General features: G+C 37.9%; 5 protein-coding genes and 1 pseudogene across 5 annotated transcripts in view; 2 read left to right on the top strand and 4 right to left on the bottom strand.

Moving 5' to 3' along the window:
- SPMAP2L (sperm microtubule associated protein 2 like) overlaps positions 1 to 22641 on the bottom strand; it is a 61516-nt gene extending 38875 nt beyond the window's left edge. The window contains exons 1-2 of the mRNA XM_061191404.1: positions 22170 to 22641; positions 6012 to 6042 (exon numbers count right to left, since the gene is read on the bottom strand). Of these exons, the coding sequence (XP_061047387.1) occupies positions 6012 to 6042; positions 22170 to 22641 (503 nt within the window). The remainder of the gene's footprint in view (positions 1 to 6011; positions 6043 to 22169) is intronic.
- LOC133092168 (small ribosomal subunit protein uS17-like) lies at positions 12396 to 12871 on the top strand (annotated as a pseudogene).
- Positions 22642 to 27509: 4868 nt separating the features above from the next.
- ARL9 (ADP ribosylation factor like GTPase 9) lies at positions 27510 to 44812 on the bottom strand. The gene is made up of 4 exons (XM_061191403.1): positions 44537 to 44812; positions 41522 to 41684; positions 38731 to 38906; positions 27510 to 27725 (listed from the first exon to the last, which is right to left on the bottom strand). The coding sequence occupies exons 1-4, from the start codon at positions 44810 to 44812 to the stop codon at positions 27546 to 27548; spliced, it is 795 nt and encodes a 264-aa protein (XP_061047386.1). The 3' UTR covers positions 27510 to 27545.
- Positions 44813 to 46803: 1991 nt separating this feature from the next.
- On the bottom strand, positions 46804 to 72856 carry SRP72 (signal recognition particle 72). Its single transcript, XM_061191402.1, has 19 exons — positions 72727 to 72856; positions 70726 to 70846; positions 68556 to 68679; positions 67113 to 67256; positions 66922 to 67033; positions 65335 to 65366; positions 63941 to 64065; positions 63790 to 63847; positions 61368 to 61499; positions 60358 to 60486; positions 59478 to 59550; positions 57441 to 57505; positions 56059 to 56154; positions 55086 to 55189; positions 54881 to 54958; positions 54161 to 54298; positions 51641 to 51678; positions 49045 to 49204; positions 46804 to 48222 (listed from the first exon to the last, which is right to left on the bottom strand). Exons 1-19 carry the CDS (start codon positions 72833 to 72835, stop codon positions 48045 to 48047), a joined length of 2016 nt encoding a protein of 671 aa, XP_061047385.1. The 5' UTR covers positions 72836 to 72856; the 3' UTR covers positions 46804 to 48044.
- Positions 72857 to 76676: 3820 nt separating this feature from the next.
- Positions 76677 to 127682, bottom strand: PAICS (phosphoribosylaminoimidazole carboxylase and phosphoribosylaminoimidazolesuccinocarboxamide synthase). Its single transcript, XM_061192329.1, has 14 exons — positions 127310 to 127682; positions 122640 to 122726; positions 120712 to 121146; positions 112660 to 112725; positions 110450 to 110586; positions 106241 to 106307; positions 102206 to 102403; positions 95815 to 95993; positions 88202 to 88381; positions 87993 to 88106; positions 87043 to 87126; positions 85928 to 86108; positions 84266 to 84424; positions 76677 to 79520 (listed from the first exon to the last, which is right to left on the bottom strand). The coding sequence occupies exons 1-14, from the start codon at positions 127680 to 127682 to the stop codon at positions 79354 to 79356; spliced, it is 2427 nt and encodes an 808-aa protein (XP_061048312.1). The 3' UTR covers positions 76677 to 79353.
- Positions 106992 to 141923, top strand: PPAT (phosphoribosyl pyrophosphate amidotransferase). The gene is made up of 11 exons (XM_061192328.1): positions 106992 to 107263; positions 129315 to 129381; positions 133926 to 134132; positions 135152 to 135264; positions 135368 to 135513; positions 136042 to 136114; positions 137005 to 137156; positions 137632 to 137759; positions 138722 to 138943; positions 140154 to 140274; positions 141510 to 141923. The coding sequence occupies exons 1-11, from the start codon at positions 107136 to 107138 to the stop codon at positions 141773 to 141775; spliced, it is 1623 nt and encodes a 540-aa protein (XP_061048311.1). The 5' UTR covers positions 106992 to 107135; the 3' UTR covers positions 141776 to 141923.
- Positions 141924 to 144179: the final 2256 nt, after the last annotated feature.

The following is a 144179-nucleotide window of genomic DNA, read 5'->3' as shown; positions in this document are numbered from 1 at the left end:
TCTTTTTCCGAGGTCCTGGATCATCTTCACTATCATTATTCTGAATTCTTTTTCTGGAAGGTTGCCTATCTCCACTTCATTTAGTTGTTTTTCTGGGGTTTTATCTTGTTCCTTCATCTGGTACATTGCCCTCTGCCTTTTCATCTTGTCTATCTTTCTGTGAATGTGGTTTTTGTTCCACAGGCTGCAGGATTGTAGTTCTTCTTACTTCTGCTGTCTGCCCTCTGGTGGATGAGGCTATCTAAGAGGCTTGAGCAAGTTTCCTGATGGGAGGGCCTGGTCACCACTGTATTCTTCTTATTGGGCCACAGAACCATATCAAGTTATTTGATTCAAAGTAGATACTTTGTCCTAGAGTATGTAGGCACCATCCTCAAAAAGAATTACATCTGAGCTGTTGCTTCAGCTGTGCGTTTGGGAGGTTGTTCCAGCATTCAGTGAGGCCAGCAGCTTCTCCAAAGTCTGGAACTCCACACTCCAGAGGCCCGCCTTTCCACATGCTCTATTTTATGTGATTTGAAGAGTGCTAAAAAGTGCAAAGTATTCAAAAATATTGTGGACCCAAAATACTCATTTCTAAAATCATTAAAAATACAGTACATAATAAAACAAAGATAATATATATACAATATAACCAAGAGCATATTGTCTCCAGAAGAACCCAGGTAAAACGCACACTTAATGGCAAAACCCCACAATTTTCATATTAAGTAATTTAAGTAATTTTGTAAATGGCTTGATGGCATTGGATTCTGAAGAGATTGTATAGATAAATTTCAGACAGAATATCTGGCTTTGAGAAAACTATGAAAAAGGCAAAATATACTCTGGGTACTGCTCATCCCCTGTTCTGCCCTACTCTGCTCCCTTGGTCCTTCCCTGACTATTTTGAATCCACCGATAGCAGACACAGTTTGTGCTCCCCAAGTATCCATGTGATCCTTTACATTTCCCAGCCTCCTTTGCAGTTGTTTGAAGCCATGTGACCAGTTATGTCTACGTTCAGCAGAAGTGTTGGGTATCACTCCAGGGCAATGCACTTAAGAACTAGTGTCCTGGCGGGGGGGACAGGGAGGGATAAATTGGGAGATTGGGATTGACATATATACACTACTATATATAAAATAGATAACTAATAAGAACCTACTGTATAGCACAGGGAACTCTACTCAATACTCTGTAATGACCTATATGGGGAAAGAATCTTAAAAAAAAAAGAGTTGATATGTGTATACGTATAAGTGATTCACTTTGCTGTACAGCAGAAACTAACACAACATTGTAAATCAACTATACTTCAATAAAAATTAAAAAAAAAAGAGAGAGAACTAGTGTCTTCCTCCTCCATCTCTCTTTTCCTGCTGCAGTGACCCTAGAAACTACATATTCTGTACAGCACAGCCAGCTAACTCACACTGGATTGTGACATGAGGGATAAATAAACTTTTATTGCATCTAGTCATTGAGAGTTTTGTACCTTGTTTGTTACTGCAGCATTGCCTATCCTATGCAGACTAATACACCACCGATTTTACTATAGCTCATGTTATAATTATTTATGTACTTGCTTGGAGTTTGAAGGACCCAATAAATAACAACCCTTTTTGCCTACCACAATTAGGAACTAACTGAAAAATAGGCATAGAAGTCAGACAAGTAGAAAAAAAATACTTTCTCTGTTATTGATAAGATGATATTGAAGAGAGTCCTGTGGATCCCTGACATCCCTGTATTGAACTTGTCCCCCAAGGCTGCAAGCCTCACCCTTCAGAGGCTAAGTTTGCTATGTGGCAGAAAGCAGATCACAAAGATCATTCACTGTAGATAAGCAGGTCCCAAAGAGTGAGGACCCAGAAGTGACCAGTTCTCTCTTCCAATCCCATCAAACAGATGTCATTTCCACCCCCTGGGGAGTCTAATTATGGGATAAGGAAAGAGGCCAGAATTAATCAAGGAAAGTGCTTCTATGTACAAAAAGGCAGGTGAGAGGAAAAGCATTCTCCCTAACACTTGCCTGAGCTCTCTAATAGGCTCTAAACTCTTTATGTTAAAATAAGCCCTGGCCCTGGTGCCAGGTAGGATTCGGGCCTGACACAGCACAGGCAAACCCTTACATGAAGTCTTCCTAATTAAATGGTGATTGATGCATCATGAAGCTCCTTTTAGAAAGTGGGAAGAGGCAAGGGGGGATTAACAGGAACTCCCGAGGTTGCACAGTCACAAAACTGGGCCATCCATCCTGAAGATCAAGCTGAAATCTTTCCATCAGTTTATCTATTTCCATGTTACTCTCTGTTTAACTCAACAACTTTTGTTGTCCCTCAGCCTTTAGTAATGACTTATTTGCCCCTTAATGCCTTGCCTTAGCTGTGTTAGCAGAGAAATGCAAGTCAGGATTCTAGGCACACACCCAGGCCACAGTATTAACAATGGAACATTTCCCCTGAGGCCAGTGTGGTGGTGGCAGCACTCAATTTTAGTAACATGGAATGCTTGATCCAACCATTCTTCTCATGTAAGAGATTATTATTTCAGTACCAACAATGGATATTCTGTGTTTTCTTATTTTTAAATGAAGTGCTGTTTTCTTATCCTGGAGCAAGTTACTTAATTCTCTCAGCTTTCATTCATTTGTTCAACAAATATTTATTGAGCACTTACTATGTAACAAGTAGTGTTCTAGCACTGAGAGTATATAGGGGAACAAAACAGACAAAATCTTTGCCCTCAAGTCAGAGCAGAAAGAGAATAACGGAAAAATAAATACATAGTATATAAGATGGCAATAAGAGCTACAAAGAAAAATAAAGTCAGTAAGAGGATGAGGAGTATGTAGAGGGGAACGGGGTTGCAATTTTAAATAGGGTGGTCAAAGAAGGCATCACTGATCAGCTTATATTTGAACAAGGATAAGGTACATAAACTTTTCAAGAAAAGATCATCCCATTGAAGCAGTGATAGCAAGTGCAAACACCCTGGGGCAGAAGCATGCCTATATGTCTCAAAAATAACAGGAGGCCAGTGCACTTAGCCTCATTTGTAAATAAAAATAACTATATCCATCTCGAAGGGTTATGTACCTAGCACATTCTAACCATGGAGTGAGTACTCAGTAAATGTTAGTTCCTTTTTCCTTTCTCATTCACAGCACCTAGTATGATACCTTGCATGTATAACAGTAAATGCTTAGTAAATGCTAATTGAATTGAATTGAATTGGTATTTAATTGTTTAAAATATAAACTGAGTTTAAGCATCTTATAAGGGAAAATCATGGAACCATCAGTAAACCAGATAAAGTAATACATTTAAGATTGTTTAAACTGTGTTATCACTCAAAGAGTTTGCTAGGTAAAATACAGGTTTGAAGGCAGTAAGAACAGTATACCGCTTCTACACCCTTTTCCCCCAGTGTCATATTCTGGACTCTTCTAACTACCCCCTTTCCTATTGCAACTAACCTATCTGCATTTTGTCCCTCAGGACTACTCTGATGCTTACCTCAAGGGTTCCCAGCCTAAAGTTCCCAAAACCTTAGGAGATCTATGAAGACAATAACGGTAGTCCACAACCTTTAGAACATCTCAGAAAATCAAATGGAATCCTACACCACCCACTAACAGGCTGTTGAGGCTCCCCAAAACACCAAATTTGTTTCTGAACTATATCAACTCCATACATTACTTCACGCTGATAGAAGACTCTGATTAGTACTTTTGCATGTCCTTAATTTTGTTAAAAATTAACAAATATAATGAACAATAACAACAAAAAATATTTCCAAACATGAAATCGTGGTGGTGGATTGAGATAACTAAAAGATTCTTTCGTGGTGAAATGTTTGAGATCTGCTATGTAATTGATACAATGCACTCCCTAAGCCATGTTACTGTCAGGAAACAATGAAGACACTGTCCACTGCCAGAAGGAAAAAAAACCCCAAAAAACTACACCCTTACTCAATAAAAGAATGGTTTTGCCATGCAGGTACTGTTTGAGCCCTGCTGAGACAGCCTGAGCCAACTTTCCAGGGGGGGTGGCGAGGTGGAGGAAAACAGCAAGCCTTAGTCCAGACAAAACATTTTATTATATACTAATCTTTGCAAGCAAGTCAGCTTCTGGCTCCCATCATCACCTCCAAGCCAAGATTTCCCTCCCTACCTTTTCTTCATCAGCTAAACAATATTCTTTTAATGTATCATTTTACACAAGACAGTTGACAGTTTCCTCATTTATTCCTATAGATACTTAAATTGGATTGTTACTTCAATTGGAAATTATCTCATTAACATCTGCTAATCCTATGTGGAGGTCTAATATCTCTCCTTTTCATTTACTTATTGTGCATTATGTCACCATAGCTACATCTGCAACCTACATCTCTTCATCTTAAGGCAGGCTTCCCTTCTCTCTCAGGTATTATATTACCTCACAATGTCTAGTCGTGATCCTGTGCAGAAACAAGAGAATGTGGTCGAAGGATTTTAACTCTTGAGGCAAATTTTTTTTTAATGAGGATTCCCTTGCTGTTCCATGTCTTCAGTGATAATTAGTCTCCTATAGTTTGACAACAGCTAAGAAAGTTTTGGAAATCCTTACCTTAGGTGCAGAGCAATAAATATATGTTTATATAGCAACAATTATGGAAATGATTTCAGGTCTGAATTGATTGGGTAACTCAAATAATTCTCTCTTTCAGTCAAAATGCTCTTTTACACTTGACTATTTTGCTTATATTCAGAACATATTTTCTTTTATAACAATCAGGTACAGCACATTTGTTTAACAAGATTATTTGAGAGGACTGGGACAGGGATAGAAAATGGAAATAGAACAATTTTCTCAAAGAATCAAACCAAATTAAGCAATAAAACAAAAGCAATAAGTAGTAAAACAGCAAAAACAAAAACATTTTAAAAACACTCTCTTCACAGTCTTTTTTTAAGTATAAAAACTTACCAGGTGTAAACGATTTCACTGTCTATCTAGTAATTGGAGAGTCTGCTCACTCAGCATACCTTTATTTGAAGTAATTTGGTATTTTAAGTGGATATTCAGTAATACTCAGTAAATGTTAGTTCTACCAGATCTTCTACTCAGGCATCATACAACCTTGGGAAGTGACATAATTTCTCTTAATTTCATTTTCTCTCAGTAAAATCTAGTTGATTATATCCACCCTATCGACTTCTCAGGATTCTTGTGAGAAAAAAAATATTTTTAAACAGCAAAGTATTACATAAAAGTAAGGTAGCAGTATTTAATACCTAAAAGAGGTGAGGAAAAAACAACTAGAAAGCATAGTAAATAGAAAATGCAAAATAAGTCTAACTAATAACAATAAATGTAAATGTTAAACAATAACAATATGAATGGTTTTAACTGACTTATTAAAAGAGTAGATAAAAATAAAATCTGATATTATTTACTTCTCATCTATATGAGCCATTGATATGAACCCATGGTATTTTCTCTTTAATGATTCTATTCTGTTACCTCTTCTAAGTATATCTTAGCCAAACCAAGAGTAAGCATCTATTTTCAGGAGGCATCTAGTTTATACATTGTATGTACACACACACAAACACATTTTTTTTCATAGAGGACACTTTCTTGAAATTTCATTAGCTACTGAATTTGAATTAGAGGCAAGAGGAGACTGGGATACATTAACTTGGAGCTTACCAAAATCTATGACATGAGATTGTCAGTGCAGAATCCCAAGTCCCTTAAAGGTTCAGCCCTATTATGTGACACACATAGCATTGAGCAAACAAGTAAGCACTGAGTGAATATAAGAAGAGTTCTCCTAAATCTTCATCTTAATCACTTTATCTCTTTTCTTTCCTTTTTCCCACAGGAATTACCATGAGAAAAGGGCCTTATGACAAAGGGAAAGCATAGGAATCTTCTCAAAAACCCCAAGATAGGCTTTCACTTCAAATGCCCCAGATTGAGTGCCCCATTCAGCTAGTAAAGTCTGGGAAAATGGTACTATATCTATATTCTTACCATTTCCATACAAAGTCACAGGGACCAGGATCTGCAAAAAGAAAAGTAAAAGCAAAAATTAGATTCAGTAAGAATCAAATATATGATAAAAATAGCCATCACAAATCAATAAATAAAGGAGATAGGAAAAGTAACTATTTAGGGGAAAGACCAAATTAAATATGTCACACTATTTTACCAAAGTAAACCACAGGTAAATCAAAGATTAAATTTTTTTAAAAAATTGAATTAGAGCAAAAAAAAGAGAATACCTACTTAATCACTGGATTTTAATCTGCATTAAAGGTGACAAAAGATATAGAGGAAACATACAGATTAAAATATTTAAAACTTAAAACTTCTGTGTGTCAAAAAGTAAAACTTAGAATAAAAACTTGGAGAAATATTTGGTAAAATGATAAAGGCTTAATAGTCTTAATAACTGAAGAGTATAAAAGGATAGATGAATAAGGAAAACACTAAGGAAGGTGTCAAAAGTTAAATGGACAAAGAAGAGGAATTCATCTATGGAGACACAAAGGGCTAATAATCATAAGAAAAAGTTCAAACTTGCTTGTAATCAAAACAATGCAAATAAAAAATGAGATTTTTAAAAACTATCAAATGAGCAAAAATTTTTTACAAAGGATAACAATGCAGGGACTTCCCTGGTGGTCCAGTGGTTAAGACTCTGTGCTTCCACTGCAGGGGTCACAGGTTCAGGTTCAATCCCTGGTCGGGGAACTAAGATCCCACAGGCCACAAGGCGCAGCAAAAAAAAAAAAACAATGCTGGAAGGGTAAGATGAAATGAGTACTTGCATGCTGCTGGTGGATATTTAAATTAGTACACTTTGTGAAAAATAATTTGGTAGTACGAGTCAGCAATGCTTATACTCCTTAATCCAATTCTACTTCTAAAAATGTACCCTAAAGAAATAATTCCATTGTGGGCAAAGGTTTATGCACAAAAATGTTAATGGTGGTATCTTTAACAGTAGAAAGCTGGATACACCTGAACTATTCAAAACAGACAAAATGGAAGCAAATTAAAATTCATGTTTAGAGCGACTTCCCTGGTGGCACAGTGGACACGGGTTTGATCCCTGGTCCGGGAAGATCCCACATGCTGCGGAGCAACTAAGCCCGTGTGTCACAACTACTGAGCCTGCATTCTAGAGCCCATGTGCCACAACTACTGAAGCCCGTGCGCCACAACTACTGAAGCCCGTGCGCCTATAGCCCGTGCTCTGCAACAAGAGAAGCCACCGCAATGAGAAGCCTGCACACTGCAACGAAGAGTAGCCCCCGCTTGCCGCAACTACAGAAAGCCCGTGCACCGCAACGAAGACCCAACACAGCCAAAAATAAATAAAATTAAATCTTAAAAAAAAAAAATTCATGTTTAGAAGTTTTTTTTTTACTGTGGGAAAATATAGGTGATCATACAGGCCAAATTATCCAAAGGCCTATTATAATAGGCATCGTTATGACAAATTGTTCCAGACAGTTTCTCCTTGGGAGTTTTTAATCACGTCTGGGAGTCCACCCTCTGGAGTGTTTGGGGTAAAGGAAAGTGGGTGTGCTCTGGCATCAGACAGACATGGCTTAAACCCCAGTTTTGTTACTTACTCAGCTGTACAATCTTGGGCAAATTACTTAACTTCTCTGAGACTCAGTTTCCTCTCCTCAGATAGGAGGATAATGGGTAGTGTGTAAAGATTAGTGACATGTATGTAAAACACCCTGCATATAATAGATGCAGACAGTAGATGAATGGCAGAATTATTAGTTACAACTTTAGTGCATCAATGTAGGAGCACTGTAGGAAACACAGCAATCAGGTATTGATTGGGTTTCTAGTATGTGCAGCCTGGTGCCAAAGTTGAGAGAACAAAATTTATAAGATACGGTTTCTCTTTACAAGGAGTTTACAGCCCACTAGGAGATAGGCTATGACCTTAAAAAAAAAAAAAAGTAAATGAAAATTTTGAATTCGGCTATTTTCTATTACTCTCCTTTTAAGGCTAAACTGACTCAGACCTAAGGAAGAGGGGAGAGTAGTCTACAAAAATGCCCTTGTACACAGTCATGCTGTCACTCATTAAAGATACAGCACTTGTTTTGTGGACTTTGATGCATCACCAAGCTTGGTTTCCAGCTTTATATACACAAGTCAGAGTCAGTATAACGCTGAGTCAATCCTAAAATAACTTCTACAAATGCTGGTAATATGAATGAATTATGCTATTTCCTTTTGCCCTTTCATGCTATAATTTCTCCCACAGGTAGAGCTTTCATGCTTCATTTTAGAAACACATTTTTGATGTTATCTCATCAACTGGCAGGAAGGAATAGCTCTCAGGTGGCCATTGTGTTAGCTATGTCCAAGCAAAGCAGTATTACAATGGTTTCCAAACTTGTCTGCACATTAGAATCACCTGGAAATCTTCTAAAAATTTTGGGTCCCAGCCCAGTTAAGTCACAACCTCAGGGGGTGGGACAAGCACTGGTATTTTTTGAAGCAAACAGGTTTAGGGAATACTATAATATTGTTTAATGGATAGGACCACTGGCTCTGGAATCAGACTGCCTAGAACCAAATCCTGGCTCTAACCTCTGATCTTGGGCAAGTTTACTAAAGCTCTCCATACCTTAGTTTTCTCATGGTCATGTACCACAAAAGGTTGTTGTCTGAAAGTTAAATAAGATAGTACGTGTAAAGCACTCTGCATAGTGCCCAAAACATAGTAAATACACAATAAATCGTAGCTATAATCCTAAAAATTTAAAAATTAAGATTAATTAATTTTAAATGCTTAAATTTCTGTAAATAAAAAAAAGTTTAAGTAACTGTTAAGTTTCAGTAATTGTAAAGTTTAAGTATTGGGTTGACCAAAAAGTTCATTTGGGTTTTTCTCCAACATCTTACAGAAAAACCCGAACGAACTTTTTGGCCAACCCAATAATTTACTATGAAAATTAATATTAATGAAATGAGAACTTAATTGTGATCATGTACTCACATGTATTTTCATTGGTTTCCTTATGTATTTATACCCTCCCCTCATTTCTAAAAGGATTTTAGATTGCTTGCATAAATGCATACACTACAATAGGATATTATCTGTTTTAAGATGAAAAATTCAAGGAAAGAGATAGAAAAATAGTGGAGGGAGAAGAGAAAGGAAAATAAAATGAAACAAAGGAAGAATGTATAATTAAAGCCTTGTACAGTTATATCTGAGCATTCTAATTCTACCATTGAAAGCAAAAAACATCAACATTTCCTAATATTGAAATCTGAAAGAAACTTCTCTTGTGAGGTCTCAACGGTGTTATACACACATAAAATAAATTATAGGACTTGAGAATGAAAAGGTGAAGAGAATCCTATTTTCTTAGTTTTATTCCTTCTTTAAACTTTACTCTTGATATATGCGTTTCATGAAACCATGATAAATTTTAAAAAATAAGAAGTTTTCAGTAGAGCACCATAAATAACTGAGTATAAGGAAAGATTTTGTTCCCAAAAATTATTCCTCAGAAACGAGGTTACCTTGCTTGCAAGTTCTTATAAAAACTCATCTTATGAGGCACTTTCTCAATTACTTTATTTTCCCAACAAAAAATGAGAAACGAAAATATATCAGCCTGAAACAACTTCAATTAATGCTAAAGTAATTATAGAGCTCTCCCTACAATTTAAATTTAAATCAGTATTTAAAAAGAGGGACGAGGTAAAGAAATTTAAAACAGATTTAATAATTATTCTTGGGGACATGCTTTTGTAATCCTAAGCATTGGATGTTGCTCTAAATAATTAAACATCATTTTAAAAAGCAAAATAGAAACACAAAACACAAAGAATGAGGTAGTTGTATTGTACAGATAAAAGTACAGCTACAGAATGAATTTTTTTTAAAGTTCTGTTACATTACATGAATGGGTTCTGATGGCTTGTTACATAATTTCTAGTGACAGCATCAAACACAGGTTCAAAAGGTGCCTATCTTACCCCTAATGATCTAATGGAATCTAGGCAAAGAATGAAACTGGTTGCTGAAACCATTTGGTGAAAGGTGGATGGGGAACTTTACCATGGAGGGATTGAGCCAACCTCACCTGAACTCACTCATCAATCTTAGAACCACCACAAACGTCAGAGTCTGACACCGTATGCCCCCAAGCATGGCACCACCTATGAAAAATTCTTGCTTGAAACTATTTTCATTCTAAGCAAGCCTCTTAATCTATATGCTTTGCAAAAAATAGGGGAGCTAGAAGAGCAAGTTAAAGACGTAACAAAGAACAAATTAAATTCAGAATATGGGATATTTTATCCAATGTTTCTAACAAATGTGTTTTAAAAAGGGAGAGAGGATTAGGGTTAGTGTTAAAGAGTAACAGAGGGACTTCCCTGGTGGTCCAGTGGTTAAGACTCTGTGCTTCCACTGTAGTGGGTGCAGGTTCCATACATGGTCTGGGAACTAAGATCCCACATGCCGCCCAGTGCGGCCAAAAAAAAAAAAGAGTAACAGAGAAGAGACAATGTGTGGCCCTTGTTTGAGGGCTAATTCAAACTAACCAACTGTAAAAATACACTTTTGAGACAATTAAGGAAGCTTAAATATTTAGCGGGTATTAGACGGTATTAAAGAATAATTGTAAATTTTAAGTGTAAATAATGGCATGATAATTATGGGTTTTTTAAAGTCCTTAGCAATGAGAAAGGCATATAAGATACTTATGGGCAAAATGAAATGGTGTCTAGTATTTTCTTTAAAACAATTTGTCTGATGAGGCCCATGAATGATGTTGCACAAGCAGATGACAGGTTCCCCAGCAAAGGCAGAATCAGACTAACAGGCAGCTTCTGGAACTGTGCTGTTAAGTACAATAAGTATTTGTTCAATAAATTAATAAATTTATCCTTCAAGAAAAAAAAATACTCAGCCATAAAAAGGAACAAAATTGGGTCATTCGTAGAGACGTGGATGGACCTAGAGACTGTCATACAGAGTGAAGTAAGTCAGAAAAACAAATATCGTATATTAATGCATATATGTGGAAGCTAGAAAAATGGTACAGTGAACTGGTTTGCAAGGCAGAAATAGAGACAGAGATGTAGAGAACAAACGCATGGACACCAAGGGGGGAGAGCAGGGGGTGGGGGGAATGAATTGGGAGATTGGGACTGACATATATACACTAATATGTGTAAAATAGATAACTAATAAGAATCTGCTGTATAAAAAATAAATTTAATTTAATTAAAAAAAAAACAAACAAAAAAACTTGTCCTACAGGAGGCCCAAAAATATGTTTGTGTTTGTATGTGTGTGTGTGTGTGCGTGTGGTAGGGAGGGTTGGTAAGAGAATACCTAGATGAAATGAGATTAGCAAAATGTTAATAATTATTAAAACTAAGTGATGGGTATATGGGGGTACACTATAACATTCTGTATTTTGGGTGTGTTTGAAAATTTCTATAATAAAACTCAAATTTTCTATCTCAAATAACTTAAGAAATAAAAATGATTTTCCTGGAAAAAGTGTTAAATTACTCAAAAGGTAACTCTAGTGATGTCAAGCATGCAAGTGAAAAAGTTGAATAAAACTGCTTTTCCATGAAATGTAACGTTAGAAATAAGAACTATTTCTAAATTATATCATTGATTTTAATGTTATTTTAATTTTATAGGTATAACTAAATTAACACAATTCTAAATAAACATTTGTCTATCTTTCTTCCTAAAAGTTTATCTATTCAAATTGGCTAGAGTTTTTCCAAATTTCCTTATATTCAAGAATATATAGTAATCTCATTTTGGCAACATCTTGCTGTATCAAATTAAGCAGCTGTATTAAAATCCAGATTCTCAGCACTAGAATTCTCATTTCACTAGGACGGAAACAGACATGCAGCTATGACAAAACCAGAAGTAACCTCCTAGTTTAGTGCCCTTTCCAGTGGCATCAAGCTCCCTCTTCTACTAACTATGTGCTCAAATTGAAATCCCCAGTATGTGGGTGGAGCCATGACTCGGGCACAGCAGTGTTCAAGCATTCACATTTCTTTGGGGGCAGGGGCAAGATTTCAAACATCCAATTCATCCTTGGGGCAGATCTTCCTGAGTACAACTCCAGTATCACTCCCTGTTCCTAAAATATTTCCCAGCTCCTTTTTCCTAGAGAGTAACAGCAGTGCTTCTTTTCTCCATTCTCCATTCTTTTTTCCTGTATAGCCACTGCAGTATTTCACAGGCTTTGGATCAAACTAACAGGGCTTTGAATGCTGGTCCCACCACTACATGCCCACAGACAAATGCCGAGTCTCAGATTCCTCATCTGTAAACTGAGGACAAAAATACTTTGCAGAACCTTTTTTCAGGCGGCTTGGAAGATGGCGGACATTCAGACTGAGCGTGTCTACAGAAAGCAACTGATCATCTTTCAAAATAAGAAGAGGGTCCTGCTTGGAGAAACTGTCAAGGAGAAGCTCCGGCAATACAACAAGAACATCAGTCTGGGCTTCAAGACACCAAAGGAGGCCATTGAGGGCACTTACGTTGACAAGAAATGCCCTTTTGCTGGTAATTTCTCCATCTGAGGGAGGATCCTGACTGGCTTGGTGACTAAGTTGAAGATGCAGAGGACCACTGTCATCTGCCGAGACTACCTCCACTACATCCGAAAGTACAACCACTTCGAGAAGCACCACAAGAACATGTCCGTGCACCTTTCCCCCCCTGCTTCAGGGACATCCAGATCGGTGACATTTACACAGTGGGTGAGGGCTGGCCCCTGAGCAAGATGGTATGCTTCAATGTGAAGGTCACCAAGGCTGCTGGCACCAAGATGCAATTCCAGAAGTTCTAAGACTGGACCCCTGCCCACTGTGCCAAACAAAATAAAATTATTTTCCCAGTCAAAAAAAAAAAAAACAACTTTGCAGGGTGATACAAGAATGGGAGATAATTGTATGTAGAGGTAGAGGGTCAGGTTACGGTTGGACTGAAGGCCACATCACTCATCTGGGCTCTAATTACATATTTTGTTATATTTATGTCTATATCATTTCCCTAAGCTTGTAAACACGTGAGGAAAGACTGCTTTATTTTGTACTCCTCACAGCACATAACATACACAGTTGAATAGATAGAATAGACAGGCCCACTATTTACAAAACACTATAATATCTATTGAGCACTTACAATGTGCCAAGCACTGTGCTGAGCTCCTTCCCCTCATTATCTTCCTTACCTCCCTTGTCACCCATAGCACCTAGCACAGGTAGAAGTGTGGTGGTGAAGTGGAGCAGGGTGTGGGATTGCCTGCCTGGGCCCAACCTCTGCTCTGTTACTGTGCGTGTGGCCTTTGGCAAGTCACTTACCTCCTCTCTGCCTCAGTTTCCTCATCTGCAAAGTGGGGACACAAATAGTACTTACTTCAAAGGGTTGTTTTAAAGATAAAATGAGATGGTGTTAAATACCTAGGACACTCAATGGACATGTTACCGTGAGCTGAATAACGACTGGATGAATCTAGACAACGTCCATATGAATGACTTTTATGCGGAATTCATCTCGACGTTCTAAGCTTTGGACTAGAGAAGGGTCAAGATAAAGTCCCTGTCCTACCCTCAAGCAGCTTGTCTTTCATGTGGACAGACAGACAATAAGCAGGTGAACAATTTCAGACGGTGGTGAGTACCGGAAGAAGATAAACTAGCATGATGTTCACTGCGTGGAAGGAAGGGGGCACCTAGTTTAGGGAGATAGGGAAGCGTCTTCGGAGGAAGTGACACTCTACCTGTGGAAATGAAAGACAAGAAAGGGCCAGATGTAGGAGAGGGGAGAAAGGGAAATGAGAGAGGAAGAGCATTTCAGACCAAGGAACAGCAAGTGTGAAGGCCCTGAGGTGAAATTAAGAGAAAGGCGCAGCAAGACAGCAGTGAGGGTGGCTGGAGGGAAGGGAGCAAGGAAAAGGAGAGCAGGATTTGTGGTGAGGCCAGATCACAATGAGCCCTGGAGTAGTTTGGCTCTTATTCTAAGGCCAACAGGAAGGAGCCTCTAAAGGATTCTGAGCAGGATGATGAATAGCATCTCCCTTTAAGAGATAATCAGAACATTATGGCTGTGTTATGCCCTTTAGATGTCTGTATTTTATTCCGTAGCAAACAAACCACACTGCTCCTGTTGCCCCTGCAGCCAACAGTGGGATGATCTGGCTTGTGCTCCAAGCCATCTGATGGGGAAGGCTGCCATCTGCTGGGAGGAAGCACGATTAAAAAGCTGTTGTTCCCTGATGGGGACTGAGGCACTCCTACACAGGGATTCCCGCTGCATGTAGAAGTAAAGCGTTTTGTAACACGATAAGGATGAAATATCAAAGTATAACTACTCTCCACTTGCCCTCTACCCTGCCTCCTTAAGGAGCCCACGTGTGAGCTGCTCAGCCTCAGGTTCGAACGGGATACCACTGACCTATAAAGGAAAGGCAGGGAACGCCTCTCAGGACAGAGCTAGGGGGCACAGGAGGGCAAGAGAGAGGCAAGCTGCAGCTTGAGAGAAAGAGGAAAGGTATTTGTGGGGAACAGCTGTCATGGTGACTGGGACTTGGGAAGAGATGTGCCTCAAGAACATTTCAGCAGGATTTTCTCTGTGTTAGATGGTATAATTCCCTTGAAGGTACTTCGGTAAGACCTACATTATGTCTCAAAGTTTTCTGAAGTAAAATTTGTGCTTGTTTTAGGTGCACTATGGTTTTGAAGACCAGTCTTAAAGCAGTCCAGGTCTATGCTGGGTATGACCATGTCAACAAACATTGGGATGTTCTCTGACACGACAGATTAAGCTATATAATCATTACTACTATTCATTCTTCCTCAATCCTCTCCTAGGCACAGCTCCCCACTGTCTTCGCTCAGGGTCATTTGGGCAAGAGATAGCAGAATGTGGGAAAGGGTTTTGCTTGAGGGTGAGAAGGCAGAGGCAGGAAGAGGGCAAGCCCTTCCATCTGGTTCAACAACAACAAAAACTGGGACCTCCATGCAAACTAGAGCTCAAAAATATCACATCACCAAGCTAACTATTAAGCTGTGTCTCCTCTCACAACCCCTCGGTCTGCACTTTTGTGACTTTTCTCTCTTGTTTCAAATATATGTTTCATGTTCATTTTCACCCAATTTCATCTGTGTCAAGACAGCACTGGCAACTGAGTAGGCACTAAGAAAGCTGGGTTTATAACTCATACCATACACCAGGATAAATTCTAAATGGATCAAAGATTTCAACATTTAAGAAAAGAAAACCCATGGTGAATTCTTTCATCCCCTAGAAGTAGAACGAGACCTTTCTAATTATGATTCAATACAGAAGCCATGAAAGAGGTCAGCATTGCCATTTAACTCAGAAAAATGAAGTGACGGTCCTATAGGACACTCAAGTCCATTTACTTTCTATGCCATGGATGTGTTGAGGATGTGTTTAGCCTCCCCAATCACACTGACAGTGCTTCAAGGATAGGATCCACATCTTATTCATCTACAGCTCAGTGCCTATGCCCTGAACATAGTAAGTGCTCAATAAAGGTTAACAGTGACAGTGATGATTAGTGACGACACATTAGTAAGGTGTTAGAATGATGGAACTTACTCTACAATATACATTTTTTAAATGTGCACACAACCAAACTGCCATGTCTCAGTCATCTCAACACCCTCACAGGACACAGAAGAGTGCCTTAGTATATTCTCAGTAAACGTCTTTCATATGAAGGAATGTTTGTTGAGTGAGAGGGGCATGGTGACATGCTGACTAAATATGGCCTAATGTTTACATTATTTTATGTAAATAATATATAAATATACTTGCTGCTTATTGAATTAACATAAAGACTTACTGGAATTTTTAACAAGGAAAATCTAGAAGATAAATTGAGAAGAGAGAAGCTTTAAAGTAGTCCTTTCTAAAGCAAAGTCTGAAAACTTTCTAGACTGGGACTTCAGGGGGGCTACTGTGGGGCAGCACAGACAGGCAGGGCCCTCTAAAAGGTAGGCTTCCCCACCCTTTAAAAACATGGGCTGAGATCTGAACAGGAATTAACCATGAGATGATCCTAGGAAAACAATAAACATCTAGGGAGAGAAAACCACCCATGCAGATTCTGAAGCAGGAGCAAGTATGGGATTGGCCTTTTAGGGGAACAGAAAAGAAGCCAGTGTGACTGGGGCAGAGTGAGCAGGAGGGAGAGTGGTAGGGAGTGCGGTCAGAGAGCCCATGGAGCTCTAGAGACCCCTACAAAAGGTTTGGGTTTATCCTAAGAGCAATGGGACGCCACAGGAAGGATGATATAGTAAGGGAAAGATGTGATCCAATTTGGTTTTTAAAATATCCCCTCTGGCTAAGGTAGTAAAGACCTGAAAGGGGACAAGAGCAGAAGCAGGGAGACTACTCAGGAGGAGAATGTAGAAATCCAGGTGAGAAATGACTGTAAGTGGGATGAGTGGGATGATGACCGTAAATGACCGTAAGTAGCAGAGGAAATGAATGAATTCAGGAAATGGTCTGGAAAGAAAACAAACAGAACTTACATTGGATGCATTGGATTTGAGGGTGAAGAAAAAGGAATCAGGGAGAAATAGATTTTGGCGGGGCGGGGGGAAATCTTCAGTCTTCAGTTGGAAGACTGAAGGAGGAACAAGATTGGGAGGAAAATCAAGACTTCTGTCTCAAAGCATATTCTATTTGAGATGCCTATGATACATCCAAATGAAGATGTCCAGTAGGCAGTTTAATACAAAAGTGTGGGACTTTAAAAACATGAGCAGACCAAAGAGTGTATTTTTGGCAGAGTGATCTGGTACACCTTTATAAGGAGGTGACAAATACTTGAGGGGAGAGTGTCCTGGCAGAGGAAAAAGCAAGAGAAATGATCGAGGTGGGAGCAAGGAGGCCCATGTGGCTGGAGAGCAGAGACAGTGGGGAGAGTGGTGGGACACGAAGCTGGAGAGGCAGGTCAGATCATGTGGGCCTTGGAGGCTTACTTAGGACTTTAGACTACAAACTCTGCAAGATGAGAACCCCCTCTGGAGAGGTGAGAGCAGGAGAGTTGTGTGTAATTTATGTTCTAAGGGATCCCTGTGACTGCCACATGAACCATGAACTGGTGGAAATGGTGTGGGGAAGGCATGAATGTGGCAAGAGTGGAAGCTACTGCAGCAGACCAAGCAAGAGATGATAGTGGCTTACAAAGGTGATGAAGGCTTGGATGTTAAGAATGGTCATTGTCATGACATATTTCAAAATTAGGGTTTGCTAATGGCTCGGAGGCAAAGTGTAAGGGAAAAACGGGTGTCAAGAATGACGCCAAGGGCTTCCCTGGTGGTGCAGTGGTTGAGAGTCTGCCTGCCGATGCAGGAGACACGGGTTCGAGCCCTGGTCTGGGAGGATCCCACATGCCGCGGAGCAACTGGGTCCGTGAGCCACAACTACTGAGCCTGCACGTCTGGAGCCTGTGCTCCGCAACAAGAGAGGCTGCGACAGTGAGAGGCCCGCACACCGCGATGAAGAGTGGCCCCCGCTCGCCGCAACTGGAGAAAGCCCTCGCACAGAAATGAAGACCCAACACAGCCATAAATAAATAAATAAATAAATAAATAAATAAATAAATAAATAAATTTTAAAAAAAAGAAAAAAAAGAATGACGCCAAGGTTTTTGACCTGAGCACCTGGATGAATGAATTGTGGTGCCATTTGCTAAAATGGGGAACAATGGAAGAAGAGCAAGTTTGGGGGCAGAAGTAAGAGTTCAGTTATGGATATGTTAAATTTTACATTTCTACTAGATATTCGAGTAGGGTTGTTAAAGAGACAATTGGTTACAAAACTCTGGAGCTCAAGAAAGAAATGGAGGCTGGAGATAATTTGGGAAGTCATCAGCATACAATTAAAGCCACAGAACTGATGACATCATCCAGGGAGCAAGGAAAGTTCTAAAGAATCTGAGAGAACTGAGCCATCGCCCACTTCAACCTAGAGGCTGGGAAAAGAAAGACGATCTAGCAAAGGAAACTGAGTCAGGAACATTCAATGAGGTAGGATGACAATGAAGTGGTATCCCAGAAGTCAAGTAGAGAAACACTTCCAAGAAAGAGGGAGTGAATGTGTCAAACAAGTAAGATGAGGATGAAGAATTAGCCATTGAATTTGGCAAGGCAGAGGTCATTGTGACCTCAACAAGAGCAACTTCAGCTAAGTAGAGGGGATAAAGGCGTTAAGTCGGTTCTCAAGAGAATGGGAAGAGAGGATATGGAGATAATAACTCATAAACAACTATTTTGAGGAATTTTCCTCTAAAAAGGAGCAGAGTATAGGAGTGGTACCTGGAGGGGTACATGGGGTTAAGGGAAGGTTTGGTTTCTTCAAGTTAGGAGTTATTGCTGCATGTTCATGAGCTCATGGGAATGATCCAGTGGAGAGGGAAATAAAATGATGCAGGAAAGAGAGGGGCTAATTTTAGGGGCAAAGAGCTTAAAGTTAGGTGGAATAGGATTCAACATACAGGTTGAGAGAATGGCCTCTGGTAAGAACAAAGACAGCTTGTCTATTATTAACAGGACAAAAGGTAGAGTATATATGTATAGATCCTGGTAGTTTGATAGGTTCCACGTTAGCAAATGAATTGATTAGGGAAATGTAGTATGATTGCCATACAATTACTGAGAGCAATGAAAGCACACTTGAAGTTCAAGGTCATGGATTTAAAGATCAGTCAACATAGTTGTTTGTTTTCTCTTATCATTTTTTTTTTTTGCATCTTTTCAAGTGCAGGCAAGAATTGGATTTAACTAAGCAAGAATGATAGAAGGAGAGACAAGGGAGCTAATACTTGCAAGGAAGTGATTCCATTGGTAGACCATGGACTATAAGGTAAGGAGAGACAGAAGGATATAAGGTAGTAAGTGATATATAATGAACAGTTGATAGCATCAGTGGATTAGAGGTCCCTTTGAAGCTGAAGAATTGAGAGAGTACAAGGAGGACTAAGTGAGCTGGAAAGATAGACGTGCTTAGAGATTAGAGAGCTTGAAACAGATTTTGGAAATGATACAGCAATTGACATTATCAAAGGCTAATGCAGTGGGTGTCTAAGATGCAGTGAAGGATCCCATCATTCAAACTGAAGAGGGCAAAGAACTAAGCAGGCAAATGGATCACCTATACTGAAATATCCACACGTGACAAAAGGGTTGGCGGTGGGAGAAAGACAGTGAACTAGAGCAGTTTCAGTGGAGTGGAGGAGAAAGACGCCTAACTAGGTGGGTTGAGGAGAGAATGGCAGGCAAGAAAAAGGAGTCAGTGAGTACAGATAACTCTTTTGACAAGCTCTGCAGTGACTTGCAGAAAAATGCAGAAAAATGGGGCTGATGGTGCGAGAAGGAAGGGTCTAAAGAAGACATGGGGTTAAGGGTTATTTCAAGATAGAAGATTCTGCTCAACATCATTAATCATTAGAGAAATGCAAATCAAAACTACAATGAGGCATCATCTCACACTGGTCAGAATGGCCATCATCAAAAAATCTAGAAACAATAAATGCTGGAGAGGGTGTGGAGAAAAGGGAACCCTCTTGCACTGTTGGTGGGAATGTAAATTGATACAGCCACTATGGAGAACAGTATGGAGGTTCCTTAAAAAACTAAAAATAGAACTACCATATGCCCATTACTGGGCGTATACCCTGAGAAAACCATAATTCAAAAAGTGTCATGTACCACAATGTTCATTGCAGCTCTATTTACAATAGCCAGGACATGGAAGCAACCTAAGTGTCCATCAACAGATGAATGGATAAAGAAGATGTGGCACATATATACAATGGAATATTACTCAGCCATAAAAAGAAACGAAATTGAGTTATTTGTAGTGAGGTGGATGGACCTAGAGTCTGTCATACAGAGTGAAGTAAGTCAGAAAAAGAAAAATAAATACTGTATGCTAACACATATATATGGAATCTAAAAAACAACAACAAAAAAATGGTCATGAAGAACCTAGGGGCAAGATAGGAATAAAGACGCAGACCTACTAGAGAATGGACTTGAGGATACGGGGAGGGGGAAGGGTAAGCTGGGACAAAGTGAGAGAGTGCCATGGACATATATACACTACCAAATGTAAAATAGATAGCTAGTGGGAAGCAGCCGCATAGCACAGGGAGATCAGCTCGGTGTTTTCTGACCACCTAGAGTGGTGGGATAGGGAGGGTGGGAGGGAGGGAGACACAAGAGGGAAGAGATATGGGGATATATGTATATGTATAATTGATTCACTTTGTTATAAAGCAGAAACTAACACACCATTGTAAAGCAATTATACTCCAATAAAGATGTTAAAAAAAAAAAAGATAGAAGACTCCAGAGTATATGTGTATGGTCATGGTTCTGATTCATTATAAAGGGAGAGACTGATGCTGTTAGGAGAGAGAGGGGATAACTGCAGGAACAAAGGTCTTCAGGAGACAAGATTGGAATCCAAAGCACAAGTGGAGGCTTTTGCTTCTCATAGAAAGAGGCACAATTCTTCCCTGAAATATGAGAAAAGACAGAATCCATGGGTGCAGATTAGAGTAAGGCAATAGATTAGTGTTAAGAAAATAAGGGAGTTCATGACATCGCTTCTATTTTCTCAAGTGTGAGGCAAAGTCTTCAGCTGTTTGGGGTCAAAGGTGTGAAGGCTGGAGTAGAGTAAAGAAGGCATTTAGTCAACTCACTGATTAGGAGAACTAATTTATTAGGTGAATAAAGTGGGTTTGCTAGGCAGTGCCAAGTGACCAGCTGAGATTTGTGGTCATGAAATTGAAATAAAAGCAGTCAGTATGATTGTGTGATTTTGTACAGGAAGAGTCAGCTGCTCAGGTGTAGGCAGAGGGTGGATGGGTGGGCTTAACCAGGGTTGAGGTTTTCCCAGGAGAAGTACGGTGAATAGCCAAAGAGCCAATGGGGTGGTGAAGATGTTGTAAGTAAGCAACTGACATGACAGACCATAGAATCAAGGCTGATAAAGACAAGTCAAGGAGAACATGAGATAAAACGTGGTCAGCCAAGGAACTGGAAGCCCAATGTGGACAAGGAATTGTTCTGGGTGGAGTCATCAATGAGAGGCCATAAGTGAGCTGGATGTTTATACCCAAGTCCCATCAGCCCTGTTAGCTTGTGAACTTGGTGATGACTGAACATATAGTAAGCACTTAGTAAACATATTCTGAATTTTTGCTCAATGAGTATTTTGTTACTACATCTTTAACAATGTAATAGCATTTATTGAGCACCACCATGTGCTAAACACTGAGAAAACTATCCTCCCTTCAAGGACCCCTCCCCTTAGCTGAGGAAAAAGATAGTGATATAACCCAAAATCTTAAGTGCTATAATAGAGGTATGTTCAAAGTGGCAACCCAGAGGACTGCAGTGACTAACTGTAGAGAAGCCTTAAGAAGGGCTTCAAAAAGAAGTGACAGTGATTAATCGAGGACAGCTAGTGACAGTGACTAATCAAGGACAGCTAGGAAGTCCCCAGGTAGAGAGAGAGCAGAGTGAAGAGGCTGTTTCATCACCAGAGTCTCAATTTCCTATCAGAGCTTCTTGAGGTCCAAAGACAGGGCATTGCAAAACAGCAGGTAAATGACACAAGTGTTATCTTCCTTTAAAACAAAATGGGGTGAGGGGGTACTTCTTTGGTGGCACAGTGGCTAAGAATCCACCTGCCAATGCAGGGGACACGGGTTCGAGCCCTGGTCAGGGAAGATCCCACATGCCGTGGAGCTACTAAGCCCGTGAGCCACAACTACTGAGCCTGCACTCTAGAGCCCGCGTGCCACAACTACTGAGCCCTCGTGCTTAGAGCCGGTGCTCCACAACAAGAGAAGCGACCGCAATGAGAAGCCCGCGCACTGCAATGAAGAGCAGCCCCGCTCGCCGCAACGAGAGAAAGCTGGCGCAGCAGCGAAGACCCAGTGCAGCCAAAAATAAATAAATAAATATATTTATATATATATATATATATATATATATATATATATATATATATATATATATATATATATATATATATATATAAAATAAAGGTCCTTGCAGGCAAACCTCCCCATTAGAACCCCCAGAGGGACCCCCAACACCTACCTCTCAGGGAAGATGGCGGAAGCCGTGGCGGGAATCTGGTCAGCAGAGACGGGGAGATCATCATGCCAGCTCTGGGAAGCAACTCGACTTCGTGGGGCTTGTGGGGCTCGCGGGGAGCATGCGGTCCCTGGGGCTTATGCGGCTTGCGGGCCTCACGGGGTGGATGAGGCTTGTAGGGTGCATGGGGTTTGGGGGGCCTGTGGGGCTCACAGGGTTGGTAGAGCTCATAGGGCTCGTGGGGCTCGGGGATCTGGTGGGACTCTGCACACTCCTCGGATTCGCCTGGCTGGTCTTGCTCGTCGGCCTCCTCGGGTAACCCCGGCTCCTCAGACTCCTCAGGCTGGTTGTGCATGTCAAATATCCTGACTACAAAGGGCTTCTGGAGGGCTTCGGAGCGAGCGGATATTTCTGCCGTGTCATGCCCATCGGATAGCCCAGAAGAACCGGAAAACTCTTGGCTCTCCATTGGCGGCCCAGAAGCTCCTGCTGGACGACGGCCGGAGGCTGCTCGCCTTCTAGAAGATGGGAGAGGATGGGCGGGCGGCCCGCACCCCGCGCCCCGCCCCAGCGCGCCCAACCCGGACGCGGCAGCGGCGCGACAAGCCCCGCCTCTGGACCCCTCCCTGCACGTTCTCCCGTTGCCAAGAGGACGCGCCAAGCTGCCGGGGCCCACCTGGGGCCCCGCGACTTAGAGAGGAGACACAGGTGAAAAAGAGAAAGGGGGCGGGCCCCTGGTCAGCTGTTTTTGCTTCCCTTACTTTAAGTCTGTTTCTAAGCCCATACACTTGCGTGTAGGATCATTATATCTTCTTGCAGAGTTGACCTCTTTATCATTATGTAATTCCCCTCTTTTAAAAATTATTTTTCCAGTTTTATTGAGAAATAACTGACATACATCCCTGTATAAGTTTAAGGTGTACAGCATGATGGTGTGATTTACATGTATTGTGAAATGATCACCACAATAAGTTTAGTTAACATCCATCCTCTCATATCAATACAATAAAAAAATTTTTTTTTTCTCCTTGTGATGAAAATTCTTAGGATCTACTCTCTTAACAACTTTCCTTTAATGTATACAGCAGTGTTAACTAGAGTCATCATGTTGTAGGTTCCATCCCTGGTGCTTATTTATCTTATAACTGGAAGTTTGTATCTTTTGACCACCTTCCTCTAACCGACCCCCTCCCCCCAATCCATATAACGACAAACCTGATTCCTTTTTCTGAGTTTGGTGTTTGTTTGTTTAAATTCCACATATCAGTGAGATCATATAGTATTTGTCTTTCTGTCTTATTTTGCTTAGCATAATGCCTTCAAGGTCCATCCATGTTGTTGCAAATGATAGGATTTCCTTGCTTTTTAATGGCTGAATAATATTCCATTGTATGCATGTTTGTATGCATGTATATACATATATATACACTACAAATTCTTTTATCCATTCACCCATCCATGGACACTTAGGGTGTTTCCATGTCTTCGCTACTGAAAATAATGCTGCTAGGAACATGGTGGTGCAGATATCTTTTTGAGTTAGTGTTTTCATTTCCTTTGGATATATTCTCAGAAGTGGAATTGCTGGATTATACGGTAGTTCTATTTTTAATTTTTTGAGGACCCTCCATACTGTTTTCCACAGTGGCTGTACCAATTTACAATCCCACCAACGGTACCAAAGATTCCTTTTTCTCTACATCCAAGCTGGCGTTTATTATCTTGTCTTTTTGATCATGGCCATTCTAATAGGCTTGGGGGGATACTTCATTGTTTAACGGGCATTTCCCTAATGAGGAGTGATGTTGAGTATCTTTTCATGTACTTGTTGGCCATTTATAGATCTTCTTTGGGAAAAATGTCTCTTCAGGTCCTTTGCCCGTTTCTTATTTTTTCTGCTATTGAGTTGTATGAGTTCTTTATATATTTTGAATATTAACCCCTTATCAGATATATGGTTTGCAAATACTTGTCCCATTCCATTGGTTGTTTTCTCATTTTGTTGATGGTTTCTTTTGCTGTGTAGAAGCTTTTTAGTTTGATGTAGTCCCACTTATCTTTTATTTTGTTGCTTGTGCTTTAGGTGTAATTCCCCTCTTTATCTTTGATAACTTTCATTATTCTCAAATCTTCTCTGTCTGAAATTAATATAGCTACTCCTGCTTTCTTTTGATTATTGTTGTATCTTTCTTCATTCACATAATTTTAATCTATATGTCTCTTTATATTCAAAGTGAGTTTCTTGTAAGCAAGAAGTGAGTTTCTGGATCTTTTCTTTTTTAATCCATTCTGACAATTTCTGTCTTTTAATTGGTGCATTTAGACCACCGACCTTCAAAGTGATTACTGATTTAGTTGGATTAATAACTACCATATTTTTACTGTTTTCTATCTGTTGTCCTTGTTCTTTGTTTCTCTTTTTGTCTTCCATTCTTTTTCTACCTTTTGTGGTTTTAATTGAGCATTTTATTTGATTTCATTTTCTCTCTTTTCTTGGCATATCAGTTATAACTTCTTTTATTTTTTTTAGTGGTTGTCCTAGAGTTTGCAATATACATTAACAACAAATCCAAGTCTACTTTCAAATAACACTATACCACTTCACAGGTAATGTGAATACCTTATAATAACTAAATAATCCAAATTCCTCCCTCTCATCCCTTGTATCATTGCTGTCATAACATTTATACACACATATAAGCATACATAGTCAAATATAATGTTGTTATTGTTATTTTGAAGAAACAGTAATCTGTTAGATTAAGAATAAGACAAATGAAAGTTTTAATTTTACCTTCACTTATTCCTTTTCCAATGTTCCTTTCTTTATGTAGGTCCAAATATCTGACCTATATCATTTTCCTTCTGTCTAAAGAATTTCTTTTTAACATTTCTTGCAACACAGAAGTACTGGCAAAAAATTCCCTCAATTTTTGTCTAAGAAATTTTTCTCCTTCACTTTTGAAGGATTTCACAGGGTACAGAATTCTAGGCTAACGGTTTTTTTCCTCTTAACACTATGAATATTTTACTCCACTCTTCTTGTTTGCATGGTTCCTGAGAAGCCTAATGTACTTCTTATGTTTGATCCTCTATAGGTAAGGTGTTTTTTCCTCTGGCTTCTTTCTGGATTTTTTTCTTCATCTTTGATTTTCTGCAGCTTAAAAGTGATATGCCTATCTATAGTTTTTGTTGTTGTTGTTGTTGCTGTTGTTTTTTTGGGGGGAGGGCATTTGTCCTGCTTGGTGTTCTCTGAGCTGCTGGGATCTGTGGTTTGGTGTCCAACATTAATTTGGAGAAATTCTTACTCATTGTTTCAAATATTTATTCTGTTCCTTTCTTTTCTCTCTTTCTGGTTTCCCATTACACACATGTTGCAACTTTTGTAGTTGTCCCACAGTCCTTGTATATTCTGTTCTGTTTTTTTCTAGTCTTTGTTCTCCTAGATTTTCAGTTTTGGAGGTTTCTATTGAGATATCCTCAAGCTCAGAGATTCGTTCCTCAGCTATGTCCAGTCTTTTAACAAGCCCACCAAACACATTCTTTATTTCTGTATGGTGCTTGTGGTATCTCTTCTCTATTTTTTGCCTTTTAGTATGTCTTGTAGTTTTTCTTGATAGCCAGGCATGATGTACTGGGTAAAAGGAGCTGCTGTAAACAGGCCTTTAGTAATGTGGTGGTGAGGTGTGGGGGGAGGGGGAGTGTCCTATAGTCCTATGATTAGGTCTTAGTCTTTTAGAGACTAAGTGCCTCTGGACTGCAAACTTAAGTCTTAGTTTTCTGCCCTTTTAGGTGGAACAGAATGTCTACAGTGGGCTGGAGTTGGGTATTTCCCCCAGGTCAGTTAGGCTCTGGTAATAACCCAGCAGGCTAGGCTCTGGTTAACTAGTTTCCCCTGAGGGCAGGCCTTGTTAAGAAGGACAGAGTGCTCTGGCATATTTCAAAAATTTTTTTCCCCTCCCTTGGAAGCACCAGGGGATTTCTCTCCAGTATTTATTATGGGAATCTGGTCAAGGTCCTGGAGGTAAATCTCAAATAATTGGGGGCCCCTCCAATGACTGGGTTCCCCTAGAGTTTTTTAACTTTCAGATTACTCCACTTTGAGCAACCAGCAATTCATCAGTCACCGTTCCATTTTTTCTACCCTAGGGTTCCCATGGGGAGTTTCCCCCTATAAGTCTCTGCTCTGGTAAATTGTTAATCTCTGTATTCTCCTGTTGCTCCCTCCAATGCTGCTTTTTCAGTCTGTTCAGCTTTTTAACTTGTTAGAATGGAGTGGTGGCTTCCAAGCTTCTTACATGCTGGACTCAAAACTGGAAGTCCTTTTTTTTTTTAAAAAAAGATCAAGACAGGACACTAAGGTTCGAAGTTGGATTTATATCATGTCTGTAGGTAAATAGAGTTATCACTCTTACAACATATTTCTAGTAAAGAAAGCTTTTCTATATAAAAAAGCTAAATATCAAGAATTTAAAAAACAAATCCTCATGGTGTTCTTCTTTTAGTGCAATAGTTTCTTAAAAAGAAGCCTTTCCTAAATCTTTCTGAATGCTGTTAATTTATATTTCTATGTGGGTTTGACAGTGCTTACTTTTCTTATTGCCCTATCCTGATATTTCTTTCCCTACAGTGTTAAACGGATCCACTTAAAGGAAAGACACCTGGATTTTTACTTGAAAAGAGAAAAGTCATTAAAATATTTTAATGTAAATCTCATTTCATTGAGAAACTACAAATGGAATGAATGCTTGCAACTGTTCACTTTAATTTGGTTGATTAAAAATCCAAATCCTGGGAATTCCCTGGTTGCGCAGTGGTTAAGAATCCACCTGCCACTGCAGGGGACACGGGTTCAAGCCCTGGTCTGGGTAGACCCCACATGCCACGGAGCAATGAAGCCCGTGCACCACAACTACTGAGCCTGCGCTCTAGAGCCTGTGAGCCACAACTACTGAGCCAATGTGCCACAACTACTGAAGTCCGTGCACCTAGAGCCCGTGCTCCGCAACAAGAGAAGCCACCACAATGAGAAGCCCATGCACCACAACGAAAAGTAGCCCCCGCTCGCCGCAACTAGAGAAAGCCCGCATGCAGCAACAAAGACCCAACGCAGCCAAAAATAAATAAAAATTAAAAAAAAAATCCAAATCCCTCCAAATACATTGTTTTACCAATATTTTTAAAGTTCAAAATATAAATAGAGATCCTCTTAATCAATTAACATTATCTTATATACGTGTATATGCCGTGCATTGAGAAAATAGGAAATGCTTTATTTTTTATTGGAAAGTGGAAACTTTTGGCTTCCAGCCTGCCACTAAACATTCCCTGGTGACATTCAAATCATGAGCCTCGCAGTGGGCCTAGGCCTGATCACTGCATGTCTGCAGCCAGCTGTGCAATCAGGTCTCTGGCATCTTGCATGATGGAGGGTATCTCTGAGCCATTCTCAGTAACCTGGGTTCCGAACAAGAACATCTTCCTGTCATTTCCCACCTCAGATAATGCCAAAGCTTCATGGATATCTGTAATGTGATAGGCTGCTTCAAGATCCTTCACCAAGAATGAAAAAAGAATTGAGAAAACGTTGGTTATTTTGCAATCTTTTTGGATAGATACATTTATTACTCTCATTTATTGCTCTCAATGACCCCACCTCCATTCTAATATGAAGGATACTGTAATCCCATTTCTATGATCTTAATGATTGTTTGAATATAATGATTTTCATTGGAATTATATCAGCATTTTTGAGTTATCATCAAAAAAGTATGTTCCAGAATGAAGTTAAGTCAATATAATACCTTAATCAATTTCCTAAACAGTGCAGTCATCTGCTTCTAATTTTGTTTTTCCATTTTTATCTTTATTTTCCTAAGATTATTTGTAATTTGTCTTTAACAATAGAAATTTGATTCATTAATTGGTTTTTGTCCATATATTTTATTGATTAAGCATTTGCCAAATGTGAGTTTTCTTTTGCAACAATTATTTCTACTGAACAAAAAATTCTGGATCAAATTTGGGGGGATAGAGGGAGACAGAGAAGGGATAAGGGAGGAAGTGAATTTAGAAAATGGAGTAGTGGGTAAAGGAGGCTGAGAGGGGAGGGACAGGTGGAGGGAAAGAGGACAAGATGGAGAAGTGGGGAAGGCTTAAAGGACGGAAACCCACTGGGAGAGGCAGAGAGAGGAGAGATTAAAATGAGGAGACAGAAAGCATGTGTTTATGCTGCATACCAAGGTCAAAACCTCCTTGAGGTCAAAATGCCAAGGTCAAAATATATTTCTTTGCCTCTCACACATCAAGAATTATTTATGCAAATGACCTCTGACATTCCCTCTCCTAAATACATACACAGATTCAGTTATAGTTTTTAAGTCCTTTGCAAAAGTTTAAGTATTTTCACTCCTAAAATTGCATTTGTATTTGGCTTTTTGTTGTTTCATAGCGTTCTCCCATAGCTTTAAGGCATCATCTGGAAATAGTCCAATATTGTGTCATTTTTTTCTTGTACCAATATGAACCTATCAAATTCCATAACTGGGAGCCTGTGAGACTTTTCCTGATGTGGTATGATTACCTTTCTGGTCCTCCCAATATATTGCCTGTCTGAAACCTGAATTCACTTATTCCTAGAGCCCGCAGTGAATTTTGCAACTGTGTTAATGAATCTAGTAACATGTGGACAATGTCTCAAGTTAAAAAAAAAAGTCACTGATGGAATTGGAGAGGAAGAAAATAGGAGAAGGAGGGTATTGCGTGGGAGGAGGGGCTCCTTGTAATGATAAAAGCACATCAGGGATAAATATCAGGTGCATTCCACACTTACATAACTGTGCCTTAATAGAGATCATCACTCAAAGAGTAAAGATAGTAAGTTGATGTTTTAAAACTACTTATGTAATAACTTGAACCAATGAGTCATACAACAGAATAAATTACTTTGGCCAAGGAGTATCAACCAAGATGCATTAAACTTAAACTAGAATATCCAAACCTTTTATTATTAAACCCCAGTAAAAGTTATAAATTTGACACCAAATGGCTCTGTTTATTCAATTTGATGAAGAGATATAAACCACAAAGGAGAGTATTGCTAAATTTGACTATTAATAATGAAAACCTGGGACTTCCCTGGTGGCACAGTGGTTAAGAATCCGCCTGCAAATGCAGGGGACACAGGTTCGAGCCCTGGTCCAGGAAGATCCCACATGCCACGGAACAACTAAGCCCATGTGCCACAACTACTGAGCCTGCGCTCTAGAGCCCGTGAGTCACAACTACTGAGCCCGTGTGCCACAACTACTGAAGCCTGCGTGCCTAGGGTCCGTGCTTCACAACAAGAGAAGCCACCACAATGAGAAGCCCGAGCACCGCAACAAAGAGTAGCCCCCACTCACCATAACTAGAGAAAGCCTGCATGCAGCAACGAAGACCCAACACAGCCAAAAATAAAAATAAATAAATTTATTTAAAAAAAATGAAAACCTATGTATTAAAAAGAGAACCATAAACAAAGTAAAATGATAAGCTAATAGATTGCTGGAGAAGATATGTGTAATGCATGTAACAGACAAAAGTTTTTCCAAAGGACGTGAAAGACTCCTACAACTCAAAGGAGAAAAGATAAACACCGTAACAGGAATTTGGGGAAAGATATTAAAAGATAATTCACAAATGTGGAAATTCATTTCAAAGAATGAAACTAATTTGAAATTAATAACCAGTGAACATCTGAAAAAATGTTCAAGCTCACTAGTAATTAAGGAAATGCAAATTAGAATAATAAGATAAAATTTCATCCCCATGAGACTGGCAAAAATGAAAGTTTGACAAACCAAGTACTGACAAGGATGTGGAGCTATAAAAACTGTCATATACTGCTGGTAGGAAAAATAAACTGGTTCAATATCTTTGGAAAGCAACTTGGTAATATCTAGCAAAACTGAATATGGACAAATCCAAAACCCAGCAATTCCTCATGCACTAGAGAAATATTGGTACACATCAACGAGGAGACACATACATGAAGATTCACTGTAGAACTGATTTTAACAATAAAACATTGGAAATGAACCAAATATCCAACAAGAAAATGGTAAAGCCGTGGTATATTCATGCAATGGAATACTATACAGCTTACTTAAATGTACCAGGATCCTCTAAATCTTTACAGTTTGTAGTACTTAAGATGTTCATTAAAAAAAAATCTCCAGCTTTTCTTTTAGAAATAATCTGCTGGACTAGCATCTATGCTGGACTTTAATATAGGCTCCTACTTTTAGATTGTCATTTGTAATTATTTAGTTTACTTCCATAAATATTCACCCATAGATGTAGTGGAAGAAATGGCAGGAACTGAGCTCTCTTATGACTGGCAACCCTAGCAATTAAGAGAGGGGTTTTAGCATTACAGGCATACCTCAGAGATATTTCAAATTTGGTTCCAGACTACTGCAATAAAGTGAATACTGCAATAAAGCTAGTCACATGAATTTTTTTCTCTCTCAGTGCATATAAAAGTTATGTTTACACTACTGTAGTCTATTAAGTGTGCAATAGCATTGTCTAAAAAAAGTACATACCTTAATTTAAAAATACCTTACTGCTAAAAAATGCTAACCATCATCTGAGCCTGCAGCAAATTGTAATCTTTTTGCAATAGTAACATCAAAGATCACTGATCACAGATCATCATAACAAATATAATAATAATTTTAAAAGTTTGAAATATTGCAAGAATTACCAAAATGCTACACAGAGACATGAAGTGAGAAATGCTTTTGGGAAAATGGTACCTATAGACTTGCTCAATGCAGGGTTGCCACAAACCTTTGATTTGTAAAAAACACAATATCTGCAAAGTGCAATAAAATGAGGTATGCCTGTACAATGCTATAGATGTCTAATACCTTTTTTAACTTTCTTTATTATAGTAAAATACACATAAAGAAATTTGCCATATTAACCAATTTTAAGTGTACAGTTCACTGTACAGTTAAGTACATTCACATTGTTGTACACCATCCATCTCCAGAACTCTTTTCAACTTGTAAAACTGATACTCTGTACCCATTAAACAATAACTTCCCGTTTCTCCCTCCCCCAGGCCCTGGCAACCACTATTCTACTTTTCGTTTCTATGAATTTGACTACTCTAGGGACCTCATAAAAGTGTATTCAGGGACTTCACTGGTGGCGCAGTGGTTAAGAATCCGCCTGCCAATGCAGGGGACATGGGTTCGAGCCCTGGTCTGGGAAGATCCCACATGCCATGGAGCAACTAAGCCCATGCTCCACAACTACTGAGCCTGTGCTCTAGAACCCACGAGCCACAACTACTGAGCCCGTGTGCCACAACTACTGAATCCCACATGCCTAGAGCCTGTGGTCCGCAACAAGAGAAGCCACCTCAATGAGAAGCCCACACACCACAATGAAGAGTAGCCCCCACTCGCCGCAACTAAAGAAAGCCTGCAAGCAGCAATGAAGACCCAACGCAGCCAAAAATAAATAAATAAATAAATAAATTTTTTTAAAAAAGTGTAATCATACAGTATTTGTCCTTTTGTGACTGGCTTATTTCACTTAGCATAATGTCTTCAAAGTTCATCTATGTTGTAGCATGTGTCAGAATTTCCTTTTTTAAGGCTGAATAATATCCATTGTATGTATATATCACATTTTGTTTATCCATTCATCTGTGGATGGACACTTGGGTTGCTTCTACCTTTTGGCTACTGTGAATAATTCTGCTATGAACATGGCTGTGCAAATATCTGTTTGAGTTCCTGCTTTCAATTCTATTGGTTATATACCCAGAAGTGGAATTGCTGGACTATATGAAAACTCTATTTTTAATTTTTTAAGGAACTGCCATACTGTTTTTCACAGTGGCTGCACCATTTGACATCCCCACCAACACTGCACAAGGGTTCCAATTTCTTCATGAACGTTTAATATTTTAATGCATGTGTGTGAAATAAATTCAGGTCAGGCTAATTGATCTAAAACTACTTCTTTATACATATTAAACACACAAATATTTTGTAGAAATCAATTCAAAAGTCAATAAATGTTTACTGAATTAAATTCAGTAGGTAGATTGGATCAAGATGGTGGAGTAGAAGGACGTGTGCTCACTCCTTCTTGCAAGAGCACCGGAATCACAACTAACTGCTGAACAGTCATCGACAGGAAGACACTGGAACTCACCAAAAAAGATACCCCACATCTAAAGACAAAGGAGACGCCGCAATGAGATGGTAGGAGGGGCGCAATCACAATAAAATCAAATCCCATAACCACTGGGTGGGTGACTCACAAACTAGAGAACACTTACACCACAGAAGTCCACCCACTGGAGTAAAGGTTCTGAGCCCCACGTCAGGCTTCCCAAACTGGGGGTCTGGCAACAGCAGAAGGAATTCCTAGAGAATCAGACTTTGAAGGCTAGCGGGATTTGATTGCAGGACTTTGACAGGACTGGGGGGAAACAGAGACTCCACTCTTGGAGGGCACACTCAAAGTAGTGTGCGCATCAGGACCCACGGGAAGGAGCAGTGACCCCATAGGAGACTGAACCAGACCTACCTGCTAGTGTTGGAGGGTCTGTGGCAGAAGCGGGGGGTGGCTGTGGCTCACCACGGGGACAAGGACACTGGTAGCAGAAGTTCTGGGAAGTACTCCTTGGTGTGAGTCCTCCCAGAGTCCGCCATTAGCCCCACCAAAGAGCTGGTAGGCTCCAGTGCTGGGTTGCCTCAGGCCAAAGAACCAACAGGGAGGGAACCCAGCCCCACCCATCAGCAGACAAGCGGATTAAAGTTTTACTGAGCTCTGCCCACCACAGCAACACCCGACTCTACCCACCACCAGTCCCTCCCATCAGGAAGCTTGCACAAACCTCTTAGATAGCCTCATCCATCACAGGACAGACAGCAGAAGCAAGAATAACTACAATTCTGCAGCCTGTGGAATGAAACCACATTCACAGAAAGATAGACAAAATGAAAAGGCAGAGGACTATGTCCCAGATGAAGGAACAAGATAAAACCCCAGAAAAACAACTAAAGGAAGTGGAGATAGGCAACCTTCCAGAAAAAGAATTGAGAATAATGATAGTGAAGATGATCCAGGACCTCGGAAAAACAATGGAGGCAAGGATCGAGAAGAAGCAAGAAATGTTTAACAAAGACCTAGAAGAATTAAAGAACAAACACCTAGAAGAATTAAAGAACAAACAAACAGAGATGAACAATACAATAACTGAAATGAAAAATACACTAGAAGTAATCAATAGCAGCATAATTAAAGCAGAAGAATGGATAAGTGACCTGGAAGACAGAATGGTGGAATTCACTGCTGTGGAACAGGACAAAGAAAAAAGAATGAAAAGAAATGAAGACAGCCTAAGAGACCTCTGGGACAATATTAAATGCAACAACATTCGCATTATAGGGGTCCCAGAAGGAGAAGAGAGAGAGAAAGGACCCGAGAAAACGTTTGAAGAGATTATAGTCAAAAACTTCCCTAACACGGGAAAGGAAATAGCCACCCAACTCCAGGAAGTGCAGAGAGTCCCAGGCAGGAAACACCCAAGGAGAAACACGCTGAGACACATAGTAATCAAATTGACAAAAATTAAAGACAAAGAAAAATTATTGAAAGCAGCAAGGGAAAAATGATAAAGAACATACAAGGGAAATCCCATAACGTTAATAGCTGATTTCTCAGAAGAAACTTTACAAGCCAGAAGGGAGTGGCATGACATATTTAAAGTGATGAAAGGGAAGAACCTACAACCAAGATTACTCTACCCGGCAAGGATCTCATTCAGATTCGATGGAGAAATCAAAAGCTTTACAGACAAGCAAAAGCTAAAAGAATTCAGCACCACCAAACCAGCTCTACAGCAAATGCTAAAGGAACTTCTCTAGGCAGGAAACAAAAGAGGAGAAAAGGACCTACAATAACAAACCCAAAACAATTCAGAAAATGGTAATAGGAACATACATATCGATAATTACCTTAAACGTGAATGGATTAAATGCTCCAACCAATAGACACAGGCTCGCTGAATGGATACAAAAACAAGACCCATATACGTTGTCTACAAGAGACCCACTTCAGACCTAGGGACACATACAGACTGAAAGTGAGGGGATGGAAAAAGATTTTCCATGCAAATGGAAATCAAAAGAAAGCTGAAGTAGCAATACTCATATCAGATAAAATAGACTTTAAAATAAAGAATGTTACAAGAGACAAGGAAGGACACTACATAATGATCAAGGGATCAATCCAAGAAGAAGATATAACAATTATAAATATATATGCACCCAACATAGGAGCACCTCAATACATAAGGCAACTGCTAACAGCCATAAAAGAGGAAATCGACAGTAACACAATAATAGTGGCAGACATTAACACCTCACTTACACCAATGGACAGATCATCCAGGCAGAAAATTAATAAGGAAACACAAGCTTTAAATGACACAATAGACCAGATAGATTTAATTGATATTTATAGGACATTCCATCCAAAAACAGCAGATTACACTTTCTTCTCAAGTGCGCATGGAACATTCTCCAGGATAGATCACATCTTGGGTCACAAATCAAGCCTCGGTAAATTTAAGAAAACTGAAATCATATCAAGCATCTTTTCTGACCACAAAGGTAAGAAATTAGAAATCAATTACAGGGAAAAAAACGTAAAAAACACAAACACATGGAGGCAAACAATACATTACTAAATAACCAAGAGATCACTGAAGAAATCAAAGAGGAAACCAAAAAAACCTAGAGACAAATGACAGTGAAAACATGACGATCCAAAACCTACGGAATGCAGCAACAGCAGTCCTAAGAGGGAAGTTTATAGCAATACAATCCTACCTCAAGAAACAAGAAAAATCTCAGATAAACAATCTAACCTTACACCTAAAGGAACTAGAGAAAGAAGAACAAACAAAACCCAAAGTTAGCAGAAGGAAAGAAATCATAAAGGTCAGAGCAGAAATAAATGAAATAGAAACAAAGAAAACAATAGCAAAGATCAAGAAAACTAAAAGCTGGTTCTTTGAGAAGATAAACAAAATTGATAAACCTTTAGCTAGACTCATCAAGAAAAAGAGGGAGAGGACTCAAATCAATAAAATTAGAAATGAAAAAGAAGTTACAATGGACACTGCAGAAATACAAAGCATCATAAGAGACTACTACAAGCAACTCTATGCCAATAAAATGGACAACCTGGAAGAAATGGACAAATTCTTAGAAAGGTATAACCTTCCAAGACTGAACCAGGAAGAAATAGAAAATATGAACAGACCAATCACAAGTAATGAAATTGAAACTGTGATTAAAAATCTTCCAACAAACAAAAGTCCAGGACCAGATGGCTTCACAGGTGAATTCTATCAAACTAACACCCATCCCTCTCAAACTCTTCCAAAAATTGCAGAGGAAGGAACACTCCCAAACTCATTCTACGAGGCCACCATAAGCCTGATACCAAAACCAGAAAGAGATACTACAAGAAAAGAAAATTACAGACCAATATCACTGATGCAAAAAACAGAATATGGATGCAAAAATCCTTAACAAAATACTAGCAAACAGAATCCAACAACACATTAAAAGGATCATACACCATGATCAAGTGGGATTTATCCCAGAGATGCAAGGATTCTTCAATATACGCAAATCAATCAATGTGATACACCATATTAACAAATTGAAGAAGAAAAACCATATGATCATCTCAATAGATGCAGAAAAGGCTTTTGACAAAATTCAACACCCATTTATGATTAAAAACTCTCCAGAAAGTGGGCATAGAGGGAACCTACCTCAACATAATAAAGGCCATATATGACAAACCCACAGCAAACATCATTCTCAATGGTGAAAAACTGAAAGCATTTCCCGTAAGATCAGGAACAAGACAAGGATGTCCACTCTCAACACTATTATTCAACATAGTTTTGGAAGTCCTAGCCACAGCAGTCAGAGAGGAAAAAGAAATACAAGGAATACAAATTGGAAAAGAAGAAGTAAAACTGTCACTGTTTGCAGATGACATGATACTATACATAGAGAATCCTAAAGATGCCACCAGAAAACTACTAGAGCTAATCAATGAATTTGGTAAAGTTGCAGGATACAAAAGTAATGCACAGAAATTTCTTGCATTCCTATACAATAACAATGAAAGATCAGAGAGAGAAATTAAGGAAATAATCCCATTCACCATTGCAACAAAAAGAATACAATACCTAGGAATAAACCTACCTAAGGAGACAAAAGACCTGTACGCAGAACACTATAAGACACTGATGAAAGAAATCAAAGATGACACAAACAGATGGAGAGATATACCATGTTCTTGGATTGGAAGAACCAATATTGTGAAAATGACTATAGTACACAAAGCAATCTACAGATTCAATGCAATCCCTATCAAATTACCAATGGCATTTTTTTACAGAACTATAACAAAACATCTTAAAATCTGTATGGAGACACAAAAGACCCCGAATAGCCAAAGCAGTCTTGAGGGAAAAAAACGGAGCTGGAGGAATCAGACTCCCTGACTTCAGACTATACTACAAAGCTACAGTAATCAAGATAATATGGTACTGGCACAAAAATAGAAATATAGATCAATGGAACAGGATAGAAAGCCCAGAGATAAACCCATGCACCTATGGTCAACTAATCTATGACAAAGGAGGCAAGGATATACAATGGAGAAAAGACAGTCTCTTCAATAAGTGGTACTAGGAATACTGGACAGCTACATGTAAAATAATGAAATTAGAACACTCCCTAACACCATACACAAAAATAAACTCAAAATGGATTAAAGACCTAAATGTAAGACTGGACACTATAAAACTATTAGAGGAAAACATAGGAAGAACACTCTTTGACATAAATCACAGCAAGATCTTTTTTGACCCACCTCCTACAGTAATGGAAATAAAAACAAAAATAAACAAATGGGACCTAATGAAACTTAAAAGCTTTTGCACAGCAAAGGAAACTATAAACAAAACGAAAAGACAACCCTCAGAATGGGAGAAAATATTTGCAAACAAATCAACGGACAAAGGATTAATGTCCAAAATATATAAACAGCTCATGCAGCTCAGTATTAAAAAAACAAACAACCCAATCTAAAAATGGGCAGAAGACCTAAATAGACATCTCTCCAAAGAAGACATACAGATGGCCAAGAGGCACATGAAAAGCTGCTCAACATCACTAATTATTAGAGAAATGCAAATCAAAACTACAATGAGGTATCACCACACCAGTTAGAATGGGCATCATCAGAAAATCTACAAACAACAAATGCTGGAGAGGGTGTGGAGAAATGGGAACCCTCTTGCACTGTTGGTAGGAATGTAAATTGATACAGCCACTATGGAGAACAGTATGGAGGTTCCTTAAAAAACTAAAAATAGAATTACCATATGACCTAGCAATCCCACTGGCATATACCCAGAGAAAACCATAATTCAAAAAGACACATGCACCCCAATGTTCATTGCAGCACTATTTACAATAGCCAGGTCATGGAAGCAACCTAAATACCCCTCGACAGATGAATGATTAAAGAAGATATGGTATATATATATACAATGGGATATTACTCAGCCATAAAAAGGAACGAAATTGGGTCACTTGTAGAGACGTGGATGGACCTAGAGACTGTCATACAGAGTGAACTAAGTCAGAAAGAGAAAAACAAATATCATATATTAATGCACATATGTGGAACCTAGAAAAATGGTACAGATGAACCGATTTGCAGGGCAGAAATAGAGACACAGGTGTAGAGAACAAACATGTGGACACCAAGGCGGGAAAGTTGTGGGGGGGTGGTGGGATGAACTGGGAGATTGGGATCGACATATATACACTAATATGTATAAAACAGATAACTAATAAGAACCTGCTCTGTAAAAAATAAATAAATAGAATTAAATTAAAAAAAAATAAATTCAACAGGTATTTGTTGAATTCCTACTATGTACAAGGCATTATGCTAGGTTTTACAAGGGACACAAAGGTGAATGATAGTCTCTGTTCTCAAGGAATTTACTCCTGTCCCTTGGTATCTGAGGGGGATTGGTTGCAAGACCCCAGCAGACACCAGAATCTGAGGATGCTCAAGCCCCTTACATAAAATGGCATAGTATTTGCAAATAACTTATGCACATCCTCCCATATACTTTAAATCATCTCTAGATTACTTATAATACCTAATACAATGTAAATGCTATGTAAATATTTGCCTGTGTGTGGCAAATACAAGTTTTACTTTCTGGAACTTTCCAGAATCTTTTTTTTCCTGATCCACAGGTGGTTGAATCCACAGATATGGAGGGCTGACTGTATAATCCAATAGATCTAATAGTATAAATTGAACTGAACATACAACATATTATTGAATATCTTGCTATTAAAAGTAGACATTTCTACTTCTTGTATTAATAATAAAACTATTGAGTACAATTTATATTTGCACAAATTTTTACCTGTTTGTTTGCAAACACAACCAGAGGAAGGATTGGATTTGTCCCAATTAGTTGATGAAGGTGCTTCTTGGCTTCAGGTAATCTGTTGTGATCTGCTGAATCCACCACAAAGATTAGCAGCAATCCCTTGGACAGGTACATTTCCCAACAAGAACGGAAAGGTTCGCTGCCACCAACTACAAAGAACAGTAGAGAAGGAAGACACACACACACAAACCTCAGAAGAGTCCACTGAGGGGGGCAGGAAAGACACATTTTGATAATTTCTGAACACTGGATACGTATTCTGATAAAAGACCTCTGTGAGACTCTACCCAATTCTTCGAACAACTTGAGCGATGTTACTGGGGAATTTATTGGTGGGAATATTTACCCTCCACAAGCGGGTCACTCATTCTGGAACACAAAGGACCAGCATAAAGATCTTAAATTTTTACTACAGTGGATGCCTCCTGATCTGTTATACACAGCAGCCACGATGGCCAATGCCTGTCTGTCAGGTATAGCTCAGCGAATGGGAGTAGGATACTAAAATAATTCAGAGTGGTGGGTTAAAACACATATTTCTCTAAAATAAGTTTTAAATGGACTGATTTTAAATGTCATTGGCTAGCCTCACTTGCACAACTTTTTTCCTTTGTCAAAATCCCAGAACTAATTTCCTCTCTTAATCTTGCACTAAGAGTTAATATGATCCTGTGGGCATTCAGGAATACTTGCCTCAGAAAAAATTCCTTTGGGTTATTTCATTCTGCTGATTCTTCCCAGAAGAAACTTTTTGGAATGATAATAATACATACACAATGAATTCAGTTTTTAGTTTTCTCCTGGGACAGAATATGACAAACAATGGCCCACAGCCTAAATGTGGCTCACTGCCTATTTTTGTACAGCCCACGAACAAAAAATGGATTCTACCTTTTTAAATGTTTGGGGAAAAAAAGAATACCATTTTGTAACACATGAACATTATATCACATTTGGATTTCAGTACAAATAAAGTTGTATGAGAACACAGGCACGTAGATTTGTGCACATATGGTCTCCGGCTGCTTTCGCAGGGTTGAGTAGCTGCACAGAGCCCATGCGGTCACAAAGTCTACATTAGCTATTCTCAAGCCCTCTGCAGAAAAAGTGTGCAGACTCCTGTTGTAGGGACTTAACAATACCATTTAAAAAACTAATAGGAAAGGGTGTTGATTTGTCTTTGCTTTGTTTTCTTTTGTATGGAGAGCCAGGCTAGTCATTCTTTGAAGTATTTTGTGTTTTTAATTTTTTTAAAGAATGTGTATAATCCAAGTAATTCATATGGTTTTAACACATGTAGTTTAAAGATGAATGAACATGTCGTTCTCCATGTTTTTGGCAACACCATGACATTTCACCTACATAGGGATTGCTATCTTTTAGTTATTAACTTCCAACTTAACAGCAATGTAGTTGAGAACACAGTTTGTATGATGCATCCTCTTTGAAAACTTTGTTAAGACTTGCTGTATGGCCCAGTAAGCGGTCATTGTTGGTAATTGTTCTGTGAGTGTTTGAGAAGAACGTGAATTTTAACTTTTGTATGTGGCTAAAATTGTCTAATTGGACAACTTTATATTATTCACTAGATCAAACTTGTTGACTGTGTTCAAATTTTATATATCTCTGCAGATTTTTTTTTCTCCTTGATCTTATTAATAATTGACAAAGATATGTTGAAACCCCTCACTCCAACGGCAGATCTGTCCATTTCTCCCCCTAATTGGAGTTTTCTTTTTTCTTCCTATCTCCCTTTCTTTTTTTCCTTCCCTTTCCTTTCCTCCCCTTTTTTCTTTTCACTTTTTATATTTTGAGACTTTTGTTAGCCATCCATTTCATTAAAAATATTATTTCTTCCATAGCTTCTGGGGAAATTGAAAACTCTATTCTTAATAATGCTTTTATCATAAAGATTTGCCTGCAGGTTTACCAATTTCTCTGCCCACCATTTTCTCTTCGCAACTGAATGAAAGCAAAAATTCATAGCATTTTACTTGCAGACTGGAGGTGGGGTACAGAAAACTCCCAGTTTTCTGGCTTGAGCATATTGATGGGTGAGGAGACGTTTACTGACCAGTTGGATTACAAGAGAAAGGAACAGATACGGAGATATATCAAACATTTTGTCTTGACGATATTAGGCTTGAGAGGCCAATCAGACAGCCAGTAGAGTTGTCAGGCAACATTTGGATATGTTTGGCTGGAGAGATAAATTTGGGAGTCATTAGCATATAGATAGTATTTAATGTCAAGAGGAAAGATGAAATCATCCTAGGAGAGAGTGTAAAGAGGAGACAAGAGGATCTGATGCAACTTTGGGGTACAGCAATATTTTGAGAGGTGGTGACTCCAGAACTGCCAGAGGAGGGGTTTCTGGGTTGCCATCTGGTTACAAGAGGTTTGGAGTTTACCTCTATTTGCATTTGCAGAGAAGGAAACACACTGTATTTACTTAGATTGCATTTATATTTGGGGTAGTAAGGGAGGAGGGAGGTTGTTATAGGACAGGTGCGGAAGCTGTCCTCTCAACTCCCCTTTATCACCACCACTGCAAAAAGAAGAAAATAAAAAGAACAGAAAGTGATCCCCACACTGTACCCAAGCACTAAACTACACATGCATTCTGAAAGTCTAGGAAAATCTGACCCAGTGTTTCATTTCACAAGGACCCAATGTCGATAACATTAAATCTGGCTTAAGGTATAACGATAATGTGGCTATAGGCTATCGGTTATCCCCAGAACTACTGAGAAAGACAACTTACTCTCCAGGAATTCCAACTGGCTGTCTTCAGTGCTAATGCACACTGCATTGAAACCTTGGGTTGGTGCCACGCTGTGCTGGACTCTGTTTAAAGCTAGAGAGTGGAGAACACTGGTCTTTCCTGCTCCATCCAGGCCCAGCACTAGGATCTGCTTATTTTTCTCCTGCGAAACAAAAGATAAGCCAATAAAGCTATGCTATCAGGGCCTGGTTTTCCTGGCTCCTGGCAGTGTGCCTGCCTGCCAATAATATTGTGGAATTGTAAACCAGAACAAAACTTCGCAAAAAATTTAATAGAACAAACTGTACCAGTCAGTTTGTATTTTACATAATCAGCCATCAGTTATGTGATATTAATTGCACACTCCCTCTCCATCTCCCAACTCCTGGTCAATCTATCAAATAAATACTTTATATATATATATCAGGATTTATGGGAGGTGCCATATTTTCAGGGTCAATTTTCAGACTTCACTTTGCTTCCTGAGTTCATGTCTATTGGAGACTGCAACAGAATTCAATTTGTTGTATGGGGTCTTGGGGCCTACTTGTTCCATGTATTGACTTTGCCACTCAGCATGTAAGCCTCTAAGGTCTCATATTATTAATCTGTCTTGTCTTCCCAGTTGAATCACTAGATTAAAAGCTCTTAGGGCAAGGTTACCCTCATAAATGAAAAGGCAAAGATTATAGAAACTGTTAAACCAGTTCCAATCATAATTGAGTATTTAAAAATCTGATGCTAAAACCTGATGAACTAGATGTAAACTTTAGGAAGAAGCATTCTACCAACATACCAACCTTAGAAAATTTTATGACAAGTGATTGAGGGACAAGAAGGGCAGGCTGGTATGAAGACAGAAATAGAAATTTCAGAGTGCTCAGAAAGGTGACTTTTAGGGTACAAACTTTAATGTAAACAGTAATAAATGAGCAACAATCCAGCCAGAGTACTCACAGGAATTCTATTCTATTTCTCAAACAGCCTACTAAAGAGATTTCTCATGTATAAAAAACACTAGTAAATGTCTTCAGTGGCATTCGTTTAAAAATAATAATCTTATACATTTCTGCTTGAACACTAAATGTTGACATTAGACTCAGACTGGATTTCTGTTTAAAAAAAAAAAAAAAGTGATCCTAAACAGCACTAAATATCTATCCCACCTCCCACCTCTTTTTTTTTTTTTTTTTTTAAATATATAAGATCTGTGTAAAAGTAAGATATTTTAAGGTCTGGTCTAATAGGGTCGTGTGTACAGGGCAGCATTTAAGAAACCTGTCTAGTAAATAACAGAATGTTTGTTTTTGGAGTGAATTCTTTTTTTTTTGTTTTTGGTCTTTTTTGGAGTGAATTCTTGATGGCTCTTAAAGCAAAAGGTATTTCCATAGGTGTTTCCTCTCTCCATCCCCACTTCCTCCCCGTTCCCTCTTACCCACACCTAAATGTCACAGTGTCATTCTGAGAGAGTGATGGTAAGGAAGAGGGACTTGATGCATGAAGGGGATGCTTTAAAGCAATGATGCCACCAAGAACTGGCTGCAAGATGTGGATTGTGTCCCCCTCATTATCTCCACCAATGGCTCTACTCAGGCTATCCCAACATATTTCATCAGTTCCAAGATGCTGTGTGTTTTTTTGTTTTGTTTTTTCACATTTTAACATCTCTGAAATGAGGACTTTACAATCTATGGTATGTCATATTTTGGTTGGCAGCATTTTTTTTTCTTTGTTTGTGGTACCTAAAATAATGGCACCTTAGATCCTATGAAATTTTGTGAATAAAAAGTTCCCTACTCCCTTTCCAACCATATTGCTGCTCCTAAACCCCTAGAAATTCTGCAGTCACTGATGCTTTACATTTTGCTTATTTTTTAGTCTAAAATACAAGCCTCCTCATGTTTATAATCTCTTAAGAAAAGCTGGGGTTACTGTAAACCAGGAGTTCAGACCCAAAATGTAATTCTCAACACCACTGTTCCTTGCAAAAGTTATTCATTTAACTATATGTGAACCTATGTAGTCTGTGTTTTACCAGAGATCAAATCTCCATTAATAATTCACATTGTTTAGAACCAGAAAGCAGCTCTGAGCTGAGGAACTCCAGGAGCACAGAGCCCAGTGAGCTGATCCAAATAATGCGTTTTTCCTTCTTCCCCCTCAATTTTTAAATCGTGGTAAAATACACAACATAAAGTTTACCATCATAACCATTTTTAAACATACGGTGATATTAAACCCATTCATAATATTGTGCAACCATCACCACTATTCATCTCCAAAACTGTTCATCTTGTAAGACTGAAACTGTTCTCATTAAACTCTAACCCCGCACTCCCCCTTCCCCCAGGCCCCACCATTCTATTCTCTATGATCTTGACTACTCTAGGTACATCATATACGTGGAATCATAGGTATTTGTCCTTTTGTGACTGCAATGCCTGGTTTCTGAGACCTCTCAGTTAAACCTTTGTGCCCGTCCCTTCTGGGCGCTGGTGGTCTGAAAACAATGGAAGTAGTAACCTCAGCGCGCACAGAAAATGTCCAGAGGGACCCAAAACACATCCTGCACAAATTCAGGAACCCTGCACCTTCCCACATGGAACTTAGATAACAGAAAAGACTGGGAGAGAGCGCGCATGTGTGGTGAGGGTTTGGGGCTGGTTTCAGTGTCGTGGGCGGACTGGGAGCTAGCGTTGGGCGTCGGACAGAGATGGGGCTGGAAAGAGGGCTGTTCCCCGCGCTCCCGTGAACCTAAGGCCTCCTCTTCAACACTAGACCTGACGAGACCTGACCTTCCTCAACACTAGACCTAGACCTTGTACGCAGGGTCGGGGTTAGGGGTGAGAGCGGGCAAGGGGCTGGGGAGATGGCGTTCGCAGCTTGGCACACCCATTCTATCCGCGGGTACAAGGCCCGCACACGAGACCGGATTCCCGCCGGCGCGAGAGCCGGCGCTCCGGCCAGAACGCCGACAACGGCCTTGGGTGAGGGTCTGAGGCACCCTTCTCTTACCAGCAGCTCCAGCGGGGGCTTTGCCAACGTGCTGCTGTCCTTCTCTTTCTCTTCTTTTTCCGTAAATTGTTCCTTCCCTTTCTCCGTCTCCCGCTCTTTCCTCTTTTCCTCTTCTTTACTCTTACTTTTCTCCTCCCTCCCCCTCTCCTTTTCTTTTTCCTTAATTTTCTCCTTCTCCACCTCCTTCTTTTTATCTTTCTCCTCCTTTCCTTTTCCCCGAATTTTCTCTTTCCCCGGCTCCTTTCCCTTCTCTCTCTTCACTTTCCCCCTCTCCATCCCCACCACCCTTGTTTCCGTCCCTCCTCCCACGCGCCCGCGCGCTGGAGCTGCGGTGCGGGGTCCCGGCAGGAGTGGCCCCTGCGGGGGACGCAGGGAGGAGACGCAGGTCCACGCGGCGTACAGAGCCCCCGCTGTCACCGCGCTGCCCCGAGGGGCGACGGCTGCAGTCCGGCATCTCGCGCTCGCTCGCAGGGGGCCGCACGCAGCAGATTCGCCGAAGCCTGGGGCGGTAGGCGAATTGGAGAGGGTAAGGCGCGGGTAGCTAGAGGAAGGGTCGAGCCCAGGCGAGGGGGTCTGGGAGGCCCGGCCGCGGGAGTTCGGAAAGACCGGTCAAACAGGAAAAGCGTCCCCAGGTGCCACTTCCTCGGGAGCGCGCGCTACGGCGAAATCCCCTCGGGCTGGGCAGGGTGTCTCAGAAAGAGCTTTCGAGACGCCCAGATCTTGGCCTCTCACCTCTCCCGCCTAGCCCTCGTGTCTCCGACCCGAACGCTTGAGGCGCCCCAGAGGATGCCCCGCCTTCCCCTCGTCAGTAGTCACAAGCCTGGAGAGTGAAGTTAGGGATCTCTCCGCCCTCCGTCCTGTTTAAGTCCACCAGCAGCGTCTAGAGACGCTATCCAGGATGCTTAAGGAAAAACAGAGGAATGTGAATAGTTCCCTTATTTTAAATTTGTTACATTTCGCTTAAAAAAAAATTTCTCTGGAGATTAGTCTGCCAGGATCACAGATATTGGTAATACCGGGTATTAAAACCACAACTAAACAAAATAGTCTAGTCGCTCCCAATGATCTAATATGTAACAAATTGGGTACCCACGGGTCTTTGCAAAGGTGGTATAACGTTGCTTACACTGCTTGAGAAGTATATGGATGGTTCTTTTTTATTTTGTTAAATTGGACCCTTTAGTTTACAATCTAACAAAATTATCTTAATGCAATAAACTGACTTACCTTCATCAGATCTACATTTCAAACAGGCTTAAAGGAAACAACGAATGAACTGCAGGTTTCAGAAAGTGTCAGTGATGCAACAGTTTTTAAGTAGTTCTTAAGGTTAGCAGTTTCCAAGCAGTCTTGAAAATGCTATGCGTAAAAACTGAAAAAATGTTTACTCCTCAATTTGTTTATATACAGATATCAACATGATGAATTTTCAGTCAAGTTAAAACTGGGTTCTCTCAATCCCATTAGTTTAGTTTTCCCGTTTTGGGGGGAGAGGCAGGGGATAATTTTAGATACTCAGCTTAAAAAATTCTTAGATATACTAACAGAAGTCCTCTGTAAAATGCCAACACCCCAGAACACCTTAATCCATACTCACCGCTAGATTATTTTATTTTAAAATGTGCTACAGTGAATGGATATATCCGTATTGGTTTTTATAAATGCACACACACACAGACACACACACATATATATATATATATATATATATACACAAAGTATATAGGTCATTGGTTAAAGACCTGTCCAAAAGAAGAAATAATTACTAGAAAGTTAATGTAGGTGTTTACACTTCATTTGACAATTACAATTTATTTGAACTGAGGTTTCAGTTGCTTAGTAATGACTGATAATAACGACTGGCAATTACAATGACTTAAATAGAGAACTATAAATTTCTCTGTGTGCCTTGGGTCAAAATTTTCACTGGCGGATAATTTTCACCAAAAATTCTGTAGCTTAGTTAACCTAAAAAATGATTATCCTTCACCACAGAAATTTAATGGAATCCTAAAATCATAAATTTACTAACAATTATTTTTGTAATGGGGTTTATATTCAGAAGGAATAAATATCTGTCACTTACCAAAAGACTATTCTGAGAGCTCAAAAAGTATAATGCCATAATAAATCATTCATATATGAAGGTCTCTTGTTTAGATGCTACCACAGTTTATGTTAAACAGAAAGGCAGCACCACATTTCTTACTCTTGTAAAGGAGGAAAGCCTTTAAAAAAACTCTTTGAAGAAGTTTCAGTAGATATGGTCAGAGTCAAACACAGCAGCACTTTATTAACAAGGACAGAGCAATATGATCACAAGGAAATACTCATAAGTCTGAACTGAATGCTATCTTGGGCAGCATAAAATGAATACTAACAAGGGTAGGCATCCCAGTGTGTCTGTCTCACACCTGTTCAATGGGAAGGTGACTTGTAAGCAAGGCAAGAACAGAGCAACACTGATACCACACACTGACTACAATACTTCATTACTTTGAGAAGGGTAGTGAATGGTCATACCCCCAACTAGAAAGAGGAGTCATTTGAGACCTATCAATTGGGCCAACAGTTCTGTTAAGCTTTAATACTGCCTACTCCTGAACTCTAGTATTGACTTCCTCTCTATGTAGGAAGTCAATGCTCATGCTCTTGATAGGGGCTGTTTAAATCTTTCTGATTTCTGTCAAATCCATCTGACCTCAGAACACTGGGTCTAAGAGTCAACTTCTTGCAACATCGATGTCTTTCCCTTGAGATCTTTAATAGTGCTAAATCAGCATAATGTTATCATAATTTGAAAATGACATGCGGGCACAAAGAAGTCCTAATTTACATACATGTATATATATGTATATACATACACATACTTTTCATTACTATATATATATAGCATCCCATATTCCAGTATCACATGGCAGAGAGAATTTACAGTCAGAATAATCAAGACATTTAATTTAGTTTTCCTGTGGCCACTCATGTAGTAAACTGAAAAATACCAGTGTACTAATAAGGTCCCTTTTTATTACATGCTATTTCTAAGCAGATATTTGGAATGCTCAGAAGACTCCACTTTCAGTCTCCTAAGGCCTCCTAAGACATAATTTAAAGTGGGACTTGATAGAACAAATATCTTTGCACTCTAGTTGAAACAGAAGTAGTTTCTGTTTATATCCTAGGAAACCTTGGATAACATGCCTTGTTTGTGAAATTGAAAAAAACAGATCAGCACACAAAGAGAAAGGATGCAACAGATATCAAAGTGGGTAAATGCCCAACTCTTCTGAGCCCTCTTCATCTGTGCCAAGCAAGGTGGTACAAGTAGGCCAAGTCTGACTAGGCAGAGTTTGAGGAAGATGCTTTTCTGTTTGATGCACAAGAAAATAATTTTATGAAAATGTGGGGATGGGAGAGGGAGCAGCTCTGTGCTTCTTGCTGTGTTACCTTTATTATGTTCCCAGTGTCACTGAGACTAGTTTAGAAATAGCCTGCAAAAAGAATGTTCTAATCACCAGCCACCTTTTCCACCTTTCTTCTTTTTCTGTTGCTGTTTCTTTTTTGTTGCTGGAGCCCCTGCAGGTTTCTGGTGTCTTGGGGGTATGATATTACTTGTAGATGTAGATGCTGTTGCTGCACTGCCAGGTCTTGGGGAGGTGGGTGGGCTGCTCACAGTTTTACTGGCATCCCTGAAATCATCAGATCAGGAAAGTGTTGGTCATTCATATACTCAACAAAGGAAAAGTCTATAAAAACGTATGTACATGGATTTCACTTTCCACCTCTCACAATCTCCCACACACATTTTCTTTTTCTTTCTTTCTTTCTTTTTTGGCCGTGCCACACGGCATGCGGGATATCTTGGTTCCCCGATCAGGGCTGGCATGCGGGATCTTGGTTCCCAGACCAGGGATGGAACCCGTGCCCCCTGCAGTGCCTCTGAGCTCGGAGTCTTAACCACTGGACTGCCGCGGAAGTTCCCACAAATATTTTCTTTTAAGGTGCGTTCCCCAACTCCCTATCCATTTTTCTTTTGAATAAAATTTTTACTGCTTTATAATTTTTAAAAATGTAATTGATGGTACATGTCAATTTTTAGAAAGCTTAGAAAATAAAGAAAAAAAAAACTTTTAACGACCTATAATCCTACCATGTAGAAATAACTGATTTAGTTACATTTTAAATTCTGCTTTCTAGTCAAATTATTTATTTATATCTGTTTCTCTAGATATTTAGTTAGTTGAATTACTCAGTGTATATAGTTTCCTTTTGAAGGTACCGTAATCCTAACATCTGCAATACAATCCTGCAATTCTAGTATTTACAATACAACCAAGCCAGAAACAGCACGTTTTCTTTCCTTTACATAAGCATATTACAATACATTTATTAAAGATATCTGACCATACTTCTCATTCTGAAAACATATTTCAAAAATTCTTAATGATGACCCTGAGTCAATCTCAGAAAGAAGCAACCTATGCTCTGAGGACTGGGAAGCAATGACTTACAGTTCAGATGAAGCTCCTGCAGTTGCTCCCTGGGTCCCTTTTCCAATCTGATCCTTCTTTTTACCCTTCTTTCTTCCTCGGTAGTAAGAACGTTCACGCATCGGTAGCCATCTTTCTGGATCTGGGGTCACTTTTGGGTCATAATTTTTAGGCAATTTTCCTGTGTAACAATTAATTGATAAAGAAATGAGAGGTCTGTCCATAATGTTTTCGAGATAGTTTGTTTAAACACTGTGTCCAAACCTGGGAATAAATAACATTAAAACTGAAATAAATTTATCTGAGAAAGTTTTATTTGTATAATCCAGCAGGGGAAAAGGACTTATTTCTAAGCATGACACAAAATTCAGAAGCCATAAAAACATTTCATAGATGTATCTGTATAAAAAAATTTAAATTTTCATTTGGTAAAAGATAATTTTTAAAAGAAATAACAAAACAAGAAAACATTTGTGTACTATGTAACAGAGTGAATTAATATTCTTAATATAGAATGAGTTCTTGATAATCAGTAGGTAAATCATGTAAAGAAAATGGACATAGCTGTAATTAGAGTAAGCCAAGAGAAATAAAAGTCATTAACCATGTGAAAAGATGCATGACCTCACTAATTAAAAATAATAAGGATAGGGAAGTTCCCTGGTGGCCTAGTGGTTAGGATTCTAGGCTTTCACTGCCGTGGCCTGGGTTCAATCCTTGGTCAGGGAACTGAGATCCCATAAGCTGTGCAGCGTGGCCCAAAAAAAAAAAAAAAAAATTTAAAGGATAAAAAATTCTATATTAAAAAGCGTAATATGCAGTGTTTGTGAGATAGTGGGAAACTCTCAAACACTACTGGCAGAAGTATATACTAGTATAGCCTCTGTAGAGAGCAAATAATTGGCAGTACCAGTCAAAATTTATACTTTTAGAAATTTATCCTGCAGAAACTCCTAAGTCACAAAGCTATATATGTGTAAGAATACTCTCTGTGATATTCTTGAAAACAGCAAATTAACTTAAATGTCTATCAATAAGAGAATGATTAAATAAATTATAGTATCCCCACACTATAGCAAGCTATAAAACTGAGTTAAAAAATGAAGTACATCTATATTTAATAATTTGGAAAAATGTCTGCACAATATAGTCTAAAGTAGAAGATTAAAACAAATTATCCTGATGATTTGTTTATATCAGTTTTGTAAAAATATTAATTGAGCATGTAAATGTGTATGCGTTTCTATATACAAAAAAAGTTAAGTAATTATCTCTGGGAGAATGAATTTGGGGTAGGGAATTTTCCATTCTTTATGCCATTCTATAATGACAGAAGTCTGTTACCTTTGTTTTTATTTTCTTTTGTTTTTATAATGAGCATATCTCTTGTAAATTAAAAAAAATACTCATCTGGAAACCACGAAAATAGAAAAGAAACTGAAACTGGAGGTTACTGATACCTATAGTTATCAGCTATTTCCTTGCAGTATTACTAATAAATAAAACAACATGAAACAAATACTTTAGTTTTTACCAATTTCCAAGTACAGTGATAAAAGTGAAGAACTAGTAAGACTTGTAGGTAAAGACAGTGGAGTGAACGCAACACTGGCTTCTGCACTATCCAAAACTCCACTAAAATAGTAATAAACCCATTAAGAGGAAGAATGGGAGAAAAGATATTTTCAGTAAAATTCTAGAAGCTGGAAAACAGATGGAGGAGTGGTAATAAATTTAGCAGATTTGGGAAACCTGAATCCTTGATTTTGCAGTAAGCAAAATCAAGAAGCAAACTGATTTATACCACAGATTTCCCAAAGACTCAGGAACAGGCAGGTGGCTCCAGGGATATCCTCTGACTAGTTGAAGCCAAGCATGGTAATTCCACCCTCTCTTGCTATGGATTAAAATAGGTAAGCCAATCAATGCATGGCATTCCTCTGGTTAATGGTTCAGGGCTGGACACTGACCTATACTGGCCCAATCAGGTTAATGGGAAAGACTTGCCAAATGCAGAGGCTCTCTTTACATCCTGCTGGATATAAATGACAAGTATATGGCTCTGTTTCCAACAAACATCTGATTACTCTAATGGGATTCATTTTTGTGTACAGGAGAACAAAGAGATACAACTACTGGATAAACTAACCCTGATATAACCTTCCTCTACACTGCCAGTTTCATAAACAGTAAATTTTCTTAAGCCAGTTGGACGGAGTTCTATGGTACTTGTAGCCAAACGCACTCTAATGTATAAGAGCTTACTGTGTGCCAGGCACTGTTCTAACAGCTTTACATGTAGTATCTTATTTAATCCTATGAGGTGTATACTATCATATTCCATCTTACAGATGAAAAACTCAGGAAGGTATGTTAACCTGTTCACAGTCACAATGAAAGAGCAATGTTACTAAAGCAACAATTTGAATTGAGGCACTCATAAACTTCAGAATTGCACTCTTTAAAGTTATAAATTTAAGTAAATGTTAGCTATAGTCAAGACAAAACTCAGTTTCAAAGATATGAGAGTTTATGTCTGAAGATTTCTATGTAAGGCCAAACTCAAGCTTTTACCTTATAGAAAGAAATCTAAAGATTAAAAAACAAAAAGCCTTACCCTTCTTTTTTTTCTTCTTTTTTTTCAAATCTCCCTGTCTACAAAGAGAAGAAAAATCATTATCATCATTGTGATAAAATATTTATAGAGCATTAAGCATGTGCAAAAGAGTGAGCTGGGTACTTTATCATAAAGGTGTTTAAGATTTGGTGTCACCTCACCAAAGCTAATAAACCAGTTGGGATATTAATTCAGGTTAAATTTAATCAAGCTTCAAACACCGTACTTTTTGGAAGGTGCTTTAGAAAAGAGGGGTGACAACTGTTTTCAGAAAATAGATACCATTTACACTGGCACATATTAAGTCTATGTAAAAATGTAAGAAATTTGTACAAGCACAAAAATCTATAGTTCTGTGCTAAGTTACCTTATATTTGGCAAAACTAGAAAACAGGTAATTTAAACTCTTTGCCAGAAGAACATGTACAGGTATCATACATGCAAAGAATATTTCTGGGAGGATACGCAAGACAAGTAATATTGGTCGTGGCCTTGGGTGGGAAGAGGGCAGACAGGGGTGGGAGGAAGACTGTACTTTTTTAATCTTTCAGGCTTTGAACCTTGTGAGTTTACTGAATTTTTTAAGTAAAATCTTTATTAAGTACACTGACCAAAAATAAATAAATAAAGGTACTGAAAGAGCATAAGAAGTCAGGGGAATACTTCAAAATAACTATTAAGTACTCTGACAGCTATACTCTGACAGCTACAGTAGAAAAGAGGAAGACATTAAAAAAATCCCTCTGGATATACTCATGTGATATACCTCTATGGGAACTATGAAACAGTGAACTAAAAAGATAAGACAGCAACAATGTCTGCCCAAATTTCATTCTACCAAGTCATTCAATTGTGAAAGTTCTTTTAGGGTACCCTGAAGAATAAGAAATGCAACATACAGCATCTTACTTTAGGGCTTCATCTCTCACTCAGACTATGCAACAGTCTTCTGAATTGTCTCCCTACAGATCATACTACACAGCCATATCTGCAATTTCCCAAAGACTCTCTGCCATGTCTTACTTCTTTGCCTTTGCTCACATTTTGCCCGTCTCATACTCATCTTCCTCCAGAGTCAACACAGTCACCTCCTCCATGAAGCCTCTCCTAACCTCCCACCGTCCCCGGGAAGGACTGACTATTCCCTCTGGTGTACTCCTCTATGCTTGCACAATCACAGCACGTGCAACCTTTATTTCAATTACTGCTTAAGTATATTTCCTTCTGCTAGACTGAACTTCTTTTCAGGGCAAGGACAATGATTTATTTTTGTCACCAACATAGTGTTAACTTCAAAAGAAACTAAACCTTTTTATGTATCCAAAAGTCAACATAAAATAAAAGGCATTAATAATGCCTAATGAAAATACTGTGCTGAAGCTGAGAAGCTTTAAAGTCAATGTACATCTTAATAATTGTCTAATGGAAAAGATAAAGACGATTAAAGGATTAGAAAAGAACTGTATGTTCTTACTAATTACCCAGCCCTGTTTTGGAAAAGGAAAAAAAAAAAATACTGAAAATATTTAAATACACATTATATGAAAATCTCCTAAGACCTGGCTTGAATTCATTATTTAGGAGTTCTTGATAAGGCTTGAAATTGGGATCATGATAAAATGAAATTTGGAACAATGTAATATCTCTGAGACTCCAATTTCTTATTTAACTTTTAAAAATCTATTATGAGGATGGTAATACCTTTTTAACAAACAGAGTTCATAATGAAGTCAATCATACACTGTTGCTGATATATATATTTTTTTAATTATGAAAAATTAGATTTCAAAAGTCATTCAAAAAAAGAGAAAACTGAAAAATTATGAAAGTCACAAAACTGGGGAAGTGCTGTATCTCTTCCATTCTCTATTCATCCTGAGTCAAAAACAGAATCTTAAAACAGTTTATTTAGTAGGCCTCTGCTATTTTTGAGATGACAATGTACGAGAACAAGAAAAGAACTGGAATTTGACTTCTTATAAGTTATTGAAGCTGGCTAACTTTCCTCCAAATCAGCAAAATAAACCTTATCTGAAATTTGGTCTAGAATTCTAAATGATGTACTAAATGTACATCAATATCTCACAGGTAAATAAAGTAAGACACATCCAGCCTATGGAATACTATGCATAAAAAGAATAAAATATGTCTACATTGAGAATATGGAAAAATCTCTAAGACTTATTAAATGAAAGAAAATTCGAAGACAGTTAAATACAATATAATCCCATTTCTATATAAAAAAAATCTAATCTAAGAAAAGTATTTCTACATCAGCTCTGTGTACAAACACAAAGAAAAAGATCTGGAAGTAAACACACTAAATTAGTACCAGAGGTAAATTGTGGGTGGGAAGGAGGAGGGGAAACAAGGACAAAAAGCTGGGCACAGCAAAAGAGAAGGGAAAAGAAACAAAGTGGACTTAAACTTTATTCACATGGAATTTTTACGAGAATGCATTTTTTATTCCTTATATAACTTAAAATCAGCATTAGTGAATGTTACAATGAAAAACATTACCCTTGCTCCTTTGGTTGACTATCTCCAGCAACTTTTCCACCCTTCTTCCGAATGTACGTAGCACCAGGAGAATTTTCAAGAGCCTCAACATCTACTTTTAGAGACATACTATCTGATGAAGGCAAGTGTTTACTAAGGCTGGGATAGAACAAGAGTTCAGGAACACAATATATATACATATATATGTTTGGATCTATCACTGTATTTTTCAGGCACATTGATCAATAAATTCTCATTTTGCTTTTACTAGTTAGAGGAGGGGTTTTGTTTGTTGAAATTTATAACAAAAAAGCCCTGGTCAAAACAGGTAAGGGGGGCTTCCCTGGTGGCGCAGTGGTTAAGAATCCGCCTGCCAATGCAGGGGACACGGGTTCGAGCCCTGGTCTGGGAAGATCCCACATGCCGCGGAGCAACTGGGCCCGTGAGCCACAATTACTGAGCCTGCGCGTCTGGAGCCTGTGCTCCGCAACAAGAGAGGCCGCGATAGTGAGAGGCCCGCGCACCGCGATAAAGAGTGGCCCCCGCTTGCCACAACTAGAGAAAGCCCTCGCACAGAAACGAAGACACAACACAACCATAAATAAATTAATTAATTTAAAAAATATATATATTTTTTAAAAAAAAAAGAGATGCACTTCCTGTTTTAAAAAAAAAAAAAAACAGGTAAGGGAAGGGATTTATTGCACTACTTGAGAGTGTCTAGAACAATCAAAAGGATACGCTTTTGCCTTCTCAGGATCTACAAGTGAGTAAGCAGAAATAAGCTGTGCCAGGGTGTGAATATCTTTTGGATTTTGTCTAAAAGAAGAAATAAGAAAGTCACTAAACAGTTTATAAAACTGGAGAAAGTAACATAAACAAGCAAAATAACTCCCTCATATCAAATAAAACTTGGATTTCTGCACCTCCACCTTTCAGAGCTTACTTCCATAGCTGTTCTAGGTCACTAATTGCCTCCTTCTTCCGCCCATATTTGAGTTTGAAGTTTGCAGCTTCTCTTATCAAGGACAAATGAGCAGGAGATTTGGGCTACAGGTTCAATAAAGAAAGAAAAAAAGTTTTAAGCTAAATATCTAGCAAGTCAATGAAGTTATATTCATTAGATCTTTAAAATGGACCTATCCATTAGATTTCTCATCTTAAGTTTTACTGAATGCATGAAACAACAAAAAGAAATTCACACAGACACACAGACACACACACACACACACGGAGAGGGATAGACAAATTAGTACAAGTGAAGACCAATTTATGAATTTGGTATACAACCCATCTCTATTCAGACTGTCTTGTCTAAAACTAGAAATACTGCATAATCAAATCTTAAAGTTATGTCACTATAGTTCTCAAACATTAATTTGACACGATACTTCCTAGAACACTGGTATCTCTTCACTGCTAATAGTGCTAACAGTATTAATGCCCCCTGTGTGTATGTATATCTATAAGTTGGATATTGCCTATGCAGAGACCCATACTGGAAAAAATGAAGATGTTCCTATTAGATAGAGATATACAATTATTCTATGTACTGCTGTTCTACCAATTACTACCATCCATGGGCTCTCTAGCCACTAAAGATGAGCTCTCTTATACACAATCATGTACAATTAATATTCTTATTCTTGAGATTACACACACAAACACACATACATACACTCAGGAAGGAGCTTCAGAAAATATAACTGAGCTTTTTTTTTTTTTGGTAGCCATTTCTTTCTTCTAATAACTTTATTTGGATCTGGTATACTTAAAAACTGAGTGACAGTCTAACAGCATTCCATTTTTTAAACAGTGAGTTGAAATGTTTCAATTCTCCTTAATTTTGAGTTCACTGCTGCAGCTTTTCATTCTTATGCAAAAATGTACCCTCATAACATTTTACTCCATCTATGTACCTGATGGTTTTGATACCACTGGATAGCTTGTGTGAAGACCTCAATGGCACTGTCAATATCTTCCTCATGGCTGTACATTGTCACTAATGCAGACACCTACCCAGCCAAAGGTATAAATTAGTTAACAGAATTCCTCCTTCTCTCTCAGAATAAACTTTCTGAAAATGAATAACGTTAAAGAAACAGCAAATAAAGGTTGCTAGGCTCTGTGCTAGTACCTAATTCATCATAAAAATTGCTAATGCATAACTAGAAATACCATGAACAACAATGGTGCTTTCCAAACACAAAGGTGGTTATCTGTAAAAAAAAAAATACCTCCCCTAAAGCTCATTCACAAATGGTTTGTTACCAGTATACAACAGGGTAAATACAGAAGTTGAGAAGAAGCACTTAGAAAATTAGTTTATATGATCACTGAGGTACACACACTAGAGAGGCTAAACTTGCACGTGGCCTCCACTACATGAAGCCAGGGAAAGCTTGCCTAGTGTGTTGGAGGGACAGCAAAGAGGCCCGTGTAACTGGAGTGGAGTGACAGGGGGAGGAGCCATAGGCAGATGAGGACAAAAAGGAAACAGAAACAAAAAGCCAGATCATTGAGAAAAATCAATAAAATTAACAAACCTCTGGCTAGACTAATTAGAAAAAAAGATAATAGGAACAAAATGTCCTACAGATATTAAAAGGATAAACAGGGAATATCTGAACAACTTTTATGCCAATAAATCCAACAACCTAGATGAAAGATTATTGTTAGCCATATATTATATTTGATTCTAACATAATCACAGCCCAGTCTTAAAGTATGATTCTTCAAAAGAGAAAACACTACCATAATACTATTATACATTTATTGAGTGCCATTTGTAAACAAGCTGTGTTGGAGAATGAAACAGTCCCTGTACAATAAATGTACATACCACCACTACAGAATGTCTTTACTTCGAAACAGATGTGCTCACAGCTATATTAGTGATCTAAACCTGTGATGCTTGAATAATCAGAGAACTAAAAACTAAATTCGTAGGCCATTATTACCAAATTGTTTTAACTCAAAGAAATCACACTGAAGACATGATAAAATAATAGGCTACGAAATTCCCTATATATGTCTTAGGATATTTAAGGTTGGCTTTCAAGTGGTAATATAAGGCCTAAACAGTTCCTGACACATTTGACTAAATAATAAATCAATGCAAAGCAGAGCATAAAATGTAATTAAATTTACACCAGAAAGCTATTATTTTAACTACAACTTCTACATTTTGAATAAAGAAATAAGCAGAAATTAAAGTGAAAACAAAGAAATATCAGACATACCAATGAACTATTAATTCCATTACTTTTTCAGGCTTAAAATATTTTAGTTATAAACTCACCATGCCTGATTTATGCTTTAACTCCTCTATGCTTCTCAATATCAAACATGCTTTGGAAATATTACCTTAATAGAAGAAAAACAAAATCAGCATCACATTGAAAAAAGCATCTCATGGAGGAAAAAAAAAAGACAAAAAATTTAAGAGCCATATTTTGTAACATCTCTAAACACTCAAGCTTTGGGACCTTGGGAATAATGTATTCTATTTATTCATTTTACAAAGGAAATTAAACCCTAAAGAAACAATATATCTTGCTTATGCCCACAAAGTTAATGGCAGAGCTGCTACCAGAAAAGAAGTCTCCCAGCTCCCAATCTGTTGAGTTCTATTTCTCCCTTTTCAGAGTGTAACTTAAAGGTAGGAGTCCTTCCCTAAAGGCCTTGAAATTGTTACTGTAGATATGAGTGCAATGGATAGTTTCCTACAATGTTAAAGTCTGATTTTCTACTCATTGCAAACCTCAATAACAAACCTTCCAAAGTCTTTAAAGACAAAACAAAACAATAACCATGACAGACTCATTCTCAGTAATATTAGTATGATAAATAATCCTCACAAAAATAAACTGAAAACTGGATGAGAAAAGAAGATAAAGAGGAAAGCAAGAAAAAGAAGAAAGAGAGGTGGGAAAAGGAAAAAGAAACAAAGGAGGAAGATAAGAAATGTGAGAACAGGGTAGCTATCAGGTCTCAACCTGATTTTCATTACTACCCCACTGAGGTGCCTTTTTAGACATTTTTTTTTTCCTAATTGCCAACTCCCCTCCCCTCTACCCATGAACTTTTCATTTTAGCCATCACAATATCTAAGATTTTTTTCAATCCTGTGCACCAAACCAATTATCACCCCCACTGAGAATGTATGGTCTACACCAGAGCTGCCTGATAGAACTTTCTGTGATGATGGAAACATCCTCTATCTATGCTGTCCAACTACCAACATGTGGCAATGAAACTTCTGAAATGTAGCCAGCACAACTGAGGAACTGAATTTTAAATTTAGTTTAATTTTGGGACTTCCCTAGTGGTCCAGTGGTAAGGAATCCACCTTGCAATGCAGGGGACGCGGGTTCTATCCCTGGTCAGGGAACTAAGATCCCATATGCCGCAGGGCATCTAAGCCCATGCACCACAACTACTGAGCTCGCGCGCCTCATCTGGAGAGCCTGCGTGCTGGAAACTACAGAGCCCACACCCTCTGGAACCTGCGTGCCACAACTCAGAGTCCACATGCATTGGAGCCTGTGTGCCACAACTAGAGAAGAGAAAAAACCCTCACGCCACAACTAAAGAGAAGCCTGTGTACCACAGCAAAGAGCCTGTGCACCGCAACGAAGGATCCCACATGCCACAACTAAGACCCAACACAGCCAAAAAATAAATTAATTAATAAAATAAATAATAAATAAATCTTTAAAAAAAATAAAAAATAAATTTCGTTTAATTTTAATTTAAACTTAAAATAGCTACGTATGGATAGTGGCTACCAAATAGGGACAACACAGCTCTAGATACTCAACACTGGTTCAAAATTATAAACAAAAAACTGTCAGTTCTCTGTAAGATTCAAAAACACGAGTTCTCATTAAACTTCCTTGCCTCTTCTCTACCAAAGATATGGGTTATAAAGTATAAATGAAGAATAAAGGGCTAAGAAATTTTGAAAACTAGGAAGCAAAGTAACTCTTAATTCATGCAAATACTACCAAGTGACAGATATAAGCATTTCTACACATGACGTACACAGGAAATTCAAGTACAGAACAGAGGAATTCTATGCTTCTACAGACTTTCAAGGCATGGATTGAGAAACATTCTAACAATTTAGGAATTAACCCAAGAAAAGGCCTCCTAACTTATTACTAAATCTGTTGGAGTTCACACAATCTAGCTTCATATTTGAAACAGCATTATGCTTCACTATCATGCAAAAATTTTTAAAAAATCACATAGTCCACAACTACTTCAGAATCATTCCAATCGTATGTTTCCATTAACAGGATTATTTTAATCATAATGAAATAATCATGAATACCTTGGGAAATTTTCAGCTGTGCCATGGTCAGCTTAATTTCAGCAGCGTTTTCTGGATGCTGATCTGCAAATTCCTAGAATTTTTTTAGTTGGGAAAAAAAAAATCACATTTACACAACTAAGTGCACATATTCTAATTACTTATTTCAGCCTCATTATATTTTAAATCCAGTTTTGAAACATTAAACTTCTGGTTTCAGGTCAAAATTTTAAATTTGGAAAAATTTTATTCGACACCCACTTTGCTTAAAATTGTGCTCTGAAAGAAAGTGCAATAATGTCAAGTTTCTAGGAAGTCGCCAGTAGAGAAACAATAATTAAAATTACTACATAGATTTTTCTTTTTCTTTTTAAAGAAAGATACTCAAAAAAAATGATGACTCCTTACTGAGGATCCCTGCTTGGCAACTTTGCCCCTCAGGATGGTCCTAATTTTATGCTGTCCAACTTTCCAATGTAGTCTACTCTCAGGAAATTCGAATGTGATTTAATGTTTGGTTTAGCTTAATTAAAAACCAAGTCAGTATCTCTGTAATTGTTTGAGGTTTTGGATTGGGACTTACTAGAAAATACATTATTGAAAAAGGGGCTAAGCATGTTCTGGTATTTTAAGTCTAAAAAAAACCGTTAACTAGTGTTACATCGATCTCCAGATGAAAAGCATTCTTCGGCGTTTATAGCAAACATTTACTAATGCAAATTTATATAAAACAAAGCTGCGGCCCAAGAACTAACTAAAGTGACATTCTGGCATGTGTATAGTGGTATAATAACCTATTAGTTTTCCCATGAAATTTACAAGCTTGTACATTATTATAATGAAAATAAAACAAGGCTACAACTACCTGACATCTCATTAAAAATGCAAGTAATTGTTTTACCTGAAGCAGCTCTATTGCTTTTGTGTGCTGCTTTTCACGGCAGAGCTGGGCAGCTTGGATTAACACAGGAAGGAGATGCTCAGGACTTTGGGACTGTAAACTGGCAGATATTTTGCGACATTGTTCTGCCTAAAAGACAGTATTTCCCCCCCACAAAAATAAGCTGGTTAATTAAATCAAACATTAAGTGAATGACCAAAAAGAAAAGAAGGATGGGGAGGTGGAAGGAAACCAGTTGAAACAAAATAGTAAGTGAAGAACTACCTAGGGTAAGAGAGGTGGTTTACAGTATCCTCAATTTTTTCCTGAAAGAAAAAGATTTCCATTTACTGAATGTAAGCTATGAGTTCTTAAAGTATTTAGGAAAGAATAAGTCCTAAACATTCATTTGGATGCTTAAATTGCAGAATTTTGTTTAAAAAAACCCCAAAACACATCAAGTGTCAGCCTTTGCTTCAAAGCAACAAAATGTATAGGTATTTCTTGCTACAGTATTTAGGAACAACTTGACTCAGTTCTAAATAATGAAAATGTTACTGCCTCTCAGTTCCCCACTGAAAACCTCTGCTCTAGAAGAGTACAAAATCATAATTTAATTAGAATTTATACATATTGGAGTTAGAATTGCCCTTCTTATTTATAATTTGATGTGATTATGCACAAACTAAAATGAAAGATGGATCTTAAATTTATAATCACGATCAGCATCTTTGATGATTTTTCCTTTAATTCAGAGAAATTAGAAATAAGGTAATGAGAGAATTATCTCATTTACAGCCATGAATAGTGTTTTCTTCCTCTTAAAAGCCACCACTGCAGACCTTTACAAAGAACTGGGCAAATTACTTACTTAACAGATAAAATCTATGATACATGACCTTCTGAAGACTACATGAGTCTAAGACAAAATATAAGCAAAAATATAAACAGACTGGACTGATACACCCATTATGCCTCATGTGCCATACTCCAAAAGGTTTAGCCAGGGGAACCAGAGGTCTGTTACCTACCTGGTTTGTGTACATAGCAAGTAAAGCTTTGTTAAATTCTATAGCTTGCAGTTGTTTCTTGGAAAGCTTAAACTCCACTCCTTCTGCGTTGGTTAATTTCACCTTCTTCTTGGAGTCAAAGACATTTTGGTCCTGACAAAGAAAAGTTCATTCACCATTAACAGCAATTTCAGACTTCAACTCTTTTAACACTCCAAGGCCTTATTCCTCTTTCATTTCGTTATTTTATGTAAACACAACAAGAGAGCTTGGAAGATAATACACCTACCTGGCTGGGGTGCCTATGCTCCTAAGGTACATATAAATTTGGCTTGGTTTCTTCGTTTGGTTTTATCTTTCTACTATTAATTGCTTTTTTTAGCTTTTTGATGAAAAGTACAAAGGGACTGCACAAATCTTACAGTGGTAATTAGGACTACAAAGAGACCTAAATTTGCAATTTCTACAAACTATCTTTAGAATTTAGATGACAAATGAGGAAAGTAACTTATTCCTCTCTGACATATTGTCATACATAAGCAAATGGAATGGAATAAGAATGGAAGACAATTAAGTCACATTGCACCCTGAGAAGGACAAAAAGGGCATCTAAGTGTCTACTATGTGCAAAGTATTCTAACTTTGTTAAATATTATTTGCAAATATGTGTTACCACTGTGCTTTTTAAACCATGTCTTCTACTAGTTTAAAGACTAAAAGGCAAAGAAGAAATCTAAAATAAATTCTACTTTTTACTGTGAAGCTCCAAACCAATGTGAAATTATTTTAAATGTACAGCAAGAAACTGGCTTTCATATAAATCAATCCTCAAGAAACCATATTTCTAGTTGGTACTCCTATGTCACTATTTTAGTACTTAAACTCACCATGCATGCCACTGCCAGACTTCTCTTAAACTTTGCTACCATGGCACTTATCAACATTTTTGGTTTTTCAATGTCTCCCACACCTTGATTATCATTCAATGTCAACTTTTTTTTTTCTTAACTAGCCAGCATGTACGTATCCTCACATCTTTTGCTCTCTCACTTTCCCTCCATAAGTCATTTGCTTATGCTGTTGCTTAACCTTCAAACCATATCCCTCCTTCAAGGCTCTACTCAAATTAGCCAACCCAGATCTTCCTTCACCAAATACTGTAGTTACAAAGTATACGACAAGAAATTTAAATGTGCACAATTTTTTTCAACACTAGATTTTTTTATACCATGTAATGATTAAGACGTTTCATATTTATTTTTGCATTTCCTATTGCATCCAGCACCATACTGAATAAAAAATTAGAAATAAATGTTAACTGAAGAAAAATTCAGTGTATAAATACATTTATATTGAGATATTTAATACTTCACATACTCTCCCCCCCACAATTATATATCAGATAAAAACAATTTGTCCTCACTGGCATTTCAAATTGTTCATAAACATAGGCAGGTACATTTTGCTGCTAAAAGTCAAATGCCAGCATCAATTTTTGGAAACCTAAACCATGCCAATGGCCTACAACATCCTATATCTATTACCCCCCTAATGCCATTATCCTACATCTGAGAACCCTCTGAATTTCTGCTATAGGGGGAGAGAGATACCACACAGGCCTAAAAGGAGAGTGCATTGGAGTCAGAGACTAGAATCTGAATCCAAGTTCTACCTCTTACTGGCTGTGATCTTATACAAATCACTTAACTCCTTTTAGCCTCAGATTACATTCCTATAAATTGAAGACATGTACTGCCACCTAAAAAGATAATTGTGAGGATGAAATAAGCTGGCACTTAGAAAATCACATAGCCTATCAAAAGAAACTAAATGTTACTTTTCTAATTTTCTATTGACTTGAATTTCAAATCTGAACTTGAAATATCTTCCCATTAAAACAATGTTCCAAAAGGTGGTTAATTTGACTAGTACAGTACTCTTTAGGATTGTTTATATACATGCTTGTAATAGTTTACACAGGGCTTGCAGGCGGGGGGGCAGAGAAAGAGGGAGAACCTGCCCATGCCTCCTCTCCCCCAAAATAAAAACCACTGGAAAGAGAAAAACTATATACGGAAAACTTGCATTCAGACTTACTAGATGAAGAAATCAAAGTCCAAACAACTTATATTTCTAATAAGTACTCTCCATATAATGATAATAATGGGAAATAATATAATTATATTAATATTGTAATTATATAGAATAATAATTTTAAAAAACAATGGGAAAAGGGTAAGATTTTAAAGTCCAGGGTATGTAACTACAAAACAGTTTTGTTATTTGAATATACCTTGCAGAATCATTATGAGAGTTAAATAAAACTCTCCATTGTGATTTTGCTGCAACTGGACTCTGTCATGGAAAAACTTATCCTAGAACAAGGCTGGGGTAATATGCTTCCAGCAAAAAATAGTGTAGGAAAACCATGGATATTCCATACCTTGTTAATTGTAATGATGTTATTTGCAATCACAGCTAGCAATGCTACATCTGTTGGTCTGTGAACAAAAAGCAACAGTCAAGAAGGAATAAACCTTTAAAAAGAAAACTCATCCCCTATAAAAGACACTTCATTTTAATAACCCACTTACTTTAGTTTTATTATCTGATTGTAAAGTTGCAAAGCCTCCTCTGTACGACCCTGAAGCTGCAGAATATAGGCCATCTGCCCGTGGATGATGGTCAGTTCTGCCTGTGGGTCCTCTTCAGTCCCATCCTAAGCAGAAGAAATATTTTTTTTTCCTGTGAGTTCTCCAAATTGGTCCACATATTAACCAAGTAATCCAAACATTCAAAAGATATATCATCCTAAAGAAGACATATAATTTCCAGGAATTTTCCTGTAGAGTCAGTTTGTTAAAATTTAGGAATAGCTGCCAAAAGAGGGAAGCTTAAATGAGAATGGCAAAAAGACAAATTCTGGAAGGACATGGCGACAAGCTCAGGAATACCATTCACTGATCATTTTTATTCTCTAAAAAGCTAAGACTAAAAAAAAAAAAAAAAAATGTAAAAAACAGCATACAAGTTTAACTTTTTACAATACCCCTAAATTCTGGAAACAATTTTCTCATAGAAACACATTTTCAAAATGCTTCACTCTTAATTCTAAAAAAATTCTAATCCAAAGACTACAAAATTCTAACTAGTAACTATCACTGTACAAAGAACTTCAAAAGCTGAAACTAATTCTGTAATTAAAGTAGCAGCTCTCTTAACTGATACCCCAGATCAATCTATATTTTCCATTCCTTTGGAGAGGCTGACTGACGCCCACATAGAGGGAATGCTCAAGGCTAGGAGGCTGCTCCTTTTTGCCATACCAGGCGCTCCTACTCTCACCTGGTAAGCATATGCTGACCAGGAGGTCAGACCTGTTTGTTTCCAATCCCACTATGCCAGTTGTGTTTGATAAAGAAATGATAAAACTTAAGTATTATAGTAAGACAAGAACTATGCGTGAGAAAAGAGACTTGCTTCAATGAAAACTATGTTGAATGCTCAGAAATATTTGACAAAGGTGAGTTCCTAAAGAAAATTACTATCCAATTAGGTATGAGCCAGAAAATGAAGAAAAAAAAAAAGGACTCTGTAATGCAACTAATTCACAACTGTCTTTAAAGTATTGTTACACTTAAGAAAAAAAAACTGCAGATCATGACTGTTGGATTATGTATAGTTTATGTAAGAAATATGCATGGAATTCCTATGAATAGGACCTTACTCAAAGACCTGAGCCCTACATCTAAAACAGGAGATGAATTTATATGAATTTAAAATGTAATGCATAAGGCATATAAAATTTTGTATTGTAATTTCTCACCCTAAGAGAGTCCATCAAATAACTGGTTAAGAGGGTTTCTGTGATTCCTATCTAATGAATCAATATCATTTCAAAAAGTCAATAAATACTACAAAGAAGGCTCCTACAAATTTATATTAGCAGAAGTGTAAAATCTGGGTTTAACCACAGTGGAATACTTACAGAGTCTTCTGATAATGAACGGCGGCAAAGATCTATAGGAGAAAATGGTTTTAAAATTAACATTGCTGGGTAACTCTCATTTCTTTCATGTTCCAAAGAACAAGAACTAAATTCTTAGGCAGAAGATTTAAGATAATTTTAATAACAAGCAAATTTGGAATTTATCGTTAACATCAAATATATTACATAAATATTATCAATCCTTGATTACTCTAGCTCTTTGGCATTTTCTTTCACTTGTAATCCCTATGTTAAAAAAAGTTTTTAAGGGAATTTAAAATATATAAACGTAACAAACGTTAATTGCAAAAAATCAATTATAGAAAAGTATAAAAATAAGGACAATAATCCTGCCACCCAAAGATAACCACTGTAGCATTTCAGCTATTTTTTTTTTTTAATGTAAATGCACAGCTACATTTTTAAATGAAAGTGGGATAGTCTACTATTTTGAAACCTCCCTTCCCCCATTTAATATACTGTGGACATCTTTATGTTATAACACATTTACATCTACATTATTATTTTTAACATGATTATTGTTAATGACTGCATGGTAATCTATTCTGTGATTATAATAAAGTCTAATAGGACAGAAACTCATGTTTCTAAATTTTTATTCTTATGAACATCCCTTCAATTAAATTCATATATATATATATATCTGTATAGATGTTATCTAATTATTCCCTTATTTCCTTAAATTTCTAAAAATGAAATTCTTAGATCAAAGGGTATGAAAATTTCAAAATCTGCTACACAGCACCAACCTGCCCACGGCAAAGCCTCTACTACTTTTACATTCATACCTGCAATATAAGAGGATGTCCTCCCATACCACTGTCAATACTGGGTATGATACAGAAATTATAATTCTTAAACATACTTTTCTCCTCATGATGCTCTAACCTCTGCCCTTATTTTAACCATCAATATTTAAGAATAAAACAGACCCTGTTTCACCATTTTTCCTTCCCACCATTCACTGCAGTCCCTACAACATCACTTTTATAGCTTCCAAGGGAAATGTATGGAGAAGAAAGACGAAATGTTTCAGGAGTTGAGACCAGACATAAGTTCTCTAATAAATTATTTTCTTTTTCACTTAATTAAGAGCTTCAAAGCATGCATATATTGTATATGGAAACATACTAAGTGGAGTTAAATTGTGCTTGAATAGTGTTATCAATGCATAAATGTGGCACACCATATTGTTACTATATTTGTGTACTTGTTTAATACCAATAATAATGATGATAATAATATTTACCGAATGCTTACTAACTCAGTTAATTTACATTTAACATTCATAGTAAGTTGTTCAAAAACCTACTCCTCAAAACTCAAACTTAAGGTTTGGTGTGGTTGAAAATGGACAAGTAGACAGGCTTAGGAATAAGATAGTAACAGAGGAGAGATAAGAGTCAAGAACCCAAGAGAAAGGCTAGATGGATTTTGAGAAATTTCCACTGCATCAATAATTTCCATTTAAAAACTTCCCAAAGTTTTTAACTTTTTAACTTTTGGAAATGCTTTGCAAAGTTATATGCACATTACATTTACATATCATTTTAACAAACTTCCAACCTTCAGCTTTTTGCAGGATTTTCATTGCCTGGTTCAGCTGGCCTTGTCCTATCAGCGCACATGCAGCATTGTAGCACAGTTCGTGTGTGCCTTCTTGGAGACCCAAGTTCTCCTGTCACAGAGCAAAATACCAGTCAAACACTAGACAGGAATATTATGTCATGGCTGTGTAAGTACACAGAGATACTCACTGGAACCACTTTTTCCCAGTTACTTTGAGCTGCAACAACTGCTGAAAGGTTTGTTTTTCTCTCCTCATCATAATCATCTTGAGAGTTTCGGACAAGATCTCTATACACAGCCAGGCATTCATCATAGCGTTCTAATCGGTACAACTGAAGAGATAAATAGCAAGTAAAAAATCAGAGAAGACAAATATTGTGTTACATCCCTAACACCATATAAACCCTTTTTGTGGAACCACCATGTAAGAAACCTAACTCAGCATAACGTGGGCAATTGTTTTTCCTTTACAATTTTTCCATTAGTTCTGTATGCTACTAATACTTCCCGAAAGTTACTTGCAATGAATCTCTACTATATTGCACATTTGTAGGCATGATTCAGTTAGAAAAGTCATTGTATTGACCCCCATCTTGAGGTGAGGTAAGTGTCTAAGTGGGTTGTGAAAGAAAACCATTCTGTAGAAATCAACCGTTACCTAAATCTGACTTACAATGAAAAAAATTTCCCACAAGTTTACTAAGCCCCAGTAAACAGGAACAAAATTAGATGTTAACAAAAGGACTTACTATTTCCTAGGAGTTCATTATACCGAATCTTCATTTCTCTTTTCCAGAAACCAACTATTGTATAGGGTAGTATCAAGTATATACAACATAATTCTTGCTTATTTCATTCAAGTTGTTCTTAAAGGGCAATAAGAACTGTCACTCTGGGTCAATTAGTCTACATGTATGACAGAGATGGGTGCCCTTCATCAATATCAAAATGCTGGAATCTACCCTAAGCTAACCCAGTTTACATGAAAAGTTCTTTATAGACCTACAATCCGTGAACTTGCCCAAATCTTTTTTAAACTCACACTACCTTTTGGGGACAATATATGCAATACATTATTTGCCCTAAACTGACATTTTAAAAAATTTTAAGAGGGTTTTGCTAGTTCTAATATAACATTTCTGTCCTCTTATCATAAATAACCCTATTTTACATTAGGCTTAATCGTATGTCTCAAAACTCTTTTAGAATAAGGTATTTCCAGGGATTTCATGAACCATCTGAATTCATCCAAATTCTTATTCATCATGATTTTCTTTATTTTACACTTAGAATAAAATATCAGTTAAAAACTAAAAAGACTATTTCAAAACTGTGTAAGTATATAAGCTTACTGGCCTTCATCTTTCCAACTAAAAAGTCCAAATTTCATAGGATAGTTCTTAATTTTCCAATTACCCTTAGGAAGTCATTTGTTCATAGAACACTATACATGCAATTGTTCATATGAAGATCAAGGAGAGGGAATATGTTCAAACCTCAAGAACTGGTTTGGTGGCAAGTTTTACGGAGCATCAGGATGGGCTGGGCTTCCTCATCCCTGCTCCTTGCTATAGGTAGAATCACGTTCACGCAGGACGACTGTCAAACAGGGATTTTAAAGCAGTAATTACCACTTGTCCATAAAGCTCCTTTAGTTTGTCTGTCTGCTGGTTGGCACTTTCTATTGTCTTCAAGGCATTCTCAATTCTGTTCAGCCTGTACTCACAGTATGCCTTCTCGAAGGAAAGAGAGTTACTGAAAAAGGAAAAACCAATGTCTGATTATTAGCTAACACTGCAGAACACCCACTATAAGCCAGACACTGCTCTAAGCACACTTGATACATATTATTTAATCCCCATTAACAACAGATGACAAAGGTTAGCGACTTGTCTAAAATCAGATGGCTCATAAGTGGCAGAAAATATTACATCCATTTCCCTAGGCTCTCTTGCTTTCATGGATATTCTTATTAGAATTACTGGCCTTTGAAACGAATATGTAAGAATGAAATCCTGAATTAGCTAAAAACTGTTTTAGATAAAAGACAATCTGAACATTGTTTTAAATGGGTTATTATAGAAGTTTCTTAAATCCATTTAAGAAGCTATAATAAGCCACATAATGCTGCTCTAACTTGTCAAGAAGCAAATAATTAGCAAAGAAAAAGTAACTAGAAATCTTAAAAGAACATAGCACTTGTAATCAAACAACTGGTAAACACACAACTACAAAAACACTACTTACATACAGACTTAAAAATTCATCTACATTAATGTCACATATGAAACATTTTGAAGTTTCAACCATAATCTGTGAGGAAAAATAAACATCAAGCAAATGGCAACATCCTTTATTCACCTAACAAAAAATTATTTGAAAATTTCCCTCTCTCACAAAATGGCCAAAAATCAAAACACTGAATTTTAGCATAAACATGTTTACTAGTAGAAAGCAGTGTCCCTTTTATTACCCTTTTATTTTTAATAAAGTTTAAAAATTTGTTTTTAATCTGTAATACATGCAGTTGGCCCAAGTAAAAAAACAAAAAGGTATACACTGAAAGGGTTTTACTCTCACTGTTATTCAAATCTACTCTGTTCCGCTCACCTCCTACAAGTGACTATTTTTATTCATTGTTTCTCCATCTATTGTTTGTCTTTGCAAATACAAAAAAATACACATAGAAATTCTTATATTCTCCTTTTCTTATACAAAAGGAAGTATACAATATACTGTTCTGTACCTTATAAACATTAAATAATAAATATGCTGCAACCTTCATTTCAATACACATTTCTTTTGGGGCTTAGGCATAACTGTAAAGAAAAATGAAATTACAGTACCAATTCAGATTATAAGTTCACGTTTCATGAAATGATAAATTAAATAAATAAATGAAAAAGATTAAGAGTAATAAAAAACTGCTATAGGGCTTCCCTGGTGGCACAGTGTTTAAGAATCTGCCTGCCAATGCAGGGGACACGGGTTCGAGCCTTGGTCCAGGAAGATCCCACATGCCTCCGAGCAACTAAGCCCGTGCACCACAACTACTGAGCCTGCGCTCTAGAGCCTGCGAGCCACAACTACTGAGATCATGTGCCACAACTACTTAAGCCCCTGTGCCTACAGCCCATGCTCCACAACAAGACAAGCCACCGCAATGAGAAGCCGGCGCACTGCAGTGAGGAGTAGCCCCCGCTCGTCGCAACTAGAGAAAGCCCGCGCACAGCAACGAAGATCCAACACAGCCAAAAATAAATAAATAAATAAATAAAAAGTAGATTGAAAAAAACTGCTATATATTCTAAAGGCTGCTAAAGAACTCTGACACTGAAAGATCTTGGCCTAAAATCATACTCACCTAAACAATTCTCAAAGGAGGTAGGCACAGAGGTCAGGCTAAGACTGCCATACCATCCTAGAGGCCTCGACTAATACATCCCTACCCTATATGTTCTGCCCTCTCTGCCTTTTTTTTTTAAATTAAACTTCTGCTGACTTGTTTTCCCTATGTCCTCCAAGAAATCTTGTGACTCTTGTTTATGCCCCACATCCCTCCAGTTTCCCTTCTTCTTAGTGGTTCAAAGGGAAGACAGGGGTAAAGAAAAGGCTCCTTAAGGCAGAAAAGAACAAAAGTTACTATTGCTCTTTCCAGTTTCAGAAGCACCATTGGCAGGCAAAAGGAAAAAAGAGGGGAAGGAGAGAAAAAGGTCAAAAATCACTGAATAGTGGGGAAAAAAACACGGAAATGGTTATAGCTATGGTAAACATGCACCAACAACTAATTAAATCACTTACTTGGCAAACACTTTGGTGTGAGTATTGATGACATTCAAGGCTTCCTTGAAACTTCCATTCTGGATAAGGCACACCACTTTACAGTGTAGGGCAGTTACATCATCCTTGTTGATCTGCAGTACTAGAGAGCAATTTTAGGAAAGCAATTTTAAAATCCATTCCCTTTCCACATTTCCCATCTCAGGAAGCTACATTTCCAATTTTATTGCAGCAGAAATGATTAGTCAAAACATTTTTTTAAATGACTGATCTTTATTTTTAAGTTAAGAAGTGACAATAAGGAGAGTTAAGTTAGACTTTCCAGTGAGATAGCTTCCCAAGATGCATGTACCAAAAAACTAAAGTGAGATAAAGAAGCAAGAATGAAGTTGTTTTCTACTGCTTTTTCATCTTGCAATGCATGCTATATCCTACATATTTCATCACTTCACAGGGAAAGAAAAAAGTTCACATAAAACTTGGCAGCAAATGACTTAGGTTTGAGTACAAGCTTGTCACTAAATGCCTTGATCAAGGGTCTTGGACAAGTCATTTGATTGCCAAATCTCAACTTTCTGATCTGCAAAACGAGTATGAAAGCATTACCTATTTTACAAGGTTATTAAAAAAATTACATGAGAATATTTTGAAAAAAATCTATAAGCTGTAAAGTATACAAACACAATTTGTTTTGCTGGCAATATTTCCAAACACCATTCAAAATTTCCCTTTTCAGCTAATATAACTAAAGAGAAGTGCAAGGAAGGAGTCAGGCGGCCAAATTTCAATGCTAAACAGCTGTTCAGTGTCAAAATGACTAGGATCACTCCCTTTGCTCCCGGGCAACTATAGGAATTCAAATCTCAGTCTAAGAATCAGAGTAATTTCTATCAATTAAGAAAATATATGTTGGAGAACTGACAGCCCTTGCTGATTAAACAATTCCTGCACAATACTCACTACATTGCTGATTAATATTGGTTGCAGGCCTAGCAAAGGCCAAAGTTAATTCAAAACAAGTTTAAGAATCAAATAATTGTCATTAGTAGCTGTTTTCCTCAATGTCTGAAATCACCAAAAGTGCACTGTGGGCACAATCACTTCTTTTCACATTAACCCAGAAATAGTTCGTTGAAAATTCACACTTGTACGTTACAGACATACCATGTATGTTATTACTTCTTTCAACAGTCAAACCCTGTCCTGGTAATTACATTTCCAAATCTAACAAATACAGACAACACCTTCAATAAAGAATTTAGCACGACAGAGAGCATTAAAAAGCATGGCCGTATTACAGTTAGGCAGTAAAGGATAAAAGAATATAATGAGTTGAACCTCACACCGACGACAGGTCACTCAAAATGATCAGTTACCGGGCAAAAAACAGGATTAACATTTGTCTTTGCAACGTTATTGCAAATGTTAGTGCTTTCACACACACATTTTCTGGTCTAAGGACGCTGGAGGGATTCTATCTGTGGGAATGACAGGCCTGACGTCCAGATCCAGCCCTTCCCTCTACCCTGAGTCTGTACAGCTTCCACCTTGTCAGCGCCAGCTTCCAAATTACGTGTCCCAGGCAGGTTCCTCCCCCCGCTGCGGCCCAAGAGAAAAAGCTCCCTCAGCAATACTGTCTTGATCACTCCGCTATAAGGAAAGCGAAAAGGAGGCAATGTGGAGTATTTGCGAAATAAGGCGTGAAAACAACGGAGTAAAATAAGAAAGCAGTTTGGAAGAGACGTCGGGAGCTGCGGTTTCTTTAAATCCCTCCCTCGCTTTCTGCATTGGGGGAAGCAAAGACGAAGTACACGTGGCTCTAAGCCACCCAGGACCCAGGGCTGGCCGGGGGGAGCGGAGGCACTGCGACCCGCGCCCGCTGGGCGTTCGGGCCCTAGCGGCGGGCGGCTGGGGTCTCCCCTCCCGCTGTCTGCTCGGAGGTGGTCGCGCGGTACGGAAGGAGGCTGCATCCTCCCACCGGCCCGGGTCCGCCCCCGCCCCGGCGCCCGCCGGGACACTTACTCTTGTTGACGGTTTTGAGAGCGCGCGTGAAGTCGCCGTTTTGGCCATAACGGTTCACTTCACTCCAGAGCGCAGGCACCGAAACCCCCCCAATACCGCCGCTCGCCATCTTGGCGGAGACGCGGGACGACCTTTTGCCCCGGAAGAGGATCTCGGAGGTGGCCAAGCGGAGAAGGAAGCAGGTGGTTGTTAAGCGTTTCGCAGTCGGAAGCGTCTTTATTCCAGAGTCGGCGTCAAAGACCGTAGTCTTCACTCTCGTACCTAGAAATTTGCGAAGATAAGAGTCGATACACCTTAGTAGAAGCGGGTCTGGAGGAACGAGGTGTCGGACCCCAGGAAGGGGTTGAAAAGGATTCACCAAACAGATTCGGCTAAAAACAGCGTGCGTTTCCGCCGCGACCGCTGGGGGCGGAGAAGTGTCCAGGTCCCTAGAGGCGGAGCTGGACGAAGGTCTATGGAAAATAAATAACAGGTCTATGGCGTGGTAAAATACCATCTAGAAACCGTAGGGGGGTCATCTGAAGGAATGGGAGAGAAGGGGAGGGGGAGAGAGACGGCTTCTTGCTGCCTGGGAATACTTCATAGAGGAATTGGTATTTGACTGGGATCTTGAAAGGTGATTAGGAAAACCTGGGGTTGGTTCTGGGTAAAGTTCAGTCAGAGAAGCGAATATGAGGAAAGGCAAAGAAGAAGAAAAGAATCTCCAAGTGCAAAGCACGTTTGGTGAAAACCCCCTGGCTACCCTTTGGGCTGCATTTCAGGAGCAGTTGGCAATAAGGCTGGAAGGGTGATGTGTTTTGGTGTGAGAATACCCAGGTTCAGTTCCTGGCTTATGTGACGCACTAGATGTCTGACTTGTGAACGTGTTATCAGAGTCCCAGTTTTCCCGGCTGTAAAATAGGGATAATATATAATTGTTCTAGGGATAAACGATACTTCCTGCATCCTGTCATAGTAAGCACTCAAGTAACACACAGACATAGGGGATTTAGAGCTTTTGTAAGACCTTAAATATCAAGATGTGCTTGTCAAAACCGAGTACCTACTGAGTACTCTTGATGAGGACAGGACATTTTATTGAACGCCTACTCTGCAGGCTCATTTCTGGTCACGATCCTATCAGTTCCTGCCTCTTTCCCCCTCCTCTCTTTCTCGGCACACTAGCTAATTCCTTTTCATCCTTCAATATTTCTGTATCCTTCTGGTTCCAGGTTAAAGGTTACCTCTTTGACTTTGCAGACTCTGCAAGGTTCCCCATTACACTCTCTTATGGAGCTCTCTACTTCTGAGCACTGCTCATCGCTTAAAGCCTGTCTCTCTCCAGATGGACTGTAATTTCCATGAGGCCAAGGACTATATTTGCCTTGCTCACTGCAGCATCCCTAGGATCTAGCACACTCCCTGGCATATAGTTGGTACTCAACTTTTTAACTGAATGAGTTTTTGCTTATTAATCTGTGAGTTCCTTGTGAGCAGAAACTATGTCCAGCTTATGGCTATATCCTATGGTGCCTGTCACATTTCATGTCTGGTTAATATGTACAATGCAAAAACAGCACTAATGATCCAATGAGCTCTAGCTCAGGAGGATATAATCTCTGTGAATTAGTAAAAATCATGAGAAGGGCTGTGGACTTCTAGCTGTGGAACTGTCATATATTTCAAGCCAATTATGCCTGGATTTCAGAGGGTTTAAGGGAGTTCTGGAAGACATTTGGTATACCCAAAATTTTATTAGAATTTTTCTGAGGAAAGATTTTGTAGCTTCCATTGGATTCTCCAAAGGTGTTTATACCAACTCCCCTCTCTCCCTCCAAAAGCTAAGAACCACTGCCTTGGTAGTGCATTTCTCTCTTTTCAGAACATTGACTTTATGTTAAGGATTCACAGTTTTGGATTCTATATCAGTCTGATCTCATATACTTCGTAGCTTCTAGAAATTTCCTCAGAATTCCTCTGCTGTGGATTCCTGTGTTTGTTTCTTCTGTCATTTTTAATGGGGTTTTGTGGCAAACAAGATATAAATGTATGGATTTAATTTGTCCCTTTTGAAACAGGAGTCTGCCAAACCAGAGTGATTTTAAAAAAAAATAAATTTATTTATTTTAGGCTGCGTTGGGTCTTTGTTGCTGCACGCGGGCTTTCTCTAGTTGCAGCGAGCGGGGGCTGCGCTTTGTTGCGGTGCGTGGGCTTCTCATTGCGGTGGCTTCTCTTGTTGCGGAGCACGGGCTTTAGGCACACGGGCTTCAGTAGTTGCAGCACGCCGGCTCAGTAGTTGTGGCTCACGGGCTTAGTTGCTTCGCGGCATGTGGGATTTTCCCGGACCAGAGATCGAACCCGTGTCCCCTGCATTGGCAGGCGGATTCTTAACCAGTGCTCCACCAGGGAAGCCCCAGAGTGATGTTTTAAAGCATATACCTGATGTCACTCTTCTATCCTCAGGATAAAATCCAAACTACAAAGCCTAGCATGGAAGGTCCTTTATGATCTTTTGTTACTGTCTACTCCCCTTGCATGTTATACTCCTCTAATATTTAGTTATGTATGGTTCCATGTTGCCATACCTATGGGAATTTGCACATATATTCATTCCAGAAATATTTATTGAGTGCCTTCTAAATGCCAATGTCAGGCATTATATCAATACTAGTCGCTTGGGATACAATTAACAACAAAAAGAAAACCTAGTGTACTCATGGAATGTATTTTCTAGTTGGGAGAGAGAGGCAATAAACAAATATATACCATGTTTGGTGGTAATAAATTCTATGAAGAAAAGTAAGGAAAGGTAAGAGGGATTGAGGACAGAGTGCAAGGAGTTACTGAAGCTCAAAGAGAAATGTGCCCAAGGAAATCTTTTCATTCCCATTCTACTGCTATTTTCACTGTACCACAATGCTGGGTTAACAACCCCACCCCAAGTATTTGAGGTTGTGAGGAGTTAAATGCAAAAGGCACCATTAAAAGTAAGTGTTTCCATTGGCTTTCCAAGGACTGCTGGGCTTAAGATGGCGGGGAGAAATTGTGGATGTTCTATGGCACGCCATGTTTTATTTAAGTCACATTATGCTGACTCTCTGCCCTTTTTTCCTATTTTTAGAAATTAAATCAGCTGAAGGGAATATCAAATTCAAGGTAATTTTCATGGAATCAACTCCACTTATTCTATACAGTCAGCCAAATAGATTTTTACATAACGCATTCATATGCTAGGATATACTTTACATATATTGACTCATTTAATTTCTCATAATCACCTTGAGGTAGGTAGTATTAGTCCCACTTTACACACGAGGAAATTGAGGCACAAAAAATTGAAGTAACTTGTTGAAGGTCACATCTTCTCTCAACTGGATTACAGTAGCTTCTTAACCAATCTCCTTGCTTCTCCTCTAATCCACACAACAGCCAGAGAATACTTTAAAACCTGTTGAATACATCATGTCAGCCCCTGCTCAAACTTACCAATGGTTTTTCCTGACACACTTCAGTGTGGTCTGTAGGCCCTAAGTTATCTAGCCTTTGCTTACATCAACGTCTCCTTCCACTCTTACCCTTGCTCATAGAGCTCCAGCAATATTAGCATGTTTGCAGGTCCTCAGAAAGGCAAAGCTGTTTTACTTTCTGTTCTTTTAGTCTGGGAAACTATTTCCCCATATCTTTGCATGGCTTCCTCTTTTACATCATTGCCCTGCTCTCCTTAAAAACCTTCCTCTTACCCCATCACTGTCCTCTCACCTTGGCTGTTCTTCATGTGTACTTATACTTCCCTCAGTCTATCTGATTTATCTTTCATGGTTTGTTATCCCCAATAAAATGTAACTTTTGTGAGGGCGAGGGCCTTGTCTCTGTTCAGTGTTGCTTTCCTAGGGCCTAGAATAAAATAAGGCAAAACATGTATTTCACACATGGATGAATGAATAAAGCTTCACACAAGAGCTTATCCTTGGCTTTTATTTGGCTGCTTTGTTTAAATTTCAGAAGGCATTAAAGCAATTCTAAGTGTGGCTTTAAGATATAAAGTTTAACTACAGCGTTATTCGGACACAATTTTTCTTCCTCTATTTAACTATAAGCCCACAGAAAGTATAAACACCCAAAGATGGCAAACCAGGTAGGTTTGTGTAAGTTACTTTTTATAACAGTTAAAATACTTTCAAACAAGTATTTACTCTAGCACTGATGAACTATACTACTGAGGATATATGTACTCTATTAAGAAACTAATAATGACCATTGATAAAGGTCAGTCCTATCTACGAGTCTCAATCAGTGTTTGACATTTTTATGTACTGCACAGAAACAGGTGGAGCTTTTGCTAGGTAGGGATAGAAGAGCTGAAATAGCAGCCAATGACTATTCAGAGACTATGAAGCCCAAGTTCAAAGACGTTAAAATCAAATCTTTTTAATTGTTCTTGTGATCTAACTTTAGAAAATAAAGCAGTACATGATTTTTATAATTCCCCCATTTCTGACAGACAGCTAGGCATTAGCACATCAGAGCATAAGACAACGTAAGGGAAATAAACTGTAGAATTATGTTTTCTCCTCTTTGGGAGCTTACAATCCAACAGAGAAAGTACTTGTAGCCACTGTAGCTGGAAGGTTTATCAGGGAAGGTTTCATGGAGAAAGTGAAGATGAAGCTCTAGTAACTAACAAGTAGATTTTAATGACAAATGAGAACATTCTAAGAACTAAAGGTACAGATATGCAACAGTCTGAAAAAGAGGAAAGCAAGTTTCCTTGATGGGTTACAACAGCAATTCTTAACCTACAGACTATGGATAGGCTTCAAGGAACCCAGGAACAAATGGAACCTGTTAGTAAACATACTGTGCAATTTTCTAGGGAGAGGGTCAACAGCATTCATATTTTCAAAGGAGTCTATGTTGCAAAAGAAATTTATTTAAGAGTTTTTGTTTTAAGTCCTTGGACAATCAACCTCAAAAAGGTTGGGTTAAGAATGAAGACCTAGATCAGGCTAATAATACAGAATTTGACCCTTGCTTGAGGTTTAGGTACAGTGGATGGGTAAACAGGGTAAATTCAAGACTTGGTGATGAGTTAGAAATGAAAGGTCAGAGAAAAACATCAAGGATAAAATTAAGCTTCTGACTTGGGACAGTGAGTGCAGCCAGATATAGGCTTGGTGGAAGATGAGTTAAGTTTGGAGCATTCAGACAGAAATGGACAGCTGAAAATACAAGTCTACAGGCATTCACTATAAAGAATTAAAATTATCCTACCATTATTTGTAAACAATGGACTCAATAGTAGGAAACATCAGTACTTAAGGGAAAGAGTAAAATATGAGGAATGATTAAGATTGAGGTTGGAACAACTTGGTGTATAGCCCAAGAAAGGAAGTTAGGTCAATCATACCCCACAGAGATCAGGTGAAGGAAGTGATGAGATGCCAGCTTGTTAACAGTTGAGAGGGAGGTGAAAAAGCACAGACAGTGTAGGCCAGTGGCAAAAGTTTTATCAAGGTTTCATCTGTAGCAGAGATTCTTAACATTTTGGGGGGGACACATCTTTTTGGTAAAAATTGATCGCCCCCTTCTCATAGAAGTGAACATATACATAAAATTTTACATGTAAGCTTAAGGGGTTCACAGACACCTGGATTAAAGTTTAATGATCTATAAAATCCTCAAGGCTGCATAATGTAACACTGATATTTCCAAATATGGTTTATAGACTCATGATGAACTATCATACCTCTCAGTAACAACTGCTCCTTTAGAAGTGCATTTTGCTGGGTATACTGCCTAGACTTAATACTGTTACAAGAAAGAAACTAGTTATGGGTATTAACTGGGAGATTCCAATTTCTGAAAATGATGGTAGGTTGGGGATTGTTAGTCTGGCTAAAATATGTGTTATCAGAATTAAAAGAATTTTATGACCTACAGAGCCAAGTAAGATTTACTAATTCATTTGCAATGGCAAAGGTGACTGTACTTCTTTTCCATGAGAAATTGCCCTGACACTTAACAGAGAAGTTCTCAGAAGTCTCTCCATGGTTTCCACAGTGCCCCTTCATCTTATTTCATGTCTTTCTTACCCCCAGCGTCAATCTCAGCTTTTCTTAAAAAAGGCAATATCAAACCCAAACATCATCTCTAGCTATAGCTAGAGATAAATACAACATCATTTTCTGACATACTGACTGCAAATAAAAAACCATGCCCTAGAGTTTTGTAAAGATCATAATGTGAAAGAGGACTATATTGCTCTTAACCACCCTAAGATACAACCATTTTAAGTTTCTAAAACTTACGGACTGAGATGTAGAAAGTCAAGTAGTAACTTTAGAGCTCTATAATAGGACATTATTATCATTTAAGAAATATATTTAATTATACTGCCTACCTAACAATGACCATATATGGGTAAGAGATTAATTTTAAATGTATAGTAATTTCACTACTTATAAAGAAATACTAATAAATATGTACATTTATTCTACTAATTCATGAATCTAGAGAAGCATTTATTCACTTATAAATTTTGTTTTCTCTGGTTGATTTTAAATCTTTTCATCTTACTTGATTTTTTTTTCCGGCAGCTAAACTAGAAATTTATAGTTTTTCTCCTAAAAAATGCAATGATGTTCTTTCTTATAAATTGCCCTCTCTGATTTTCTTGTCAGCCTGCTTCAAGGAAATCCAGGTGTTCAATACACTTGCTCGCAGTTTGGCCCAAATCAAATGGTTGTTTAATCCAAATATCTGAGCAGCAAACTGAGCTGATCCTTCTGGAGAAAGTATGGTTGAACAGCCAAGACCTATTCATAAAAGAAAAGACAGAAAATTGAGCTGTAAATTAATAATGAAAATACCACTTACCCAACTATTTTATACTCTCAGAAGCCCTGCTAGCCACAGACAATACAGCTACTATATTATCCTTATCTGAAGTAAGATCTGTGGAAGGAGTTTCCATCTTTACTCTTTAGAGTGATAAAGTGATTATAATATGATAAGTAATATTTATCAGCCAGGAACAGATATTTTATATACAACTATCACTCTTCTCACTGAATCCACTTGCAAAGAAATTTACCTTTTTCAAAGTTCTTTTCACATACATTATCCCTTTAAATCCCTGGTGAAACGCAATAGAAATAAAACAAGGAATGAGGTAAGTGGGTAGAATCATCTGTTCTTAGACAAACCTGAGGTATGTTAATTGTTTTGGTAATTTTCTAGTTATTCCTTTTGTTTTTGCACTTGAATTATTCTAACATTTTTAAGCAGTGGAAAAGTCAAATCCATAAAATAATTTTAAGAAATATTATAAATAAATTCAATAGTAATAAGATCTAAATGACAGTAGACTAAGAAAGTAACTTCCTCGGGGGCCACAGGTTTGCTCAGGCAGTTTCTTGAGGTGGTACTATTATGTCTGTGTCATTAGAGTCAAGGACTAAATAGGTTATAGATCCAAAAGCTCCAATTTCCCTAAATACTCTTGGAATTCATCAGGCTCTTTGACTCTCACTATCCCCAATAAGAGCAGACTAAAGTATAAATCACAAGATTTAATTTGTATTAATCAGTTTACACAGCTCAGCTACTTACTACATAACCAACATCAGCCAAATTAATTTTAGTGTCCTTATCTGTAACATGGGAATGATAACTAGTAGCTACCTTATGTGAGGAGTCAATGAGTTAATACAGATAAAGTGCCTGGAGCAGTGCCTGACACATAGTAAATACTCAATGAATGTCAACCATTATTAGTAGTAAACTAGGTAGAGTATTCCACTCTAGCAACTGAAATACCTGTGCCTATTGCCCATGACTCACTTTCTGATGTTAAGAAAACCTAATTAGCAAAAAATTAAGTTACCTGGTGAGCATGCCATAAGAGCAAGAGGAACGGAGTTTTCAGGATCTTACACAGGCCACTGTGAAAACGTTCCTCAAAAGATTCTCCCCAGTTCTAATGATCAGAATCTAAAAATATTCTAGGTTCTGTCTCTCCTTGGATATTACTAGGTAAAAACTGCCACATATTTGCTCAAAATTCCTTTTTCTAAGCTCCATGGATAATAATATCTATACTATTCCTCTGGCATAAATTTGGGTATAGTTTCATCTATAGTTATAGATTTTTAACTTGGGAAGTTGATATAATCAGATCAGTCTAGCTAAAGATAGATTAGTCACAAGATGTGTGTATCTCTGAAACCTATAAAAACAACAGTAAAGGGAATAAAGAAAATAGACATAAACATACACAAACAAAGAGATAACAGCAATAACATTTTGGCAAATGGAGTAGTAACTTAGCAGACCAAGAAAATTTAATCCTAACTAGAAGCAGGGAAAGATGAGAAGCAACCTGACATTACAGAACCCACTCAAAGGTTGAGGAACTGGTGACACCAGATACCTTTTAGGGGAGGAATCAGGTTGAAAATGGGGCTAAAAAGGAGAAGACTGAGTGAAAGTCAAGGAGAAGACTGAGTGAAAGTCAAGAAGAAGTAAGGCCATCAGATCCTCCTCCCCACTCTGTGTACCTGAACAATGGCCCCTTCTGCACCGTGGCAGAGTTTTAAATTCTTCTGGAGGCAAAACAGACTTTAGTCCAGACTTCTGTGCCAACCGGGCACAGGTGAAGCAAGGAATGCCACGGTGAAAACATGGGATTAAGCTTGCACACGTTAACAAACTCAGCAAGAGACTGAGACTAAAAAGGTTCTCTGGTAATTCTGGCCAACACATGAGAAAAGATCAAAGACACTGATGTGAGGGGTTATTGAAAGAATGACCCTACAAGATCACTCACAGTGGAGGCCACTTTTGACAAGCCCTACCCACTTGCAGAGCTTCCAATTGGTTTTTTATAACACTTTTTATTAAAAATTTATTTATTTATTTATTTATTTGGCCGTACCAGGTCTTAGTTGCGGCACGCAGGATCTTCGTTGCCGTGTGCGGGATCTTCATTGCAGCATGTGGGATCTTTTAGTTGCGGCATGCATGTGGGATCTAGTTCCCTGACCAGGGATCGAACCTGTGCCCCCTGCATTGGGAGCGTGAAGTCTTAGCCACTGGACCACCAGGGAAGTCCCTCCAATTGGTTTTTACAGTGCCATTCTTAAACAAGAGAAAACAGCCAAGGCTTAGCAAACAGCTATGGAAAGGAACTAATATGAAAGGAACAATAATAATCTCAGAGAGATACAAGAGGTTATTGCAAAGATTAAACAAGAAAACGATGTTTGGGGAGGTGGTAGGGGGAGACCAGAGAACAAAAAAGAGCTGTAAGAAATTCAAAATACCACGTTCAAAATGAAAAGCTCAATAGATGGGTTGAAATGTAAAGTTGAAGAGATCTTCCAGAAAGTATGGCAACAAGAATAAGAAAACAGGGACCTCCCTGGTGGTCCAGTGGGTAAGACTCCACGCTCCCCATGCAGGGGGCCCGGGTTCGATTCCTGGTCGGGGAACTAGATCCCACATGCATGCTGCAACTAAGAGTCCGCATGTCACAATGAAGATCCTGCGTGCCGCAACTACGAAGTCCGCATGCCACAACTAAGACCTGGCACAGCCAAAAATAAAATAAATAAATATTAAAAAAAAAAAAAAAAGAGAGAATAAGAAAATAAAATAGAAATCAAGGCGGTGAAAAGTAAATCCAAAAATGAAAGAAGAAAGAAAATGGAGGCGGAAGGAAATTATTAAGTAATTCAAGAAAATTTCCCAGGACTAAAGAATCAAAGTTCCAGATTAAAAGAGCCCACTGCAAGCCCAGGATGAAAACAGACTCACCAAGACGCATCTTCGTGAAATTTAAGAATAATGGATTGATAAAAGATCCAAGAAGTTTCCAGAAAGAAACAAAATTCATAAATGACCTAGAACCAGAATGGTGGAAGGGCACTGGAGTTCTCAATAACTCTGGAAGCTAGAAGACAGAGGACTAATGACCTCAAAATTCTGACAGGGCTTCCCTGGTAGCGCAGTGGTTAAGAATCCGCCTGCCAATGCAGGGAACACAGGTTCGAGCCCTGGTCCGGGAAGATCCCACATGCCACGGAGCAACTAAGCTCATGCACCACAACTACTGAGCCTGCCCACCACAACTACTGAAGCCCGTGCGCCTAGAGCCCGAGCTCCGCAACGAGAGAAGCCACCGCAATGAGAAGCCCACACACTGCAACAAAGAGTAGTCCCTGCTCACCGCAACTAGAGAAAGCCCGCGAGCAGCAACAAAGACCCAACGCAGCCAAAAATAAATAAAATAAATAAATTAAAAAAAGAAAAAATTCTGACAGAAAATAGTTTTCAACCTCGAATTCTATTCCTAAATTATCAAATCAGACTGAGCTACAATAAAAACGTTTTAGGTATACAAGGTCTCAAAAAGTTTATCTTCTGTACCCTTTCCTCAGGAAGTTCCCTAGAATGCTCTCCAACAAAAAGTAAACCAAGAAGGTAAAGATATGGGACCTAGGAAACAGGAGATCCGAGACTAGAGAAAGGCAAAATGAATGTCCAGGGTGCTGTAGAGAGAGATCCTAAGACAAGAGCAGTGCAACAGGCCTACAGAGAAGCCAGTCCATATGGGAACATGTCAGAGGGCACAATTACTTAACACGTATCAAGAGTGGATTCACACTTACACGACTGTGAGAAAAATATGAGGTTTATTAAGTAATAAGCAGATCGACTCTTACTGAAACAGTATTGACACTCAGGCCTTGTAGATCAGATCATTATCTTGGACCATGATGAGCACACAACAATACTGTTATTTTATGATATCCTGCTCAGCCAGCCAACTGATGAAACTTCCTTGGTTTTAATTATTCTAATCTCTAATTTTTAAATATTTTATTTCCTCTACAGAAGTAACAATCACATTTACAAAAAACAAAACAACAAAATACCATGAATGATGTATTCTTGGGTTGGGAAAAAAACCAAAACCAAAACCAAATCTGAACTTGATCTAACAACAGACTTTACCACCACTTTACAGAAAATAGGGGATGGAAGAGCATGTTAAACAACACCCAGGAATGTAATCAGCTAAATCCAGAATGCGGAAAATTCTATAGGAGAAATGAAAGAGGAAAAAAAAAGGAAGATTAAAAGAGACTTAAGAGATATATAAACTAAGTGCAATATAAGGGCTATGTTGGATCTTAAGTTGAATAAACAAACTGTAAAAACAAATGAGACAACTGGAAAAACTTGAACACTAATTGGAAATTAGATTTTAAGAAATTATCATTAATTTTTCTTAGGTGTGAATATGGTATCATAATTATGATTTTAAAACTAGGGTCTTTATCATTTAGAAAGGCATACGTAAATATTGAAGTATAAAATGCCATAATCTCTCAGATCTGCTTTAAATAATCCAGCAGGAGAGGGCTACAGATGCAGCAAGATGTTAATTTCTGAAGCTGGGTAACGGGTACGTGAGATTTCATTATGTTATTCTCTCTACTACAGTGCATATTTGAAACTTTTTAATAAACATTTTTTAAAAATTCAATTATCTTACCACTGGGTAATCGAAGAGAAGACCACACATCCTGAGCTCCCCAGTCTGGAGTGAGGGGAGGACAGCTGATAACTGGATATGCTGTGTTACCAGACATCACTGGTCCTAAACCATTGCTTCTGCCTGCCACTGCCACAAATACAGTAGGAATGCCACCCCCTAGGCAAATTACAAGTTTATAATTAGGCTAAGCACTCAAGAGATTTAAAGATAGGTTAAAAAAAAAAAAAGGGCCCATGTGTAGTAACTCCTTGAGTTCTTTAACAGTAGTCTCCAGAAAAAGCACTATATTGACACTATTATTAAATATATATTCAAAATATAAGGTTCACTCTGCCACTTACTGTATATCAAGTAATGAAGTAGCAAGAAGAAGTTTGGCCATCTTTGAGATCTGTAGTATAAAGGAGGTATAACACCAGGGTGTGAGTGAGGGAATGGTTCAACGGCCCCTTCTACTATTGCTACTTTGGCTCGCTGAAGCAAAGAATGACACCACCTGAAGCGGCATCTGTCCTGGTGTCTTTCAACCAACAGGGTATGGGAGACACAATGAATAGAGACTAGAGGTTTAGTGACACTTTTTTTTTTTTTAATTTTTCAATTTTATTTTTTTTTTATATAGCAGGTTCTTATTAGTCATCAATTTTATACACATCAGTGTATACATGTCAATCCCAATCGCCCAATTCATCACACCACCATCCCCACCCCCCCGTGGCTTCCCCACCTTGGTGTCCATACGTTTGTTCTCTACATCTGTGTCTTGATTTCTGCCCTGCAAACCGGTTCATCTGTACCATTTTTCTAGTTTCCACATATATGCGTTTAGTGACACTTCTTGAAATAAGAGTTGAGGAACTGAATTCAATAATACAGTACCCAAATATTTAAGACCCTTCAATATATTTTTAAACATACCTCATAAATACTTTATTCTTTCATAAATTCATAAGTTATTCCTTTGTTTCCTACAACAGTGATTCCTAACTTAGAATCCAAAATTTTATGTTTGCATTTTTCTGGAGAAAGAGATCTGGCTTATATTAGCTTATCGAAGAGGTCTGAGACATTCCCACCCACCCCCTGAAAAAAAAACCCTCCAAAATTCAGTAACTATGCTCCTATAGCAATTACCTTCAGAAGGAATACTCAACCAATATTTTTTCCAGTTGAGAAACATTCCAATCTACAGGGCTCCATATTTTAGATGCTATCCCATCAAGACATTTCTTTTATACACTAAATTCTGAAATTATTCCTTAATTTCATGTTTGACTGCCTCCCAGGAAAGGCTGACGGTTAAAGATACTTGAGAGGATCCGCTGCTTCAACCCTAGGCCCTCCTTCTGTAATTGACGTGGGGCCTATCTTCTGTTGGAGCATATTAGAAACAATGCTTGAGGGGATTAGGTAAAGACTAATTCTAGTCTTCATTTTCCTCCCATGCTTCCATTTTCAGTTCTTTCTCCCTGGTCCATTCTTTTGTAAGCTCCTAGAGCACCTTAAAACTTATGGAGGTAAACATCATGAAAGCCTAGAATATCACATTTTTTCCCTTGGAATGTGGCGAAACTATTTTTCAGCATTATTAGCCTAAACATAAAATTTGGGGCAAAATCAGGAGAACTTCCTGAAATGCTCTAGTTATTCTACATTTACCTTCATACTCAGCTTTAATCCTCAGAGTTTCATCTGGTCCTTTATGGGCAGATGTTACCCTAAGTTCACAGGGAATGCCAAAATTTCCACAAGTCTTCTTAATTTTTTCACAGTGACTAAGATCAGAGGTTGAGCCCATCAATACTACAACCCTGCACTGACTTTCTGGTTTCAGAAGCAACTGGAAAAGAAAAACATGAATATGCAAAAGAAGGCAAAGACAAAAATGAATAAATATAGGAATGAGTACTGTAAGAATAGTCAGTTTACAGAGCTATAGTTTATAGTAAAATTATAACCTGCCACAATATTTCCTTTAATAGACCAAATTTAAGACAGACAAGCAGAACAAAATGATAGAGGATTTATTTTTCAAAATAACCTCTATATATAAAGGAAAGTGGTCTTCATAACTAAGACCTAATGAGTAAGATTTTTAATCAGATAAATTGTTTACTATTGTAATAAAAAGCAAGGATAAATACTCAAACCTTTTAATTAATATTCAGGAAGCTACAATATAAAATATGTCACTGAAAATTTTTAGTACATTCTGTTCAATGGGGGTTTTAAGGTATAATCAGCCATAGTAGAAGTCATATTATAAATCTTTTTAAGTTAGTTGCTTGGAATTCAAAATGCATGTTCCTATGGAAATGATGTTCTAAAAAGTAGTTACTACCCTTGGATAACCATAAACCCCATTCAATTTCCATGGAATTATACTAATAATAATACCATAAATTTTAGAGTGACATTTTAATGTCACATGGAGTTCCAATTCTAAACTCTTGCTAGTGGAACTCTGAGTAGCAGTGGAGAGGTGGGTAAGAAATGTAAGGCTTCTCCTGTAGGGGGCAGGGAGGAAAGGATTCCAGGTTTCCCCAACAGGATTTGGGAGATGAGGACTGGCCAGTTTCACAGCAGGGAGTTCCAGTATGCCAGTGAGGATAGTTCAGCTGGTACATTTTTTAAAGGTGCTCCTTTCTTTAAAGTCACTGGAAAAAAGAAAAGCACTGCACCCTCTCATTTTTTTTTTTTTTTTTTCTTTTTGAAGCAAGATTTTCTTGGAGAAAAACATACAATACAATACTGATTTATTACAAAAGGTTTACCTCTACTCTTTCTGCAACCCACTCAAAATTTTTCTTTACCATCTGCAGCCCTTCAGGAGTTACTTCCTTGAGGTCACGATACGACTAGAAAATAAGATAGAAAGTTTAGAATACAAGTACTAGATGTGCATGACCTCCCCCTACTCCCTCCCCCAAAAAACACCCAGCAACTAGATCTAGTAAGCAGAGATGACTGATGTGAGCCACCATTATAGAGACTCACTACTCTCACCCAATTCCCAGACCTAAGTCAGTTCAAAGAGCCAGAGTTTTCTGATAGAAAAGAAGACTGGGTAAAGTATTCTATTAGTAATATTTTTCCTATCTAAAATTATTTGGTTTCTGAGTTTTGGGTACAGATTATGAAGAGTTTGCATAGCAAAGGATATATCTGAAAATGTATGTGAGTCAACAAATTCATTTCCTGAATTAGACTAGAGAAAGTTCAGATGGTGATGTATACTTGTATTTTCATTTGAGTTACTACACCAGCAACTACAATTAGCTGCCCTGACAATTCTTACGTATTAAGTATAGAGAGGGTCTTGCCCTAATTTTGTTTTTCATAGGAAAGAGCAGATATGGAGCCTGATAAGATCTGCAAGACCCGAGTTCCAGATCTGCCACTTACTCTTGTAACTGTGAAGATATCTATCATCTTAGAGCCTTAGTTTTCAATTAGCCAAACAAGGATAATACTTACCCTGCGTGAGTCTATTAAGATAATAAATGAGAAATCTGCTTCATAAATATAAAGTATCACTCCTATCTTTTTTCCATGATATATGAAACATAAGAGATATTTATCTTTAAAAATAAATAGCAATCAACAACTCAGGTTCATATCATAAGTAACAATAACTGACTTTTCTTTTCCTCCCATCTTCCCCTTCTTCTCTATCCCAGCCTGATCTTGCAAAGGATTAAAGAAAACCTGAAGCATTACCTACCTGTTTGTCTTTTTGTTGGCTTCGATCTCCTGATGGCCAGAGTCTCCAGGAATCATTATCAATAACATCAGCAAGAACAATTTCTTTGGTGGTTACATCAACACCAAATTCAATCTAGAAATAGCACATCACCAAAGAGTTTTTCAAAATTACTACAAAGACATTTCTCGGTTATAACCTTTACTTTCAAAACCCCATTTCATTTGTACCTTCATATCAACCAGTGTACAGTTCTGGGGCAACCAGGATTTCTCCAGTATTTCAAAAATAGCCTGTGTAGCATGACTCATGATATCCACTTCAGTTTGGCCTATAACAAGTCCAGCAAAGCAAAAATTTGCAGCAATTAGCTGTTCCTCAGACCACTGTGGATCATTATTAGCATCATCCTGAGAAAAAAGTATAGAAGTACAATTAAATACAAAAATTTTGAACTTTTCAGATAAACTGAAGTCCTTTTTCCCTTGAGCATGATAAATTCCTCAGAAATATTCATTTTCTCTAAAGATTTAATGTTTGTTTAAAATACCCTTTAATTCACAGCAATCATTTTAAACTCTTCTATTTTTAATAGCTACTTTAAAATTCAAACTTTGGGGGTAACTTATTCTATGTCATAAAGTATTTGTAAAGAATTTGCTTTCCATATATAAATAATTTAAATACAAGTTTGTGATTTTTATCTTTCCTTAATCAGAGGCAACAGAGATGGTAAGAAGGCCAAAACACATTTTAGTCCACCAAAATCTTTCCAGAATGCAACTTTCATAATCCCCTGACCTTATTTTTGATAAGAATTCATACAAGACTATAAGTCTTCAGGGACATTACTTGATAATTCAAGAGACTTCGTGAAAAGTAAAGAGATGCATGAAAAAATAAAATACTTTCATTTTATTCTAAGTAGTGTCCCAACTGAACATGAAATTTTTCTTTTATGGATTCTTGATTTGTATAATTATAATCATAAGACAATGCTTTAAGCTGTGCAGTTCACTGAATAAAAGTGCAACAGAAGGGAATTCCCTGGTGGTCCGGTGGTTAGGACTCTGTGCTTTTACTGCCAAGGGCCTGGGTTCAACCCCTGGTTGGAGAACTAAGATCCCACAAGTTGCACAGCGCAGCCCATAAATAAATAAATAAATAAATAAATAAAATAAAAAGCAACAATAACATCGCTTCTGAAATAGAAGAAATATACTTAACAGCATAAACAAAGATGAAAAGAAAAAAGCAGTTTCAATAAAGAAAACCAATACAAATTCATGACCGTTGAGTCCTACATCCTTTATTGTATGTTTTTGCTTATAAGAAACATTGATAGTAACAGTTTTTCTGTATTAGAATATAAAAAGATCCCTTGGGAGTTCTCTGGTGCATAGTGGTTAGGATTCCAGGCTTTCACTACCGTGGCCGGGGCCCAATCCCTGGTCAGGGAACTGAGATCCTACAAGCCGCATAGTGTAGCCCCCAAAAAAAGAATATAAAAAGGTCCCCTTATTAGCCTTTACTTCAAACTCTTCAATAATAGATTTAAAAATTTACTAAATTGTTACTTTTCTCTTCTTCCTAATAACTGCTAATTGTACTTTTTATTTACTTTTTAACATCTTTATTGGAGTGTAACTGCTTTACACTGTTGTGTTAATTTCTGCTGTATAACAAAGTGAATCAGCTATATGTATACATATATCCCCATATCCCTTCCCTCTTGCATCTCCCTCCCACCCTCCCTATCCCACCCCTCTAGGTGGTCACAAAGCACCAAGCTGATCTCCCCATACCATGCGGCAGCTTCCCACTAGCTATCTATTTTACATTTGGTAGTGTATATATGTCAATGCCACTCTCACTTCGACCCAGCTTACCCTTCCCTGTCCCCATGTCCTCAAGTCCACTCTGTTCATCTGTGTCTTTTTTCCTGTCCTGCCCCTAGGTTCTTCAGAACTTTTTTTTTTTTTTTAAGATTCCATATATATGTGTAAGCATACAGTATTTGTTTTTCTCTTTCTGACTTACTTCACTCTGTATGACAGACTCTAGGTCCATCCACCTTGCTACAAATAACTCAATTTTATTTCTTTTTATGGCTGAGTAATATTCCATTGTATATATGTGCCACATCTTCTTTATCCATTCATCTGTTGATGGACACTTAAGATTGCTTCCATGTCCCTGGCTCCTGTAAATAGCGCTACAGTGAATATTGTGGTGCATGTCCCTTTTTGAATTATGGTTTCCTCAGGGTATATGCCCAGTAGTGGGATTGCTGGGTCATACGGTAGTTCTATTTTTAGTTTTTTAAGGAACCTCCATACTGTTCTCCATAGTGGCTGTATCAATTTACATTCCCACCAACAGTGCCAGAGGGTTCCCTTTTCTCCACACCCTCTCCAGCATTTATTGTTTCTAGATTTTTTGATGATGGCCATTCTGACTGGTGTGAGGTGATACCTCATTGTAGTTTTGATTTGCATTTCTCTAATGGTTAGTGATGATGAACATCCTTTCATGTGTTTGTTGGCAATCTGTATATCTTCTTTGGAGAAATGTCTATTTAGGTCTTCTGCCCATTTTTGGATTGGGTTGTTTGTTTTTTGATATTGAGCTACATGAGCTGCTTGTATATTTTGGAGATTAATCCTTTGTCAGTTGCTTCGTTTGCAAACATTTTCTCCCATTCTGACGGTTGTCTTTTCGTCTTATGGTTTCCTTGGCTGTGCAAAAGCTTTTAAGTCTCATTAGGTCCCATTTGTTTATTTTTGTTTTTATTTCCATTTCTCTAGGAGATGGGTAAAAAAGGATCTTGCTGTGATTTATGTCATAGAGTGCTCTGCCTATGTTTTCCTTTAAGAGTTCTATAGTGTCTGGCCTTACATTTAGGTCTTTGATCCATTTTGAGTTTATTTTTGTGTATGGTGTTAGGGAGTGTTCTAATTTCATTCCTTTACATGTAGCTGTCCAGTTTTCCCAGCAGCACTTATTGAAGAGGTTGTCTTTTCTCCATTGTACACTCTTGCCTCCTTTATCAAAGATAAGATGACCATACGTGCATGGGTTTATCTCTGGGTCTTCTATCCTGTTCCACTGATCTATATTTCTGTTTTTGTGCCAGTACCATACTGTCTTATTACTGTACCTTTGTAGTATAGTCTAAAGTCAGGGAGCCTGATTCCTCCAGCTCCGTTTTTCTTTCTCAAGATTGCTTTGGCTATTCGGGATCCTTTGTGTTTCCATACAAATTGTGAAGTTTTTTGTTCTGGGTCTGTGAAAAATGCCAGTGGTAGTTTGATAGGGATTGCATTGAATCTGTAGATTGCTTTGGGTAGTAGAGTCATTTTCACAATGTTGATTCTTCCAATCCAAGAACATGCTATATCTCTCCATTTGTTTGTACCATCTTTAATTTCTTTCAACAGTGTCTTATCGTTTTCTGCATACAGGTCTTTTGTGTCCTTAGGTAGGTTTATTCCTAGGTATTTTATTCTTTTTGTTGCAATGGTAAATGAGAGTGTTTCCTTCATTTCCCTTTCAGATTTTTCATCATCAGTGTATAGGAATGCAAGAGATTTCTGAGCATTAATTTTTTATCCTTCAACATTACCAAATTCATTGATTAGCTCTAGTAGTTTTCTGGTAGCATCTTTAGGATTCTCTATGTATAATACCATGTCATCTGCAAACAGTGACAGTTTTACTTCTTCTTTTCTGATTTGGATTCCTTTTATTTCTTTTTCTTCTCTGACTGCTGTGGCTAAAACTTCCAAAATTATGTTGAATAATAGTGGTGAGAGTGGGCAACTTTGTCTTGTTCCTGATCTTAGTGGAAAGGGCTTCAGTTTTTCACCACTGAGAACGATGTTTGTTGTGGGTTTGTCATATATGGCCTTTATTATGTTGAGGAAAGTTCCCTCTATGCCTACTTTCTGGAGAGTTTTTATCATAAATGGGTGTTGAATTTTGTCAAAAACTTTTTCTGCATCTATTGAGATCATCACATAGTTTTCATCCTTCAGTTTGTTAATATGGTGTATCACATTGATTGATTTGCATATATTGAAGAACCCTTGCATTCCTGGGATAAACCCCACTTGATCATGGTGTATGATCCTTTTAATGTGCTGTTGGATTTTGTTTGATAGTATTTTGTTGAGGATTTTTGCATCTATGTTCATCATTGATATTGGCCTGTAGTTTTTTTTGTGACATCTTTGTCTGGTTTTGGTATCAGGGTGATGGTAGCCTTGTAGAATGAGTTTGGGAGTGTTCCTCCCTCTGCTATATTTAGGAAGAGTTTGAGAAGGATAGGTGTTAGCTCTTCTCTAAATGTTTGATAGAATTCGCCTGTGAAGCCATCTGGTCCTGGGCTTTTGTTTATTGGAAGATTTTTAATCACAGTTTCAATTTCAGTGCTTGTGATTGGTCTGTTCATATTTTCTATTTCTTCCTGGTTCAGTCTCGGAAGGTTGTGCGTTTCTAAGAATGTGTCCATTTCTTCCAGGTTGTCCATTTTATTGGCATATAGTTGCTTGTAGTAATCTCTCATGATCCTTTGTATTTCTGCAGTGTCAGTTGTTACTTCTCCTTTTTCATTTCTAATTCTGTTGATTTGAGTCTTCTCCCTTTTTTTTTGATGAGTCTGGCTAAAGGTTTATCAACTTTATCTTCTCAAAGAACCAGCTTTCAGTTTTACTGATCTTTGCTATCGTTTTGTTTCTTTTTTACTTATTTCTGATATGATCTTCATGATTTCTTTCCTTCTGCTAGCTTTGGGGTTTTTTTGGTTCTTCTTTCTCTAATTGCTTTAGGTGTAAGGTTAGGTTGTTTATTTGAGATTCTTCTTGTTTCTTGAGGTAGGATTGTACTGCTATAAACTTCCCTCTTAGAACTGCTTTTGCTGCATCCCATAGGTTTTGGGTTGTCGTGTTTTCATTGTCATTTGTTTCTAGGTATTTTTTGATTTCCTCTTTGATTTCTTCAGTGAACTCTTGGTTATTTAGTAGTGTATTTTTTAGCCTCCATGTGTTTGTATTTTTTTACAGTTTTTTTCCTGTAATTGATAGCTAGTCTCAGCGTTGTGGTTGGGAAAGATACTTGATATGATTTCAATTTTCTTAAATTTACCGAGGCTTGATTTGTGATCCAAGATATGATCTATCCTGGAGAATGTTCCATAAGTACTTGAGAAGAAAGTGTAGTCTGTTGTTTTTGGATGGAATGTCCTGTAAATATCAATTAAGTCCATCCTGTTTAATGTGTCATTTAAAGCATGTGTTTCCTTATTTATTTTCATTTTGGTTGATCTGTCCATTGGTGAAAGTGGGGTGTTAAAGTCCCCTACTATTATTGTGTTACTGTCGATTTTCCCTTTTATGGCTGTGACCATTTGCCTTGTGTATTGAGATGCTCTTATGTTGGGTGCATAAATATTTACAACTGTTATATCTTCTTCTTGGATTGATCCCTTGATCATTCTGTAGTGTCCTTCTTTGTCTCTTGTAATAGTCTTTATTTTAAAGTCTATTTTTGTCTGATATGAGATTTGCTACTCTAGCTTTGTTTTGATTTCCATTTGCATGGAATATCTTTTTCCATCCCCTCACTTTCGGTCTGTATGTGTCCATAGGTCTGAAGTGGGTCTCTTGTAGACAGCATAAATACAGGTCTTGTTTTTGTATCCATTCAGCCAGTCTACGTCTTTTGGTTGGAGCATTTAATCCATTTACTTTTAAGGTAATTATCGATAGGTATGTTCCTATTCCCATTTTCTTAATGTTTTGGGTTTGTTATTGTAGGTCTTTTCCTTCTCCTGTGTTTCCTGTCTAGAGAAGTTCCTTTAGCATTTGTTGTAAAGCTGGTTTGGTGCTGCTGAATTCTCTTAGCTTTTGCTTGTCTGTAAAGGTTTTAATTTCTCTGTCGAATCTGAATGAGATCCTTGCCAGGTAGAGTAATCTTGGTTGTAGATTTTTCCCTTTCATCACTTTAAATATGTCCTGCCACTCCCTTCAGGCTTGCAGAGTTTCTGCTGAAAAATCAGCTGTTAACCTTATGGGGATTCCCTTGTACGTTATTTGTTGCTTTTCCCTTGCTGCTTTTAATATTTTTTCTTTGTATTTAATTTCTGATAGTTTGATTAATATGTGTCTTGGCATGTTTCTCCTTGGATTTATCCTATGTGGGACTCTGCACTTCCTAGACTTGATTGACTATTTCCTTTCTCTTATTAGGGAAGTTTTCAACTATAATCTCTTCAAATATTTTCTCAGTCCCTTTTTTTTTCTCTTCTTCTTCTGGGACCCCTATAATTCGAATGTTGGTGCGTTTAATGTTGTCCCAGAGGTCTCTCAGACGGTCCTCAATTCTTTTCATTCTTTTTTCTTTATTCTGCTCTGCAGTAGTTATTTCCACTATTTTATCTTCCAGGTCACTTATCCCATCTTTTGCCTCAGTTATTTTGGTATTGATTCCTTCTAGAGAATTTTTAATTTCATTTACTGTGTTGTTCATCATTGTTTGTTTGCTCTTTAGTTCTTCTAGGTCCTTGTTAAACATTTCTTGTGTTTTCTCCATTCTATTTCCAAGATTTTAGATCATCTTTACAATCATTACTCTGAATTCTTTTTCAGGTAGACTGCCTATTTCCTCTTCATTTGTTTGGTCTGATGGGTTTTTACCTTGCTCCTTCATCTGCTGTGTATTTCTCTGTCTTCTCATTTTGCTTAACTTACTGTGTTTGGGGTTTCCTTTTCGCAGGCTGCACATTCGTAGTGCCCGTTGTTTATGGTGTCTGCCCCCTGTGGGTAAGGTTCGTTCAGTGGGTTCTGTAGGCTTCCTGGTGGAGGGGACTGGTGCCTGTGTTCTGTTGGATGAGGCTGGATCTTGTTTTTCTGGTGCACAGGACCGCATCTGGTGGTGTGTTTTGGGGTGTCTGTGAACTTATTATGATTTTTGGCAGCCTCTCTGCTAATGGGTGGGGTTGTGTTCCTGTCTTGCTAGTTGTTTGGCATGGGCTGCCCAGCACTGGAGCTTGCTGGTTGTCGAGTGGAGCAGGGTCTTAGCACTGAGACAGAGATCTCTGGGAGAGCTCTCGCCGATTGATATTACGTGGGGCCAGGAGGTCTCTGGTGGTCCAATGTCCTGAACTCGGCTCTCTTACCTCAGAGGCTCAGGCCTGACACCTGGCCGGAGCACCAAGACCCTGTCAGCCACACGACTGTAGAAAACAGTAATTTTTTCTTTAATCTTTCTATTGGTTTTCCTTTTAGAAAACAGGCAGTTCAATCTCATTATGTGAAGGCCTCACTCTGGCTTCACCTAATAGGGTTCAAAGAATACAGGTGATTTGAATCTGGTTCTTGTGTTCATCTTCTTTTCTTCACCCAGGCTTCCCACCAACCTGTTCCTGGGAATTCCCTGGCTGTCCAGTGGTTAGGACTCCGAGCTTTCACTGCCAAGGGCACACCTTCAATCCCTGGTCGGGGAACTAAGATCCTGCAACCCGCCTCCAAAAACAAAAAACACCTTTTCCTGAAGACAAAGTGTCACTCTATGCTTCTGGGAAAGGCTCTCCCAGTGACTCGTACCTGCTAATTTTAATTTGTTCATTTTGTTAGTCATCTTGGTCCAAAATAAGATAAGCAGATTTTCAAAGGTTTTCTTTTAAAAATCTGAATTATCATTGCTGATTAAACTGTACATTTTTGACAAATATTTCTGGAATGACAACTGCAGTATCATAAGCTTTGATAATATTTAAATCTTTTGACTTTGTAATAAACTTGTTGCTATGTTATAGTAAGACAGGGAGGTATAAAATAATTACCTTGAAAAACATCTCTACTTTAGGTGGGTAGAACTTATACCCTTCCTTGACACCAGGATTTCTTTTGAGAAAAGAACCAGTTGCTATTCTTCTACAAACCCATTCAATTGGAATCATTTCACACTTAGGTGCAATGAAAGCTGTCTCTCCACATTTTCTGGTGAAAGCAGTTTTGATACCTACAGATTGATGACAAAAAGAAAAAAAAGCATTAAAATTGTATTTAGAAAGGGAGATCTGGCTTTCTTGGTGGCGCGGTGGTTGAGAGTCTGCCTGCCAATGCGGGGGACACGGGTTCGAGCCCTGGTCTGGGAGGATCCCACATGCCGCAGAGCAGCTAGGCCTGTGAGCCACAATTACTGAGCCTGCGCGTCTGGAGCCTGTGCTCCGCAACAAGATAGGCTGCGACAGTGAGAGGCCCGCGCACTGCGATGAAGAGTGGCCCCCGCTTGCCACAACTAGAGAAAGCCCTCACACAGAAATGACGATCCAACACAACCATAAATAAATAAATAAGTAAATAAATTAAAAAAAAAAAAGGGAGATCTGAGGCATAATAAAACTCTACCCTTTACAAAAAACAAAACAAAAAGCCTATCTAGCCAAATGCATTACCCTTAAATGGCACTATCAAAAACAAATGTAATTTTTTTAAAAAAGGCAGAAGTAGGAAAAAAGGTATTAAGATGGCTTTCTACTGCTTATCAAAATATTCAGGAATATTTCATGTTAATGTTGCAAGGGAAGCTGGATCAAAAAATCTGGGTCCCAATGTTTTTACCATCATTCATCTGTTCAAAAAATACTATATCCTCTGCCACTGTGCACCTAACTTTGCACAAGGCACGTGACTAAGTGGCACTAAATTCTCTCTAAATCAGACCTGGTGGCAGAATTCTCATTCTATGGTCCAGGATTATATGGGCCTTGTAAAATATTAACCTATTTATCATAATCAGATACAGCCCTAAATTTTGGACAGCCTTTTTCTCTCAATATTTAAAGCAAAGAGTCCTTGAAAAAAGCATTCAACAGGTAGCAGCAGGAACATGGAGGCCAATTTGGCCAAGAGCAAAGAAAATATTTGCCCGTCCTCTCTTCACTCTTACGCAAACTGTTACTGGAAAACTAAGATAAAGAGCTAGTTTATGTGGCGGCCTTGGAAAATAACAATCTCTCTAATAATAGTTACAATGTATTAGAAGCTATATGATCCAGCAATTCCACTCTAAGTATATACACAAAAGAACTGAAAGCAAGGTCTCAAACAGATATTTGTACACCAATGTTCACAGTATCATTATTAACAATAGCCAAAAAGGGAGAAATAACCCAAGTGTCTAACAACAGATGACTGTAGTGGAGAGACAAAATGTAGTTTACATACAATGAATTACTATTCGGTCACAAAAAGGAGGGAATTCTGATATATGCTACAGCATGATTAATGATTCATGAAAACATTATGCTAAGTGAAATAAAGGTGAAAATTGTATAATTCCACTTATATGAGGTACCTAAAATAGGCAAATTCATAGAGACAGAAAGTAGAATAGAGGTTATCAGGGGAGAGTTATTGTTTAACGGGTCAGAGATTCTGTCTGAAATGATGAAAAAGTTCCAGAAGTTGATAGTGGTGATGGTTGCACAACATTGTCAGTGTACCTGAACGCCACTGAATCGTACACTTAAAAGTGATTAACATGGTAAATTTTATGTGTGTATATTTTACCACAATTTGCAAGACCTACTTTAGGTCAGGCATTATAAATTCATTTTCTTTTTGCTTAATCCTCATAGCACCTGATAAGGTATGACGTTCATCCAATGAAACAGATAACAACACTGAGACACAGGAGTTATGTCAGCTAGTACTAGGTAAAGCAGGGTTTCTAACCCACAGTCTGAACTCTATGCTGCTCACTTAACCACTATGCTATACCGCCTCTCCTAGACGAGTTATTACATCATAGCACTAACGTGAATTAAAATATCTCCTGGAAACCTGCATGGGTTTAACATAATAATGCTCATCTTCGGGCTACAATGTTAGTACCTCCAATCCCCATCTAAACCTCTAATAAGATCAAATTTTTCTTATCAGGAAAGGACTGAAGATCTTTGATCTTATGTATGTATCTATGTATGTATGTACATATGTATGTATCCATATGTAAAGAGAACCTACATTTATGGAAACCCTGCATCATGCTGAGTGTTTTATTTATTTATTTTAAATTATTTATTTATTTATTTTGGCTGCACCAGGTCTTAGTTGCAGCACATGGGATCTTTAGCTGCGGCATGCAAACTCTTAGTTGCAGTATGCATGTGGGATCTAGTTCCCTGACCAGGGATAGAACCCAGGTCACCTACATTGGGAGCATGGAGTCTTAGCCACTGGACTACCAGGGAAGTCCCCGAAGTGTTTTACATATTATCTCATTTAACCATACATAAAATTTTTGAGGTAGCTGTTATTATTCACATTTTACAGTGAAAGAAGTAGAGGCTCATAGCAGTTAAGTAACTTAGCAAGTTAGGTCATGCTGCCAATCTGTAATGGAGCCTGGACCTGAAATGCACTATCCAGTTTTTAAACCTGTACTGTTTTCTCCACATTCCCTCTGGATTTGACCAGGAAGATTCAATTAAAACAGGGAAAAGAATAAATTGTGGACTTCCCTGGGGGTGCAGTGGTTAACAATCCAGCTGCCAATGCAGGGGACACGGGTTCAAGCCCTGGTCTGGGAAGATTCCACATGCCGCTGAGCAGCTAAGCCCGTGTGTCACAACTACTGAGCCTGTGCTCTAGAGCCTGCAAGCCACAACTACTGAAGCCCGCGCACCTAGAGCCCATGCTCCACAACAAGAGAAGCCACCACAATGAGAAGCCTGCTCACCGCAATGCAGAGTAACCCCCACTTGCTGCAACTAGAGAAAGCCCTCGTGCAGCAACGAAGACCCAACGCAGCCAAAAATAAATAAATTTATAAATAAATAAATAAATAAATTGTTGTATGCTGCACTAACAGCAACTCTGGGAAAGAATGTTAAAAGTGTCAATATTTAGGCCATTTTAACCTTTAATGAATGATTGGGCTCATGGGCAGGCAGATGATTTAAATCAATCCTTAACTTGAGGTGGTAAGTACATGTCTGGGTTTAAGAGCTCTTCTTTTTTAGGTTTGTTACCTAGTAGTCATATTTGCTCAGTTGTCTATCAAGCTTGATAGACTAGTATCCAAATCTATTGTTCAAATATACACAACAGTTATTGTTACTCAGAGGAAAGTCCTCCCCTATATCTAAGGGAATCAAAACCACAGAATCAACTTATGGTAATGATCTTGTACATTAAAAAAAAAAATTGCTACTAAGAAAAAAGAGAGATTCAGTTTAGATGATATAATAATTGCTTCTAATATACGTGTTAATCATTAAAACAAATTCCATGGCTTCATAGAAAAAGAAATCCTCCCATTAGTCTCAGTTGTTTACACAATTCAAAACTCCTATCAAGACTACTAAGAAAATGTAAATGTCATTTCACATTCTGAATTACAATGGCCAAGTATGACCGCGCTGGAGCCATCCCTCTATTAAGGTTGCCCAGCTCCCCACCTGTGGTTTAACAACTGCAAGACTGTTAGTCATATCACTACTATCACACTAAAATGTAATCATAGTGCGTTTCTGTGCAGGAGGGAACTGAAACTTAAAAGGTTAAATTTTGATTTTTTAGTAATGAGACTAAATTCAGGAACTTCAAAATTCAGGTACAGCATATATAATACAGTCTTTTATAGTTTGCTCATGAGTGACAAAGAGAAAACTAGAATTGTGATTTACTGATTCTCATTCTGGTGCTTTTTCCATTCGAATTCCTAGAAATATCTTAATTTGGAATATATCCCTGTTTATAAAGAAAGCAGTTTTATTTTACTTTTTTAATAAACTTATTTATTATTTTTTTAATTTTAATTTTATTTTTGGCTGCGCTGGGTCTTCGTTGCTGTACCCAGGCTTTCTCTAGTTGCGACGAGCAGGGGCTACTCTTTATTGCGGTGCACGGGCTTCTCATTGCGGTGGCTTGTCTTGTTGTGGAGCATGGGCTCTAGGCACGTGGGTTTCAGTAGTTGTGGCATGCGAACTCAGTAGCTGTGGCTCGCGGGCTCTAGAGCACAGGCTCAATAGTTGTGGCGCACGGGCTTAGTTGCTCCGTGGCATGTGGGATCTTCCCGGACCAGGGCTCAAACCCATGTCCCCAGCATTGGCAGGTGGATTCTTAACCACTGCGTCACCAGGGAAGCCCCAAGAAAGCAGTTTTAAATAGACCACTGATGGTCAACTAGACATAGCATTTAACTACTAGCAAGTAAAAATTATATAAGGCTTAACAGAACTCTTAATCCATACCCTAAAACTAATCATCTGTTTAAGAATTTTTAAAACCTTAGATTTTCCACAGTATATAAAACCTGGGAAACACCTTTCAGCATTTCTTATGAACCAAGTAAGTTTTAGCTATGTTAAGTGTGCCAAACAGATGATTGCTGGAGTACTTCACGTGGATGACCAACCTTCCCAGCTGCATGCAGGACTTTGAGAGTCAAAACTGGATCACCCTAATTCACCTGTCCTTAAGCCCTGGCAAGTACACTGAATAGGTGCCTTATTTAATAAGCAAATAAAAACTTGGGCCTGTACTTATCCCCCATTACTTAAATGCATATATATAATCCCATAGATGGGTACAATTACTATGGGGACACAGAAGCTAGTTGTATTGTTAACAGCTTATAGTGTCTATCAACTATAAACCATTTTAATGTGTATGGGGAGGAGATAACTTATGAGGTTAAAAAATGGAGCACTTATTTGTACTGCAAAAGAAACCTAATACTAGTTTGATGCTCTCTCTAGAAATCTACTCAGTCATTGGGAAACCACCAATCAAGGAGGCCTTGAATTAAAAGTCCTGGGTTGTATTAGTTATGAACTGAGGGAGGTGCTTTAAATTTACAGCAATATTTTCACCCTCAATGCATAGAGGGATTTATGATATGGATGACAATTTAGGCTGTCAAGTAAACATAGTTTTTACACATTAATTAAAAATGTGAAACAGGGTACTTTGGAAGAGGCAAAACTACTCAAGAACCTATTCTGTATTGATGGAATGGGTTTAACTTGAATTACCTTGTTATTTTGTGGAAGGCAGATCTATCTTCACTGGAAACAAAGGTATTAAATTCCCCTTTGGATTTAAGAAAGAGTAATTAATTAATTTTAATTATTAATAATTAAGATTAGTGCTTACTGGAAAATCTAAGAAATGTGAGGGCAACTGGGAATATTGGAAGTAAAAGGAGACAATGTTATTAAACTGTAAAATCAGAACCGGAATGATAAAGAACAAAGCTTTTACTTTACAGATAAGGAACTGGAGGCTTCACACGTTGAATGATCCAAGGCACAAGGTCTCTTACACTGTAGGCAAAGAGCTCAAATCTTTTGCTGGCTGAGATTTTATACACTACAGACCGATCAGCCTTTGCCTGAATTCCTGCAGAAAAACCATTATCCTAATTTCCCTTCTTTCACTCCAAACGCCCTCCACAGAATGTTTTGATCTGAATTTCATCTTTCGAATAGATTTCTCTATTGGAAATAGTCTTCATTCAGTTTTAGAGCAGGAGATAACCCTGCAGATCTTGATCTAGTCCAAATCTCTCACTTGGGGAATGGCAGGATGAGAAGGCGAGGTTGCAGTCTTCAATTACTTTTTAGGGCTTTCAAGTAGAAGAGGGATTTGAAGTTCTGTATAATCTCCAACGGGTGGAGCAAATTTATACAGAATTTTAGGGACTAAATTTAAATTCATCAATTAGAGCTGCCAAACACCAGAATGTGCTTCTTTCACAGGTTAAGTTCCTTAAGTTCCTTCATAGGTAAGCCTCTCCTAAGATGTCCTAGCAGAGGAAAGTTGCAGAAATACATGCCAGACAAAGACTGTAGCAAACTGTTAAGATTCCTTTTAACTAACTGAATGATACTACTTAAGTAATTCCAAACCAAGTAAAGTGTTACAGTGAAATTTAAGTTTCTGGTTTAATTTAAATAAGTTTAGCATGTGAGACATCCCCAAACATGTTGTTAAACCAGATAATGCCATCTCCCCATTAAAGAGATCAGAGTGGTATGTGTGAAAGGGAGGAGGCTGTAGGGGGAGTCACTTACCTGCTTCCTATAACAACTGAAAAAAAAAAAAAATCAACTGGTAATCAACATCTTATTTATCCAAATAATGTCATTTCCCCATGAAAAGGACCAGTATGTATACATGAGAAAGAACATGAAGGGGGAGGCTACTGGGAGAGCCACTCACCTGCTTCCTGTAACAGCTGAAAAATACAACTGGTAATTTTATTTGAGATTGCAGCTTTTCCTTCAAGGTGATTCTTTCTGGCTGCATTTCCTGCTGTAATCTGGTCCTTGGACTGCAGGAGGACTTTTCCTGGACTATCCAACAATTCATAGACTTCTTTTGTTTTACCCTCATAGAGTTTTTTACCAATCTTCAGTACTGTGGAAATAAAACAGAAGCATCAGATTTCAGGAAGTTTCGTAGAGAAGATAATTTAGAAGACTAAATTGTCTAGAACGATGAATCAGTGAACATAGCGTAATTAAATAATTTTAATAAAAATGAACTCATCTGCATAGAACCTTACACTCTACAATTTTCAATGCATCATCACATTTCATTCATAAAATTTTGTGACGAATTTTAATTATGTAAATAATTATATAGATTAGGAAACTAAGTATCAAAAAGTAGAGGTCACACAGTTAAGAAATAGCAGAGCCAGAAAAAACCCTGTCTTCCGATATCTAATGCTATGTCGTGCTCTTTTACTATCATCCTGCCTCTCTCACAGCAGAACTGAAGCAGAATTAGTTAAAATACATTAAAATTAATGCAACAACATGAGTAGTTTCATATATGTTCTCACAATACAATAACTAAACTAGCTTGCAGGAAAAAAAATGCTGTATTTTTCCCGTCTTCTGCTTTCCATGGCAGGCAAAATGGGAAAGTTCAGCCAGATGTGTTTCTTGATTTCAAGTTAATGTGCAAGAGGGGGCACCTCCACCCACTGAAGTTAGCCCATTTGGAAGCACCCCCCATCCTTGATCCCCTCTCCTCACTAACAGCCATAGAAAACTGTGAGAAGTAAGGACAAGAGAATCCAATTTTGATGCAGGTCATCAGACCTAAAGAAAAGTAGACTTGGGTCATTAGAAAGAATGATTTCGATGAAGATCAGAGATAATAGACATTTAAGGACTTAAAATTTCCAAGAGGAGAAATCTCCCCTCATTCTCCCAGAACATCGACTCATTCTCAGTATCTGCATTTTTTTAGTGTCCATGTGCCAGGTACTAGGGATGTACCAGTAAACCGAGTTCCTGCTCTCAAGTGACTGGAGTCTGAGGGAAGCTGAAATTAAACATCATAATAAGTATAATGTGAGAAATACACAGACTATGGGATCACAGGTTCATAGCAGGATCACTTAACCTAACCTCTAATGTCTAGACGTCAAAGAAGGAAGTCTAGAACAAAGTGAGGATTAGGCTGAGATCTGGGGAATAGTCAAAATTTAGCTGGAAGACAGCAAGGGGTAGAGAGTGGTGGTGAAAAAGACCAGCGGATGAAAGAGCGCCTGGCAGAACTTCAGTATGTTTGGAGCACTGTGTGTGTACATTGCTGTTGGGGGTGAAGGCGTGGGGAGCGGGATCAGGTAGCAGCTAAGGAGTAGAAAGGGAAGGCAGGAGATAAGCCTGAGGAATTGGGCAGGGGTCACATCACCAGTTAGTGAAGGTAACGATTAAACAAAACAGTTACAATTCAGTTTAATAGTTGCCACTGCAGGGTACCTAATTCAGAGGATGAATTCCCATCCTCTTATTGTAATGTCTTGATTCACTAACAAGGTTTAAAAGGTCCTTCCAAGAATGGAGTCCCAGCTCAGGGCTCCAAATTCAGATTTCTCTATTCCCTTCCTAGAACTCCAACTTTGTAACTGAATCTCTATATCCTCCTCTCAGGCTTCTAACATGCTCTTCCCTAGGCCTGAAACACTGTTTCCTTCCCTTCCATTTCACTACTCACCCTTCAGGTCTCACAAGCCATGCTGATTGAGTTTACACTTTATCCTAGGAACAACTATAAAGCTTTTAAGTACTTCAGTAAAATGACAGAGTTTCTATATTAGAAAGACCATTATGGCTGCTGTGTGGAGCATGAAATGAGGAGGGGGTGGGTGGAAGAAAACTAGAGACTGAGAGACCACTTACGATGCTGTGGCAGCAATCCAGGCAAGAAATGTCCTGGTCTAAAGAAAAAGCAGTTGGGTAAGACTCAAGATATTTAAAAGGTAAAAGTTTTTATAACAATTGATTCAATATGGGGGATAAAAAAAGGGAAAGTTAAGATGTTGCCTGGGTTAGATAATTTGTACCTACTGCTCCTCTCTCTCGATTTAGTTGAACCGGTATGTACGTATGTATGTATTTATTTATTTACATATGGCCTCGCCGTGTTGCTTGTGGGATCTTAGTTCCCCAACCAGGGATCGAACCTGTGCCCCCTGCAATGGAAGCAAGGAGTCCTAACCACTGGACCGCCAGGGAATTGCCTGAATCGGTATTTATTACTTAATTTTTAAACAGGGTAGGAATTTCAACTAATGGATAGAAATAACATAACATCATAGGAGACATTTGCTATAAGTGCCAAAATGCCTGCTACAAATTCATAGATGAATTCAGAAGAGATTGATGAAGACTGAGAATAATTCATAGAGTTGACATTTAAGAGTAATGAAAAGTACAGAACTTCCACAGAGGTAAGAACATCTAGGACTGTGCTGTCCAATAAGGTCACATGTGGCTATGAAATACTTGAAATGTGGCTACTCCAAATTGAGATGATGTAAGTTAAGCGTAAAATACAGTGAATTTCAATATGAAAAAAAGGTTTGCAAAAATCACAATTTTTTATATTGATTACGTGTTGAAATGATACTACTTTGGATATACTGGGTTAAATACAATATATTAAATATCATTTCCCCTGTTTCTTTTTACTTTTTAAAATGTGGCTACTAGAAAACAAAGTTACATATAGTGTCACATTATATTTCTATTAGACAGCACTGTTCTAGAAGAAACAGCAAAAACAAACACAGAGAAGAGTAAACTTGGCGAATTAACCTGCCTGGAATGTAGGCTTAGGATTCATAAGAGAGAAAAACCTAAGTAAGGGTTGAAGAGGTAGGAAGGAAGCAGTATGCAGGATGTGAATGAAAGGTTCTTCAGACTGGATTTCAATAGTTTTCGCATTGCCAGAGAACATTTTTTGGGCAATGAAGTGCCATTTAGAAACCATAAAAGTGAAAATTTGGAAAAATTAACCTGCCAAAAAAAAATGCAAGATGGAAGGAAGTGGAAGAGCAAAGATTTTAGAGATCTGTCAGTTTAGAGGTATGGCAGGGAAAATTCTGGTCTAATGCATTTATTTTATGGAGTTGTTACTTGTTACCAGGACCATTTTGTTTAGTCTATAGTTTTTTACCTAAATTTAATTTTTCTATGTGGAAGAGAATGTAGTGACCGGGCAACACAAGGAATTTGGTTCACCGTAAGTTTAGAAATAGGGTATGGGGGCTGGGAGACAACGCTTTACAGTAAAAATAGCACAAACGATCTTTCCTGAGGATCCTAATCACGAGTGGCCAAAATGATTATATAAATATGTAATATAATAAGTGCAAAGTGAAGGAAGGAAATTTTTCCCTGGTGGTTTTGTAACTCTCCAAAGCCATCACTGGCATAAAAAGGCTAAAAACACACACAAAATCTGCACAGAAAATAGCAAAATTTTCAGAAGGTTCAATTATTAACTTTCTGGAATAGCAGGTTATTATTAGCCTAACAGGAGAAAGCAAGACTTTGGTTTCAAGAGTCAACACTAGATGCTCCTGCGATTGTTTTGCAATATCTATTGATTGCAAACGCGATTTCCAAGCACCTCTCCAACCCCTGGCCACTTCTCTTCCTAATGACCCTTTGCGCCTTTTCCCCATCCCAGAAGCAGTTCTGGATGTTTCAGAAAGTTCGGAGGCCCGGGAGCGCTTTGTTTCCGACGCACCGCTCAGCAGCGCCTGGGCCACGTGCTCGCCAGCCCAGTGGCCTAGAGGGGCGGGTGCAAGGAGACCGGGTTCTGCCCGGGGAAGGCTGCCGTCGGGGCCGCGGAGCGCGCACGTGCCGGCGTGAACCCTCGAGCTCAAGGCAGAGGGGCAGGAAGACCGTGGATGGCAGGGAGTCCCAAGTCCTGGGGACGCCTGTTACTCACCCTCGGCTGTCGCCATTATCCGGAGTGGTCTGGAAGCAGCGGCAGCTCTAGGAAGAGAGGCAGGACTCTGGAAAAGAGGAGTGATCAGAGAGGCTCACGGGGCTGGGAAGGGAGGCACGGCCCACAGACACGCCCCCAGCGAGGCCGCGTAACCCAGAGTGCCCCCTCGCGGTCTCTTCGAGCACCACCGCGGTGACGGAACCTCGGGGGTCTCTGCGGACCGAGAGAAACTTGGACTCCTGGAGCTAGCGCCTCCCGCAAGGCTTCCCGCCGCGCAGGCGCAGCGACGCGGACCGTGCCCCGCCCTGCGCGGGCGCAGTTCCAGGAAAGAGGAAAAGTGGCGCGCACTGGCGGCCCCTCCCCACCCTACAGCAGCTCGCTGACTTGGCCCCCCCCTCGGCAGCGAGAGTGGCTCAGAGGTTGGAGCATACCAAGTAGTGACGGCCGGGGGGAAAGCATGTGGGGAGGGACATACAAAATTTACATCCTCTAGGAGAGAAATGACGTTAACCCCGCTAGTCTCATCATCTCAGTCTTGGGTGTTGGAAAATAACGGAGATTCCCACGTGCTGAAAAATGATCTTCCCCCAGAGCTCCGGTGGAGGGCTAGCTCCACCCCCACAGGGCCTTTGACTCCGCCCCTCAGCCGCGGAGCCTCTCCCGCCGTCCTCGCTCATTGGTGGGCCTGTAGGGGCGGGGCAGGGTGGCGGTGGGCGAGCTAATCACTCTCACTTAGGGAAAGCACGCGCCGCCGCAGTAGCGAGGGTCGAGCAGCTGGTAAGGAAGCGGCTGCAGCTGGCCCGAGCTTCTGAGGCGCACAGGCCGAACGAACAACTGGTTGGTGCTTAGACCCCTGCCGCAGCGGCGGGTCCCTCCACGTGCTTTCGGCGGCGATATGGAGCTGGAGGAGTTGGGGATCCGAGAGGAATGTGGCGTGTTCGGATGCATCGCCTCAGGAGAGTGGCCCACGCAGCTAGATGTGCCGCATGTGATCACTCTGGGACTCGTGGGGCTGCAGCACCGGTGAGCGACTGGGTGAGGGGTGGGGATGGCGGCGCGTGTGCTTCTCCATCTGCTCGAGCCGCTTCCCGCGGCCGGAGTTGGCGATCTCGCGGGCGCTTGAGGACCGGAGGCCGGATCTCTCTCTTACCTGGACGGGTACCTGCCGGTGGCGTCCACCGATTGCCAAGGAGTGCGCGGGGGCTACCTTGCCTCCCTGGATTTCAGCCTGTCCCCCGCAACTCTTCATGCTCTTTAGGGGCTCTCCCCTCTCTTCCAGTGTCGTGCACCCCTCCTTGGTCTGGCCAGTTTATAAGGCTCCGATTCGCTTGGACTAGCCCAGTCGGGGTTCTTTCTTGACTGCTTGCGGGTTTTAATCTCCCAGAGCCTGGAGCGGTTCTTGTGATAGGCTTGTGTGGGGTGACTGCTGGTCCAGGACCTACAATACACCTTGAGGTTTCGCGCGGAGCCTGCAGCCACCGCAAGCTTTTGTTTGCAAGGGCAGAGCTACTGGGCAGATTGTGTATTTGAACGTAGGCATAGCTGTGGGAACTTAGGGATTCAAACCCGGGGAAGCTGAATTAGTTTGGTGTTCAAAAGGAACTACCGGTTCTAGATCTCATATGAATTAACAGAAAATAACCCAATCACAGGGAATAGTGCATCTGCAAAAAATTCATTGGTAAACGTTTTAGATAACGAATGAAAAGGTTGGTAGTAAGGAAATGCCAAAATAACTCCCCTCTTTAAAAGAGGGAGAGGAGAGTAGTTCCTGTCTGACAAGATACACATTGACTTTGAAAAACTGATAGATCCTTTGAGTTAAAAAATAACTGCTTCTGTGATCTTTCCATTTCCTACTAACTGAACTAACTGGAAGTTGATATAAACAATTTCCTTAAGAAATATAAACCTAAGTTTGGCATTATCACTGAAAGTATTACAAAGTTTCCATAAGGCAATACCTCAGCAACAACTTCTAGAACAGTTAAGGAACTTGGCAACAACGCTTATCAGCAGTATGGGAGCAATATGTATAAATGCATTCCAAATGATTAGCTTTCCCTCACCAAACTTAAATTAGAATTAGTCTCTGCTTTTTTCAGGGTCCTGAATACTTGAGTTTGAGTTTCACATCTTGTGTACTCCTTGTTTTCTAAGAGCTGAGAGTAACTTAGAATCTGGGATGAATCAAAAAGAATATTTCTAGTTTGATTTACTCTAATCTTGGATAATTGTGGGTTGACCATAATAGAAATCTTATTTTAAAATACATTTACATTATTGAGAGGATTATATATCATCCAAGGAAAAACTAAAAGCTATTCATATGGTAGTCCGGAGCAACATTAGTTTATAACATTCTTCGGAGAAGTTATTGTGGATATTCTGTCATGGGAAGCGGTATAAAAAACAAGGGATCTTTAGAGTTGCCTGATGGTCTGTGAGAAAGAAATGAACTGAGCTTTAATTTTTTTTTAACTATTTATTTTTTAGCTAAAATAACTCAGAAAGGTCATCCCAAGATCTCCTCTTTAAATATGTGTGTAAAGAAAAGGGGGGTGATTTTTTTTTTTTTAATGAATAACTTTATTCCTAATTACATGCACTTTTCTGCAGTGGCTTTTAAGTGAAAGGATTATGAGATAAGAGGTAAGATAAGAGATACAAGGTAAGGGCAATAAAAATGTGATTACTACATGATGATAGAGAAAATTAAATGGATTCTATCAGGCTGCTTATTTGATGGAGCAAGTATTTGTTAAACTGTAGTATTGAAAATTGACCTTGTGATATTTTCAATAACAGTGGCAAGAAAAACAGTAGCTTCTGGGGAAGAAAGGTGTTAATGGAAAACTATTTAAATTTTTCTTGTGTAGGCATAGAATCATTAAGGTTCATTGAGAGGGCTGGTTCTTGCCCATAATCCTATCCAATTCAAAATTTTAAATTAGCAAAAGTCCTCACCCTTTAGGGAAACTGATTCTGATTCTAAGAATATGAAACTTCTTTATGCCTAGAAGATAAAATCTTCTGCTTCTCTAAGCTCGTAGGTAGGGGTCGAAGGTTAAGAAATAATGCTTTTAATAGGATGGTTAAACAACAAGGTCCTACTGTATAGCACAGGGAACTATATTCCATATCCTGTGGTACCAATAATGGAAAAGAATATGAAAAAGAATGTATGTATATGTATAACTGAATCACTTTGCTGTACAGCAGAAGTTAACCCAACATTGTAAATCAACTATACTTCAATAAAATAAACTAACAAAAAATGTTTTTATACGGCATTGAATCAAGGAATGTCAAAATTAGAAGCCTAGATAGGTTGTTATAGTTTAATATAGACTTAGTAATATACAGTGTACACTGGCAAGTGGTGGTTTGTTGCAGAAGGCTCTATCTACCTCCTCACCCTCCTCCACTCAATGGCTAGTTTTAAAACAACAGCAACAAGATTCAATTGATTTTTTTTCCCCCATTTTTGATGAAGGGATTTATGCCTTACACGTTTTCTTCCTAAGACATGGAATCTAGAAGGTGAAATTTCTATCACTTTTGCATTGTATTTGGTTCTGTTTTTGTCTTAGGCATAGACATTTAGTGTCAGGGATAACAGAACACCTGAAAGTTGTAATGTTATGTATTTTATATATAAAAACAAATGGAGTATCAATTACTAGACAGTCATGTACTGGATGCTTAATTCAGATGGGTTCGTCCAGAAGTACTTCTTTTTAGTAGTCTGGCTATTTGCAGATTTATACCATAGCTCTACTTTCTGTCAGGGGGTCTTTTCAATGTTAAACTAACTAGTTGTCCTCTTCAGCTGTAAAACTGTGTGTGCATGCTTGTTCATGCCAGATTCATATAATCACCAAGTGCTTTTTCAGCCCTAAAAATATTAGTTCAGTGGTTTGCAGAGTTCCGGACAAATCACACACCCCCTCACAGATCAGAAATCTTCATCTTTAAACCACAGTCACATTTTATGGAGACTAGAATGACATGGACATATTTGAAGATTCCATAAAAGGAATTACTAAAATTTCATAGATTTATCCCGTGAATCAACTAGTTAGCCTTTCCTTGGTTAGTTAGGAGATGAAAATGCCTTTCAGTGAATTATCACTTCCCTGGGTTAGGAATTGAACCCTACAACTGATAAACATTTTCATACTTTTTCTAAAAATTTATGACATTTACCTGATGAAGTTGGGTCACGTAGGGGGTCTCCTGACTGCAAAAACATTCTGTACAATCTTTTGGTTCTGTTGTTCTTTGAGGAAACTGATTTGCAGTGATCTTAGGAGCAGTTTTCTTAAGAGATACTGCCGCTGCTTCTGCAAACAGAGTATATAACGTATCACTAGAAAGGCACTTGCGAGATAGAGAGATGCGCTCAGACCAACCTGGGGAATTAGTTCCCAGTTATCTTCATTTAGTTTGTTGGAGAACACAGGAGTGGATTATCAGAGAACTTGCTTTGAGTTGCATATTAAGGCTGGAGTTAACTTCTTTGATTTTTATCTCTTAGAAATAATGACCAGACATGTTACATTCCTATAGTGTTTTACACTCCCTTAGTTGGAAAAGTGACTTATCCCCAAAAGGGTCTTAAAGTACTACTGCTTTGTCATTCTGGTGAGTATTGGGAACAGCCTCTTTAACATAAGACTTGAAATCTAGTCCCAAGTTTGCTAGTAACAGTTTGATGTTGGTCAAGTCTCCTTAATTTCTGAGTCTGGTTTCTTACCTGTTGGGCTAGACTTACGTATTTTAAAGGTCCAGTGCACAAATTCAGTGTATTGGGAATGATACTTTTGTGTGGTTAATCCTTAGCAGTCTCCCTTTTCAATAGCATATCCATTAAAGGGCATTAAGAGAAGGCAAACATGGGGCAACTCATCTGATTTGTAATTTATGTCAAAAAGTGGAGAATAAAATCTTCAGCTCACTTGAGGTATAAGCATTGTTGGCAGGGCTGGGGGGCAGTGGATTCCTGCTATTCTCTAATACTTTATTCAAAAAATATTTGTTGAGCTCTTCCTGTGTGTATGCAAGGCACTGTGATAGACACTAGGAATACCGTACTACACAGGGCTGATGTGGTCCCTGCCCCTCACAGACAGGCAATGGAGCAACAGCACAGACTTCTCTATGCCTCCATTTCCTCCTCTGTAAATTGGGGATGATGATGACACCTATACCTCATAGGGTTGTAGTAGGGATTAAATGCATTAACATATAAAGTGCTTAGAACAGTGCCTGGATATATGCATACCCAGTGACCCTGCATCCCACTCTTGGGTGTATACTCCACAGAGATGCACACATATGTTTATTGGGAGACATGCACAAGAATTTTTATAGCAGCATTATTCGTAATAGCCCCAATTTGGAAACATTGGATAAAGAAGGTAGTGGGATGTATGTTCCTATAATGGAAAATTCTACAGCAATAAAAAAGAACAAACTCCTGCTACAAGTAAAATCATGGATGAATCTCACAAACAATGTTGTGTAAAAGAAGCTTGACATGAAAAAATACATACTAAAGAAAAAGAACATACTGTATGATTCTAAAACTAATCTGTGGTGATGGAAGTCAGAATATTGATAACCGTTATGGGGGCTAAGAGGATGACTAATGATGAAGGGAGGCCTCTAGGGTGCTGGTAATGTTTTATATCTTGACTTGAGTAGTAGTTCCATAGATGTCTTCACTTTGTAAAACTGAGCTCTTTAACTATTTGTGTGAACTCAAAACAATTCGATAAATTATAAATCTATATGCTAAAGTTGGATCATCATAGAGATCCAGAGAGATGCAGTCATTTGCTCCGTGTTGAATTTTTCGGGTAAAGAGAGACTAGAACTCAGGTTTTCTGAGTCTCAGACCAGTGCTTTTTCTTATATTCTCCATTTTTCTTCTCTGTGTTATACTATATTATGTTACCTTTTCTGATACTTACAATGGGTCAGTTTGGAATTACAGCTCCATAATTAGCTGGCTTCTGCGTTTGCCTTATTTGTAGAATTATCAATACTAAAATGTTACAGCCATTGCTGGCTACCTTTGGAGAAAACCAAAATTCAGAACTTACTAGTTTGTGGGGGCTTTTCCTTTTACACCCTAGTCTTCTAATAGCAATCACTGAAAAGTGTAATTTAAAGGCTCACAATAAATGCATAGTTGTGCAGAAATTTCTGATCTGGGAAAGTTTCTGTTTACTTTCTTACTTGCACTCTTAATAAGCTATGAAAGAAATCATTTTTCAGCATTTTTTGCTCTCACACAGCTCATAAACAATGTAGTCTAATTTGTCAAGGACAGGAATAACCATCTCTTATCAGGAAAAAGCTACAGAAGTTTTTCTCAGTGTGGAAAAAGTTGGCATTTCTCAGACTCTTACCGTCTTCATGTGCTTTTCTCTTGATGCTCAAAGTTCTTGGGTTTTTGGTATGACTTTCAAATAATTCTTAAACAAGAGAACATAGGAGAAGAATCATTATATGACATCGTCTAAAATACATTAGTCTTCAAGCATTCAAGTACACTAAAGTTAGAACATTTAAGCAGTTGGACAGATGAAGAATGAATTTAAGAATTAGGAATATTTTGGTACAAGATTTGAAAAGACATTGAAATTCTTGACTTATATTAGGTATGTGATTTATAATAATTTAGGGGGTCATTTGAACATAAAATAGTGTTAGGAATTTATTATTGAAGAATTTCTTGCTAAGTTAAATGCAAAGGGGAAAGTTTATAGTATTTTCATTTTGAAAGGGTCAATTCCAAGGTTACCATGTTTCCATTTGGCAGTTCTGAGAGATGGTTGTCTTAGGAGGCCATCAACTTCTTCATAAAATCTCATTTTTCCTTGAGGGTTGCCATTTTTCTTTTGTAAAACTCTGTATTCATATTTTAAATTTTTGTATTTGGTACGACATTGTTTCCAGTCTCTGTCTATTCCAAACTGCATTAGTCTTCTGGCGATTTCCTCAAATAGTTCTTTGTTTCTTGTGGCCCCTTCAAGCATTTGCTTAATTTTTTCGTCAGACCATATGTTTATAAGTGCTCTGACCTCATTTTCACACCAGTGTTTTCCAGCCTCTGTGTCGCTCACTGTTATAATCTGTAAATGACTTTTAGCATCTTCTAAAGGAATATGATTACCTATGAATCGACATGAGTTACAATTATTCAAACTTTTAGATACATCCTGTATTTGAATATCATTCATTTAAAACAACCTGGATTGATGTAAAGCACTGAGAATTTCAGTATAAGGATCAATTTTTTTCATATATTCATATGCAAACAAAATATTTTTTAAATTATAAGGCAGACTAATCCCCAATATTAGTGAGAATAATTTAGCTGCTTTTCATCAATAGGTATTCTTCATTGGATATTTATGAATATGGAGAGTCTCTGTATTTACAGAATTTTTCAGTAAGAAGTGGGAATAGGGACTTCCCTGGTGGGGCAGTGGTTAAGAATCTGCCTGCCAATGCAGGGGACACGGGTTCGAGCCCTGGTCCGGGAAGATCCCACATGCTGCGGAGCAACTAAGCCTGTGCGCCACAACTACTGAGCCTGCCCTCTAGAGCCCGTGAGCCACAACTACTGAAGCCCACGCGCCGCAACTACTGAAGGCCGCGCACCTAGAGCCCGTGCTCCGCAACAAGAGAAGCAACCGCGATGAGAAGCCCGCGCAGCGCAACGGAGAGTAGCCCCGGCTCGCCGCAACTAGAGAAAGCCCGTGCGCAGCAACGAAGACCGAATGCAGCCAAAAATTAAATTAATTAACTTAAAAAAAGAAGTGGGAATAGACATTTTCTTTACTCCCTACCATATTCTCTACCAACTCAGGTATAATGAGGCATTTGGGATAATACATAACAGAGATCTTCCCTGTAACTATTTAAACTGGTATATATTAGATTTTCAGTATCAAAAGAACCTTTAAAATTCAACAATGTATATGCTGTACCTGACCCAGTGATACTGTGCAGTGCTGTAGGGCCGCCCACCTCTTCTGAGGCAGTACTTACAGTGTCTTCCTCTGTCAGAAAACAAACAGTAGCAATTTAAATTTGTTGTTCACAGAACCTAATCTACTTTTGCAATTGAAGATTGTGCTGAAAAAATAGTAAGACTGGATCCCAGCATCAAAACTGTAACCTCAAAGCCAGGAATATTTGCCATCTGTAACCAAACTTTAAGATGCCCTAATAGGATTCACCACCAACACCAAAATGTTGGAAGTGTTCTTCCTTAAAAGTCTCAAGGCAGTATGCTCTGTTTGGGAGTATGAAAGTGCTTTGTGATCCAATTTGGTAACGTCTTTCATTGTTACATTTTAATGCCTGCCAAAGTGCTCTTATATCTCTTTTTTCATTTGATCCTCATTTTAACTAAGAATGATCCTTATTGCAATACATATAAAGGAATGAAAGACTCTAAGATTTTAAGTGGTTTTAGCAGTTTTCACATTCAGATGTTAACAGCAGACAAGCGATAAATATTTTAAGGAACTTAAAATGCTTAGCCCGGTAAATATAACAGGGATTTATTCTAGTGGACCAGTATATGTTTAGGATGTTTACAAGTCAGATGTTTGTAATTTGGGGAGAGCGCCTCATATGGGTATGTTGGATTGCTATGTTGAAGTACAGCAATGCTGTGACACTCTTCTTTTATCCCAACTGTACTTTCCTATACACTGGGACATTTAAAAAAAATCTATATTACTAAGATTAGGCATCTAGTTGCTTGCAATCATTATTGTAAAATTAGACAAAGGTTTGTATTAGTAGATCTGCGAGGCAAAAATGTAGTTAAGAGGGCAGTAAGCATATGCAGCAATGGGTATGTGGAGATTTATATCAGGATAGGACCTGGTCTTCTTATTTAGGACATGTCTGGACTATGAGACTAGGATGAAGTTTAGCTTCTGGCAACATCAAGACCTCAAATGACAGGCTGTACTCTGGAACCACATAAGGCTACCTAATAAGCTACTTTTTTAATTGAAATTTTTATTGAGATAATTATAGATTCACATGCAGTTGTAAGAAATAATAGAGATCCCTTCTAAACTTTGCCAAGTTTTCTCCGATGGTAACATTTTATAAACCATAATATTATGTTACTTCAAGGATACTGACATTGGTACAATCTGCCACTATGATTCTGATTTCCCAGATCTTATCTGTACTCATTTGTGAATGTGTGCATGTGCACTTGCAGTGTGCATTAACTTCTATAATAATTTTATCACCTATGTAGGTTTGTGTCTTTACTATCAAGGTCAAGATACTCAACAGTTTCATCAAAAGGTTGCCCTTTTATAACTACACCTACCACCTCCTTCCTTGCCCAAACCCTTCCCCTACCCTTGCCCCAGTGGTTACTTTCAGAGAGCCCAAGTCCAAGGCAAACTTTGAGCTCAAATCTCATTTCAGCAAAACATGAATTTATACTTAAGTGAACATTTTACTTACGTGACTAAAACTGTCAGTTCCTAGGCTGAGGCACATGTTCTATTCCGGGAAATAACATTTACAGAGATTAGGTATTATGTAGAAATTTTGAGTAATTAGTTCTAGACAGTAAAATGTCATATGTGGGGGGGAGGGAGGAATCCCTAAATTTAGTATCTTTTAAGGAAAGAGGAGCATTTAGTTTCTGTTATGTCCGCCCCAACTGTGTGTACGGCAATTCAATTCTGACACTAACTGCCCAGAATTAGCATCAGACTCTGCAGTTTTAAGGACTCAAATCTTCCACAAGACTGCCTTTACTTCACATGCCGGCCACACTTCTGGCTGCCTGGCTATAAATTCAGGGGGTGCCATGACCTCCTCAGGTTTGATAAATTTGCTAGAACGACTCTTGAACTTAGGAAAGTGCTATACTTAGGATTACAGTTTTATCGTAAGAGAACTCAGGAACAGCCAAATCAAGAGGCACGTAGGGCAAGATTTGGGAGGGTCCAGGATGCAGGATGTGTCACCCTCCCAGCGTATCAGTGTGTTCATCCAAGAAGCTCACCTGAGCCAGAGTTTTCATCAACATGATTGATTTATGGCATGACCTACCTCCTGGAGGTCAGGCTGGGCCAAAATTCCAACTCTGATCATAAGGGTGGTTTTTCTGGTGACCATCCTGAAGCTATCTAGAAACCCACCCTGGATCACCTCATTAGAATTAAAAACAAAAACAACAAAAAAACCCTAAACCCTTCTACCACTAGAAATTCCAAAGGTTTTTGAAACTGTGCTAGGAACTAGGGGCAAAGACCAGACATAAGCTTTATTTTGTCACAGCTTTTTAAAAGTTTATTAAATTATAAACAGTAAGAATTAGAAAAATGACACCTTTTTAATTAACAAGTTGCCTGTGTTTAAATTTATCAGCTTACCTACATCTTAGCTTTTTTTTATACTTATAATTTTTTAAAAGTTCTCAACACTGTTTCATATGACTAAAGTACATTAGAATATATAATAATTTTACTGCTAAGTTTGCCCAAATTGTATACAAAATATACAGAAGTGTTTAAATATTCCATTTTAAAGAAAACTATAGACTAATCTTCAGTCTGTTAAAAGAAATAAATGAATTGGAGAAAACAAAATGCTTGGCACGCCTTCTGAGATACTAACAATAGATACTTTAATGCCCTCTGCTGGCCATCACATTGCTAATTTTTGTGAAATTGCCAGGATAGTGAATATTTTAATTTTGGAAATACATTTTACTACAGCCAAAAGGAAAATAATTTTAAGATTATTCTTAAAAGAACCATGTAGTCTTTCACATGTGATTTTTAGGCTGACGATAAGAGTGGCCTCTAATAGGATATATGTGCCAGTCTCTACCCCTCTGAGTTGATCTACCTGTGACTGTCCTATACTAGAAAGCAGTGACTTTGGCCAGAATGCCAAGGTATTGAGGTATTCTACCTCATTTAAATAGCAACTGATATGGAGATTCATTAAGGCAATTTAATTTCTCCATATTCAGAAGAGACAGGTAGCTAGCTGATAAGATTGTCAAACACAAATTTCCCTTCAGACAACCAGCCCTTTCTCCCGCGGTAGCTTTCTGATTCCTTTTATCCTCTGTTGCCTATGCTCAGACAGGGAGAAAAATAAATTTATTTTAAATCCAAAGAAGTAGTTATTCAGTTTTCATGGGCCATTTCTTTTTACTTATTTACTTAGGCATAGCCTAAGAGTCCTATGATTCTTCCCAGTGATTAATTTCTTCATATTTCATTGGTCATACATTTTTTAAGTGATAATTTGCTGGAAGTAGCTGATTTTTCTACCCCGAGTGGAATCAAATTGGATTTTATGTATTACTGTCTTCAGCCGTCTGCTGGTATTATTCTCTAACACCATGACAACCTGGCTGTGCTTGATGATCTTCTCTAAAAATACAGGTGCCTGAATCCACTCTACAACACACACTAAACCAAAATCTCCAGGAGTTCTAAGTTGGGAACTACTTAGTTATCCAGAATTCAGGGGTCCACAGCTCTAGCTGGATTTTTATTTGAAATACGAAAGAAGCTTATAGTATACTTTCAAGGTAGGAAAGTGTTACTTTTGGGAGATCGGTTTTATGACCAAGTGTCAACATTAACAATATGGAGCAATGGCAACTCCGATAATAATATTTATTAGTAAAATGTATAAAAACAAAATGAGGTGACCTCTACCTATTGATGTGAACTTTTTTTCTAAAGATAAATATCCATGTCTTTAACCTCAACAGAACAATCTTCCAAATAGTGGACTGGCAACTTGTGCATCAAGAGGTATATATTGCAGGTGTGCCTAAAATTCTTGCCTATTTAAATTGTTTTCATACGTATTTAGCTGCTGAGATCCATGTGGGTTTATACCTTTGCTTTTATTTTCATCTGAAAGTTTAAAATAGCATTATTTCTAGAATGACTCTAAACATCCTGTTTCATATTTTCTAAATATATTCCATACTAACATGTAAACATACCAAACAACTTTTTAAAACCTATCAGTTTACATCCGACTTAATATTTTCCTTTTACATATAAAAAATTATCTTGAGGTGTTGTACCTAAGTGAGTTTTCCAGAGGACTAACAAGCTTACATCTTCTGAATGCTAAAGTTTTTAACTTTTTTCATGGAAATCCTTCTGCCTTATTAAACACTATACGTAGTAATCTGACTTTAACTCCTAATGACAAGGGCCATTGCAGTGATACCTTTAGAATCCTTAGGAGCACAGAGCTTTGTTTACTTTTGTTGTCTCACTCTAGTCAGCTGCACATTCCTGTCTAGTTAGTCTCCTTAATTTCTCTCCATTTATACCTGTCAGTGTTCTGGCAGCTATCCTTTCTCCCACCAAGCTTTTTATCTGAAGTTTGCCAGGACCGTGGGGCACCTGATTTTTTAATCAGCATTGGTCTTTATACTTTCCAAGGCTTTATGAAGCTTTGGACTGAAAGACTACATACAAGGTCTGTGATGGCTAGGCTTCTGCTTGGGGGCTTAGTGATCCCCTCTTCCCCCAATTTTGGTTTGTGTAAAAGGCAAACCATCCGAGAGGAAACACACACTCTTCATCCGCTTACTACCCTATACCCCAGGGCAGTGGTTCTCAAATTTGAACATATATCAGAATCACCTGAAGTACTTAACAGATTGCTGGGCCTCACCTTCAGAGTTTCTGAGTCTGGATGGGGCCCAAGAATTTGCGTTTTGAATAAGTTCCCAGACGATGCTGATGCCGCTACACTTTGAGAACAACAGCCTTAGGGAACTTTACTGTCATTAATAATTTCCACCTTCCATTTCTGTATTTTGGAAATGTATTATCCAACAGTACTTCATAATGTTATAACATTCTCGTATATGTTCTTTTTTTTTAATAGATCTTTATTGGAGTATAATTACTTCACAATACTGTGTTAGTTTCTGTGGCACAACAAAGCGAATCAGCCATATGCATACACATGTCCCCATAAAACTCATCATGAAGACCTCACCCTTATGACCTCATCTAAACCTAATTATCTCCCAACGGCCCCATCTCCAAATGTAATAACAGTGGGGGTTAGGTCTTCAACATACGAATTTGGAGGTGACACAGTTCAGTCTGTAGTAGCATCTTATAATAACATCTTATGTATTTTGTCACAGACCAAAAAAAAAAACAAAAACGAATATTGTTTTACCTGTACCAGGGCTTTGTCTCATATCTGTCTCTCTTAGGTCTTCTGACATATTACCGACCAAGTCATCTTCAGCTGCATCTCCAGCAATGACTGTATGAACATAGTGGGATATATGATGGTTTGTTTTTTATTCACTTTCAGATTTGTGTTTTAAGTTCTGATATATTATTTTCCCCTTTAGAGTGAACCTGATACTAAAAACTATGGTTGTTTACTTTTCTGTAGCTTAGATTCCCCATCCTTAAACATATTTTTTAGTCTTAGGTCACTATAAATATCTGGTGTTACAAATCTCTTACTAGGTCTTCTGACATAAAACTGACAGTCATCTTCAGCTGCACCTCCAGCAATTACTGTATGAACATAATCAGGCCGCTGCTGTTGGGCTACTTGATCACCAATTATTTTACATTTTAATTTTAATGGGGGAGATGTATAGTTCTCCAGTAGACCAGTTTCTTTTCTTGTCCACCAGTGAAACATTTTAGGACTTCTCACCACCATTTCCCAATCCTAACTCTCTATCATTTCCCTCTCTTTCCCCTAGACACACACTCATACTCTTAAGAATTAGGACTGCATCATTTAATGATGTTAAGATCTAGAAACATTATGTTTGGTAGAGGTCTTTAAGAACGTCTTGTCCAGTCCGCCATTTTACATAGTCAGGTCTAGAGGAGAGACTTGTGAGTTCAAAGTTCCACAGAGACTGAGTTAGAACTTGGATTTCCTGACTCCTGGCCTAGAACTCATGCAGTTTATTTCATGCTGTCTGTCATGTCTTTGTGTATATTGCATCTCAATTCTTTGGGTTAAACTCATTTTGAAGAACTTTATGATGTGTCCCAGGACAACTCACACTTACATTCTCACAGGTTTTGTATTTTTCTAAGTTTTTCAATGCCCCTTTTCTGTTTACTCATGATTTTACCACAACTAGTATGAAAATTTGCTTTAACTTCTGCCATCTGGAATTGCATTTTTGCTGTATTAAAATTGGTCTTTTTAAACTTCTAGAAATTCAAACTTCTTTCCTCCTTCTGTGTAACTCTGTACTATTCTCTGTGTTCTGATCAAATATATATGAAATCTGTTTCATGATAAATTGAGCAATTAGCTTGTTGAATAGCAGTTAATGAAACCTATTTAACTTAGACTGTATTCATGTATTGACATTTTTTTATATGGTAGCATGATGTTAAGATTACTTTTCTTTGCCTTCCTACCTGTCTGATCCTCTTCCATTTTTACATTGGCACATCCTGTGGCTTGCTTTCCATCGTGGGATTCCTGTTCTTGTGAGTTTTCTGTTTTACTGTGTCCCAGAATAGCATCCAACTCAGTAAAAAATTTCATACTCTTAGTCATGCCTAGGTCTTGAGCCATTCTTACAATCTTGTATTCATGTTTTAAGTTTTTGTACTTTGTTCTGCACTGCTTCCAGTCTCTCTCTATTCCAAGTTTCTGAAGCTCGGCAGCAATTTGTTCAAATATCCTTTTATTTCTCACTGTTCCCTCTAGTTGTTGTTGTATGCCTTTATCAGACCAGATGCCTATTAGAGCCCTGACTTCTGGCACAGTCCAGTGTTTTCCTCCTTCATTTGCTACAGCTGGAATGAAAGTTGGATTATTAGGGGGTTCCATTATTGGTGTAGAGTTACCTGTACCGGGTGGGGAGGGAAACAGATATATGGGTTACATACGTCAGCTAAGATAAATAATTGGATGCAACATTAGTAAAGGAAGTAATTTTCTCTGTAGGAGATGGAATGCAAATCGTGGCTTAGCTTTTCTCTTAAACTAGTTGGGAAATGGAAGTACAGAACCTGAATCTGTTCCTTACCGTGACAGTGACTGGCTTTAACAAAGCTGTGTTTTTAATTAGTTACATTTCGATCAACTTTCTTCTCTATCGTTTCTTTCTCTTCCATTCCACTCCTTTAGTATGTGGGATGTATGTTAGTATATAGTGAAAGTCGAATATATAATTTTGTAATATTTATTTGTCAAAAGCAATAAATATAATTACATAAGAAAACAGCTTGTTGAAGACAACTTTTTCATGATAGGTGTGAGCAATTTATCTCCTTCCCATGCTTTTTCTTTATCTAATGGTTTCCATTTGCTGCATATCAGAATCTCCTAGGGAGCTTTTATAAACCGCTGCCCTCACCCCTCATCCCTGGATTGTGATTCTAGTGTGCAGTTCAGGGTTGAGAACCAAGAATATTCATGAATGAAGGGCTTGGAAGAGGCACATTAATAACTGGTGCTTCCTACTCTTTGTGAAAATAAAAGATGTCCCATTGATTAAAGACCAAATGCCAAAGTGAAATATTATATTCTTTCAATGCAAGGAAATGTGCCAGAAATTTCATAATGCATTAGGCAGAATGTCTCCACTTAGTTATAAATCCTTTAATAACTTTGTATTACATCTCTGGTACAGTTTTGCAACTCGTTTTATGGTAATGGCATTACTTGACATTATATTGGTTATTTAACAACCCATTATCTTGTTTTTCTCAGATTTCATGTTTAATAAAAAGGTAGTTGAGACCTCAGCATCCATAACATTACTCATTAAAAAACACTATAGTATTTACTTGAGGTAGGGAGTTGTTTTTATTTTGTGGTGTATTTAATTTCTTTAAGATGCTTTTCGGTCTTTTTCCATACTTGGATTAACTTTCAGTAAGAATTTAGAAGCAAGAAGGAGATTTATGTTGACTTTTTGGGTGAATAAAATCATCCTTGACTTCATTATGGATTTGATATTATTTACTTTCAAATATAAAATTCTGTTTTTCTTAGACCCCGGGAATGCTGAAGTCATATGCTCATTAAATATTAGGCACTTACTATGTGTAATTTTGGCCATCAGATTCCTTACTATATTTAAAGAATAAAGATTGGAGGTTTGAAGGCTAATATTTCCAGGCAATTTACATTTTGTTAAGGAAATCATTTGTTTTAGAAATGATTTTTTTTTTTTTTTTTGTATAGGTTGGTAAAAAAGAGGGAAACATAAATTAATCTAAAGTGTTTCTACCAGGAAAACGCATCCATCTTCTCAGATTTGAAACCAATCTTACTTTCCAATTTGAAATTGGATCAGTTTCATTATATATTTGGCCCACCATACCATACCTACCTAGTTCCATTGGTCTGACATGAGAAACCGAAAGTAAAGGATTTCCTGGGATGTCTTCCTTGTCTACTGATGTAACTGACATTTTGCCTGGAAAGAGAGAATTCCTTTTAGAAATAAGTACGAAGGAAAATTAAAATTGGATTATAACTGATAATGCTAATAGTTTGAGTTGAATTTGTTCATATTCATGAAGGATTATAGATTTAGGGTAGATGCTTTTTGTAATAGTGGTATAATATGGTTTAAATATTTATGTACATAAAGAGAAATCTAATTTCTTCCATCCCATTGACATTTTGAACTTCCACTAGAATTGTTTGCTTATTTTATAAGTTTCTAGAGATGGTTGTAGTTAGTTTTCAAATTAAATTATGTCTTTAAAATGAGGTATCTTCTTTTTTTTGTATTTTAGGTGCTTTAACATAGTTGGCCCTTTAAGTGATACTGGTAATGTGAGAGAGAAATCCTGCAATGAGATAATCAGAAAATCTTGTTTTATTGTCATATATGGTCAAATAGCTGAGTTTGTATGTATCTTATGTAACTAGTTGATTGATACATACTAAACTTTCCAGAAATTAATCTAAGTTTTGCTTAAATGGACCAAGGAATATACCATTTAAAAGAACCATGCCAGCCTTGAAATATGAAGACATCCTTCCTTGATCTCCTTATATCATTTCCACACGTTTTTCTAATTTTGTTTTACTGAGTAACAGAAATAGCATTATATTTTACATTAGGAGATCAAATGTTAGGTATGATTTTGATGGTGTAAACGTTCATTTTAAAATCACTATTCCCATTATAATTACAAGGCATTACATTAAAGAATAAGAAAATGAATGCTGTTTGTCATCTTAAAGATTATACTGGGGATTCTTATAATTAAAAAAAAAAAACAAGTGAAAAATAAGGGAAGTATCAGTGTTTTCAAATGGCATAATTATATAAATTTAAAACTCAAAATAAAAATTGTCAGTTTTTAAATCAAGTTTCATAATTATTTGAGGCTAAATTGCAGTTAGGGAATGTTTTGGATTTAGTTGGGAATATGGGAAATAAAAACCTGAAGTTACATAAGAATTCTCTTTAGAGAGAAGAACAAAAGATATTCATATCCCCAGGTAATTTAACAACTGAGCTTGATGAGAACAGCAAGGAAAGGTAGGGTTTGCTATTCTGTTATCTGCTTTAGGGCCTACTTTCATTTACTGAAAAGGTCCTGGAGCTGAACATATAGGTGGGGGGAAAAAAGAAAAGCTCTCTCTCCCCAACTTCTTCAGGGGATTTCTCTTTTTTTTCCCTTAGGTTGGTCATTCCTAACATGAATCCCAAAATTGTATGTCGGGGCCCCATGGCATGGAGATTTTAAACTGAAACACTTAAGTCATTATTCCTAATGCATTTGTATATAGGAAGAGGAGGGAAAGAGAGCGGAAACTTTCTTTCAGTGAAGGAATATGATTTGGCCGCAGTCGGCCAAAGGTATTCTGAGGTTGAGGATAATTACAATTTCCGGAACATGAAACGTCTTAGAATTTGTATTTGGGTCTTTTGCCAAGGCTCAGTCAGACTACCTGCTGCCTAGCAGAGGGGACCAGATCCTCTGTCCTTACCCCTTGCATGAATGCGGTTGATCCCAACAGTAGAAAAGGCCCGTTCATTTCCTTCCCTTCCTCTTTTTACCCTACACCAATAAAAATTCTGCTGCTTCCACCAAAAACACCAGAAGACATTATAAATGAATTAGACCTGGAGAAAGGAGAGCTTTCTAAGCCTTAGAAAAGAAACTATGTGACTATGTTAAAACTTTCAACTTTTGTGGGTTTAATAAAAATCAGCCAAACTTGTAAGGCGAAAGAGGTCATGCAGATTTTTCTAAGACCTCAATTGACATGAACAGTCAATTTGTAAAACTGAATAAATACGTAGGAAAATGTTCCACAGCACTAGTAATTAAGCAAACGCAAAGTAAAAGTTATTTATTGCATACACTTGGTTGTACTCGGTTCTTTATTAAATTAGCATACTCCATTATTTATTAAATTAGCAAAGTCTCTCCCCCTTTCAACCTCACTCCATAATCTTACTTGACAGGGTTCTATAAAAGGGACAGTCTCATTGTTAAAGTACAATTCTTTTGGAAAGCAGTTATTTTAGCAATATGTTTCAAAGTAATTATACCCCCCCCGACCAGAAATTGAACTCTGATAGTCTATCCTAAAGTAATAATTTTAAATATGGACAAAAGATAATTGATTGTAGGGAATTCCCTGGCGGTCCAGTGTTTAGGACGTGGCGCTTTCACTGCTGGGGCCCAGGTTCAATCCCTGGTCAGGGAACTGAGATCCCGGCGTGGCCAAAAAAAGAGAAAGGTAGTCGATTGCAGCATCCGTTATATAAGGGGGCAAAGACCCAAACTCTGGTATATGCACTCAGTTAAATATTATGGAACCATTAAGTAACATTTAACCCTAAATTATGGTCAATTCTGGGTATAATTTAAAGATTATTTTAAACGTAAACAAAATGCTAATTTTTTTGTAATTTTATAATTTAAAAAATTGTATAAAAACAATCAGTGGCATTGTGGAAGATAATGTGAGATGGGCCTGAAAACTAGGGAGGCCAGTTAAGAGGTTATCCTAATATTCCATGCGATGATGAAGTTCTGGATGGTGGTAATGAAAATGGAGCAGAGAGATAAATTTATGAAACACGTCAGTAGATTTGTTTTAAGGACTTAGTGACTGGCAAAAAATCAAGGTTGTCTCAAACATTTCTATTTAAGTGACCAGAAATACAGTGATAGTAAGGTGGAAGCAATTTGTAGGAGGATCAGTTTTGATGGGGGAAGAGAGTTGGTTTTAGAACTGGATGTTTGACATACCCTAAACATACATGGTTAAGGTGTATTGTGGGCCCTCTGCTTATGAGTGAAATGTGGAGTTTGGAGCCATGCAAGTAGCTGAAAGGGCTAGAAGATCCCATTAAGAAGTGAAGATATTAGCATCACATCTTCATTACACCAACCTGTGGTTAAATCAAGGCCTTTCAGAAGCTCAGTGAGTGATTTACTTATTGTTAATCAATACTTAAAGCATTTAGATGATGATGAGTGCAGAGTGATTAACTGAATAAAATAATATAATTATTGTTTAACTTGGAAATGACTGCAAAGCTTTCTCAGAATTTGGTTTGGTATTAGTGTAAAGGCAGTAAGTTGGGTGGATTTTTTACCAAAGGATTTTATTATTGAGCTTTAAACACAAAGTTCAGATAACCCAAGTTAACTCAACTGTAATCTCTCATCTTTAACCCCCCTTCTTATTTGGTACCTTTATTATACCACTTACCACTTTCTTTTGGGTTACATTTATTCACAGTTCCCTCCTTTCTGTGGTTATATCCATGAATGCATGTAACTCACTGCTTTGCACACGGTGTACACAGACAGTAGGTATTAAACAGATTTTGAATTGAATTGAACAACTCTGTTCTTAAAAATAGCTACTCTAAGATTTTGGCCATGGGAGAAATCTCATTACTGCCATTGATTTTTCTCAATTTGCCTAGTGATGCATTCAGCTTTCACAGTGAGCAAATTCTATGTAAATAGTGTTGGGTTTAACAACACAGCAGCTCAAGAACCTTGTTTTAATAAGGCATATATTATTTTGCAGATATTGTATTTTTTGCAGATTAAAGGTTTGTGGCAACCCTGTGTCAAGCAAGCCTGTTAGCGCCATTTTTCCAACAGCATGCTCGTTTCGGGTCTCTGTGTCACATTTTGGTAACTCAAGATATTTCAAGCTATTTAATTGTATTATGGTGATCTGTGATCAGTGATCTTTGATGTCACTGCTACAACTCACTGAAAGCTAAAATGATGGTTAGCATTTTTTTAGCAATGAAGTATTTTTTAATTAAGGTATATGCATTGGGTTTTTTTTAGACCTAATGCTGTTACACATTTAATAGACTACAGTATAGTGTAAACATACTGTATATGCACTGTGAAACCAAAAAGTTTGTGTGACTTGCTTTGTTGGGATATTTGCTTTATTGCAGAGGTCTAGAGCTGAACCCACAATATCCCTGAGATATGCCAGTATTTAAATCATTTAATCATAAATCATTTAATCTATCAAATCTATTTGTTTTACTTACTGTTAAAATGGAGATGTTCTTCCAAACAAGTATTGAAGTTCTTTATCAGTTATTAGTATTTTAGTGCTTTTATTTATAAATTTAGGAAAATGGGAACATAATATAGAGCAGAAAGTTCTGTCTTATTTGGAGCTGTGGGAAAACAACAGTTGAGCAATATTTTTTTTTTTCATGACTCTTACAAAATTAAGACTTAAAATATTTTCAGAACCCAATCCATTTTCCAAAAACTGCATCAACATGGGTAAGGAGCAGTTGGCACTAGCAGTTGGTGTCATTTTAATGTGTTTTTTCTGTATTTTACAGATTTTTTAAATGGTTGGCATTAAACTCTTTTTTAAAATTAATTTTTACCTTGTGCAAAATAGCATATACATAACAGGTCAGTTATTTTTCTCAACCTTGATATTTCAGGCTATATTTATCATATGGACCCAAGTCTGGTTCTTTTACAGTTTGTTAGGTAAAAACAAAAGAATGGTACTTTTTCTTTTTACCTTCAGTGATCTCTGGGGCTGTACTTTGGCTCAGCGTTGCCAGGCACCTGTCATTTGCATCTTCCTCTGTTAATTGTTCATACTGCAGGATCGCATCCAAATCATGGAAGAACTTCATAGTTTTAGAGCTGTCTCCAGAGTTGTGGGCATATTTAACTGCTCTGTATTCATATTTGAGATTTTTGTACTTTGCCCGGCACTGTTTCCAATCTCTGTATACTCCTAGTGCTTGCAGCCTTTTAGCAATGTAGATAAATACTCCTTTATTTCTCAGTGTTCCATAAAGTTGTTTTCGTATATTTTTTTCTGCCCAGATACTTAGCAAAGCTTTAACCTCTTCCTCAGTCCAGTGCTTTCCTGCTCCACTCTCCATGTTGAAAGTGACCTGGAAATGATTCACTATTTCTAGCCAAGGGTTTGTTTCCTAGGAAACCAGACGGCTGGTTGTCAATAAGCTCTGAAGAGCTGAAAGGATCTAGTTTAACTGGTTCAAGCTGCCTGAGGGGAGTAACTTGAGAAACTGCCAAATAAGCAGGCTTTGTGATTAAAGAAGCCTGGACCTAAATGATTCCTAATGTTATTCATTTCAGCTTTAAAGGAAAAATTACCCTTGAGACTAAAGGGAAAGAAAACTTTTTTTGTGTTTATTTCTAGTTTACTGTATGATTGTTGATTTTTTGTTTGTTTGTTTTGGAAATGGTTGGCAGAGGTTCTTTCTGCCCTAAGGTTTATGGCTAACATTTTTATTTCTCCTCTGATATGAATCACTTAGTCTTTGAACATTGGTTAACTACAAACCACATCATTTCACTAAATAAATAAATCCTAAGTCACAAATTATTCATTTATATAGGATGTAGAGTATTATGCATGTCTGTTTTCAGCATAATAGTTCATAGTATTTAAAGCATTCGTAATTTAGTAAAATCACTTCAATTTTAATTTTTTAGATTTTTACTTTGCAAGTACATTTAATATTGTAGTTTTTCTTGTCATTAAAATGTCTGAACAATTACAGTTTTGGAAAAGATCCTTTTTACCAAATAAATCATGTATTAATTGTTAATGTATACATACATATTATGGTAGAGATTTACTTTTTATTTCTACCCTGATATATATTCTTTGGAACAAAAATTTGTTAATAAACATCTAGTATTTATAGCACTTGTTCAGAACTATTAAAAATTGTTGAGCACTTTGAACCTTTATTGTATCTTTTGAGTTTGTACTCCACTGTGGTGCAGATCCTCTAAGTACTACCAGTGTGTTACCCTACCTAGCTAGAAGCCTAGCTTCTGGCTTTCTTTGTATCATCACCTAAAAATACTAATGCAGGAAATGAGATACAGAGTGCCTCATCAGCTTGGGGTTTTTTGAAGTAGCATTTATTTTCTGAAGACAAAAGTGATAGATATTTGTCAGAAAAAATTTGATGAGTGCAAAAAGCAAAACAAAACAAAAAAATAAATTTTGTTCATAATTCCAGTACCACAAGCATTTTACCTGCTATTTTATTTGGAGCTTTTTATTTATATCTACATACTCAACCTTATTTAGAGGTCACATAATACAGAGGTTAGAAGTACAAGTTTTGAAGTCAGATTGTCTGTGTTCTAATCCTGGCCGTGCCACCATTCTCTGTGTGACATTAGACAAGTTACTTCTGTTTTTTTAGTGTTGTCCTTTTCTGTAAAATGGGAATGGTAATCATAGTACCTACTTCAGAGGATTGTTTTCAAAGCCTAATAAATTAGATCATTCATGTAAATGCTCAGGACAGTGCCTGGCATATTAGTTAGAACTCAGACAGTCTCATCTGCTGCTATTGCTAATTGTTGTCATTGTCATCATCATGAGTGGAAGTGGCGCTAGTGCTAGTAGCATTTACTGTGTTGTCAGACTGAGTTCATGGATGTTATTGAGAAAAGTATGTTTCATAAAAGTCATTAAGAAGCTTATCAATGGGGTAAATTTAACAGCTGATACCTTTTTATATTCACAGGGGTCAGGAGAGCGCTGGTATTGTGACCAGTGATGGGAATTCGATACCAACATTCAAAACACACAAGGTATATTTAAGCATTAAAAAATGTTGAGTATAAAGGTAACAATAGCCCAAAGATAACTAGTATATAGTGGTGAGGGGAGGAACTTTGAATAAAAATAATCTGTAATTAGAAGTATAGTTGACCCTTGAACAATGCAGGTTATGGACGCTGACCTTCGTGCAGTCCAGTATCTGCATATATCTTTTGACTCCCCCAAAACTTAACCACTCATAGCCTACTGTTGACGGGAAACCTTAACTGATAACATAAACAGTTGATTAACACATATTTTGTATGTCATATGTATTATATACCGATCTTACAATAAAGTAAACTAGAGAAAAGAAAATATTATTAAAATCATAAAGGAGAGAAAATACATTTACAGTATAGTACTGCCTTTATCGATACAATAAGCTTATGTTGTCTTTTTACAAGATAAATTCTGTCGGTACCTATGTTAATGTAGTCTTAGTAATACAGAACACTGTATATGTTATATGTATTACTAACACTAGACCTCAAAAATGAAAAGATAATGTGAAAAAATTCATATTTATAGGTATAACAATTCATGCGTTGGTAACAAAGAAGCAGCAATATGATTGCTTTATGGTTGCCTAGCCTATACACTAATAAATGAATCGTTATAAAATATCACTCACTTTATGCCTATGTAAGGATGGGCTATCCACTTTAATACCGGTCTTGCACATGATGTACACGATGACTACTTAGGCAATGGTGATGGTGGTGACACAAAAATGTTTCATACGGTTTTTGCTGTACAGTTACTAGATTTTCACAAGAAGACTCTCACACATCCACAACAGATAAGTTTTTTAACTGTACAGTATGTTGATGATTCACTATTCATTAAGTGGAAGTGGATCATCATAAAGGACTTCATCCTAGTAGTCTTCATTCCTAATGAGTAGGCTGAGGAGGAGGAGGAAGAGGAGGGGTTGGTCTTGCTGTCCCAGGTGTGGAAGAGGTGGAGGAGGTGGGAAGGGGAGGCAGGAGAGGCAGGTACACTGTATGTAACTTGATGGGAATATGTCATAATTTCTGTCTGACTTTTTTGCTTTTTTAATTTCTCCCAGAATGTTTCTATGTGGTACCAATCGTTCCACGGTTTGCTTTAGTTTCAGTGCCTGTATCATAGAAGGGTCCATGTTGTAAAAGAAGTCCAAAAAGAGTCTTGAATAATCGGAACCCTACTGCCAGAGTGTCAGTTTGTTTCTGGCACTGCTTCTTCTGTGTCTTATTCCTCATCATCTGGCACTGGTTCGAAAGCACTCATCTCCACCAAGTCATCTTCTGTTAATTCCTCTGGTATGGTGACTGTTAGCTCTTGAATTTCTCCAAGATCCCCATCTTCACCTTCATCCCACACACCTTCATCCCATCCCATTTTTATTTATTTATATATTTATTTTTATTTTTTATTTTTTTGCCATATCCACAATCTTTTTCATGATTTCTTTGACTGGTTCTGTCGTAAATCCTGTGAAGTCGTGCACAACATCTGGACACAGTTTTCTCCAGCAGGAATTTATTGTTTCGGGCCTGACGGCTTTTCCAGCTTTTTCTCTAACAACAGCGGCATCTTCAGTGATGTAATCCTTCCAGTCTTCCATGATGTTCTTTCTGTTGGGTTTGTCTTCCATGGCGTAGACAGTCCTCTCCATACAGTACCTTGTGTAATGAGCCTTGAAGGTCCTTATGATCCCCTGATAAGGAGGCTGAACTAGAGATATGTTTGGGGGCAAGCACACCACTTTGACCGCTTGGGTTTGACCGTGTTGAACTCATGGGGTTCTGGGTGGCAGGGGCGTTGTCCAATATCAAAAGAACTTTAAAAGTCAATCCCTTACTAGCAAGGTACTTCCTGACTTCAGGGATAAAGCATTGATGGAACCAGTCCAGAAAAAGTGTTCTTGTTGTGCAGGCTTTCTTGTTGTACAACCATGAGTTATAAGACTAGCAGCCGGACTTCCCTGGTGGTGCAGTGGTTAAGAATACACCTGTCGGGCTTCCCTGGTGGCGCAGTGGTTGAGAATCTGCCTGCCAATGCAGGGGACACGGGTTCGAGCCCTGGTCTGGGAAGATCCCACATGCCGCGGAGCAGCTGGGCCCGTGATCCACAATTACTGAGCTTGCGCATCTGGAGCCTGTGCTCTGCAATAAGAGAGGCCGCGATAGTGAGAGGCCTGCGCACCGCAATGAAGAGTGGCCCCCGCTCTAGAGAAAGCCAGGGAAGCCGCAACTAGAGAAAGCCCTCGCACAGAAACGAAGACCCAACACAGCCATAAATAAATAAATAAATAATAGTAATAATAAAAAGAATACGCCTGTCAATGCAGGGGACACGGGTTCAAGCCCTGGTCCAGGAAGACCCCATATGCCACAGAGCAACTAAGCCCGTGCACCACAACTACTGAGCCTGTGCTCTAGAGCCTGTGAGCCACAACTACTGAGCCGGCATGCCACAACTACTGAAGCCCGCACGCCTAGAGCCCGGGCACCGCAACAAGAGAAGCCACCGCAATGAGAAGCCTGTGCAACGCAACGAAGAGTAACCCCTGCTCTCCACAACTAGAGAAAGCCCGCATGCAGCAACAAAGACCCAACACAGCCAAAAATAAATAAATAAATAAATAAATTTATTAAAAAAAAAAAAAAGACTAGCAGGTGCTGTTTATCTTTTCCCCTCAAGGCTCGGGGGTTAGCAGCTTTATAGATAAGGGCAGTCCTGATCCTAAACCCCACTGCATTTGCACAAAACAGGAGAGTTAGCTTATCCCTTACTGCGTTAAATCCTGGTGCTTGCATTGCTTCACTTCCTTACTGATAAATGTCCTTTGTGGTATTTTATTTCCCACAGTAGGGCACTTTTGCGTTAAAACCTGTTTTTTTTTGCGTTAAAAACCTGTTCAGGCAGATATCCTTTCTCCTCAATGATTTTCTTAATGCTGTCTGGGAACTTGTCTGCTGCCCCTTGGTCTGCAGAAGTCACTTCTCCTGTTATCTTGACATTGTTTAAGCTAAATCTCTTCCTAAAAGTATCCAACCATCTTTTGCTGGCATTTAATTCTGCAGCTTTAGATCCTTCACCTTCCTTTTGCATTGCCATCATATAAAGACTTCACTTTTTCTCGAATCATATTAGATAGGTATGCCTTTCTTATAACAATCATGCACCCACATAAAAGCTGCATTTTCAATATGAGATAAAAGGGTATTTCACAAAAAGTGCAAGATTTTTGTGCCTGCTGGTGTAGCTGCAGCAACGGCTTCACATATTTCCTTTTCTTTTTTTTTACAATGGTCTTTATGCTGGATTCATTTATCTTGAAATGGTGGGACAGCCGCAGCTGCAGACCTCAATCTACAGTAGACATCAAGCAATTCAACTTTTTCTTGTAAAGTCGTGACTGCTTCTTGGGAGCACTTTCAGCATCACTAGTGGCACTTTGTATGGGTCCCATGGTGTTACTCAAGGTTTACGGTATTGCAGTAAACACGAAGAAAAATACGCAGGAACTGGGAGAGGAGACATTTTACTGCAATAGGCAACTTGAGGTAGAGATGAAGGGCTCACCTGGAGAGGATTAGTGTCACATGGCATTTTAAGTGGGTACTTGCAGCACTTGAGCTCCCTGCAATATTAACAGGAGGTGGCTCCGAAATTATTACAGTATTACAGTACAGACTGCAGTTCATTTTATGCAGTTATGATGTAATACTGCACCTTTATGTTTGTTTACATTTCTCGAAACAGCATATAGCACAGTTTATGGTTTGTGTTTGTTGTGTGCATAAGTTTTGATAAATGTTAACATTTTATAATAGGATTGTGTATATTTTGTGGTAGTAAATGATAAAATAGACTAGTATCTACATATATTTTATTCATGACATACCTATCTTTTTCTTAATTTTTTTCAGTTACTCTAGGCTACATGGCTCATCTGCCAAGTATTTTTAAATTGTTGCAAATCTCCAAAAAAATTTTCTGATATATGTATTGAAAAAAATCCATGAAAAAGTGGACCTGTGCAGTCCAAGCCTATATCGTTCAAGGGTCAACCATTTCTATTTGTCATTTCTATTTTTATTTCTCTCCCAGTGATGATTTGCTAGACTGACTCAGACAAGTCATTTATTTGAATACTTTAGCATGCTTTAATTTAAAATTACAAATAATTTAGTTTATTGTATTTGACAAATGTTAACGCTTAGTACATCTGTTCTTCAATGTTTTATCAAAAAGTATCTTATAAAACAAGCACTTCAACATTGTGACTACATTAAATACCACTGAATTTTTCACTTTAAAATGGTTAATTTTATGTTATGTGAATTTCACCTCAAATATATATTTTAATGCATCACAGTTCTTACAATTAGGTTAGTCCCTTTTTTTTTTAAGATTAGAATTCTGAAGCACAGAGAAATTAAGTGAACTGCATTTTCTAATTTGGGATTGTCTGAGCAGAGGCATATAAAAATGCTACTAGTGTTTTTTTCCCTAAAATGAGCTCTTACTTTGACTTTGCAAGGGAATGGGTCTTGTAAATCACGTCTTCACTGAAGACAATTTGAAGAAATTATATACTTCAAATCTTGGAATTGGACACACAAGGTACGCCACTACAGGAAACTGTGAATTAGAAAATTGCCAGCCCTTTGTTGTTGAAACACTTCATGGGAAAATAGCTGTGGCACATAATGGCGAATTGGTAAATGCTGCTCGCTTAAGGAAAAAGGTAAGGTTTTTTTAATGCTTTTTTCATGATTGTAATAAATTACTGAAAAGAAGTTATTGAGGAGCTTGGAAAAGGGTATTATCCTATTGTTGCTACCTGTTATCTAACTGCAAAGAACAACTGTATCAGAATTAGCTGGAGTACTTGTTATAATTACAAATTCTAAGAGATTCCCCCCCAGAGTCTGGGGAGGGGCCGGTTGCTGAGTCTGCATTTTAATATGCTCCTAAGGTGATTCTGATGCACTGCTTTGGAGTTGAGATTTGGAAAATTGATTTAAGTATTCCCAGAACTTTGTTCTGCCCTCTTCTTAGGCTCTGGCATTGTCATTACAATAATACAGTTTTTTTGCTCCGAAATGAAAAAAATTCTTTTTATTCAGACAATTTAAAAAAATATAAATATGAAGTAAAAATTATTTAAAAACTCACTATTTAGAGGTACCACTGGAAGTTCCATTCTAAACAATACCTAGGTCATTATTTTTCGCCTAACCCCTTACCCAGATGCTAGACTTCACCTCTATACATTTTGCTGCATCAGGGATGATCAGTGAGGATGGGTAGCCACCATCACCACCACCAAAAAACCTGAGTTGAGAGTCTGCACTGCATTGTGCCACTCTTACGGGAATGTGTCCTATCTGTCAGGAGTGTCGAGGGCTGAAAAAGTTAGAACCATAATTCCAAACCCTCATGCCTTCTCCGTCCCCCTCCTCCAGCCACCCACTGCAGGTCTACAGTCCATCAAACTTAGTTTTCAAAAGCTTTCCTGTATACCTCCTAAAGCACTTTTTTTTTTTCCTTTTTTTCCTGTTTGAAAAGATTCAGAGACTTTCCATTGCCTCCAGCAGCGGTTCTCCGTTATTATGCATACATACCTACCATTGGTAGGATGCAAGATTCCGTAACTGAGCATCTACATGATGCCTGATCTCTTCCTGTGATGGCAGGCTATTGGGTGAGGGGTGAGTTAAAGCTTCCCCTCTAATGATTGCAACTTTTCTCCTTTCCAAATAGCTTCTGCGTCATGGTATTGGTCTGTCAACAAGTTCTGATAGCGAAATGATCACACAGTTACTGGCGTATACCCCTCCTCAGGAACAAGATGACACCCCAGACTGGGTGGCAAGGTAATGATAAAAGTAGGCTGAGTGTGCAGCTCTGGTAATGAGAGCTTGGTCTTGCATGTGTTTGTAACTAAAATTATTCATTCAATTATTTAATTGATTCCAGGATTAAAAACTTAATGAAGGAAGCACCCACGGCATACTCGCTGATTATAATGCACAGAGATGTGATTTATGCAGTACGAGATCCTTATGGAAATCGTCCTCTGTGCATTGGTCGTCTTATTCCTGTATCTGATATAAATGATAAAGGTAATGAACTTCAAAAGAAATATAATTTTATAATGCTTTCTGAAGTCATTGTCCTACTATTGGCACACCCTGAAATCTTGAGGTATAAGGAGCTTATTGAGTAAAAGCTAGGTAAAAAAGAAAAAAATGGCACTTAGTTTTCAAAGTACGTTTCCTTGAGTATTTCTGAGCTGAGCCATTTTTAATATATTTAATGGACATTCCTGTTTTGTCCTGTCTGAGTGGCCTATTCATATCCTTTGCCCAGCTTTTTCATTTGTGCAGTATGATTTCAGTGATTTTCTTTCTGACTTATCAGATGTCTTATTCAAGCCATGAAACCATATTGTTTGAAGGAATCTTGGGATTATTAATTTTATCTTTGGTTCTAGTCAAATGAGGAACCATATGCTCTTAAAGTCATAGTAATGGATATTCTATGAGCTCTTTTGCTTATCTATTTGGTGTTTAACTGTTCTCTTGAAATACGTAGCCTCTTTTAAAATTTCTTGAATTCAGTAACTGAATTGATTGTCTTGTGATTTACAGAAAAAAAATCTTCAGAAACAGAAGGATGGGTGGTGTCTTCAGAATCTTGTAGTTTTTTATCTATTGGTGCAAGGTAAGTTTTATCTCACTCAGCAGATCAACTTTTTCCATATCAATAAAAAAAATTTTTTTTGTTTCTGATGTCTGCAAGAATACATGTTTATAAATGCAGTTCCTTTTGTACATTGTGCTCAGCAGTTGCACTGACATTAATGTCCCAGTAATACCTTCTAATCGTAGAACTGGCATCCTGTTTTCAAAATACCATGAGACTTATTCTAGAAAGGAAGAATCTCCTCAACAAGTAATAGTTATGAGCAAAAAATTTAAGCCAGGATAAAAATGTTCTCTTTAGCCTTCATGCTTTTAAAAATCAATAAAATATAGGGCTTTTAATTTTTTAAATTCTAAATTTGAATTTAGGGGTAACAGATTTATGGAAATTACTGCTGGAGGAACACTACTTTTCTTTTTTTTAATAAATTTATTTATTTATTTGTTTTTATTTTTGGCTGCATTGGGTCTTCGTTGCTGTGTGTGGGCTTTCTCTGGTTGCAGCGAGCGGGGGCTACTCTTCGTTGTGGTACGCGGGCTTCTCATTGTCATGGCTTGTCTTGTCGGGGAGCACGGGCTTTAGGTGCGGGCTTCAGTAGTTGTGGCTCATGGGCTCTAGAGCACAGGCTCAGTAGTTGTGGCGCACGGGCTTAGTTGCTCCGCGGCATGTGGGATCTTCCCGGGCCAGGGATCAAACCCGTGTCCCCTGCATTGGCAGGCGGATTCTTAACCATGGTGCCACCAGGGAAGCCCAGGAATACTACTTTTTAATTTTTTAAGCCAATAGACTTTATATTAAATTGAGCCATTTTTCCTTTATAAGGGAAGGGACTCTGTGTGCTTTATAATAGATAATTTGCCTTAATTTGACTGGTTTATTTATAGTCTTCTTTAATATTGTTTCCCAAGATATTACCGTGAAATCTTGCCTGGAGAAATTGTGGAAATATCCAGACATAATGTCCAAACTCTTGATATTATACCAAGGTCTGAAGGAAACCCAGTGGCTTTCTGTATCTTTGAATATGTTTATTTTGCAAGACCAGATAGTATATTTGAAGGTAAGTAAAATATCTCTAACTATTGATATACATCTATTACTTACCTCATTGAAACATGGCAATTCTTGGGCCCAAAGGCTTACCTGGCTCTTTGAAGGCACATAGTTATATGTTGCGAACTTTGGGACTGAGCTTACAAGTCATAAGATCACAGTTTTTCCTTTTCATCTGACTCTTGGACTTTGTTTTCCTTTTAGGAGTAAGGATTATGATTTTCAGATATGTATTAAGGTTAATTCTTTTTTTAAAGAGTGAATTCCCCCAGTTTATGTGTTTCCACTTCAGTGTTTTTTTGTCTTGCTTTTCTTTTTCAATTAATTTATTTATTTATTTATTTATTTTTGGCTGTGTTGAGTCTTTGTTGCTGCATGCTCAATTCTATAGAGTTCTAACAAGCTAGTTTCTTAGAATAGTGATATTATGCTGTGCTATATTATAGTAAGTAAAAATTTATTTCCTTTTCCAAACATTCCAGACCAAATGGTTTACACAGTAAGATACCGTTGTGGTCTGCAGCTGGCAATTGAAGCCCCTGTGGATGCGGATTTAGTTAGCACGGTCCCGGAATCTGCTACGCCTGCTGCCCTTGGTTACGCAGCAAAGGTATTTTCTCTTAATTAACACACAGTGAATTGCTCATTTAGCACTGAGATTAGAAATCCATGTATATAAAGAGAAACTCATCAATTTATTGTAAGGAAAAAGAAAGTGTTGGTTCCTTTGCAAGTGTTACTTATTTTCCAGCCTCTTCATTCAGTGGCACTGTTTTTTAATGGGTCCACAAAAAGTTTACCCAAAGATTAGGAAAACGATCCCCTTCATTTTAAACAAATAATATCATGACTATATATAGAATTTAGTCGTAATATTTGCTTATTATTAAGTACCCTCACAAGCCGCTGGTGTATTTATTCCCTACTGAGTGTGGGTGATAATAAAGTTGTTTATGTTAATTTTGTATAATGTTCTTAGTACTATGCTTAATTTCATTTTTCATAACCAGTTAGAATGTGTAATTATAGTGATCCTGGTGTATAATACCCAACATTCACTACGTTGGAAAGTTTAGTTTGTGAATTTTTAAAAGAAATAATATGCATACATTTTAGAGAAGTATTACCTTGTTAGATGGATAAGTCACCTCCTGTCCCTCAGAAAGTATCTCCTTAGCCTACTGGTTTTAATTCATTTCCGGCTGACAATTTTTAAATATGTGAATTTTTCTGACAGTGATTTATTCTTTGTCATGTGTTCACATTCTTGGTGTTTTTTTCCAAGATAGAGAAATAATATGTGTTTAAGAAAGAAGCATTACAAATTCTAGCAAAATGAATTGTTTTTCCTACTAAGTAGAGGACTTTCAATAATTTTTCTTTTTGCCTTTTCTTCCCTACAGTTTAAATAGTGAAGGAAAATTATAATCTGATGATGGAGAGCTCAGAATAACAACCACATTTAAAATTTTTTACATACATGTTACAATGGAAACATGACCTAGAGAAAACAGAACCCTAGAGTTCTCTGTATATGTGCTACTCATTGTCCTTTTATTCCTTCTCTGTCAGTGTGGGCTTCCATATGTGGAGGTGCTATGTAAAAACCGGTATGTAGGAAGAACATTCATTCAGCCAAACATGAGGCTAAGACAACTTGGTGTTGCGAAAAAATTTGGAGTATTGTCGGACAACTTTAAAGGCAAAAGAATTGTTCTTGTAGATGATTCAATTGTGAGAGGCAATACCATTTCACCCATAATCAAATTGCTCAAAGAATCTGGTGCAAAAGAGGTAAGTAATATTAAAACACCTATCCTAAAGCACCAATAATTACAATATGATAGTCACGAAAATTTTATGTTAAAATTTTTATAAACCTAATTTTAAAACTAACAAACCACAAAATAGAATACTTTTAAATTTGTAGAGTATTTATTACTTTTTCTTTTTGAAGATATAGAAGCAATCCTAGTGTAATAAATTTGACACATTAGGTTATATTTTCAAAAATCAAAGCTTATTCTAACTAAATAGTTCAGTAATTCAAATTACTGAAGTGAGATGTCATTTACAGCTAATAATTGATCAGATTTAGAAATAAAATCTATTGTGGAGAAAATGGTATAGAAAGCAGTATGACAGTCTATTTAGAAAGCAAGTTCAGATCCATTACAATAGTAAAAAAGAATAGACACAAATAAACAAACAAAAGAACTGGAAATAGCTCATATATCTACCAGCAGGAAATAATTTAGTAAATTGATACATCAGTATGATGAAATACGATGCAACCATTAGAAACTATAATTATGAAGACTGCAAAACACGGGAAAATCTTTGCTGTTACAAGAAAGGTAAAAAGTAAATGTGGACACTGATTATAGCTGTGTAAATGTTCCTGACAAAAAGCAGAAAATAATGATAGATTAAAAAAATAGACAAACATAGCTCTTTGTAGTAGTAGTAAGGTTTTTATTATATCCTGGTAGATGTTATTTTTCTTTTTAAAAAGGTAAAATAAGAGGTAGGCAAAGGTGCCATTCAAGTGTTAGAAGAAAAGAATGAAGGTGGTCCTAGGAATATAGTAAATGAGAAATGACAGATCAGAAGAAAGAAAGGTCCTTGTTAGTAGGTGACAGAAGGAAACAATGGGCATCTCTGTAAAAAGAACCCTTTACAAGTGGCTAACATTGTGAAATTCTTGTTCAGGACACTTTGGAGTCTAGGACAGGGCTGCTCAAGTAGGATTCTTGGTAATGAATTAATTCTAAAAGTAGTTCTGAGTGAACACTGGAGTTCTATATGTATATCACATGATTTTCTAGGATTCTTTTCCACCTATTATAGTGAAAGAAATTTTTTAGTATGCTTTATTACCCGTATGTTGTTAAAGTATTCTGTAAAACAATTTTATGTTGTATTTGTCAATGACAGAATTTTGCATAATTGTTCTTACAGTGAATGTCAAACTAATGAATGTGTGAAATGATTTCTTTCCAAGGTACACATTCGCGTAGCTTCACCACCAATTAGATATCCATGCTTCATGGGAATAAACATACCAACAAAAGAAGAGCTTATTGCCAATAAACCAGAATTTGAGCATATCTCAGATCATCTAGGTAGGTATTACAATTTCTATAAAATTTTATCTTTATTCATTTATTAACAGAAAATCCAAGCTTGTTAATCTTTACACTTTTAATAAAAAACAGTGTTCAGTATTTATTGAAAGTAAATGTTGTATGTGTTGAGCAGATGAATAGTGAGAGAGCCTGATATGTGTGGACACCATAGTGAGTGCTGTGATGGAGAGCTAGGCTAAGGTGAGATCAGAGAAGAAGGAAGAAAGGCTTTCCTAGTAGAGAGAACTGCTAATCAGTTAAAGCCTCCCAAAGGTCAGATCAGAAGAAAAACAAAAGCAATTTCACCACAGATTCTAATAGAATAATTTGGATGCGGGTACAAATCAAAAAGTGAAAAGCTTATATAGGTTTATCTTTAATAATGAGGTCAGAAGTCTTGAAGATGGAGGTTATCCTTGATAAGACATTTGCCTTTCAAATTCAGGTGAGGTATAAACTATAAATATCACATACGTGTTCATCCATGTATGGTACCTCCACACTGATTGTTTACGGCTGTTGTTTCTCTTGACTGGTCATGCCTGTACCTTACCAGTTAAATATTTTGAATGTCACCCAACTGATATATTGTGAGCACTCACTCTTTGCCAGGAACATATCTATATTATCATAATAACATCACAAAAATGCTACAATTAGGCAATATTTCCCTTATCTGATAGCTGAAAAAAAAGGCTTAGGAAAAGTAAGTGACCTTGAGCTTAAATGTGAACCCATGTCTTCCTGACTTCAAGATCTGTTATTCAAGAAAATGGCTCCTAAAGCCTTCTGAAGCCATTCTAGACTTGAATCCTCCACTGCTATTTTAAATTGTTATCCCTTAAATTCCAATTTAAAATTAAAAAAAAAAAATAAAGGCCCTGAGTTTTATTGATTCTCCAGCCACCACCACCACCCCACCCCCCCCGCCTTTTTTTTTAAAGAGAGGCTAATGGAGAAAATTCCCTGGTGGTCCAGTGGTTAGGACTCCAGCTCTCACTGCCGAGGGCCCGGGTTCAGTCCCTGGTCAGGAAACTAAGATCCCACAAGCCACGCAGCCAAAAAAATAAATAAATAAATTTTTAAAAATTAAAAAAAAAGATAGAGACAGGGGCTAAAGGAGAAATTTTTATTTTGGCTTATGTTTTTCTGTTTGTAACTATTCTCTGTTAAGGCAGTTCTTCCTTTCCAAAGGAAGTCTCATGACCTTTTTCCCCGTCTTTCCCCTGTAGGAGCAAACAGTGTTGTGTATCTGTCAGTAGAAGGACTGGTTTCATCTGTACAAGAAGGGATAACATTTAAAAAACAGAAAGTGAAAAGGCAAGATATTATGGTTCAAGAAAATGGGAATGGTATGGAATGTTTTGAAAAGAACGGTCATTGTACAAAGGAAGATGTTATGGTTCAAGAAAATGGGAATGGTCTGGAATGTTTTGAAAAGAACGATCATTGTACAGCTTGTCTGACTGGAAAATACCCTGTGGAACTGGAATGGTAGTTGCTAGGGGTAGACACGATGTTTCAAAACACTAAGTTAGTGGAGAAGTTATAGTGGTTACACCTCCATTTACTGTTACTCGGTACAGTGTGAAATGCCACATGCTTGTGTTATGTTTTGAGATTTTTTTCTGAAAAGGGTACCAAAGTGCTATGATTTCTTTAGTAATCCTAGATAAATATTTTGGTATTATCTAGGAACTTGGATGATCCTTTCAGTTTTATTTAGTAGTTTAGTACTTTTCTTTTTAGAAATCGTATACATTTAACTTCAGATCATCAACAGTAATGCAATGGATCGGTAAATTTCTGTTTAAGAGAGGATTGCCAGGTACTCTACTCTCCCACAGGTTCTTAGAGAATTTTGTGGAATGTTTGAGAGTTATGGAAATTCAGTTATGGTATATTTTCATAATTGAACCTTGCTAATTACATATAATACAACAATATGTGGTATTCTTTTTTTTCGCTCAAGCATTGGCTAGCCTTTTTCACCTGGTCAGAGAAGGCAGGTGGTCAGTGGCATTTGCCAGGTCCATGCTTTAAAGAGTTTGCAAGAGGTTAGACTAAGGTGTTGTGATGCAAACAGGACATGTGAGTTAAGTATAACATTTCATGCAAACCTTGAATCCATTATACCCCAAAGTTATCTAGCATCAAGAGTTCTCTTTAAAAAAAACAAAAAACAGAAGAAACACCTTTTTGTGCCTCACTTTCCCCACCTGTGCAATGAGGTGCTTATATTACTAAGTTAAATAACTAGCAGCAGTTATTTTGGTGGTTAGAGCCATCATTCCACCCCTCAGTTTTAAGACAGTGCATGATTATTAGCTTTTGAAATGTTGGCCGTTGGTCTGCAATCGAGATTTCAAGAGGGAGACATACAGCAGTAATTTGCAACCTATCTTTGAGATGCTCTGAGAATGACTGTAAAAACATGGCTGTGCAAAATATTTTCCTACATTTGACCAGAAAGTATGATCCATACTACTTAGTGCCCTTATAGTAGAAGCCCAGCAAGTAACCTGGTACATTTGAAGTAAAAAATAACTTTTTAGATTCTAACAAACCTTTTACCCTTAATTTGATTATATGCTTTTTTAATGAAGTGCTTGATCACTTGCAAATGTACTGTGTATGCAATGAGATGATCAAGTAGAAACATTGTAGGGGCCAATTTTAAGGAACAAGGAGACAACAACTTTTTTCAATTAGCATGCTCGTCTAATTCCGAGCATCAACGTATCTCTTTTTCTACTTTGTTTTATTGGGATCTAATGAATTAGATTTTTTTAAAGGTTTTTGTTTGTTTGTTTGTTTTTTAACATCTGAGATTTAGAACTTTAAAATGACTTGCCCTGAACCCTTGTTTATGTAAGATTTTTAAAACATAAAAGTGTTTGTTTCTGTGTTATTACCATGATTTGGTGTACATAGTGTCCAAATCCACCTAGAGTTGTAATATTTATTAATAACCATAATCTTTTGTCTTCATTTGGTATTTAGTCTCATGTGTTGTATCATGGCAGGCCAAGAGAAAATGTTGACAGCTCTTTAAGCCCAGGTGCAGCAGGCAGCAGTGGGTCAGATAACCCTGTGGTGGTAACACAAGCAAACTGGCATCTGAATAAAGCCCTGGGACCATTTGTGTGTATAGCCTCTTGCCTTAAATGTATTCCTCATGGCAGCATATGGAGGAGGCAAGACCTTATGGGTCAGTTTTGAACCAGCCTTACTTACTTTGATTTTTTTAAAAACAAGAGACTCAGGGAAAGTACTAAACCAAAATCTCTGATTTGACTTTTGTGTTTTCCATAGTTTTTATTTTGTTTTATTGAGATGCTTTTATAAAGGAAAATGGTACTGTGACAGTTTGGTAATTCTACAAATTTCTTACTCTTTCTCCATCATGGCCTTTTATTTCACAAGTTTCTGAAGTGTGAATTACAATTTTATACCAGTGTAATCTCAAATGTTGTTTAACTGCTTTAAATTTATATAGGTATTGTAAACTGCAGAGCAAATGAGAAATGTGTTTTCACAGGATCTATATTGTGTACTAAACTAAGCCTACTTTTTGTGACTTCCTTGTGATGCGTTGGTGACAAATATATGTAATGAGTACATTTAAATATGTGTGTGTACTTTTTCTAAAGAGTGACTTTTAGGTAGTGCATTATGGTGAACAGCACAGTGACGGTCACATCCAGGATCCATTCTTGGCACCAGCTAGTCGTATCTTATTTCTCTGGTTCAGGCATTTCAGTAAATAGACCATCTCTTATCAACCAGGCAAAACTGCTGGCTGAGTAGGAGGGACAAATAAAGTAATTAGAAATGCAGTGCTAAGTAAGCACTATGTTAGTGCCAAGTTCTGTGGAAACACTAGCAAGAATAGGGAAGGT

The sequence above is a fragment of the Eubalaena glacialis genome, chromosome 5, assembly GCF_028564815.1.
Source record: "Eubalaena glacialis isolate mEubGla1 chromosome 5, mEubGla1.1.hap2.+ XY, whole genome shotgun sequence".
Taxonomy (NCBI): domain Eukaryota; kingdom Metazoa; phylum Chordata; class Mammalia; order Artiodactyla; family Balaenidae; genus Eubalaena; species Eubalaena glacialis.
Note: the sequence above shows the minus strand (reverse complement) of the source record. Positions and strands in the feature narration are given on the sequence as shown.

Coding starts and splice junctions, on each gene's coding strand:
- PPAT (XM_061192328.1), top strand. CDS start 107,136: ATGGAGCTGGAGGAGTTGGGGATCCGAGAGGAATGTGGCGTGTTCGGA. Junction 135,514..136,041: donor ATCTGATATAAATGATAAAG/GTAATGAACTTC, acceptor TGTGATTTACAG/AAAAAAAATCTTCAGAAACA. Junction 138,944..140,153: donor AAGAATCTGGTGCAAAAGAG/GTAAGTAATATT, acceptor TTTCTTTCCAAG/GTACACATTCGCGTAGCTTC.
- ARL9 (XM_061191403.1), bottom strand. CDS start 44,812: ATGGAGAGGGGGAAAGTGAAGAGAGAGAAGGGAAAGGAGCCGGGGAAA. Junction 38,907..41,521: donor CCAGTTGGAATTCCTGGAGA/GTAAGTTGTCTT, acceptor TGTTCTTTGTAG/TTGGTGGCAGCGAACCTTTC. Junction 27,726..38,730: donor TTGTGTTTGCAAACAAACAG/GTAAAAATTTGT, acceptor TTCTTGGTGAAG/GATCTTGAAGCAGCCTATCA.
- PAICS (XM_061192329.1), bottom strand. CDS start 127,682: ATGGAGAGTGGAGCAGGAAAGCACTGGACTGAGGAAGAGGTTAAAGCT. Junction 88,107..88,201: donor GTACACTGGTTGATATGAAG/GTACAAATGAAA, acceptor TGCTATTTCTAG/ATTGAATTTGGTGTTGATGT. Junction 86,109..87,042: donor GGGTTGCAGAAAGAGTAGAG/GTAAACCTTTTG, acceptor TTTCTTTTCCAG/TTGCTTCTGAAACCAGAAAG.
- SRP72 (XM_061191402.1), bottom strand. CDS start 72,835: ATGGCGAGCGGCGGTATTGGGGGGGTTTCGGTGCCTGCGCTCTGGAGT. Junction 60,487..61,367: donor TTGCTATGTACACAAACCAG/GTAGGTAACAGA, acceptor ACTGTCTTTTAG/GCAGAACAATGTCGCAAAAT. Junction 54,959..55,085: donor GACCTAGAACAGCTATGGAA/GTAAGCTCTGAA, acceptor TTCTTCTTTTAG/ACAAAATCCAAAAGATATTC.